The following is a 144,179-nucleotide window of genomic DNA, read 5'->3' as shown; positions in this document are numbered from 1 at the left end:
GTCATTGATCTAGCACATGTGGGACACATAGGCATCACCAAAACCAAGGGAGTCTTAAGAAGTGATTACTGGTGGCAGGTTTTGATAAAGATATTGAGAGAAGACTTTTAGAGTGTGTTATGTGCAAGAAAGTTGGAAAAGGAGAGGTTGCCAATCAACAACCAGTGGTGGAAGTTAAGGTACCCAATGGAGTATGGAAGGATGTTGCCATGGATATTGTGGGACCGGTCGACTTGGGATATGGACGCGGAAAATTTGTTATAGTACTTATAGACTTGTTTTCACAGTGGTGTGAATTTGATGTGCTTAGAGACACATCGTGGGAAGCGATTGTGAAATTTCTGCAGAAATTGGTTTCAAGGGAGGGTGTTCCTGAAAGTGTGTTGATGGATAACGGACCGCATGTTAAAAAGCATGTTCCAAGCTCTTTAAGATTTTTTCAGGTAAGTTTATTTCCAAGTTCTTAGTTACAAATCCACATGAAGACATAAAGGACGTAAGTAGAGACAAACACCGGCTCCCATCACCCTGGGGCATCCAGCTGTAACTGCCACTAAATAGAACACTTACACATGAGATTCCAACATCCACACATAAACATTCCACATGACATCACATGCTACCTCACCTCAGACAGGCACAATACAACACACTTCCCTCCTTTACAAACCAGACATGCAAAGAACAAGACACATACTAGAACAACACAAATACCACCTTCCAAGACAAGTCACTCAACTAGCAGACAGACACTTCCATCGTCAAGCCCGACCATCTAAACATCACACCCTGACAAACTACAATCCATGTACCCATCATAAAAATACTATCTTCCATCTGTCTGTTCCTGCCACAAACAAGGAACTGGGCTCTCACCCCAGGACCTGACCAACCCCGACACAGGTCTACTTCACCTACACTCCTGAACAAACAAAAAACAGCTTCACCTCCTACTACCTTCCCCCGCCTACAACAACGTGGGCGTCCAGGCTGCCACCCTGGAACCCAGCAGGTCTCTAGACTGCCACTCTAGAGAGCTGAGACCTCAAAGTCTCCAAGAAAACAACCATAACATCAATCCAACAGGGATTAGCAAAGTGGAAACATGCAACACCACTCACAAACACCCATGGTCTCTACACCCTACACCCTACACATTACACCAGACCTGGATGTACAAGCCTTCTAAACACATTGAGAGCAGTGGCCACCCACTCCCAATGCCAACATCAATAACTGGTAAAAACTAAACGATCTACCAGCAAGGATAAACATCCAAACCCAGAACGAGCCACTGAAACCATGGATACAACGAAATCCACAAATAATATCACAAGTAACATAGAAAACCATTTACTCATCATCTTAGGACATACCACTCTCAATACCAACAGGTCATTACCAGATGTCCCCAGCTACCCCTTTACAATGCCGCAATCCTACTCCTATTAGACCTCTCAGCGGCCTTTGACCTGGTCAGCCACAAAGTCCTCTGTAATCACCTGGCCACCGCAGCCCACTTCTCCTCCTCTGCCATCACATGGATACAATCCTTCCTGGCAAACAGAACCATGCGAGTCTTTTCCACTACAGCTGCAGCAGATCCCATCCCCATCACATGCGGGGTCCTACAAGGATCCTGTGTATCTCCCACTTTGTACAACACATTTACAAAGCCTCTATTTGACCAACTGAACCGTCTGGGTGTCACCTACACAAACTACGCAGATGACACCCTGATACTCCTCACCATCTCTGGCAATTACCAACAAGACTCCTCCCGGATCAACAAAATATTCTCCATCATTCAGGCATGGATGGCCCCCCATGGCCTCTGCCTGAATGATGAGAAGACAGAGCTCCTAATCGTCGGCTCCCCCAGCACTCTAACTAAACTCGACCCCAGCTATAACAACATCACCATAGATGGCCATGCCATCCCCATAGCCAAAAGCGTAAAAACCCTTGGTTTCTATCTAGATGCCAACACCAATGTAAGCAAACACACCAATATGACCGCTTCAGCCGCTGCCTATACCAGCAAGCTCATTAGGGCCAGCAGACCCTTCCTATCACCCAACAGCTGCCTCACCCTTGCCAGGGCCCTAATCCAATCCAAACTGGATTACTGTAACAGCCTGTACCTAGGTGCTAATCAATCCGTACTCAACAAATTGCAGGTAATACAAAACAACGCCTTGCGCGCCGCCCTCAACATTCCCAGACAAGAGCATATCTCTGCTACTAGGAAAGCCTGCAAATGGCTATCCATACGCCAAAAAATTGATCTAAAAATCATCTGCCTCACGTACAAATCCCTCAATCACCTAGCACCACCATATCTAGCTAATAAATTCACCCTGAAACCGCCATCAGATCCACCAGATCCTCCAACACTCTTTGCTTATCAGTGCCCAGGTTCCACCTAAAAAGAGCTGGAGGGGTAAGCTTCACAGTGCTTGCCCCCCAACTCTGGAACTCCCTACCGCTTAACATCAAAACTGTCGAATCCTTCCAGATCTTTAGGAAGCAGGTCATCAACTGGCTTCAAAACAAAGAATAACACCATTAACACCAGACCTTGCGGTAACTGGCTTAGACACTGTATTTATATTGAAAACTGTATATTGTACGCATTTGCTCTTGTTTACTGATCACTGTATATATATATGTATATATTATAAACTTGTACGAAGTATGCAAACTAAGATACTTCTCAACGCTGTAACCAAATTCTTGAGCGCCCTTCTACCTCTGGGTTTGGAGCGCCATACAAATATAATAAATAAACAAACAAACAAACCACCAGCTACCTACTATCCAATATGATGAGAAAGGTTAAAATCCTAGAGGAGGCGCTACCTCCCTTCAGAACAACGACCTAGCTGTTCCAAATTTTCCAATATAAGAACAAACATCCTAACCAGACCAGAACCCTAACATAAACAAACCAAACCCAAATACTATATGCTCATGAGAGCCGAGGTGCTACCTCGCTCTGGACCTAAGGTATGACTTTTCGTCTTTTACCACACAAGGTAAACTCCATACCAAACCAATACCCAAAGGAGAAGACAACACTTCCCCTACTCTACATTTCCCAAACGACACCTACCAACTTGTTACCCAAGGTTTACCTCATATATCCATACAAGACCCACACGCATAATCCACGCTCACTGTGGGTGCAATCCATTTCCAAGCACTCATTGACTCTCTCCATCCAGACACATAAACTGCACATTATATTCAATGTCAGTCATGAGAGTCAGATTAGATACATATGCATTTGAGGTATTGAATGCTATAGCCATATCTATTGCCGTAAATAATAGAGTAATTACAGCAAAGTTCACAAATGTAAGGACTTAACAAAAAATAGTCAACCATTACGAACATCAAAGAAAACCTAAAAGTCCATAGCCTACTATAGGCTCTAATACAAACGTGGTTCATTGCCCTACTAGTCCATGTTGCACTCTAGCAACCATAACTGCTGCAAATCCTCAAAAGTATTATGCTATTGCACGTATACACATTCCATTCATCCGTGCATTGAACAATGATAACACTGATAATGGAAGTTCATGTGCCAAAGAATGACACTCCATCCTAAAAATCCTCAAAAGAATTAGACTATACAGAAATGCATAATCCTATGACTTCCATATTCCACACAATTCAATTACACCATCCATTCTCATGAACATTTATCAATAAGTACTTCCACACTAAACAACCATTTAGTTTTCCCCCTCTCCTCAGATTTCACAAGAATAAGGGATAACAATAACAGAGAGTTTATTACAGAAATAGCACACACTCTCCACAAGCTGGCTGTATCAACAAAAACATGCCATCTGGCGCACTAACATTGAGCGCCAATTACCTTGCTACGAAACCTCACCGTGATGCATCCCTTTCTTCACCGTTGGCCGCTACAGGACACCTCACTAGCTAAGACGGAGCGGCATAAATCAAAGTAAACATTGGCCAACCATTCCAGTACAAATTCGCCAGGTCCTTGAGAGACTTTGCACGTAGCTGCAAACTCAGCTGTCATGCAGCTTATGAACACTGTTGCATACTTTTCTTCACTGCAGTCCTAACAATGACTGCAAGAAAGGAATTCCACCTACTGCGAGCGGGTCGTCTCATTGCGAGCTACATATTTACCGTAAACCAAAGAAACAGTAGACCCCTGACTACATCTCTTGTCACGCGTCCAACATCGTAACTTCGCCTTGCAATTGGCTGCCGTGTACTTCTAATGCAGCATGGGTACGACTGTCATAGACTTCCTGATCATGTTATGCGACATCCTCACGTGCTTTACTTGAAAGTTCCTGTATTACGGAACACATTGATTACCTTCCTTCACAAAGTCGCATTAGGGAATAATGTTGTGAACGCAACGGCCATTCACGCAAGAACTTCCCTTGAAGTTCAGTCCATCGCCATCACCAGGGGCACTCTCTGTGACGTCACCAGTCGACCTGGGTATCGGAGCAAAGCACAACTCCTGCTACCAACGGTAGCACAGCTGCCCAGCCATACGCCACCATTCCTGGCATTATAACAGTCCCCAAGAGGTACCGGGCACTCCAAAAATCGCACGACTGCGCAACACTCTAATTCTTTAAGCTCATACACCCTGTGGTATACTGCAATGATTGCAGCTTCTCCCATCCGCAAGTCATGTTCCATAATGATTACACCAGAGCTGAGTCATGCTTTTCAGTTTATGGGCGCAGCTACACTCCATGCTTTTCAGTTTATGGGCGCAGCTATACTCCTATGCTTGAATGGTCGCATCCTCCCTTCTCCTGATAATGGGGAAGCTTCCCTGTCAAGCTTCACCATCCCCAGGACATAGCTCTCCATGAGTCTCATGAGCAGCCAGTCATTCCTTCTTAGGGGTACCGGAACCATAAATGATGGGATCTATTCCTCCATGTCCCCTCGCGCCTTGGGTCAGTTTGAGAGGGGGGCTCTCTTCCTACATATCCCCTCGCACCCTGGGTGATGGGACTCATAGTTCTTGGGGGTGGTGTTGTCCTTCTCCAACAGCTTGTCCTTCCTGCACCCCCCGCAGCAGGGTCCTCTGTCTTTCAGATGGTGGCACGTAGGTTCCCTTGATCCAAGACCGCCTCATCGCCATTGTTAAACAGCATGCTCCAAGCTCTTTAAGATTTCTTCAGGTAAGTTTATTTCCAAGTTCTTAGTTACAAATCCACATGAAGACCTAAAGGACATAAGTAGAGACAAACACCGGCTCCCATCACGCAGGGGCATTCAGCTGTAACTGCCACTAAATAGAACACTCACACATGAGATTCCAACATCCACACATAAACATTCCACATGACATCACTTGCTACCTCACCTCAGACAGGCACAATACAACACTGCAGTTTACTAGTGGCATTTTCAAGAGATATTTGAGGGAGTGTGGTATCAACCACAAGAGGACATCATTATATCATCCAGAGTCAAATGGTTGTGTAGAGAGAATAAATAGGTGTATTATGGAGAGCATTCGGATGGCGAAAGAGACGGGTTGTGATAAGAAGGTTGCCATTCAAGACAGGATATTCAGTCTTTGCATGTCACCCCATTCTGTTACTGGCATATCACCTTTTGAATTTATGCGAGGTCATAAACCCAATACGGTGGTTAGTCCACCATGGCTGGGTAGAAGTAGAGAGAGTGATGTTGTAGTGGATGGTGTGAGAAGAGAAATGAAAGGAAAGAAGAAGAAGTGGGTGGAGCTGGTGAATGCGAGGAGTGGAAAGAAACCGTTAAGTATTAAATGTAGTGATCTGGTCAGAATAAAGAAAGGTGTGTTAAGGAAGAAGGGGGAACCGCTCTACTCTGACCCTGTGAGAGTGGTGGCAGTTTTACCAGGTGCAATTTGGGTAATTGGAGGACAAGTATGGAATCTGAATCGTATTGCCTTTGTGAAGAGGTAAATAGCAAATGGGAAAAAAAGGAAGAAAGGAAGGAGATGTGTTATATAATTAAAGCTTTGTGCTATCACGTTACAGAGCCAGTATTTATATGCTTTGTTGTTGATCTATAATGTTAGTGCGTTGTTGTCATGGTGTGTCACAGATGCAATGCACAGTAGCTTAGTCAGGTGAGGAACTCATACATGCTGCCTACAGAAGCTGTATTCCATGTGATTATGATGCGCTTGTTTATGTTCATACAGGATTCTAAGTTTGTTCGTTGCTGGAGTGTGAGTTACGTGGAAGCGGCTTCTCAGCTGGTGGTCCTTGTTATACTTGTATACTTAAATAAATACACCTGCCTTCATCGTGCCGTCTGAAGTGTGCTACTTATCAATTTTGTCTCCATGTAAATGAAAATGCATTTTTGAATCCATTCGAAGTTCTTATTAAGGTGCACAGTTTCTAAGCATGCTAAATTGCACTTAGGCATCTAAATAAGTCAGTAATATGCACTCATGCGTGTAAACAATGTTTTAAACACTTATATCAATGTGAAGAGCGCTACTGTATTGACACGACTGTGCGACTGTATATTGCAATTAACGCATCTAGATGCGATTGGATATGAGGGTGGGTGGGCTACCATAGACCCCAGGGTTTACCTGAAAATGTTGTTTCACGTACAGCGTTGTGGCAAAGTAGAGCTGTGATCCTTAATCGTTGCCATGTAATGAATGGTTTTCCTGGTATCTTGTTCCCTTGTATGTGTCAATTTAGACTGTCTGTAAGTGTATGTGTTAGTGTCGGCCATGTTGGAAGGTGTTCGGGCGTTGTTTTAGAATAGGAAAAGAGATATAAAAATGCCTAGGCGTTGTACGTCCTGATAGTGGACAGTCACTAGAAAGGAATAAATGTGCGTAACAGATCGTCTATTAACTGGAAATGTAAGAAAATTGGTAGGGGCAACGTTTGCTCAGATTCCGTTTTGGCTGCTATCTGAGATTTCAAAAAAGGTTTCTAAATGTCCTAAGTCAAAAAAAATTCAAAATATTTTGGAAAAATAAATGTTGGTTAACATATAAAGCCTCATTGTAATAGAAGGGCTAAAGATGGGGTCTGGTAATATAAGTGCCAGTTCGTCTCATGTGATTCCAAAACATTGTATTATGGGAATCATGGTCCTGCATAGGTAGCGTTTCTAAGGATGCTTGTAATTTCCTAAACTTCATATGTGGTAACCCTGGCAAGGTGCATAACTCATTCATATTGTTAGATGAGGGAGTTCATGTCATTTGTGCAATTATTGTATATGTATAGCATTATGTGCTAGTCCCTGGCTGTAATCTCATGTGTAGAGGATGGAAATGTTGGCTAACATATAAATCCTAGTTATAGTAGGAAGATTAAATATGGGGTCTAGTAATAAGGATGCACATTCATATCATGTGATTCCAAAGCAGTGTATTGTGGGAATAGTAGTCATGTAAAGGTAACATTTCTAATGATGCTTGGAATCACCCGAAACTCATATGTAATGGACCTTGTAAGTTACATAACATTTCCATATTGCTTGATAAAGGGGTCCATGTCATTTTACTACGTGTATGGCATTATGTGCAAGTCCCTAACTATATCTCATGTGTAGATGGCCAAATCATTACATTAAATATTACAGAAAGTATGCCATTGCATTGTCTGTGTGAAGACCAAAGTCTACACTTCTGAAATGACGAATATATTGGGCCTCTTCACGGCGTAGGAGCAGTTCTTGGTTGCTGCCCCTCGGTCCCAATGATACTCTCTTTAAACCTATGAATCTGATGTCTCTTTTGTCTTGAAATTGATGAGCTTTCTGCCAATGGTCTGCCAGAGGTAAGTTCTTATCTTGACTGCTGATTGTTGAGAGGTGCTCTCTGATCCTTGTCCGTAGCTGTCTAATTGTGCTACCAATGAAAGTTTGTTTACAGATACATATAATTGCATAGACCACGTACTTGGTCCGGCAATTGATTTGTTCCTTTACTTTTGTTTGAATGCCATTTAAGTCTCTGTAGGCGTCTGTACTGGGTGTTTCATATCTGCACATGGTGCAAGTGCCACATTTTCTAAAAGCTGGTCTTGGGTTATCTAGCCAGGTCTGAACCTTTTGTTTTGTCTTCTCAGGTAGTAATGATGGGCTTAGGCTTGTGCGGAGTGTTCTCGCTCTTCTGTAAATTATAGGAGGATGATCATGAATAAAGATCCCTATGTGCGGATCAAGTTTGAGCAGATGCCAACTTTTTTAAAGAATTTTTCTGATCTCATGGTTGTTGGCACAATATGTAGTGATGAATTGTACTTTGTTGTCTTGCGTAGTTTTGGCCTTTTTTATCAGAGTTTGTGATCTTGGTATTAGTTGTGCATTGTCTTGGGCGAATTGTACGCTTTTCGGTGAATAACCTCTGGCTTTAAATCTTTTGGTTAGGAGATTACATTCTTCCTTGAAGTGTGCTGGGTCCGCACAATTCCTTCTCGCTCTTATGAATTCCCCTTTCGGGATGTTTCTGATCACAGGTTCATGATGGCAACTGGTGTCAAACAGTGTTGAGTTAACTTCTGTCTCTTTTCGATAAGTTCTGGTTATTAGTCAGTTGTTTTGTTTTAAAATTGTTAGTTCCAAAAAGTTAATCTCCGATTGGCTGCTTGTGCCTGTGAATTCAATACCCCAACTGTTGTTGTTGGTCTGGAGTCTGAAGTCTTCCAAGCCTTGTTAGGTACCATTCCAAATGAAAATGACATCATCAATATAACGTGTCCATTTGATGACATTAGTTTTGTATGTGTCCGTTGTATAGATCAGGAGGTCCTCGAACATTCCCATGACCAGGTTGGCCAATGCAGGGGTGTATTTGACGCCCATTGCAACGCCTCTTTTCTGTTTATAGAATTGATTTTCAAATATGAAGATGTTATTTTCTAATGTCGCCAGAAGCATTTCTTTTATCATGCACACATAGGGGAAATGAGATACTGATTCCTTCATGAATGTGTAGGTTATTGTGTCCAATGCCAAATTGTGACCAATAGATGTATATAGGGCTTTGACATCCCAGGTGGCAAGGTGGTATGTTGGGAGCCATTCAATATCTTCTACCATTTGGATTGCTGATGTAGTATCCTTCAAATATGCTTTCATTGCTTGTGCTCTAGGTTGCAGTATGTGGTCAAGATATTCTGCTAAAAGCTCGGTTGCCCAGCCTATTCCGCTGAGAATGGGTCTCCCCTCCGGAATGTTGGTGAATGGCTTGTGTACCTTCGGGAGAAAGTATATTTTTGGAATGGTCGGTTTGGGAACAAGTAGGAAACTTTTTTCTTCATCTGAAATTAGCCCTTGACAGTGCCACCCTTGAATTAAGTTGCTCAGGTTTGTAATGATGACATTCCTTGGATTGGAGGGGAGTACCTTGTAACAGTTCGGTGTCTCTAAATGTTGCTGTGCAATTTTGATATAATCTTGTCTGTTCATCACAATGATGTTCCCGCCCTTATCGGCTTCCTTGATGACTAATTCCTTGTTGGTTCTTAAAAGTAGATCATGGCTTGCTCCCATTCACGGTGCACAGCCACCGCGTTGATGGGCTTGACACTCCCACGGCTGCAAGTCTACATCCTTTCATTGAAATTATGGCCCAGGCACATCAGAAACTGGTGTGGAGTATGACCGTGCGTCCCAATCCACCACAGGTGGAGGTTCCAACACCATCTGGCCCCTCAGTGCAGGTGTCACGGACAGAGAATCGTCCACATCAGAATCAGTCACCGTCGACGAATGGACATGACGCGCATCCAACTCAACATTGTTGCCAGAGTGATCCTCTGAGCTAGACCAATTGCCAGCCCTGGACACGATGGTCTGCAGCACAAGTGGGTTCTCGTGGCCTACCACCCCATGACCCCCACTTGTGCCGGGTTTCTGATGTAATAGCAATCCTGTGTCAGGATTGACATCACCATCCTCTGGTTCCATTGCGTCATCATCTGTAATGTGGAAAAAACAAACATGAGTACACATGTCAGATGCACATAACGCACACACACATAGATATCACATCGACAGCCAACACATGAAGCAGACATGTCACACACAAATGAAATTCCAGCATGCATCCAGTGGCATCGATATGCAAACACATCCCAAAAGCAGAAATGGATGTGTGTAAATAGCGAAGCCTACACATGTACTGAATGTAGTATATCACCTCCATCACACACCACCTCTGTCAGGCACATGTCACAGTCAGAAATGGCAGATGGCATCAAAGAGATGGCACATACCATAAGCATGTCTGAACTGCTAAATGGCCACAGCTGCAAGTGAATCCAAACACACCATGACTCATGTAATATGCATGTACACATGCATCACTAAACTATCATCACCAATATAGCTACATGCACCGGGTGTCATGGTCCATGTAAACATAGTGAATGTCCCGAGCAAAGCGAGGGCCTGCGAACAGGCATGATGGACCATAACAACCGGTACGGTCAGAGCTGCCGGCCATGAAGCCTCCAGAACACCCCTCAGGGCCTGATTGAGCACATTGTGCTATGAATGTGCCCTAAACCATTATTCAGTGTGTCAAATCATCACAGCCAGGCCCCACCAGATCAGCTAAGTGGGCCTGAGCTTACACATGCTGCACGACAGTGCACATTCAGGATTGTGCCAGTTGAGCATAATGGGTGCAATGCTGAAATCTCACCAGCATTAACGTCAATCAACTACATATTAGTCAGTCAACAAAAAAGCTGCAGAAGACACATTTGTAAATGAACACTTTCACACACACATAAGTGAGTAGCCGCAATGTTACACTACATAACGTTGAAGCTGCTTGCATATGTACATGTGAAAGTGTTCAAAAACACCTGTTTCCCTATACACGTGTATTGTGAACATGAACAGCAACCAATACAGCAAAGCAAGCAGCTACATCGCTGCTTGCTTTGATGTATGTGAATGTGTACACATACACATGTGTAGGCAGCTCCAAAGTCATTACAACCTGATTGGCAGGATACAGTCAATCTGCGGCCTATACCGGTTAGTATAGGCCGCAGATTGACCTGTCAACTTTGCTAAACACCCACTAGGGTATTTCAATACTGAGTACATGTGTCACAGGATGCACATGTGCCTGTGCCTTTCATGAAAGTAAGGGATGACAATCTGACCATACATGCCAGATCACTTTGACATTACATCAGTGAGTAGGCATGTATAATGGTGTGACATGGCTCAGAAGTGGGTTAGTGCAGTGCAGAACATGTGTACATTACCGACTATCTACATTAACAAGTACATTATGATGTCAATCAATAAACAAGAAGGCAGTGTAAGTGCAAGGTCAGGCATCATGTGCAACGTGCATGCAATGGGTTGCATGGATACAGGCACCCCCCACTTAGTGAAAATGATAGGGAGGCATGGCATGGCAGTGAAAGGTTGACCAGATAACTGTGTATTGGCAGACAGTGTTGAGTACCGTCAATTGCATCATCTGAGTCAACTGACAAGACAGCTGATGAGAATGGAACGGTGAGCAGGACACATGATGAACCCTCCGTAGTACACCCATTTGTGCAGAAGGCACTACACCAGTTTGACAGAGTCAGGGGGCCTGAGACGGGAGAGGCCTGTTCCCCACACAGACTATGACACCCTAAACATATGCCTGATGCCGGACTGAGCCACAGTGAGCATGGAATGGATGATGAAATGCCACTAAATGTATGTTATCGTGGAAACATGCTATAATGATCATCCTGCAAAGGACACATAGGGGCATGCATGTAATGCACATGGAGCATGAACGGGCACTCATGTCCCTGCGGAGCATCTGCCATCTGCACAGTCCGAGTGAGACACCCTGCATCAAGGACAGAGGATGTACCCCACAGTATGTGTCTGGCAGGTTGGCAGGGGGGAGTGTGCATGTACACAGGAGCATTGAACAGGTCATTGCAGTAGTCCAACATGTTACCCACCGGTGCAACAGTGTAATAGTGGTACAGTGGGGTGGAAGGTCAAGGGAGCATGCCTACGTGGAGTACCAGCATGCAGGCAGAAGACACATGCATGTCAGTCATGCAATGACATAGTCCGAGTGCTGAGTGGAAAGACACCCCAGGCTAAATGCAGAAGGGCCAGTGAGCTGTAACATGGACCGGAGGGGCAGCCGGGTGACTAGCATGTGAGTTGGGTGCAAGTGTGGTGATGAGGACAGTCCCTGTCTGCACTACATGTCAGGCATGCTGCACAGCAGGCACGCATTAGTGAAGCATTGCATGACTCGTACATGAGAACCATGTACACATAGCATGTATTGGCAGTCAAGCACAACACATCGCACAAGCAAACCACACATGGCCTGGACAAGCACGCAAAAACACTCACTGGACGGGGCATCAAAATCCAGCATCCCTCCCACTCCTTCGTACAATTCTGCTGGTATGAACTCTGCATCGATCAACTTATGTGGAGTGAGTTCTTCCTCCTGAGGTGGTGGCCCACCGCCAGTCACCCCAGTCATGGCATAATTGGAGGTACGCTTTATCTTAGCACAGCGTTGGTAGGTCGTCCCAATGCTTTTTGCACTCCTGAGCTGTGCGCACCTCATGTCCGAATGCACTAACACTCTCCGCAACACGCTTCCAGTGGTCGCAACGCTGGGCAGCCGTAGTGCGACAATTTGGGCACACTAGCATATCACGGTCGTGTTCCGACACGTTACCCACAAGGAAGTCCAGTTCCTGCTTGCAGAAAGGCTTCTTCCTTGATGTGCCGGAGGCCAGAGCCGTTTGTGGGGTCCCAGTCTCTTGTGCAGGTGCAACCTTCCTCCTCTTGGGCAATGATTCGGACCCTGACTGGCAAATGCCACCCTGATCAGTAGGGGCAGTGGCGCTGGTGGATTGAACAGAGGGAGTGGCAGGTGGAACAAGGACAGAAGCCCTGAATTGCTTCAGTGGCAGCTGGGTGCTCTTGACTGGACCCTGCGCAACAACATCCGCTGTGCCAAGGTCATTGACCGGGACTGTCCTGGATGGTAGACTCACAACCGGGGTGGCGTTGGCTGCATCTGCCCATGCACTTGCCAACACCCGGCTGCTCGGGGCAGCAGATGACAATACTGCCCCAGGGACATGTGCCTCGGTCAGGGCAGCCCTACCTGCACTTACCGTGTGCCTCCTGACCTCCTGGAAATTATCCTGGGACTCTTCAGGTGCCAACTCAGCATGCGCTGGCCGACCCTGAGCCTGGTTGGTGGTGTCCACAGCTGCACCTGCAGCTACCACTACCATTGGGCATGGGGCAGTCTATGAAATGGACTGCCCTGTCACGTGGGCACGAGTGCCAGATGCAAGAGCTGCATCTCCCGCAACTACAGGGGGTGGTGGCATGACTGTACCAACACGTAGCAGAACATCCTGCCGAAGTGGCGCACCCCTGCCTCTTCCCCCTCTGCAGCCACCCTGAACAACCTGGAGTCCCCATACTCCCTGGTCACCTTGGCCACATCCCTGACCACGCACACCATGTGGAGTATGCCCAGCTGAGGTGCCCCTCACTTTTCATGGCTTCCCACGGCACAGATTTCGAAGGGCCGGCACATATGTAGTAGTGCCAATGGGAGGTGTACACGACAATTGTCCTGGGCAAATGGGGTATAGGGGATGGGATACTAGATGTTAACAGCACCCATGTGCGCCTGCAAGGCTGTATGTGACCCCGGTGATGAAGTGATGGGTCACGCAATGCTCAGGCACCCCAAAACTGCAGTAAAACCATGCACACAACCCCTGATAGCCCATGTGTGTTGAATTAACCTCCTGCAGTACGCGGGACACGAAAAACACATACACATGGGACACGCAGGCTACTATGACCTCGAAAATGGGTAAGCGATACACAGGGAGACCCGCAGTGGGAAAAATAGCATGTGCGACTCACCGTCTGACTAGAGTGGTAATGAAAAACACGCATAGCCAATACCCCAGCCAAAAGAAGAGATACATCCTTGATCCGCTGTGAAGTAGTGATGGCACGTGAAACAACCAGAAGTAGCAACACATGCATTGGTCTCCATGAAAGGCACGTACAGCGAACTGCTGGGACCCGCTCACTTTTAACCCGTGCCGAGGGAAACACCTGCGCGCGCCACATCACCTATGCGCTTAGGCCCTTTCTTCGAATTACACGCATTAACATGCGGACATGCTGTTTTTTCACGTGCTTAATCACGATGCACCCGTGAAGAGGGAAACACCCACACGTTTTAGGTCACATATGCGCTTACGTGCTAAGGGCCTTTCCTCGAATTGCACACTGACATGCTGTTTTTTCACATGCCAAATCACTCCGTATCAAGCTGGCCATGCGACAACACATGGAACACCACGCTCCTGCCCAGAAGGCCATTTTCCTGCCCACCAGAGCCCCGAGCCGACTCCCACCAACCATTTGCTGCTGCCTGCCTGCCTGCTGGCCACGTGCCCTGCTATTTGTTGCCTGTACGTCAGCCATCTGCAGGGTCCAGTTGCTGTGACCACCCCTGCTGGAACTGTAGACTCCAGACTGCAGTTCCATCGCTCCACAGCCCAGTTGCCCACCCACACTTGCCTCGGGGGTTGCCATGTCGGGGCAAACACCATCGGAGAGCACTGGCAACACCAGCCAGAGAGGCAGAGAGCTGCCAGCTTCACAGCAGGAGAGGTTGGCATCCCGGTGGAGCAAGTCCTAGTGCATTATGATGCCCTCTACGGAAGAAGACGCACCGACAATGATGGATGGGAGAGGATCTGGCTGGACATCGTGGTTACCATCACCCACAACCTACCACATGTCTGTAAGCGCTGGGAGTACTTCAGGTCCAGGACCCTCAGTAAGGCCTGGCACCTCTTGGTAGCAGCGGATGCAGAGGGGTGCCGGGTCTGCCTTACTGATGACCACATGAGGGTCCTGGAACGCATACACCCAGCACTTCACCTCCAGGTGCTAGAGAGGCAGACCCGTCTGGAGTTGAGCGGTAAGTGTCCATGTGTACTGATTGGACGCAGTGCATGTTGAGGTGTGGCAGGAGTTTGCATCTTGGACATATGTCTGGAAAGGCCCATGCATGGATGTGTATGTGCAGGGACATGAGCCTGCCACATGTGAGTCCAGTCATGTGTGATGCACAACAATGTTGTATGTGTTCCAAAGCATGATGCACAAATGCACGTGGAAACACACACATGTTGGGATTTCTGTGTATGTACTATGCCATGGTTGGGGTGTGACACATGGATGCTGGTTCCACCTTCATGCACGGTGTACATGTGCGTGTGTGTGTGCTTGACATGTGTGCGACTGTGATAAGCCATGGATGCATGTGATACAGGCATGTAGTGAGGTAATTGGCAGATGTGACATAGATGCCGGTGATTGCACTGTGACAGGTGGTGGCGATGTACAGATGCATGTCTGTCTGGTGGCATGCGTGCATGTGTTTGGCACTCCCCGTGTTTCTTGTGATGTCTGGATGACCTTTGGATGTTCATGCTGTTGTGTGTGTATGGATGCTGCTAGACAAAAAACCAGAGGATTCAGTCTAGGAACCCTCCCATCCCCTGCACACTTTCAAATGTGTGGACTGGGTCCACTACTCAATTTAGGTATTAATATCAAGAAATAATATAAACCAGAGGATCCAGTTCTGTAAGATAAAGTGAGAATGTATATCATAAATATATATTCAATGTTCATTCACAAAGAAACATTATAAAGTAAAGAAGCAACAAGTGCATCAATAGGTCACAGCAAATTTGAAGAAATGGTGGAATCCAATGCAAGTGGCGACATGTTTCGAGGATACTTTCCTCTTCTTCATAAGGACAAAACTGAATTCTTAATGCAAAAAGAAAAAAAGGGACATTTGTACAAAATTGTCATTGTTACCTTAACATAGCTTATAATGCATGTGCTGTACATTCAAGTGTCATCAGTTAACATATCTATGTCATTTTTGTGTGTCATATATTAGACAGAAGAACATCAATTTAGTTTACCCTGCACTGGGTGGGCACATTGCCTCATGATTCAAGGTTAAGTGGTGCTGGTTCGATTTTATAGTGTTAATCTGTTTATGTCCACAATGGGGATTCGCTCAAGACGACGATTTGACAGACAAGCAACATGAACACCCAGTGACTAGAAAAGTTTCAAGGTGAGTGTGTCTGTCCTAAAGATCCATATAGCGCACAATAAGGACAGTGAAGGATAGTTATGGAAAAGTCTAATTACCAACAAAGGCAGTGTATTCCAAACTCAAGATGTAGAAGAAATCGAGAATGGTGATTCAGGTAGTGTGATTAACCTCCGCAGGTGAGATCCTCCAACTGGAGAGCGCTTAATTGCTGTAGCGACAGGAGACATAAAAGACAATAGATGGTATGTAAGCAATAACAAGATGATGACGAGTAGAAGTAGAACGGCTAGTGCATATCCAAAAGGTATACCTGAAGAATGAATGTAGACAGTGATTGGTCCCTAATGACGGGAATAGTGAGAGACGGGCAGTCTCAGATTCAGGCACTCGCAAGGCAGTAGTGCTTCAGAAGAACAGCCAGTTATAAGTAGACTGGTCTGCAAGTACAAAAAATATCAGGGGCGTAGCTTAACAACCTTATATATAAAGTACAATGATAATCTGAGATAATAACTTCTTGGAGTCGGTAAATAAAATACCTTGTGAATATGTCCTCAAAAAAATGATGTAGCACGGACTGTCACGCTCCACGAGCTGAGTATAAAGATGTTCAGTCAGGCGGTCCGGCGGCTGTAAATGTGCCGATCAGATTATGTACACATTCAGACGTTAAGCAGCTAAGTGAGAAAACTCACGATATGCCCATATGCACGTATTAAACCCTGCAAGAATGAAACAATAGGTTAACCCCGCAAACGGGTCAGATCTTTGATGGAGGTACTATCCAGGGGAGGGGATAGTGTAGTACTGCTAGCGCTTACCTTCATCGAGGGGGACCGATCTGAACAGCTGCTGCTGTGAGGTTAAGCGTCTTTCCTTTGCAACTATGGAGACAGCGCAAGTTCTAAGATATCTGATAACAGATATGGTGATAGAAAAGGGACTGTAGGAGTCTCATCGGAGTTCGGCCATCTTTGACCGGTCTAGTAACGTTAGAAAGCGGCCATCTTAGAGTGGTCTATAACGATGTAGACTGATCTAGTAACGATATAAAGTGGCTATCTTAGGAAGGTCTAGAGCGGTATAAAGCAAGATGTTTGCAAATGCAAATGTGATAAAATAAAAGTATGAAAAAAGAACAAGAGATGGTACGTAGTAGATATATGAAGTTCTACACAAGATGGAATGAATGACTGAAAATAAGAATAGGATTAGATCGATATATGTCAATGCTGTCAAATCGTTGGGACGAGGAATTCTCCAACCTCTGTGGGGCTAACAAGAATTTGTTTTGGACAACTCAGAGGGTCATCTATTTGGTGCAAGAAATGCAAAGATTCACCAGCATAGACATGGATCTAGTGCATATTATTTAAAGCAACATGTCAGAATAATTTTACACAATTTAACCATAGGCAAGACATATCTTGATAGGATATCAGGGTAAATCAAAGATCACAGTCCAAAGTTACTTATTGACACAAAGTTCACAGTGGAATGGTATGCACATAGTTTGATCATCCCAAAAACCATAGGTCTAACACTGGTAGTCTAGTGTTTCCTGTTTACAGCAAACAATTTAAAGTAAAATCTTCATTGAGGCCCCATGGTTTTAGAGAGCCCATTTTGTCGATCCACTTAGCCTCTCTTTGTAGTAGGAGGGACTGGTAATCCCCACCCCTTGTTGGTCGTTTAACGACTTCAAGCATCTGAAATTTGATTTTTGCAATTGAATGTTTCTCAGAATTAAAGTGGCGGGCTACTGGCAAGTATTGGTTATTGCATCATATGTTTGACTTATGTTCAGTTAGTCTTAGTTTTATGGGTCTTTTCGTCTGGCCTATGTAGACTTTCCCACACAGACATTTCAGCAGATATAGCACTCCTGATGACAAGCAGGAAGAGTGATCTCTAAGCTTAATCTTTTGGCCGGTTCTTGGGTGCGTTACCACATCACCTTTAATAACGTTGTTGCAGTGTGTGCATCCCAGGCAGGGGAAAGTACCCAGCTTCTTGGTGGTTAGGAAGAGTTGCCTCTCCTTAGGTATTTTTTCAGCCTTAACTAACCTATCTCGGATGTTTCTGCCCCTTTTATAGCACATCATCGGTGGAGTCTGGAATAGCTTTTGTAAGGTTTGATCATTGTGAAGGATAGTCCAGTGTTTCCTTATGGTCCTTGAAATCTGAAAACTCTGTCTTGAAAACTTTGATATAAACAACAGTGGGGTGTCCTTTGCACTGGATTTTGTTCTTAACAAGTCTGTGCGTGTCATTTCTGATGCTCTGTTTTTGGCAACTTCTAGAACCTCCGGAGGGTAACCTCTGTTCTGGCATTTTCCCACAAGATTAGTGCATTCCTTGACTAGGTCTTCTGGATCCGAGATGATCCTTTTAAGTTTTAAGATCTGACTATATGGGAGACTTTGAAGCATTGCCCTTGGGTGAAAGCTTGAGTAGTGCAACAGATTGTTTGCGTTGGTAGGTTTGTGATTTATAGATGTTGCAATTGTGTTGTTGATGATTCTCAAATTGACATCCAAAAAATGGAGATAAGGGTTACCATGGTAAATTTAATTTTAGGATGCACTAGGTTGATGTATTCAAAGAATAGGTCTAGTTCTTTGCGTGTGCCACACCAGATACAGAAAATGTCGTCTATAAACCTCTTCCATGTTAGGATGTAGGGTGACCATGTATGGTGTTCCAATACATGTTGGCTTTCAAATTGGAACATGAATGTGTTCGCATAGACAGGTGCCATCGATGATCCCATCGATGTACCGGAAGTCTGTAAGTAGTATTTGCCCTGATATCTGAAGTAGCTAGGTTTCCTTTTGTTTGTGGATCATGGGCCCTTTGGACTTCCATTGTATATAGTTCCAGACTTGTACATACTTTCTTTCTTTGGACATCCCATAGATCAATGTTATTATAATTTTTATGTATTTTATAGGGACATTGGCAATGGACCTCTTTTCTATTTTCCTGTTGTGGATTTTTGGTTTACATTGGATTTTTTTTTTGTTGCTTTCATTATTTCTTAATTTTCAAATTTGAATTTTCATTATGTTATTTCATTACGTTTTTGAATACATTTCATATATATTCATTATTGGTGTTGTGTACTCTCATTGGTTTTGTGTATGTCTCTATGAGCATTGCCTCAGTCATGTGTTGCCACTGTGTGACTCTGTTGTACATTCATGCATGTCCATGCTGGTTCTTTTAAGACTCTCGTGTCATGGGTAATTTTGGAGTAGGTGCAGTGGATGGTTGCGTTCATGTACTGGGGGAAAGGGGGATTTGGGTTAGCATTAAGGCCATGGGTCTGTTTTGTTATGACATGTTGTTTGGTGGGCCATCTGTCGGGGCTTGCTGGCAGGTTGCCATCACTGGGGGTGGGGTGGGGGACATGAGTTGGTGCCTGCTGGCAGGTTGCTGTCACTGGGGGTGGGATAGGGGACATGAGCCGGGGCCTGCTTGTTATTTGGCAGCTCCAAGCCTTCTTAGGTTGACTTGCCAGGACCCATCACCCAGGCAGGGGGTTCACCAACTGACCTAGGCTAGAACTTTCACTCACACATTCCAACACTCAGACATCAACACTCCACATGACATCACAAAATTCCTGCTTACCCAGGCAAGACATACACAACACATCTCCCCCCGTTTACATTAACACACTGCACACACCAAGCACTAAACAACACACCTCCCCTCCTTGTACTTATCCACAACATGCAAAACACCACAGGACTCACCTCCACTCATACCAACACACCCCATCCACACCCGCTCGAATGACCGAGGCAGGCACACCGCATGTGCACAAACGCTCTGACTCTCAGCTTATTCCCAGTGCACTGGCTAGGCACACCGAGACCAACAACTAAATACTGGCACACTCTGGACCCTGAAAGGTGGAGCAAGTCTTAAATGGGCACGCAGTGCAGCCAGAAACAACCACCTGTGCGGAAAGGAATTAAATAGGAGTGGTACGAGACCACTAGGTCGAAGCATATGTGTCACTCCTCATGTACATCACCACAGAAGTGCCCTCGCCAAAAATCAGGGGCGCTACCACCCGTCACATATACCTCTTTATACCATGCATGACAAACACAGTCACACCCTGACTGACTGGGGGCGCTACCACCCAGCATTTATAGCTATTAACCTTGCATGACAATCATCACAGTCACGCCCTCACTGAAATGGTGGCGCTACCACCATGCACAAGCATACGTGGCTTCACCATGCATAACCAAATTACGGTTACGCCCTGACAGAACTAGTGGAGCTACCACCATTAACCCACTTACACCGGTAACCCATGCACGCCCCTACCACGGACGCAGCCACAACATACTTAATACATTGCTGAGATAACCACCCAGCTATCAGATGTGGTAGGTCAAACATGTCAGCTAGGCACACTCACCATCAGCCAAGGCATACTCTTGACATGTATATACGCACCATCCATTAACAGGATTAAAGGCACTCATAACCACTCCCGTCCATACCATCCCAACCATACATCACATAACACAATATGCAGATTACATTGCAATGATCTTTACATTTGAATTGACATATTTCTTAAACACAATATGTCTTTTCAAAAAAACAACATAACCTCCAAAAACATTAGATGCAACAAATCCATCCCAAAACCAAAGCTGTCACTTCTGCAGGACCTAAAAGCTGCAAATCCTCAACTAGTTATTGCTAGATTTTACACATGCCCAGCTCACCCAACATCAACCAACATTGTTGGTGCTTATGCTTAAAATGCTATAAGTCCATGCCAACTCCTGTGGGCGTAAACTGAAAATCCTCAATAGATTAAATCTAGTTTTGTATCCCGACAACCACACTTACAGCCTACTACACATTAATACTGTAAATATCATATCACCCCCTGCTAAAAGTCTAAGGGTGTGTAGACGCATACCATGAAAATCCTCTAGATAGTTTACCTGAACATCCTACTGTGTTGTATACCCATACCAAAACATCTTGCCATCCAGAGCACACACACACTCATGCACTGCTTCTACACAAACCAAGTTAGTCCTAGCATTATTAAGTTCTTCGACGTTGCATCTGCAAAACTTAGAACCATACCCACAAGCCCCTACCCCAGTGTCTCCCTTCATCACAACCAAAAGGATATTTCCGTATGGTGCTGCCATGGCAGCACTACTGACTGTTCCTCACTTCCCATGTATGAGACTTCGTTCCGCTCCAGCACATGAGAAGAATGTCCAACCAGTGTTTCACTACCACCTCCGCCCACAACGCAATATACACTACTGAGGGCCACTACATTTACAGAGTTCATCCTTTAACATCCCTGTGGATCGCTGTACCGAACCTTGTGATCACCAACAGAGCGCAAAGAGAAATTGCGCATCGCGTCACCCAGTTCCTTAATTCACAGCACTTCCAAACTCCGAAGTGAAAGCCGAAACCAACCAAACTTCACTTCCTGGTACGATGGAAGACGTCTCTGGAGCACGCAGCATTACGCCGAGGGGTCTTTTACTCTGAAGCCCCCCCCCTGCTGTCCTCACTGTGCCACGCAACACCAGCAGAATTCGAGCACACTGGAGCATCGACGTATTCCTTTCACAAACATTCCAACTGGTCGCCAACTCCCTTAGCAGCTTCATTGACGTCACCATTTCCATCTGGACCCAGGTCAGTCGAGTGTTCCGCCCGCCCAACTGTCATCCGTTACTTGGATAAACATGATGATGCGCTGAAACACAATGCTCTTCACGGTGCCCATCTTCCATGTAACATCACATGCATCTGAATGGATGGTATTATGGCCATCCGATACCCTCCTCTTTTGTTTAGAATATTTCAACTTCACTGCCATACTTCTAATCCTGCCTGGAACGTCCATATGTACGTGAGGGTCACCACTCATGCACTTCCATTTAACATGCAGACCAGCACCTTAACCAGCTCAGACAACTTTAGGCAGCTTAACTACGTGAGAGTAGCACTCTTCCCTGCTTTAATGGGCACAGCGATTATTCGCGTAGCCTTCTTGGCACTAATGTGTAGAGCATCATAACAGCTTCCATTCGCCCTGGGTGATGGGTCTTACTTGAATGTCAGGGGCAGTGTCGTCCTCTTCCTTCACCTTCTGCACCCCCCTGCAGCAGATTCTCCAACTTGATTTCTTTTCTTAGACGCAGGTTCTTCTGAACTGGACCCTGGATAGCTCTCCCTTCCAGCTATGTGATGTATGGTTTACAGTATGGAACATCTGTATATATCCAGATGTGTTGTGTATGGCTTGGCTTTGCAGAAGGAATGTTGTGACCTCATGTGGTGTGTTTATGCCTGAGTGATGGAATGCATGGGTGAATGTTCTAACCTGGTCAGTTGTTCAGCCAGAAGCCTGGGTGATGGGCTGCCAGTGTTTTATATGTCCTACCTGTAACTTATATGTACCCTGAATGACTGCTTACAATGATACCAATGAAGCTGGTAATAAACCTAGCAAGTCAACCTAAGAAGGCTGGGAGTCACTTCTCCACAATGGCGACGAGTAGGTCTTTTAAAAGAAGAATCTACGGGTGAAAGAGATGTAAAGCTGGTGCCCTGCTGTGGGGGGTGCAGGAAGGAAGAAGAGGACAACACTCCCCCAAATGAAGTAAGGCCCATCACCCAGGGTGGCAAGGTACTGCAGGGCTGAAAAAGGGAAGCCAACTCTTAAGTTGAAGAAAGGGGAGTTGTTTCCATCAGTAGGAGAGAGAGGCAGAGCTGGGTCCCATAAGCAGGAGAGGGAACAACGGATTGGTTATTAGCCGGATTATTATGATCCAGTGACATCTTTATGGAGTCATCTTCCCAGTTTTGGGGTGCCAATTAATGGAAGATGCATAGCGCTTGGATGCTGGCCATGAATTGCATGGCAGGTGAAGCGAGTCTCATGTGCAGGAGAGAGGAGCCTGATGGTCTGGAGAATAACTGCTGTGGTTATGTGCACTAAGAACTGCTGCTCCGGTTTTGTGCACTGAAGTCTAACATCATAGCTGGGCTTATGTGCATGTCATTACTGCACTTACAACTGCGGGAGACTGTCACATCTGTGCATTGGAGAGTTCGAGCGGGGTCCCATAAGGGAAGACAGTGCTACATAGAAGGTCTGGTGGTCAAAGGATTGGAGTGGTTGGACAAACCACAGTGCTACATAGACAGTGCTACATAGAAGGTCTGGTGGTCAAAGGATTGCAGTGGTTGGACAAACCTGCAATGAGTACTAATGCAGGGTATCGGAATACGTAATGGAGGTTGGTAAAAGCTGCGCAGTTTGACAACGTTGTGGACACATCTGCACGATGGAGGTGTTTGGACATGGTACAGTGTGGGGCAGATCCATGAAGCCTGATTTGGGTAAAACACAGGACATGTTACGGCTTGGGACAGGTCCATGGAGCATAGATTTGGGTAAAACTACGTATGCTTTAAGCTATGGAGCTATGGACTTGGGTAAAATGGTTGAAGTTGCTTGCTCTATGGATTGAAGGAAAATGTACTATGTGGAGCATCCTAGTGTATATTTTGCTTATGTGCTTATCTGTGTTTCATTTACTTTAATGTACATAGATAGATTGCAGGCTGGTATCTGGTGTTTTGTTTTTAAGTATGGATGGGCATGGTTTGGATGTGATGAGTGTGTTTTAGATTTAACACTCTTGGGTTTTTTCAGTTTAGGGTCGCAGCAAGCGACATGGACTTTTAGTGTGGAATAAAGTGTATGGTATGGTCCAACACTAGTATGGAAGTCAGGGTTTTCTTGAATGTTTAGTTTTTACTTCTTTGAGAATGTTCAACATTTACGTTGTCCCATAACAACATGGACTTTTATTTGACAACATGGACTTTTAGGATTGGATTTGGGTCGAGTCCATGACATCTAATGTTTTAGAGACTAGATGTAACTTTTTGAGGATTTTCAGCATTTAAGTCGCTAAATAGTGACATGGACTTTTAGGAATGGATTTGGTTTGGGCTTCATGACCTATATAGTGTCTTTTAAGAAACGCATCCAAACTAATGCTGAAAATATTACAATGTGAACTACATATTGTGTAATGTGTGATGTATGGAGTAGGGTATTGAAGATCTGTATGGATCCGGGCAGTTTAGTCATTTTGGGGGTAGCGCCTTCAAGTATCCCTTGTATGGGTGTTGATATGGTTGTCTGGTGATTGAGGGGGTAGTGCCTCCCATGTCTTTGGTTTTGGGTAAAGCTTATATGAAATTTATAAGTAGGGTTGCTGATGGTGTGAGTGCCAGGTCAGCACGTCTTCCCTCTCAATGTGGTTGCTGGGGGTAGCGCCTTCAGCCTAACTTTCAGTATGGATGTGGATGGGTATGCCACAAGGGTATTTGAGCGGTAGTGCCACATGGTATGGTATCTGTGTAAACAACTCCCCTTTCTGCAATTTAAGAGTTGGCTTCCCATTTTCAGCCCTGCAGTACCTTGCCACCATGGGTGATGGGCCATACTTCATTTGGGGGCAGTGTTGTTCTCTTCTTCCTTCCTGCACCCCCCGCAGCAGGGCACCAGCTTTACATCTGTTTCCCGCGTAGATTCTTCTTTTAAAAGACCAACTCGTCGCCATTGTAGTGAAGTGACGCCCAGCCTTCTTAGGTTGACTTACTAGGTTTATTGGTATCTTTACAAGCAGTCAATCAGGTTACATATAAGTTACAGGTATGACATATAAAAACACTGGCAGCCCATCACCCAGGCCTCTGGCTGAACAACTGACCAGGTTAGAACATTCACCCATGCATTCCATCACTCAGGCATAAATACTCCACATGACATCACAACATTCCTTCTGCAAAGCCAAGCCATACACAACACATCTCATCCCTTTGCATTGCACATCACACACAGCAATGCATTACACAACACTGCTGGCAGGTTGCTGTCACTGGGGGTGGGGTGGGCGACATGAGTCGGGGCCTGCTGGCAGGTTGCCGTCACTGAGGGTGGGCTGGGGTACATGAGTCGGGGCTCCCAAGTGAATGTTGCCATTTTGGCTGCCTGTGGGTCATGGTCTGTGGTGATGGGCAGCCTGCGGGGCATGCCCAGGGTGGTTTTGCTGCCTGTGGGGCATGCCCAGGGGTGTAGGGTAGTCCCCTGTGGTGTGGGCTGCCTGCAGGGCATATGGGGGGTATGGGCATACCCAGGAGGGCCCACAACGCAAAATCACATGTATTACTCCCCACACAACCCGAAATATGCATACCCTACTCGCGCCAGGCCAATCGCATGTAAAAGTACCCGCACACCCGAAATATGCGTACCCCACTCGCTCTAGGCCAATTCCGTGTAAAACTCCACACGCACCCCCGGAATACACATACCCCGCTTGCGCCAGGCCAATCGCGTGTAAAAGTACCCGCGCTCCCCTCGGAATACACGTACCTCACTCGCACCTGGCCAAGCGCGTGTAAAACTCCACGCGCACCCCCAGTATACACACAAGCAGCCCATCCACCCTGGGCATGCCCCGCAGGCAGCCCATCCACCCTGACCATGCCCTGCAGGCAGCCCCTCACCCCTGGGCATGCCCTGCAGGCAGCCCTTCACCCCTGGGAATGCCCTGCAGGCAGCCCATCACCCCTGGGCATGCACCGCAGGCAGCCCATCCACCCTGACCATGCCCTGCAGGAAGCCCATCACCCCTGGGTATGCCCCGCAGGCAGCCCATCACCCCAGGGCATGCTCTGCAGGCAGCCCTTCACCCCTGGGCATGCCTGCAGGCAGACCATCACCCCTGGGCATGCCCCGCAGGCATCCCTTCACCCCTGGGCATGCCTCGCAGGCAGCCCTTCGCCCCTGGCCATGCCCCGCAGGCAGACCATCACCCATGGGCATTCTCAGGAGGCAGCCCATCACCCCTGGGCATGCCCTGCGGGCAGCCCTTTGCCACTGGGCATGCACTGTAGGCAGTCCTTCACCCCTGGGCATGCCCCACAGGAAGCCCATCACCCCTGGGCATGCCCCGCAGGCAGCCCTGCACCCCTGGGCATGCTCCGCAGGCAGCCTACACCACAGTGGGGGTCTTTTTCCATGTGATTTTGCTGGCACGAGCGGGGTACGCGTATTCAGAGGGTTGCGTGGGGAGTTTTACACGCGATTTTGCTGCCGCGAGCGGGGTACGTGTATTCAAAGGGGTGCGCGGGGAGTTTAACACATGATTTCGCGGGTGCGAGTGGGGTACGCGTATTTGCTGGCGTGAGCAGGGTACACGTATTCAGAGGGGTGTGCAGGCAGTTTTACACGTGATTTCGCTGGCACGAGCGGGGTGCACGTATTCAGAGGGGTGCCTGGGGAGGTTTGAATGTGATTTCGCTAGCACGAGCGGGGTATGTATATTCAGAGGGGTGCGTGGGGAGTTTTCCACGCAATTTCGCTGGTACGAGTGTGGTACGCATATTCCGAGGGGTGCACAGGGAGTTTTACACACGATTTTGCTGGTGTGAGCGGGGTAAGAGTATTCCAAGGGGTGCGCATGGAGTTTACACGAGAATTCGCTGGCACAGGAGGGTTGTGTGGCGTTTTTAGCGCATTTTCGTGGTTGGGGCAGTATACTGATTTGCGCCATGTAGGGAATTTGTGCAATGTTTTTGCTGCACAGGGTGGGGTTGGGGGCGTAACTGGCGCTGCTGCGGGGTAACTGGCTCTGCACCAAAGCTGGTTATGGATATAAAAATCCATGAATACGCTGTGCATCAAAATGGGTTTTGGCACAGGCGGCTGGCGCAAGCTGCCACATGCGCACTCTGTGCGCCAGCCGCGTGCGCCACTTCTGCACTTGATTCCATGAATTACCCCTTAAACCCAGTCAACTATTGCTTCTTCCACAAGAAATTGTGTGCAGTGACAAGATGTCACATGACTGCCTCTATACCACAGAAGAAGACACTAAAGGCAGAATTGACTTAAATGATACACCGTTAAAAGATCCACAAGGGGAGATGTTTTGCGATGGCTCCTGCTTCAAACCTCTGGATGGTATATCCACTGCTGCTTATGCCATCACTACATTAAGCACTATTGTGGAAACCGAAAGAATTCCGCATAACTCCGTGCAGGCCGCAGAGATTATTCCATTGACTCGAGCTTATGAACTTTCCGAAGGGCTTTGTGTGAATATATTTACAGAAAGTGAGTATGCCTTTGGCTCACAACGTCGGTAGATTATGGGCGGGAGAGGTTTCATGACCTAACACGGAACTAAAATACCACATGGCACTTTGATAGTTCGACTACTCTCAGCACTTGCACTTCCTACTCATTTAGCGATAATGAAGTACGCAGCACACCATAAAGTAACAGATGATGTGTGGAGAGGAAACGTTTTTGCTGACAGAATAGACAAACAGATTGCCACTGAATTGTATTCCGAAATGTATATAACGAGAGAAGTCACTAACGCTTGTATAATAGATGAAGGAATTGTTTGCATAAAAGACATTCAGGCTGATGCCACTTCAGAAGAGCTTAGAGAATGGGCTGAGGGTTTAGCAAGTTTGGACAATGAAGGTTGTTGGGTAGATAATGGAGAGCAAAGATGGATGCTGCCCGATGCTTACGTCACCACTATGGTTACAATGGCTCATGGTCCAACTCATATATGTGCTAGAAAGATTTGTAAACTATTAGAACGTGTCTGGGTGAATGTACATTTCTCAAAAACTGCTGAGCGTTTGGTCCAAAATTGCATGGTATGATTACATCATTATTTGGCGAAGGGTACATCGACAGCGAGGTGTCGTTTTGTTCCCCCCTCTGTGCCCTTTGAGGTTATACACTTCAATTTCATTGAAATGAAGCGTTGTCAGAATTAGAAATATGTTCTTGTGCTTTCAGCAAATGGGTCAAAGCTTTCCCTTTAAAAGATACCAAAGCAATAACGACAGCGAAAACCATGCTGAAGGAATATTTTCCTAGGTTTGGTTTGCCAAGGGTCATTTGGTCGGACAATGGTCCACATTTTATCGCTGCTATTATCCTGTAAGTATGCGCGGGATTACAAATAGATAAATGGTTCCATTCGGCCAGACATGCTCAGAGTGCCAGACTTGTAGAACGCCATGTAAAGATACCGGTGGGGGGTACCTGTACTTCTGCTCTCTATATGGTAGAGGAGAGGCACAGAGGACCCCAGCCAAGATTCTCAATTTGGTAGCAATGGACGAGCAATCAAGGCCTAGCTTGTCAGGAGGTGATGCAGGCTGGTTCTTAAGTATAGTGTAGTCCCCGAACCCCAGAAAGGAATGTCCACACACTGTATTTTGAAAACACAGTCTTTATATAATTAATATTTAAAGGTATGTACACTATCACAATAACGTACTTTGTACTTGGAAATCAACACTGGTAAATATTTACAATTCTAAAGTGGTACCACCAATATTATCAGATCTCATTAAAGTGCATCAACTGTACTGTTATAATGTCACACAGATCAATAACAAAGAAACAGCAATAGAGATAGGAAGGAAAGCAAGATGGTTGACACAATTGGCAGAATACTGGCCCATTACCTAGACACAGTTATGTGTGGAGATCCTCCCACCTGGGCAACCTGTAAAATAAAGATATAGCACAAGCCCAGTCCAATAGTCTTATTTTCTCCTATAATGTTTTTACCCCCCAATGTACCTGGTGGAGTGGAGTTTGTTGAAGAAGCATCGACGGATCTTTCTTGAGTGACTCCCTTTAAAGCAGGAGCCACGGATCGTCGAGAGGCATCGAAGAAGGTGAACTTGACGTCGACGGCATCAATAAGAAATTCGAGGCTGCCGAGACCACGACTTCGATCCAGGCGGTTCTCGTCAGCGACGTCCTGCGAGGATGAGGTGTACGGGGCACCTCGGCGATTGATGGTTCAGGACCCCAAAGAGTTTCAGAAGAACGGTGGCCCAGCAAGGGCGTTGAGTCGTCAAAGTCTTTGTGGCCTTCATGTGGGGGGAAACCCACTGGTGGATTCTCCTCGGCGTGTCGGCGGCCTCGACTCTCTCCGGCAAGATAAAGCGGTCGTCGGTGCGGACAAGGGAGTCCTTCGATTGAAATGTTCTTAGGCAAAGGAGCGGGCGGCTCCGGTCTTCGGCGGCACGGCGTCAAGCGGTCTCCTCGTCTGGGCCTCCAGCGGTTACACAAAGCTGCAAACCCCAGGTGCTTCACTTCGATCTCCCCAGCGGTCCCATCTTGGGTCGGCAGCCTTTCAAGGGTCTGACTTCCAGGGAGCTTCGGTGAAGGGTAGTGGTGCTCGATGGTCCCTCGGAGCACGGGAAGAGGGTGCCTTATCAGGTCCTCTCTCGGATCAGTCTTCGATGAATTTGGCAGCTCTCAGATCGGGTCGAAGCAAATGCAACAGCAAGTCTTCTTCTTCCAGCTGGGCATCGAGGATCAGCAGTTCCAGTTACTCTTCAAGTATAGACACAGCTTCTGAACAATTTCCAGTGGTGAGAGGTCCCCAGATATACTATCCTGTCTCTCATCCACACTTCTGGGTCACACTCAGCAGCCAATCATACAGAAGAGCATTCATGCAGTCAGTCAGTCGGTCAGCCAATCAGGCACACAGTGCATTCAGGCCATCCTCCTCCCTCTCAGACACTCACAACAAGGAATGTGGATTGGGACAAGTACCCAGCCATTCAACACTACACACTGCATTCAGGCCAGTTTCGTGAAGGGTTGTCTCAGTCTTTGTCTCTCATATCAGAAACCAGACAGCCACAACAAGAAGTGCATACTGGTCACACACTCCATTCACCCAGGTTCCACCCACAGGGTGTACCCATAACATACAGTCACTGGGAAGGCTCCAGCCAGTATGGACTGGACTTCACAACAACACCATATATGAAACTTCCACCCAACAGCCAGTCAAGGGAAAGGGACAGAGTCAGGGCTTCCCAGGACTTTGGGAAACAAGGTAACAGGCAATAGAAAGCAAGAGGCCGGCCACAGGGGCCATCTTGTTTTCCATCAGGAATCAACTGATTCCAATGGCAGGGCCTTGGTATCCCAAAATGGAGGATACTCAGGGCACCTGTCAAATTCAGCATGGAGCTGCCACCAGCACATACCCTGCTCTGCAGGCCACCCAGGGGTGCCCAAAACATACACTAGGGGCACAGGGTTGTACCCCCACCCATGGGTGCCGTAAGGGTATCCCATGGGTCTGTTCATCAAACCAAACGAGAGAGAGCTGCACCATCCCACATGAACTCCTGCGCGGAAAACACGACAGAACACACAATAAAAAGGCAGTAAAGGACAAGGATACTGAGGCCCGGTGCCTCCGATGCATTTCCAGCATCACATGCCACAACAGTATTATGAAGAATAAATTGGCTAAAATCTGTGCCAGTAGCAATTTGGAATGGCCAGATGCCTTACAAATAGCTCTATTTTCCATGCGGGCGACCCCACAAATGAAGACTGGGCTTTCTCCCTATGAGATAATCATAGGGAGACCAGCCAGTATTTGGAATGTACCCAAACCCAAGCGGTTAAAAGATGTAGAACATTTGCTCCTTTCTGAGTACTGTGACTAGTTAACTCAAAACTTGTATTTGATTTATCAACAGGTGCAAGAAGCCCTCCCAGTAAAATACAAGGGGCCAGGTCATCGTCTCCGAGCTGACGACTGGGTGCTCTTTAAAGCATTTGAAAGTGCATCCTGTCTCGTACCTCGCTGGAAAGGACTGTTTCAAGTCCTATTGGCCACACAGGCCACTGTACGAGTAGAAGGAAAACGACACTGGATCCACGCAAAGCTCATCAAGACGATACCTTTTCCTCTGCCCCAGGACAAAGGGGAAGAGAAGGAGATTGTTCACTCTGTTCCACATCACAAGTCTCTTCTAACCAACACTGAGGGTGTCCCAGAAATTCTTCCTGAGCCCATGGGGCCTGGGGAGACTGCAGCTTTGCCTTCAAGTTTTTCTTTGGATATTTCTTCACCATTGAACAATCTTGCTTCTGCTTCATAACTTCCTTCAGGAAGCAACAACACTATGTTCGCAGATCACACTGTACCTGGAGTCTTTAGGTATGATCTACGTCTGAGACACCAGACTTACAGCACAGCATCGGCTGTGCCCGCAAGGAATCATCATTGAGCCAGTCCCTTGTCACTCTTTCACTGAAAAATAAATAAGAGGCAGGGACCGGCAAAGTTATCTTCAAGCAAGATAGACCACATGGTCAGGAACCACCGACGGATGAACTAAACAGGCTTCTAAACAGACTCTCAGAATCTCTCAGAATCAACGTCCTTTCCTAAATCCACTTGTGCGGAACAAGCTATTGGTCTTGTGGCTGACAAGCAATGAGCTGTACAGTTGAAATCAATTATGGTAGAAAATCACACATTCTTTTCATATTGAATGTTGTTGTTTTTTAATTAATGTAAAAAAAAGAAACTGTGCATCAGAGATCATGGTCCCTGAGGACCCATTGTTTTCTAATCACAGTACTGGTCTGTTTAATAATTATATTTGCGCTTGAGTTCTGGTATATGGAACGGGTGTGTCCACTTGAGACTTTGTTACCCACTGAAATGATCTCTACTGTGTCTCCACCTTTCGTGCATCTGCACACTCTTCCTTCTCGAGACTCCCAACATAGACAGGGTTATCATAATAACACTCTTCTATTGATCATGAATGAGACCCATACAATTCTAAACAGAGCACATTGCTGGGTGTGCTCAAACTTGCCACAATACAGGAAAAAGGGACTGGGCTGGTATATTCATCCTCTTCCTTTAACTACTGCATGCTACGCCTCACTGAAGGCACTATTCTTTGGTCATTGGAATGACAGTATTTCTGGGAACTTCGATGGGACTAATCTGAATGAATTTGAAAAATGAGTCCTAACACCTTTGGGATGTTCCCTCTTTGCAAATAGGAGCAAACTTAATGTTGTTTCTATCAGGCCTTCTGACAGACTCTCTAGACCTTTTCAATCACTGATCGCTTTCAAGATGGCTCCCATAGGAAACCGGGATGCCATGCCTCCTTCCTATACTATTTATCACAGCCCCAACTCTGTTTCCTTCTGTATACAGACGGATGGTTCTCAACCAATGGGTAAGTTCGAGGGTTGTACCAACATTGCAAATCTAACCAGTGAGGACAGACCTTTGTATGTAGGAGACCCTGTTTATTTTGTTTGTGGCAATGAAGCTTATCCTTGGTTACATGTCATGGCCATTGGGCAATGGTCCAGGCCTTCATCACCCTCAGGCTCAGCAGTGACCCAGACCTGGCGCCTCTGGCGCCAGGCTCATGGAAATGTGTGCTTTGCACACTCTGTGCCTAAGGCACGTGCATCTGGGCCGGGCGTGGCAATAGAACAACATTGGGAGGCACGTGCTGAAGTCCTTGGGCGGGGCAAGGTGGAGCCACAAGGTGTGGCTAAAGGGAGGGGCCAGAGTCAGCCTATATAAGGCCAGCCCAATCACATGCCCTCGCTTTGCGTTACTCTGTTTTGCAGCGTGGCGCTTACTGCTGTTCCTCACCTTGATTCTGGTTACTCCATCTCTGAAGATCATCTTACCTACCTGATTCCAGCCGCTCCATTGCTGAAGGTGCACATTCCTGGTTCCAGCCGCTCCATCGATGAAGGCGTGCTTACCTGATTCCAGCCACTTCATCGCTGTGCGCGCAGCCCACCCGCTTTCAATCACCATCGGGGTCTGGGCCTTTTCTCAGCCGATTCGAACTTCCAGCGACGCAGGAGCCTTTGCCTCTTCTCCGCTTCAACGTGGTATCATCCTCCGGAGTCACTGAACTGTCTACAAGCATCCGGACTCTGCTCCACGCCACTGGACCGCTCCTACAGGGGGAAAAGATCGCAACAGGTTTGAAACCTCCTAATAGCGAACTCTTGGCCGCATCATACCTGAGTCTTGACTTCCGTTATAACGGCCAGCTGACCTGTTGACCTTGAGAGTCCATCATCCTCAGGGGAATCGCAGGATCCACTCCACGCTTCCGATCTATCATCTTCACACCTATGGGGAAGAGCAGAGACATTGTAAGAAATCATTATAATTTACCATCAAGTCAAGACTCATTGCTAAAGACTTTAAAAAACACACAATAACCATAACCAAAGACTTACCCTCCAAGTGGATAGGTCGCTGTCGGTCTGGATCACCACTTCATGGGCCAGTGAAGCAACTAGGCCCATTCTCCACGCCCCTGCTGAAGGAAACAGGACGGAGAGCCCAGTATTACAAATAACAGGTGAGCTTGCATGGGAAGACTCTTGCACACTCCGTTTTGGCACGAATGGGGCAAGGGAATTCGTAACACCTCCGCCATCCTCATTGCCTCTCCTTCTCCCAGGGGCAACACCAGCATTCAGAACAGCATACTCCGCAGCAGGGAAGACAGCCGATAAAGGGGAGCCAAGCCGAGGGAGGGCTCCAACCGTGCCCCAACACCCCCGCAGAGACCAGTTGAGCGTAACATTACCTAGAAAAGGGCAGGGTACTCGTTACTTGGGTATATTGTTACAAGGGGTATATGTGGCCAGCACCTCTGAAGTCTCTAGAGCTCATCCAAGGCGGGATGAGAATGGTGATACTCCTTCACAAGTCATGGGCGATGTAGCAAACTCCTTAGTGCCATTTTGGGGACAAATAATGAATTCATAAGATATTAGAAGACTAGCAACAGAACCACCGATGTACTGTACAACATGACGCTAGAGCAAAAGGCCATTAGACTAGTGGCCCTCCAAAATAGGATGGTGTTAGATGTCATCCTAGCTGAGTGTGGTGGGGTATGTAAATTGTTGGGATCTGTGTGCTGTGTTTTCGTACCTGACTCCTCCCCTACTATGTTCAAGGCAAAACAAAATCTGCATACCTTGAGAAAGGAAGTACATGTCCCCGAGGGAAACTGGGATTTTAGTGCTTGGTTTTGGGATTTGTTACATTCATGGGGTTGGAAGTACTTTGCAGTCCCAATGATAGTTCTTGGTGTTGTATTGTTTTCTTGTTGTTGTGTACAATGTCTTCCTGCCATATGTTCGATGTTAGGAGGATGTTGTGCACAAACGATAGGTACATTAGGACCAAAAGTACATGTGCCCAAGGAAACTGCTAACACTTTTGTATGAAGGACATTACTATCAAGGAACATATGATATTTCTGAAGAATGTGATTCAGGATGTACGGACATTGAGATGTGGGGTTTTGAGTAAAGTGAATGTTTGAGCAATGCTCTTGGCTTAGGCCAAAAGGAGGGTTTGTTAAACTCTATTCGTATTAATAGCACCTTGTTATGAATATTGGCCTAAGCCCAGCTGCTTTTTATGGAAAACTGTGTCTGAAATGTTTCGATTTCTGATCAACTTCGCTGCCATTTTAAGAATCATCCGTCATTTTCTTGTTTTGTGTTGTAAAATAGTAGACTGTGTTTTCAACTTGCAGCCGAGCCGAACAACCTTTGAGTTTTGTTAATGTTTAGGCTGACCGAGAGCAGACTGTTCTATGCAAAGAAACCTTGTGACTCGTATGAACCACAATCCAAGTGTTGTCTGTGCGCACAAGCTTCATCCTCATATAAATAATGAGACAATACAGTACAAACTCAGATTGTCTGCTTTTGCTGAACTGCATTGTAGCAATTCTTGGAACAAGGCTTACTATGGATCAGAAAACCAATGTCACGATTGAAACTTCATGGACATGCAAACTAATATTTTTCATGTGAACAGGGCACAAACCCTAGCTGTCAGGAACTTGAATTGGAGGGTCTGGAAATGCTGGAGGCATTGATTGCCGTACGCACGTTCCAGTCCTCACCCAACATGGTGGACGAGTCCTTATATTCTGACTCCTCCCACCAACCGACGCGTTGTATCTGTTTACCAAAGCTGCGGTTCGTGAGGAAACTTCGTCCGTGTTGTTCGCTTGCCTCTTTCCTTCTTTTGCCTTATTCAGCCCTCCTGTTCCTACTTCAGCGGAACGTCTACTTCCCCGTTTCCTTTCGTATTCTCAATTTCCTTCTGTTTCCGAGTCCACTACCGTTGCTATCCTCTGCCGCCTCCTGGCATTCCAGCCTTTTGTTTGTTACTTACTTCCTACTTTCTACTTACCTCGCGTCCTCCTATCAGTCCGGTTCCATTAATACATTTGCTTGGAAACTCTTCCGGATTCCTGTCTTCTTGCCTTATCTTTTTGCTACGGTTTACTTGTTTTTACGGCGCCTTGCTAAATTCTGCAGCCGGTCCCGGCACCTCATTTTCGTTTACTGAGAAGTCTCCCGCTCCGTAAGCATCTTACTGTCTGCCTACCTTAGTGCTTCTAGTTTTGTGCTTGCTACTAGCGCTGACTGTCTCTCTCACTCTCCTTCTCTCCATTCTACTTTCCTTTTCACATTTCCAGTCAGATTTTTTTTTTGGCATCTTTCTATTTTGGAGCATCCACTTCCAGCAATTCACCAGACTCCTGCCCGAACTCTAAGGAATAATAGAGCCACAAACAAACGTACCCTTGAATTTGACCAACGCTGACTGCCTTCCGGTTTTCAAGGAAGAGAATTACAGCCATTTGAACCCATCTGAAGATACAGGGCTTTTTCCGCCTTTGTGCTTTTTCTCTGAATTTAGGGCTGGCCCCCCAGGGCTCCCCACAGACAGGGTTCCTTCTCTGCCAAGGTGGCCTCTGGAGGGACCAGACCCTACCTGCACGAAAAGAAGATCAGGACACCCAAGAAAGAGACTCCCACTACACGGAAGGAACGAAAGAAGACCGAGACCATCCCAATTGAGCATACCTCAGAGGAGCCAGGTGAGGATGAGGGGGAGGAAGTTCTTAAACCTGACACTAACATGTAAATTATGAGTTTGGAGAGGGGATGGACAATGTTTAGAAAATGGTATAAAAACGTCTGTGTTAAGATGTCCAACACTGTCACCCCTCACTGTGTCTGCTGGTACACACTGCAAGGTGTTGGGAGCCAGATAGCTATCTGTTTGCTTTGAATCTGTACAGAATAAAGATACTTGTATCTTTTTGACCCTTGACTGGCGTATTTCATTTTGTGGTACTAAGCCTCGATATTTCTTTGGTCTTTCAACATGGGACATTTTATTTTTCACCACTCATACAATGGAAATGCAATGCTTTGGGATTCTTGTTTGAAATGAATGGTAAAATGTGTTTCACACTCCACATTCACTTATTTTCTATACTGCCTCTAAGACACTGAGCATGAACTTTGTTAAATTTGAACTCTAACAACATTCATCCTGTGATTTTTCAATATGGGAATTAATTGATTTAACGTTAATTCAATGTGCTAAAGGTCTATACAATTTCACCCACTCGCCCACAATTTAATGGAAAGGATTAATGTAGGCATGCCCCAACACAATTCAATTTAAACGGATAGGGTGGTTTTCTATGTGGGAAGTAAAATGAGTTATATTAATAAAATTTGCAAAGGGTCTTCCCAGTTTCACAACCCCCTTCCCCAGAAAGCGAGAACGGGATTAAGGCTGGCAGATTCTCCCCACACTTTTATTGTCATCTTAATCAGTCTACTTACATGAGATACCCCTGATTATTGTACACTTAGGGAATCAGTAGGGTTCCTCGGAGGATAGAACAGATGTAGTCAAAGGCTTCGATCAACGATAGTCCCTAGCACCCAGTCCTCCACTGGCTGCTCAAATGGCTGACCTAGGTAGCTTCTAGATTTCCTAGTCTGTCTCCTATGCAATGCTTAAGGCCATTCCAGGTAAACAGCTTTTCTCCTGCAAGGTTTACCCTGGTAGTGCAGAAGTAGACTACATCCAGGAATAGGGTGGAAAAAGTAAGTCCCTGTCATATTGAAAACTGATCTCTTATAGGGCTGATAACACTAACATATTATAATATTTCCCATGACACAGATAGGCTAGCTGTCTCCCGCCCACTCCCACCATATATATACCCACTGCCTGCTGATAGGTGTGAATGATGGAGGCTGAGGGAGGAGAAAGATTCATTATCCCAAAATGACAGGTTGGTTTACCTTTTCAGTGTTCTTAAAATCTCACAACATGGCAGCTACCTTAATTTTTCAGATAACTGCAGGCACACATATATTTTTAAATTCTATATTTCATGGGGCACCAGAAAATCTAATATTATTTCAGCACGCCCTTCCTGGGAGGATCTTCCGTTTTTCACGATTTGCTACTGTGCTGCACCAGTGAAAAATATGACACTCACCAATTCACATCTTGATGTCACAATCTAACACTCTACCAATTTTCAAGTTACTTGGAATCATGAGAATTCCAGAATCATAATTATTTTCATAATCAAAATTGTATACATCACACAGAATTCATATTTACATGGTATTGATGGGCTTCTTACCCCCTTTAATATCAGCCTAGGATGAGCTCAATGGAAAACATGATGCTCTTTTTATTAAGGAAAATGTATTCCTGTGTTAATCAGCCAGAGCTTCACATGTGTCCCTCACTTTTATAATAACCCCCACTTTTTCTTAATTTCCATTTCTCCATTGTCACATGACCAGGACATCTGCCTGGCTCATATTATTCTACCCTCCCCTGCTTGGCTTCAAAATACCCTGTCTGAGGCTAATGGACAGTTAATGGGGAGGTTTGACCTTAAGGCCATTTCTGCTGGCTGGATTGTCTGCAACTACCACACTTCTGATCCGATTCTCTGTATTTCTTAGCATTTAAACTGAAACCAAGACCCTTTTCTCCTAGAGGGCCTCAGCCAAAGGTCTTAAGGTCTCAGTTTCATTTCAGTGGAAAGGCCCAAGCTGCATCCATACTTCTGAAAGTACAGCTTTTTACATCGACAAGATGTGTTTATACTTGATATTGTGTATTGCATCTAGGCCTGATGTTAATAAATACAATCTTTCTGTTGTACTATATTAGAACAGAGGTAAATTCATGTTTAGTTGTATTCACACATAGGCCCCAGTTAACATAGGAACCCAGTGTTCACTTCCACAAAACCAAATAGGCCTTTCTCTTTACATGCTGTCATTTTATATGATTAAAATAAGGCTTTTTATTAGTAAAAAATGCAATATGCTTGGATTCACTTTGTATTTCTGTATCACTGCCTTGTGCTGCATAGAAGTCAATGTCATATGCTGCTATCTGTCTCTTTAAGTTGAAATCGTAACTTTTCATATTTTAGGGAAACATCAGTTTTAGACGCATTTGTCTTATTTTTCTATGCACCAGGCATATTTTTCTTCAATTGAGCACCTGTCCATTTTAGTAGAGATGAAATAGGCCCATTTGTGTTCCTTTGGTTGGCCTTATGTCGGAAAACAATGTTTTGAACTAGTCTGCATTTTCCAATGGGTCTCAACATCAGCCAGCCTCACTCTCAGTAGGGGCCTAGCATTGCCTCTCAATCTCTGCCACTCTGGAGCTCCATTTTACCCCACACTTTGATTTTTAAGGTGGGCTGCTATTCTTTATCCCCCAGTCACGCTAGTCCGGAGGTCCTACTCGGTCAGACTAAGCTTGTTGGGTGTCCGCACATGCCCGATATATGGCGTGCTGCCTATGGCCTAGTGCAGTGCTTTACACGGTTTATGTATCTGATTGCGGGTTATAAAGACATAGCATATTTTTCTATAACCCCTGTCTCTTTGCTTGTCCTTGGAGGGACAGCATAAGTTTACAAAACCTTACATTAAGATTCTTACATAAAGGCTGGGCACTTGGAGGGAGGTGTGTCAACAGGTTATAGGTCATAGTACTGAATCAGAAGGATAGAAATGACAAAAGGGTCGAGTCAATTCGACCAAAAAAAAGGATCAAAATTGTTGTATTTTTTTTGGGGCGGGGTTATCCCCCTCCAAACTCCTGTTTTTGGTGTAAAAACACCCTTTTAAATCTAAACTAGAGCAACAAAAAAAAGACATTTTACATTTTTTTTGATCCTTTGGTTTTCGGTCGAATGCACTCTCACCTTTTGCCTTCGATCCTTTTGTTTTCAAAACTTTAACTGCACATCTTGTTATCAGGCATGGACTCAGTGCTCCGGCATCTTACGCCATGCTCCTGTCCCATGTATGCAAGACAGTTCCACTTCAGACACTGTTGCTGCTTCCATTATAAACTCCATGCGCCACTTCCATGCATTCACCTCTCCACAGTGCAAAGGGAGAAAACATTGTCCTTTGCCATCTTTCACAGTGCTAATGATGATGCTTTTTTAATTGCTCTATAAATCAAAAGATTATCATGATGAAATGGAAGTAAAAGTACTAAAATATCATTTTTAACATGACTGTCCAATTTAGTTGCCTGTGGGCATGTATGTTATGTGAATGGTTCTTAAACTGAGCATGTTTGCCACCTGCCTGCCACGTGCATGGTCTCTTGGCGCTCTGTAATAATGCAAGGGGATTGTGGGTATGTTAATAGGACTAAGCAGGGAGAATGAGCAAGAGAGCTGTGATGTGCAGTTGGCACTGTTCACTGAGCGTAAGTGTGTTTTTTGGTTGGTAGCTGTCATGTGCTGTTGGCCAAGATTATGTGAGGTTTGTTTCATTGTTGTGGTGTTGTGAAGTGTGTGCGGTTTGTGCTGCTGTAGAGGTATGGTTGTTTTTAGTTCAGAGTTTCAGAGGTGTACGCACAAGGGTGAGTTTTTAGTATGGTTAGTTAGTGGCGGTACACTTCAAGCCCTATGTATGTGAACTGGACAAAGCAAAGCAGCTCATTCCCATTAGATGAGGTAATCTGTGGGTTTGAGAAATGGAACAGTGAATGCTCCAGGGGCAAGTCCTCAGAGATCCCCCAGTCCCTCCTCAGCGAAGCGGCAGTGAGAGCACCCTGGAGGCTTGGCACAGATAGATATGCTCTTGATGCAGCCCTGGTTTCTTGAAATAGCAGAGGATTTACGGTACTGAGAGCAGAGGGGCATCTCCCTCCACCATGGAAGTTTTTTGGGGGGTCTGCAATGGAGTGCCCCTTCTGTCTTGGGATATTTTCCTGTGAAGCCCTAGGACGGCGAGAGGGCTTCACTGTCGACTTTGACCCACTGGAGGAGGGTCGGTGGATGGCAAAGAGTCAGGTGTAAGTTAAGGGGGGAGAAGGAGCTTTGCAGGGGCAGAAACCACAGAATATGGGGCGTTGTCACTGGTAATGTTGAAAACATGGACCGGTGCATTCAACATATTAAAAAGCAACTCATTCTAACCAGAACACATATCTGTTATGACTCCCACACAGATGCAACTCTTTCAGAGCACCAGGGGTGAATACAAGGATGGAGGGATTCAAGATGTTGACAAAGGAGTCAAGAGGGGGCGGAGGAGGCAAGGGTATATACAAAGGTGAGGTCAGGCCACTTTCACAATCAGGACGTGCTCAAATTCCAGAATTCGATACTGGCAGGGCCGGTATTTTGAATCAGGCAGTGCAGACAGCTTCCTGAGGTGCTAGAACGACTCCAATCATGCATTATTTATTTGTAATTGTACAAAAAAAGAGGTATGACAACTCGCACTCTGAGCACTGCATCAGTGACCAGTAGCAGGAAAGGCCAGCCAAGGTGCTGCCGCATCTGTCAGCAGTGATGCGGACCCTGATCTCTGCAAGCCCCAGATGTTGATCTTATCTTAAAAGCAACATGTGTTGCTTCTCAGACAGTTCCCAGGCCTGGCCTGACGATTCCTCAGCACATGTGCAGTGCAGAGTTCAGTTGGGGCTCCCGAAGATCAACAAGGACCAGGCAGCAGGCAAGCCAGTGCTAAGCCCACCCACTACATGCAACTGAACTATCAGACCGGCCACTCAAGAGGCTCTGCTCTCGGTAAATCAACTCTGCGTTATAATTCAATATATGAAGTAATGCCATTGCCTTTGTGAGCCTGCATGCTGTCCCTATAAGAAACTGATACTGATAGGGGCTTTTTTTTTGCTAGCACAATATCCTTCTGAGCCAATGAGCTGCCCCCTCTATGAGCCTCTACACTGCCCCTCTTGAAGTCTGATGTCATGTTGCCCAGATCACACATGTTGATCAAGTGGGGGCGCTGAGATATAGAGTGCCTAGATGCACAGTCGGTCAGTAATGTAAGGCTAGACCACATCTGCTTCAAAGGGTTTAACTGTATGTAAACCTTGGCTCAGCATTAAACTCTGCATGCCTCCCAGCCAGCCCTAGTTATTATAAAGCAAAATATCAACGCATATATATGTTTAGACTTTTTACATGTAGATAAGAGACATGCTGCCAGCTTGTGAAATGTTTTTGGAGGCTGTGCTCTCCCATGCCCCCAGCCCCAACACCCTTTGTTAATATTTATGAAGATGGAATACATATTAAAGGTACTCTGCTTTCTTTATATAACCCACAGCCAGGAAGAGCCTGTATAATTATACGGGAAGGGGTGGTGGTTAAGAGAACCTTCACCGAGCACCAAAAAGACATTTTGCTCACAGGACGTTTTGTACATTGGAAATGAAAATCTGACAAAATGCTTTTAGCATTTAAAAAAATGCATTTGTACCTTGTGTCATGCCAAACTGCATAAAATGTTTGCTGCTTTTAACCTGAAAAAAATTCACGGGAGGGTCGGAAATTACTGTTTGGTGCATTGTGGCTTTTCAGTCCTACGGAACTAAAACATTGGCACGCATCACGCACAACCAGGGTCTTTGGTCTGTCACCTTTGCTGGGAGTGTGGGGACACCTCATTGACACTTTATCCTACCTCTAATATAAAAACCCACACTAACTAATGACCCTTGTTTATGGTCAGTGTCCGGTTATACACTTATCAAAAGAACACAATGAAAGTGCTGTGGTTTCAGTGTCAGATAGTTTGCAGTACATGAAATGGAATTAAATGTGGCTTTTAAACCTTTCTTGGCTGTTACAATTAGTTTAAGGTTAAACAAATGATGTCAATCTCCACTGAAATACACAGGGGTGGTTCTAGGTATTGTCAAGTGCTGTGCGGCAAAGGACATTCAGGTTGCCCTATTTTGCATACGTATTGACATCACAGAAAATGATCTTACAATGAGTGACCTAATTCCTTCATACTAGAGACAACAGAGGAAGTCAGTCACATTGCATGGAAGATGTCATCAGTAAATTAAGAACCACATAACCTTTTGATGTGCATTTATAAATTGCCCTGACAAGGGGGGTTGCTAGGTCTGGAAAAGAACTGGGACTATGCTAATGTTGGGATTGTCGAGACTCTGGGCTAGCTTGCCTTTTGATGTAGCCCCTGAGCTTCTATCCGGGGCTACAACCAAAAAACCGAGCTCTATAGCCTCTTCAAACGCCCCCCCCCTCCAGCAACGACTCTAGCCACTGACCTATTCATGAAACACAATACCATGATGAAGCCTTTTTTTAATAGCATACACCATACATGCCTACATATCTATTCCATTTAACAGATGCTAGTCCTGGTTTCCCCCATTATAAATCCAGGACTACAAGTCCCAGTTTGCAAAGCTGAAAGCAGGACTGGACTTGCATCTCCCTAATAGAGTGGATAATGTTGGCATGTATGGTACAGCGTAAACTGAATAACTTCCAGGCTCTTCTAATGTTGTCAGATCAAATCATGGGTCCAGGATCAAACACTTTGTGGGGAAACTGGCGTTTGAGACCATTATGTAACTTCGACACTTAAGCACATCTATGCTCATGTCTAATTGGTCGAAATATGTGGTTGTGCCTGGGATTTAAAAATACTCTGTTTTATAGAAATGAATCGAAAAAGTGCAACACAACAAATCCATGCAAACATATTGCCCATCACAGCTGAAAGTGGTGAGTGCAGCTTTGCCAAATTGAAGCTCATTAAAATGTACCTCCCATCAACAATGAACAATGAAAGCCTGACATAGCTGGCTGTTCTATCAATTGAAAATGACAGTGGTCAGTCTCTGATTCTATCTGATGCTGGGCTTCTGTTTAAAAGGGCAAAGTCAAGAAAAGTTATTTTTTGAAAACATAATGCAGGTAACATTCAAGGACTGTGACATAGGATCTAATGTATGCATTTTGTATTGCATTTTTATCTAGTGATTTGAGTGCCATATTCACAGCATTTGTAAAATGTAATTTTTGTTTTAATTTTTGGGGTTGGGGCGCCAAGGATGCTTTCCGCCAAGGGTGGAATCTGGCCTAAGAACGGCCCTGCCGCCCCCCAATCCTGGTATTTGCACTGCTCAGCGTGCTGTGGCAGGGAGCAGCCAGCCGCAGAGCTTTGCTTATTCAGGGAAAGCGCACTGGACCTTTTGTGCTCTTTTTGCAGTCTGTTAAATAAACCGGTCCCTATCTTTGGGGCTCTCGACCCTGCCAACCCGTGCACTTATTGTGGGGTTCACCCAGGGTCACACACAGGTGCAATCCAGGGGAGGCAACACTGCAGAGAAATGATGGTTCTAGCAGAAGTGAACCCAGAGCTCTGTGTGGACATGGAAGTGCCAGGAGCCACCACACACACACCAGGCCCTGCATTGCCACAGCTCTGTGGGCACAAGAACAATGACCCTGCAATAAGGAGAAAGAGGGACACAAAGCAAAGGGCAAACACGAGGGGCTCGCCAGGATCCAGATGCAGCTCTGTATGGGGTCACAGTCCAGCTGGCAGCCGGGGACCCCAAAGATTGCAGTCTGACTAGGCCACTCCCCACTGAAGTTTGCACTAAAACTGCATCTGGGCCACTCTGTGACCTCGGTCCAGGGCCCAGCCACTCTCCACTTGCACTGCCTCCCTGGCTCCCCCTGCACTGTGGGACTGTCACTGCATCCCTACAGCCCCCTTCCCAGCACTTGCTCTGCACTTACCTCGCACTTGCCACCAGCTGGCCCTTTTATTATTATTTATTATTTTATTACGCTACTTACCTTGTACTGCACTTTCCCCCCCACCTCCTCCCCCTGCACTTTCTCCTTTTCCCCTTACCTCTGCACTTGCGCGATCTGAATGACACCTGGCCTAGTAGGATCGTTTGTCTGTCTTCCCCTTGTTTCCCCCCCTCCCTGCCTCGTCGCGCCTTGAAACACTTGTGTATAGGCGCGTTACAAATACCATATCATATCATATCATATCATATCATATCATATATGGCGCATGAATATTCTCTCAGCAAGAGCAATGGCGTCACGCCTCCAGCTGCACTTCTGGGATTGTGCATGCATAGAGGACCCGACTGCTCTGGGCAGATCAAGGGAAGGGGGTGTTGCAGAGGGCCTCCACCCACTGTGGCGCTGAAAAGCATTGCCATGACTCCTGCTTTCCTGTGCAACACTGGGGACATGCAGAGGGATGAGGTTTGCAGTGTTTGGCACAGACTCATCCATAACCACAAAAAGGGATGAGTGGAAGGTCTGGAATGAATCTGAACCATTGGCACTGCTCTGTGCAACCTTCCACACCACTTTTTTTTAGCTCGTCTGCACCCTTGCAGCCATATGCAAATCTATCAGGTACTGCCTCCAATGCCAATGCGAGCAGCCCAGCCCCAACTGCTAGACCAGGTCGCCTCTGCACGGAAACACAAGGGCACTCAGCCATGCCACACCCAGTGCTATACTGGCAGGCTGCCTGTGTTTGTAGTGTCTGGTACACGCTCAGCCATGCCACACCCAGTGCTATACTGGCACGCTGCCTGTGTTTGTAGTGTCTGGCACACACTCATCCATGCCACACCCAGTGTTATCCTGGCAGGCAGCCTTTGTAGTGTCTAGCACACACTCAGCCATGCCACACCAAGTTCTATCCAGGCAGGCTGCATTTATTTGTAGTGTGGTGCTATCCTGGCAGGATGCATTTGTTTGTAGTGTCTGACACACACTCTGCTATGACACACCCACTGCTATCCTAGCAGGCTACATTTGTGTGTAGTGTCTGGCACACGCTCGGCCATGCCAAACCCATGGCTATCCTGGCAGGCATGCCTTTGTTTGTCATGTCTGGTAAACACTCGCCCATGCCAAACGCAGTGCTATCTTGGCATGCTGCCTTTGTTTGTAATGTTTGGCTCACATTCAGCCATGCCAAACCCAGTACTATCCTGGCAGACTGCCTTTGTTTGTAGTATCTGGCACACTTTCGCCACGCCACACCCAGTGATATCCTGGCAGGTTGCCTTTGTTTGTAGTGTCTTGCACACACTAGGCCAAGCCAAACCCAATGCTATCCTGACAGGCTGTCTTTGTAGTGTCTTGCACACACTCGGCCATGCTACACCCAGTGATGTCCTGGCTGGTTGCCTTTGTTTGTAGTGTCTTGCACACACTCGGTCAAGCTACACCCAGTGATATCTTGACAGGTTGCCTTTGTTTGTATTGTCTGGCACAGACTCGACAATGCCACACCCAGTGCTATCCTGGCAGGCTGCCTTTGTTTGTAGTGCCTTGCACACACTCGGCCATGCCACACCCAGTGCTAGCCTGGCAGGCTGCCTTTTTGTATTGTCTGGCACAGACTCAGCCATGTCACACCCATTGTTTTCCTAGAAGGCTGCCTGTGTTTGTAGGGTGTGGCACACACAGCCATACCAAACCCAGTGCTATCCTGGCAGGCTGCCTTTGTTTGTAGTGTCTGGCACACACTCGGCCATGCCACACCCAGCGCTATCTTGACAGGCTGCCTTTGTTTGTAGTGTCTGGCACACACTCGACCATGCCACACCCAATGCTATCCTGGCCGGAGGCCCATGTTTGTAGTGTCTGACACACACTCAGCCATGCCACACCCAGTGCTATCCTGCAGGCTGCCCGTGTTTGTAGTTTCTGGCACACACTCAGCCATGCCACTCCAAGTGCTTTCGTGGAAGGCTGCCTGTGTTTGTAGTGTCTGGCACTCACTCAGCCATGCCACATCCAGTGCTTTCTCGGAAGGCTGCCTGTGTTTTTGTAATGTCTGGCAAACACTCAGCCATGCCACACCCAGTGCTTTCCTGAAAGTCTGCCTGCGTTTGTAGTTTTTATTCACACACTCAGCCATGCCACACCCAGTGCTATACTGGCAGGCTGCCTTTGTTTGTAGTGTATGGCACACACTCAGCCATGCCAAACCCAGTGCTTTCCTTGAAGCTGCCTGTGTTTATAGTGTCTGGAACACATTCAGCCATGCCTCACCCAATGCTTTCTTGGAAGGCTGCCTGTGTTTGTAGTGTCTGGCACACAACTCAGCCATGCCACATCCAGTGCTTTCATGGAAGGGTGCCTGTGTTTGTAGTGTCTGGCACACACTCAGCCTTGTCACACCCAGTTTTTTTCCTGAAAGACTGCCTGTGTGTGTAGTGTGTAGCACACACAGCCATGCCACACCCAGTGCTTTACTGGCAGGCTGCCTTTGTTTGTAGTGTCTGACGCACACTCAGCCATGCCACACCCAGTTCTATCCTGGCAGGATGCCTTTGTTTGTAGTGTAGTGCTATCCTGGCAGGCTGCCTTTGTTTGTAGTGTCTGGCACACACTCAGCCATGCCACACCCAATGCTATCCTGGCACGCTGCCTTTGTTTGTAGTGTAGTGCTATCCTGGCAGACTGCCTTTGTTTGTAGTGTAGTGCTATCCTGACAGGCTGCCTTTGTTTGTAGTGTGTGGCACACACAGCCATGCCACACCCAGTGCTTTACTGGCAGGCTGCCTTTGTTTGTAGTGTCTGACACACACTCAGCCATGCCACACCCAGTTCTATCCTGGCAGGATGCCTTTGTTTGTAGTGTAGTGCTATCCTGGCAGGCTGCCTTTGTTTGTAGTGTCTGTCACACACTCAGCCATGCCACACCCAATGCTATCCTGGCACGCTGCCTTTGTTTGTAGTGTAGTGCTATCCTGGCAGGCTGCCTTTGTTTGTAGTGTCTGACACACACTCAGCCATGCCACACCCAGTTCTATCCTGGCAGGATGCCTTTGTTTGTAGTGTAGTGCTATCCTGGCAGGCTGCCTTTGTTTGTAGTGTCTGGCACACACTGGTCCACCACTTATTTTCACCACCTACTCTTCCGCTGTTGTGCTGATCTTACTACTTTTATTTATATGGCCTGTGTTAGGTTAATGTTGGGGGTTGAAGTCTGGCTCTTGTCCTCATACTGTGGTGTCAGCCCTCCATAGGTCTGTTGACCTTTTTGTAACCATTGTGGACCATTACTTCACTTGGGTCTATGGCTAACTCTGAATTGCTCTACAGCCGCTGCAGCCTCTCTGTATTTATTCCTGATGTTGCCACGTTGACCTTTTTGTAACCCATGTCAACAAGTCATTTGTAAACTGTCTCTATGTGTATGTACTTGTAACAATTACCTATGCTCAAGCGCCCACATACCTCAGAGTTAGGTGCACTCCACAAATCACCCTCAGCCATGCCACACCCAGTGCTATCCTGGCAGGCTACCTTTGTAGTGTTTGACATGCACTCATCCATGCTAACCCCAGTGCTATCCTGGCAGGTGCCTTTGTTTGTAGTATCTGGCACACACTTGGCAGGCCTAACCTAGTACTATCATGGCAGGCTGCCTTTGTTTGTAGTGTCTGGTATACACTTGGCATTTTTAACCCAGTGCTCTCCTGGCAGGCTGCTTTGTGTGTAGTGTCTTGCAAACACTCGGCCAAGCTACACCCAGTGCTATCCTGGCAAGCTGTCTTTGTTTGTAGTGTCTGGCACACAATCGGCTATGCCAAACCCAGTGCTCTCCTGGCAGGCTACTGTTGTTTGTAGTGTCTGGTTCTCAAACAACCATGTCAAACCCATTGTTATTCTGGCAGGCTACCTTAGTTGGTAGTGTCTGGCATGCACTCAGCCATGCCATACCCAGTGCTATCCTGGCAGGCTGCCTTTATTTGTATTGTAGTGCTATCCATGCAGGCTGCCTGTGTTTGTAGTCTCTGCCAAACACTAAGCCATGCCACACCCAGTGCTTTCTGGAAGGCTGCATGTGTTTGTAGTGTCTGGTACACACTCAGCCATGCCACACCCAGTGCTTTCTTGAAGGCTGCCTGTGTGCTTGTAGTGTTTGGCACACACTCATCCATGCCACACCCAGTGCTTTCTGGAAGGCTGCCTGTGTTTGTAGTGTCTGACACACACTCAGCCATGCCACACCAAGTGCTTTCTGGAAGGCTGCCTGTCTGTTTGTAGCGTATGGCACACACTCAGCCATGCCACGCCCAGTGCTTTCTGTGAGGTTGCCTGTGTTTGTAGTGTCTGTCACTCTCAGCCATGCCACACCCAGTGCTTCCTTAGAAGGATGCCTGGGTTAGCTCTGAAGCAGAAAGGCACATTTCCAAAAACAAGTTTTAAAATCTCAGAAAACACAATGGAACTGCAATAAAGCTGGTTCTCTAATTAGAGGAGGATGTGTTCATGCCTTTCAAGGGGCAAACGGTTGCAAGTATGGTGACACCAAAGTGAAAATAAAAAAACTGCCATCAGCCTGTAACTATAGCACAGTGTCTGTGTAAGAAACATCCCCAGTTCCCATGTGAAGCAGCACATACCAAAGCAGTCCCCAGGGATGCTTTGGATAAAACTTTGCTGGAGGAAAATGGCCAGGACATTAAAAAAGCCAGCACACATGTAAACGGTTCATGCTGAGGACTGTCAAGGGAGTGGCTCTCAGTTTCTTTTCTTATCTCTTAGTGTCGCTCTCTGCTGCTCCTCCACGTGCTTTGAAGCTGGCCTCACAGCACCCAGGGGCTCCCTGACGTTCCCTACACAGCCCACATTCCCAGTGCTGAACAATGCACAAAACATCCAAACATTAGTCATCATATCTGTGCTACATTAGTCTCACCTGCAGGCTTACTAGCATATACTGGAATAGTACGGCAGCAGTGCCCCAGGTTACATGGACAGCTAAAGCACAGCACAACGATCCCTGAAGTTACTCAGATCACACAGGTTGTGTTCCCAGGCAGCAGAGCCACAGGTTACATGGACAGCTAAAGCCCAACACACCAATCCCTGAATTTACTCAGATCACACAGGTTGTGTTCCCAGGCAGCAGAGCCCCAGGTTACATGGACAGCTAAAGCCCAGCACAACAATCCCTGAAGTTACTCAGATCACACAGGTTGTGTTCCCAGGCAGCAGAGCCCCAGGTTACGTGGACAACTAAAGCCCAGCACAATGATCCCTGAAGTTACTGAGATCACACAGGCTGTGTTCTGAGGCAGCAGAGCCCCAGGTTACATGGACATTTAAAGCCCAGCCCAACTATCCCCGAAGTTACTCAGATCACACAGGTTGAGTTCACAGGCAGCAGAGCCCCAGGTTACGTGGACAGCTAAAGCCCAGCACAACGATCCCTGAATTTACTCAGATCACACAGGTTGCATTCTCAGGCAGCACAACCCCAGGATAATATGAACAGCTAAAGCACAGCACAACGATCCCTGAAGTTACTCAGATCACACAGGTTGTTTTCTCAGGCAGCATAGCCCCAGGTTACATGGATAGCTAAATCCCAGCTCTCAGGCACCACAGATATCCTCGAGTTACCCAGATCACACATGCTATGTTCTCAGTCAGCAGAGCCACAAGTTACATGGACAGCTAAGGCCCAGCACCCAGATACCGCAGCTATCCCTCAAGTTACGCAGATCACACATGCTGTGCTCTCAGAGAGCAGAGCACAGGTTACATGAACAGCTGAAACCCAGCTCTTAGATAGCACAATTACCCCTCAGTTTGTTCAAATCATAAAGGCTGTGCTCTCAAACACCAGAGAAATATGTTACATTGACCTCCAAAGCACAGCTCTAAAACACCACAGCTTAGCTATCCCTCGAGTTACCCAGATCACACAGGTTGTGCTCTCAGCCAGGAGAGCACCAACCTACATGGATAGCTAAAGCCAAGCTCTCGGACACCACATCTATCCTTAAGTTAGCCAGATCGCTCAGTCTGTGCTCTCATACAGCATAGCCAAAGGGCACATGGACAGTTACAGTCCAGCTGTCAGACACCACTGCTATCCCCCAAGTTACCCAAATCACACAGGATGTCATGGACAGCTAAAATCCTGCTATCAGATATCACAGCTATTCCTCAAGTTACCCAGATCACACAGGCTGTGCTCTCATACAGCATATCCAAAGGGCACATGGACAGTTACAGTCCAGCTGTCAGAGACCACTGCTATCCCCCAAGTTACCCAAATCACACAGGATGTCATGGACAGCTAAAATCCTGCTCTCAGATATCACAGCTATTCCTCAAGTTACCCAGATCACACAGGCTGTGCTCTCATACAGCATAGCCAGGAGGCACATGGACAGCTAAAGGCAAGCTGTTAGACACCACAGCTATCCCTAACATGAACCCATATCACAAAGGATGTCATGGACAGCTAGATCCCTGCTCTGAGACATCACAGCTATCCACCAGGTACACAAATCAAACTGGCTGTGCTCTAACACACTAGAGCCAGCGATTAAATGGACAGCTCAGCACAAGGCCAGCTGTCAGAAACCACAGCTATCCCTCAAGGTACTCAGATTGCCAAGGCGGTGCTCTCACACAGCAGCTCCAGGCCAGCCAGAAGAACGGTTGAGGTAGGTGTTTGCATGGGAGGCTTTCAAGCAGCTTCCCCGTTGCCGCTGATTTCCTACCAGATCAAAGCAGTATCTTGCTGGGGCCTCCTACTGAACCATTATCGCCTCTTCATCAGGCTGCTGGGATAATTCAAACCTTGAAATCAAGATTAAAAGTCCCTCATTTCTTTCTGCAGCCCTACAACCTGGTGGTGGGCTGTCTGCATAAGAAGCTCCACCCCTGGTCTCTTTAAATGTGTGATTCTGATTCGCAACCTGCAATGCTATCTGGAAGTGGCACATGCTCTGGAAGTGTGGCGTGTAACACTGTACAGCGAGAACACTATTAATGTATGTTTGGTCTTTATCCACCTACTTTGCTGCATTCCCTTTTAGAGATACGCATTCTATGTAGTGCCCATTTCTGTTTTCAAAGTCTATCGTGCTTGTTTTGACTGTTATGGTTCTCTAAACATGTCTTATATTTTATCAGGTTTGTTTGTTTTATGATTTGGAGTTTTATATGCCAGTTTGCTGGAGGTAGGATGTAGACTAGGGCTTCAAAAAAACAATGCATAACATGTTGGACACTGGGATACGGTATAGATGGTAGTCTACTGAGAACTAGACAACCTATGATCATATCATGGCTTCCACACTTGAGCAAACGGTGTGCCCTATGGCATGTTGTTTTCTCCACTGTGTGTTATTTACTTCAGCTTCCAAAATGATGATCACCTTGAGGTGTACACTCTGAGAATGTCCCCATTCATTCATGGTTTAAGCTAGTGCCGCGAGACATGGGCTGTAAAAGGATATAATTGACCACAACCCAAGTTAACAAGGCGCTATCACTTTGCCACTTTGATCCCAGGAGAAATGTTTGCACACCAAGCAGTTATCCTGATGTGAAAATGTTACAGAACAAAGTCCAAAATGCCAGGGCTAGTGGAAGTGACATCACAGGACACTTGACCGCAAATGACACCACAGGAAGTGATGTCATTTGACCCCAATCCGAAGTGAAATCACAGGAAGTGGCATCACATAGCATTGTTCCTCAGTACACTAGGAAAAATATGGTTACGATATCACTGTAATGTGGTATACATTTCATACAAGAATAGATCACCATATGAAGTGTTAATATCAGTGCGTATAGACCCATATTACCAAATCACTGTGAATGAAAGTAGATGTCCAAGGCCAAATGTGTTATTATGTAGCACTTACACCTAAGTGCTTTAGATAGAACATATATACATACAATATCACCCAACCTGTGTTGGTACTCATTTATCAACCTCAGACGAAGGAAAGGCTGAGTTGGCCTTGCCAGGATTCAAACCTGCAGATCATAAACACACATTGCAGCAGCGAGTGCTCAGCCAACTGAGCTATTTTACCGGCTATAGTAAAATGAGCAATTCCATGTATGAATGTTCAAAAGTCAGAAAGCAAATGACACTTTATAGTGGCTACCATTAAACTAGTAACTGGGATTTAACAGCAGGCCAGTTCATCTGCAGTTGACCACAAGCCAGGTCTGCATGGATCGACTTTTCAGGCTTCAGATGTTAGCAAAATACATACCATTGGAAGGGTCCATAACTGTGTATTAAAGAATTTAGAGTAGCACAGGGAAAGTAGCACAATCACACGGCAACCCGTACTCTGGGCACTCGTGGCCTCATACATGCAAACAAACATCCTGAACAGCATGCCAGGGAGATAGAAAAGATAGAGACATTACAATAAAGCATTAATTGTGGTACACTGAAATCAAGGGCCACTTTATGTGGTATGGTCAAACATGTCTAAACTGTACACAAGCTTTAAAGGTGCAAGGATTTTGTCAAGTGGCCGAGAACACCGAGATGGAATGTCTTGTGATGACTGTAACAGAGACAACCGCAGAAAAAACCATGCGATAACTGCAAGTTGCGAAAAGCAAAATATATAGCCTGAAATTGATGCTTATTCTACTCTAATTGCTTTGTTTATGTCAGTATTGTGAATTTGAGGTGTTTAAGAACAGACTAAATTGGTGAATCCCCCCTGACCTGTATCTGAAATAAATGTTTAATGGGTCTTGAAATTATTGTATAGAATTCCAGAAAGACAAATTGTTTGTTATTCCTATTCTTTCATATTTAAGGTCACTGCTCAAAGTGTTACACTTGTGGAACCCCCTGCCTCCTCTAGTACTACCTCCTCCTGCCCCATCATCACTGCCTCCTCTAGGTCTACCTCCTAATGCCCCCCCAATCATTGCCTCCCTACCTCCTCCTGCCCCACCATCACTGCCTCCTCTAGTTCTACCTCCTCCTGCCCAATCATCACTGCATCCTCTAGTTCTACCTCCTCCTGCCACCCACCATCACCGCCTCTTCTAGGTCTACCTCCTCCTGCCCCATCATCACTGTATCCTCCAGTACTACCTCCTCCTGCTCCACAATCACTGCCTCCTCTAGTTCTACCTCCTCCTGCCCCCACCATCACTGCCTCTTCTAGTTCTACATCCTCCTCCCCCATCATCACTGCCTCCTCTAGTTCTACCTCTTACTGCCCCACCATCACTGCCTCCTCTAGTTCTACCTCCTCCTGCCCCACCATCACTGCCTGTTAGGGAGAATTCTACAGAATATGACTAATTTCCCTTACCTACTGAGTCCCTCAGCAGCTTTGCCAGATCTCTAGGATTTTTTTTTTTCTGCCTGGTTAGAGTGTAAGCCTTTTTTCCGACTCTAACATGTGTTTTGCTGTGTGTGTTTAACATTGTTGTGTTCATAGACTGCAGAGCTTCACCTACTCCATAGGCATCATCCTTTTACTGTTTGTCACAGAGCACCTTTAGTGCAGTGACACAGGGTTTTCTTTTTCAGACTTCCCACTTTAAAACTCCATTTTCTGGGACTGACTACTGTCTCCCAGAACATGCAAAGTTGCCATTGACTTTATTAATCTTTTTTAAAGCACAGACCCAGTACAAACTATCTTACATATAGTACTGGAAAGGGTTAATAGTTATCCCTTTTTGTCTCGCTCTCTCATGGAACATTATTTTATTCCCCTTTCTTTAAGATTTGGCTGGTGGCAGTGGTAGCTACCCTATTTTTCCTACTGCGGTTTATTTAAATAGCTTTGGTACTGTTTTAGACTACGTTCGCAGCCTCGAACTTTAATCCGCTTGACCCCATTTACTTTTATTTGGTTCCGGCTGGGTTTATTCACCATTTCTTTTTGTAAAGGTCTTTCTCGTGTGTTACTCTGTGAGCCAAACCAGGTTTGGTTCCTTTGTTCGCCGTGCTTTGGCAGCCTTCTGCACAGTAGCCCTCCTTAGCCATATGAGAGTCTGGGGGAACAGGATGTAAAAGAGGTATTTAAGCACCCTGCACAGGGTTCCCTTGGAAACTGAAGTCACATTCTGGTTTGATTGGCTAGGTGACTGTCCTGCCAGGACAGCCACCCTGCTGTGTGATTGAAAGCCAGGCTGTGTGAATGGGGGAAAACAGCTTAAAAAGCAGGTCTCTGGGACTAGGAAGGCAGAATCGCCACTGGATCGAGAGAACCGAAGAGAAGCTGGAAGAAGAGGACCACTATCACGACTGAACCTCCCAGTGAAGCTCTGCTGCTTGTCTGAATCTCCAAACTTCGACGACAGAGAAGATCTGCAAGGAATCTTCTTCCCATGAACTGGTGGGACCAACCAGTTCGCCAAACACCAAGCAAGACCTCCCTCCCCTTGTCGAATTTGCTGTGCATCGCTGCAGTGAACCGGATAGCCAGGAGGCTCCCACCCTGTTTGGGTTTTAAGGAGCGCACCTTTTATTTGTTGCTTTGCTCTGCTGCTGGTTTCTTCCCTGGGCAGTGCAGGACCCTCCAGTCTTCCTACTTCGTGTCAGTCCAACAGTCACTTCAGGAACCATGAGCCTGCAGGACCTGCCAGGAACGTCTGCCTCAGCTACATGCTTCTTCTCCATTTAAGTTACTGTTCCAACCCGGTTGTTTGTTCCGTCCGACTGCAGTGAAAGTGTTTGAAATCTTTCGCCAATCCGAGGGCTTGTCCTTCTCTATTCCTTCGAACTCTCGGCAAAGACTTAACCGCGAACTACTCTGAAATGTGTGATCCTCTGCAAAGACTCTGTACCATTAACATTGGCCCAGGCCTATTGATTTGAATACTCATTGAAGCAAGCTTTTTCTAGATTGCACTGGCTACTTACTTGTTGGTGCTGCTTAATTTTGTATGACCTTGTCTTTCCCTCCCCTTTTAATTACTGGTGTGCCATTTTACTCACACTTCATTTTGAGCTTAACTTGTCCAGACTCTATTGGGTGGTGTGTAGTATATTAAGAGTGTGATTTTTCTGCTGCTTTACTTAGTGAATTGTTTTACAACTGATGTGTAAATAAATGGATATTATTTTACTCAGAAACCTTGAGTCCGTGTTTGTTTGACCCATAGTAATTGATGTCCTTTGTGTAACTATTGATACTGCTCACTTTACTCTTGAGATAAGTCTGGCTGATCAGCCATCGCTACCACTTTACTGTGTTGTACAGGCTTGTACCAAAGGTGAATTTGTACTGTCACTTGTAGTCTTAATTGTGTGTGGTTTTCCCAACGGGTACTGCATATGATTCTGCCTAACACTGACTCCTCTAGTTCTACCTACTCCTGCCCCCACCATCACTGCCTCCTCTAGTTCCACCTCCTCCTGCCCCACCATCCCTGCCTCCTCTAGTTCCACCTCATGCACCATCACTGCCTCCTCTAATTCCACCTCCTTCTGTCACCCACCTCACTGCCTCCTCTAGCTCCCCCTCCTGCAGCCCCACCATCACTGCCTCCTCTAGTTCCACATCTTCCTGCCCCACTATCACTGCCTCCTCTAGTTCCATCTCCTCCTGCCCCAACCATCGCCTGCCTCCTCTAGTTCCACTTCCTCCTGCCACCCCACCATCACTGCCTCTTCTAGTTCCATCTCCTGCTGCCCCACAATACCTGCCTCCTCTATTTCCTTGTCCGTCTGATGTGCCATCACTGTCTCCTGTAGGCCTTTCTTGTGCTGCCTCACAGTCACTGCCTCCTCTAGTTCCACCTCCTGCTGCTGCACCATCACTGCCTCCTCTAGTCCAATCTCCTGATGCCTCACTGTCACTGCCTCCTCTAGTTCCAACTTCTCCTGCACCGACATCCTACCTCCTCTAGTTTTACCTCTTCCTGCCCCAACATGCACCATTGCCTCCTCTAGTTCCAACTCCTCCTGCTCCACCATCCTGCCTCTTCTAGTTGTACCTCCTCCTGCCCCACCATCACTGCCTCCTCTAGTTTCACCTCCTCCTGTCCCACCATCACTGCCTTCTCTAGCATCACCTCCTCCTGTTCAACCATTACTGCCTCCTCTAGTATCACCTCCTCCTGTCACACCATCACTGCCTCCTCTTTTTCCATGACCTGCTGCCCCACCATCACTACCCCCTTTACTTCCACCTCCTCCTGCCCCACCATCACTACCTCCTCTAGTTACACCTCTTCCTGCCATAATATCACAACCTCCTCTTCTTCCACCTCCTCCTGCCTCACCATCACTGCCTCCTGTAGTTCCACCTCCTCCTGCCCCAATATCACTACCTCCTCTAGTTCCACTTTCTCCTGCCCCACCACCGCCCCTCAATCACTGCCACTTCTAGTTCCAATTCCTCATGCCCCACCACAGCTGCCTCCTCTAGTTTCATCTTCTCCTGCCCTGCCATCATTGCCTCCTCTAGTTCCAACTCCTCCTACCACCCCACCATCACTGCCTCCTCTAGTTCCACCTCATGTTGCCCCACCATACATGCCTCCTCTATTTCCACCTCCTGCTTCTGCGCCATCACTGCCTCCTCTAGTCCTTTCTCATGCTGCCTCACAGTCACTGCCTCTTCTAGTTCCACCTCCTGCTGCTGCACTATCACTGCCTCCTCTAGTCCTATCTCCTACTGCCTCAACATCACCGCCTCCTCTAGTTCCAAATTCTCCTGCACCGCCATCCTGCCTCTTCTAGTTTTCCCTCCTCCTGCCCCACCATCATTGCCCCCTCTAGTTCCAACTCCTCCTGCTCCGCCATACCTGCCTTGTCTAGTATCACATCCTCCTGTCGTACCATCAGTGCCTCTTCTAGTATCACCTCCTCCTGTCCCGCCATTACTGCCTACTCTAGTTCCAAGACCTGCTGCCCCACCATCACTGCCTCTTATACTTCCACCTCCTCCTGTCCCACCATCACTGCCTCTTCTAGTTCTACCTCCTCCTGCCCCATATCACTACCTCCTCTAGTTCCACCTTCTCCTGTCCCACCATCACTGCCCCCTCTAGTTCCAACTCCTCCTGCTCCGCCATACCTGCCTTGTCTAGTTTCATCTCCTCCTGCCCTACCATTACTGCCTCCTCTAGTTCTACCTCCTCCTGCCCCACTATCACTGCCACCTCTAGTTCCACCTTCTCCTGTTTCCCCACCATAACTGCCTCCTCTAGTACCACTTCCTCCTGCCCCACCATCACTGCCCCCTCTAGTCCTCCCCCGCTGCGCACCACCACCACTGCCTCCTCTAGTTCCATCTCCTTCTGCCCCACCATCACAGTCTCCTCTGGTTCCACCTGCTCCTGTCCACCATCAACTGCCTCCTCTATCTCCACCTCCTACTGCCCCCAATATCACTGCCTCCTCTAGTTCCACCTCCTCCAGCCCCACCATCAAACCTCCACTAGTCCTACCTCATATACCACGCCATCACTGCATCCTCTAGTTCCACCTCCGCCTTCTCCAATATGACTACCTCCTCTTGTCCCACCTCCTATGCCCCACCATCACTACCTCCTCTAGTTCCACCTCCTCCTGCCTCACCATCACTGCCTCCTCTTCTTTGATCTCCTCCTGCCCGACTATCATTGCCTCCTCTTGTTCCAACTCCTCCTGCTGCTCCACTATCAATGCCTCCTCTAATTCCATTTCCTCCTTCCCCCACCATCACTGCATCCTCTAGTTCCACCTCCTCCTGGCCCAATATGACTACCTCCTCTAGTCCCACCTACTATTCCCCACATTCACCGCCTCCTCTAGTTCCAAGTCCACCTGCCTCACTGTCACTGCCACCTCTAGTTTCACCTCCTGCCCCACCATCACTGCCTCCTCTAGTTCCAACTACTCCTGCTACCCCACCATCACTGCCTCCTCTAGTTCCACCTTGTCCTTCCCCCACCATCACTGCCTCCTCCAGTTTCACCTCCTCCTGCCCCACCATCACTGCCTCCTCTAGTTCCACCTCCTCTTGCCCCACAATCACTGCCTCCTCTGGTTCCAGCTCATCCCGCCTCACCATCGCTGCCTCTTTTAATTCTGCCTCCTCCTCCCCACCATCACTGCATCCTCTTGTTACACCTCCTCTCGCCCCACCATCGCTCCCCCCTCTAGTTCCAATTCCTCGTTCCCTCCCATAGCTGCCTCCTCTAGTTTCATCTCCTCGTGCCCCACCATCACTGCCTCCTCTAATTACAACTCCTCCTGCCACACCATCATGCCTCCTCTAGTTCTACCACCTCCTGCCCCATTATCACTGCCACCTCTAGTTCTACCTTCTCCAGCTTCCCTACCATAACTGCCTCCTCTAGTACCACTTCTTCCTGCCCCACCATCACTGCCCCTCTAGATCCACCCCTTGCTGCCCCACCATCACTGCCTCCTCTAGTTCCATCTCCTTCTGCCCAAACCAACGCTAACTACCTCCTCTAGTTCCACCTCCTGTTGTCCAACCATCACGTCTCCTCTGGTTCCACCTCCTCCTGCCTCACCGTCACTGCCTCCTCTAGTTTCATCTCCTCCTGCCCCACCATCATTCCTCCTTTAGTGACACCTCCTATGCCCCACCATCACTGCCTCCTCTAGTTCCACCTCTGCCTGCTCCAATATGACTACCTCCTCTAGTCCCACCTCCTATGCTCCATCATCACTACCTCCTCAAGTTCCACCTCCTCCTGCCTCACCATCACTGCCTCCTCTTTTTTGATCCCCTCCTGCCCGACTATCACTGCCTCCTCTAGTTCCAACTCCTCCTGCTGCCCCACCATCAATGCCTTCTCTAGTTCCACTTTCTCCTTTCCCCACAATCACTGCCTCCTCTAGTTCCACCTCCGCCTGCCCCAATATAACTACCTCCTCTAGTCCCACTTACTATTCCCCACATTCATTGCCTCCTCTAGTTCCAACTCGTCCTGCCTCACTGTCACTGCCTCCTCTAGTTTCACCTCTTCCCCCACCATCACTGCCTCCTCTAGTTCCAACTCCTCCTGCTGCCCCACCATCACTGCCTCCTCTAGTTCCACCTCCTGCTGCTGCACTATCACTGCCTCTAGTCCTATCTCCTGCTGCCTCACCATCACTGCATCCTCTAGTTCCAACTTCTCCTGGACCACCATCCTGCCTCCTCTAGTTTTCCCTCGTCCTACCCCACCATCATTGCCTCCTCTAGTTCCAACTCCTTGTGCTCCGCCATCCTGCCTCTTCTAGTATCACCTCCTTCTGTCCTACCATCACTGCCTCTTCTAGTATCACCTCCTCCTGTCCCACCATCACTGCCTCCTCTAGTTCCACGGCCTGCTGCCTCACCATCAGTGCCTCTATACTTCCACCTCCTCCTGCCCCACCATCACTGTCTCCTCTAGTTACACCTCCTACTGCCTCACCATCACTGCCTCCTATACTTCCACCTCCTCCTGCCCCACCATCACTGTCTCCTCTAATTACACCTCCTCCTGCCCCAATATCACTACCTCCTCTAGTTCCACCGTCTCCTGCCCCACCATAAGCGCCTCATCTAGTTCCACTTTCTCCTGCCCCACCATCGCCCCAACATCATTGCTGCTGCTGCTAGTTGCAATTCCTCATGTCCCTCCATAGCTGCCTCCTCTAGTTTCATCTCCTCCTGCCCTGCCATCACTGCCTCCTCTAGTTCCACCTCCTCCTGCCACCCCACCATCACTGCCTCCTCTAGTTTTACCTCCTCCTGCCCCACCATCACTGCCTCCTCTAGTTCAACCTCCTCCTTCCCACCATTACTGCCTCCTCTAGTTCCACCTCCTCCTGCCACCACCATCAAACCTCCTCTGGTCCCACCTCCTGTGCCCCACCATCACTTCCTCCTCTAGTTCCACCTCCTCCTGCCTCACCGTCACTGCCTCCTCTAGTTTCAACTCCTCCTGCACCAATGTCACTGCCTCCTCTGGTTCCAACTCCTCCTGCTGCCCCTCATCACTGACTCTCTAGTTCCACCTCCTCCTTCCCCCACCATCACTGCCCCGCTAGTTTCACCTCCTCCTGCCCCACCATCACTGCCTCCTCTAGTTACACCTCCTCCTGCCCACAATCACTGCCTCCTCTTGTTCCACTTGCGCCTGCCCCAATATGACTACCTCATCTAGTCCCACCACCTATTCCCCACCATGGCTTCCTCCTCTAGTTCCACCTCCTCCTGCCTCACCATCACTGCCTCCTCTAGTTCCACCTCCTCCTGCCACCCCACCATTACTGCCTCCTCTAGTTCCACCTCCTGCTGCTGCACTATCACTGCCTCCTCTAGTCCTATCTCCTGCTGCCTCACCATCACTGCAACCTCTAGTTCCAACTTCTCCTTGACCACCATCCTGCCTCCTCTAGTTTTCCCTCGTCCTGCCCCACCATCATTGCCTCCTCTAGTTCCAACTCCTTGTGCTCCACCATCCTGCCTCTTCTAGTATCACCTCCTCCTGTCCTACCATCACTGCCTCTTCCAGTATCACCTCCTCCTGTCCCACCATTACTGCCTCCTCTAGTTCCACGACCTGCTGCCTCACCATCACTGCCTCCTATACTTCCACCTCCTCCTGCCCCACCATCAATGTCTCCTCTAGTTACACCTCCTCCTGCCCCAATATCACTACCTCCTCTAGTTCCACCTTCTCCTGCCCCACCATCACTGCCTCCTCTAGTTCCACCTCCTCCTGCCCCAATATCACTACCTCCTCTAGTTCCACCTTCTCCTGCCCCATCATAAGCCCCTCATCTAGTTCCACTTTCTCCTGCCCCACCATCACCCCACCATCATTGCCGCTGCTAGTTCCAATTCCTCATGTCCCTCCATAGCTGCCTCCTCGAGTTTCATCTCCTCCTGCCCTGCCATTACTGCCTCCTCTAGTTCCACCTCCTCCTGCCACCCCACCATCACTGCCTCCTCTAGTTTTACCTCCTCCTGCCCCACCATCACTGCCTCCTCTAGTTCCACCTCCTCCTGCCCACATCACTGCCTCCTCTAGTTCCACCTCCTCCTGCCACCACCATCAAACCTCCTCTGATCCCACATCCTGTGCCCCACCTTCACTTTCTCCTCTAGTTCCACCTCCTCCTGCCTCACCGTCACTGCCTCCTCTAGTTCCAACTCCTCCTGCCCCAATGTCACTGCCTCCTCTGGTTCCAACTCCTCCTGCTGCCCCATCATCACTGCCTCCTCTAGTTACACCTCTTCCTGCCCACAATCACTGCCTCCTCTTGTTCCACCTGCTCCTGCCCCAATATGACTACCTCCTCTAGTCCCACCACCTATTCCCCACCATGACTTCCTCCTCTAGTTCTACCTCCTCCTGCCTCACAATCACTGCCTCCTCTAGTTCCACCTCCTCCTGCCACCCCACAATCACTGCCTCCTCTAGTTCCACCTCCTGCTGCTGCACTATCACTGCCTCCTCTAGTCCTATCTCATGCTGCCTCACCATCACTGCAACCTCTAGTTCCAACTTCTCCTGGACCACCAGCCTGACTCCTCTAGTTTTCCCTTGTCCTGCCCCACCATCATTGCCTCCTCTAGTTCCAACTCCTTGTGCTCCACCATCCTGCCTCTTCTTGTGGAAATCGATATAATATTGTGACCCCAATCGCATTGTTTGAATGTATGTTGGCCTACGCCAAGTTGTCTAAAGAATACCATGTACATAGGTTCCGTGGCAAGGTCCTGACCTTATTGTATTGTGTAAGCCGCCAACTTGGATCTAGCCACCATTTTAGGTACTCTTGCAGTGTGGAAGTCACCCTGAATCACAAAATGGAGGCCGAATGACATTTTGAGTAAGACTCCGGCCATGGTGACCTCCGCACACGTGAATAAGTAATATGTCCGCAGGCCACTTGTTAGGGTCACGAACTAAGACCTTGTCCTCTCTTTAACCTATGTGTAAATATGTAACTGTATCAGCGGAACTGATCAAATTATGTAAATTGTGTGTTCGACCTGGCTACGAACCCTAGCCACAGTTCAAAGAATGGTTAACTTGCGAGAGGGCTGGCCAATGCAGGACAAAACGTATAAAAACCCAAGCATCCCGATGATCGGTCTCTCCCACTTTCAGTGCGAACCTAACGTTGAAGGTTTGTGTGTTAGTCAGAGGGCCGAATAGCTATTCGTGTGTCAATTGACTTTGGTAACTTTGTAACTTTGAAATAAAGCGCTTTGTATGTCCTTTGTAACCTGTGTTGGTGTGTTTCCTCTTGGGCTTCCCGGCCTCATATCAATTTCTCTGTTTCCACAGTTGGCGCCCGAATAGGGACCCTCAAGATTGATGCCGGATCATTGAAGGTTGACGCAGACTATCGAATCGGGATCGGACGGTGTGATTCTGCGGGCCCGACCGATCGAGACGCGATACCTCGGCAGCGCTGCACGATCCGATCCTTGGGCGATAGTCGTGCGGTCTGACACGGCATCTTGACGAGGGTCCAAATCCGAGGCGGGCAGATTTGCCGAAACCACCGAACGCAGGTAAAATTTGTTAGTTGAAGTCCTTTGTAAACCGTACGGTCCTCCTTAGGTTTGGTCAGGTGCAGTCCTGACCCGGCTCTTAATTTAACCCTGACAATTTGAATTTGGCGTATTGTATCTGCAGACACAATTATTGGACCAGGTAGCACCAATTCTTTGAGAAATGCCTGGGAAATTGTCTAGCTGCTTTAGGGCTCTGTTCCGCAGCGATCGACAATCTTTGGAATTTAGCCGTCCGGCACCACAGGTGGGGTCGCCGGCGTGTACTATGTACTGTAAGTATGGCATTGGTAGTATTGTATTTAATGACATTTGGCACAGACAGACCAGAAATGCCTCCGAATTTCAGTGGCCAATCAATGGTAGTTTTGAGATCCCCCGTATTGAATACTTAGAATCGATCTTGCTTAAGAAAAAGGCTAGGCCGGCAGCCTTTGATGTATTACAAAATTGGAAAAAGGAAGCATTGCAGCAGCTTAAAAGTAGGGATAAACATGCACGTCGTCATAAAACAAATGCCGAAAAAGCATTGTTGTATGACAAGGAAAAACGATTAGAAGAAGCTCAGAAAAAGGATAGAGCTTTCTCGCTTGAGGTCCAGAAAATTTACCCCTCTAAAGATTTCCATGTTTCCGAGGAGTTTATTGAGAAAATATTGAACGAACGGAGGCCTGATTCTTCAGCGCCACCTCCGTATGCTCCTGTTGTGGGCACTTTGCCCGTTCCTGCTATTGTTCCCGTTGCTATTCCTGCTCCCCCTGCACAGCCTACTGCTCCTAGTTCTTTGGTTGTCGCTCCTTTGTCTATTACTCTGCCTCTCTCCCCTGCACCCTTGTTAAGTCCACCTGCACTTTCGATTCCGGGGAGCCCCGTGTTCGTTAAAACAGATCCCGGTGCAGGGTCAACAATTGTGACTCGTAGTACTGTTCCTGCGGGCAGGAAACAGGAACTATTTGCTTGGGCTAAGCATTGCATGGAAAAAGGTGATCAAACTGATGCATTTTCGACATTATCTAATTTGCTCGATTTTCCCGAGAAAAATGTTTTTATTGAAGGACTGGGGATTCACTTAGGGGTAATGTGGGGTAGATTGCAGACTTCGGATCTCCCACAAGGGGTGAGAGATCTGAATGCTTTGGCACTTTCGAGGGACACAGAGCAGAAAGTATATGAACATGTTGATAGGTTGTTTGACTTAGGAGGGATTTTGAAAGATTACAAAACGAGGATGATGAGGACGATAGGATATATGTACAGAAACGGTTCCTTTTGTGCCTTTCGAGAGACACAGAGCAGAAAGTATATGAACATGTTGATAGGTTGTTTGAGTTTAGGAGGGATTTTGAAAGATTACAAAACGAGGATGATGAGGACGATAGGATATATGTACAGAAACGGTTCCTTTCATGCCGGAGATCAGCACCTGAGGAAGTACGAATTTGTACCAAAGACGCGATTCGATGGATCTCGGATTCATCGATACCGCCAGATGAGGTGTATGACACATACAGTCAATACACGGTAGAGATGCAAAGAAAGGTAATCCAAGTGATGGTACAACACTTACAGGAGGAATGTATAAGGAAAAGGGTTGGTTGCCCCATAGAGTTATTAGATATTTGTAAAAGAGCTTTTTCACCCGACACTTCTACAGCTGCTTTAGCGCTCGATTTGGCCCTATTGCTCAGTAAGCGGTCGGAGGTCCCTATATCTCAGTTGCCTATGAGAGAGGTCCCTCCAACCCTTGTCCCAAAAGCAGAAATCCCCGCCGACGCGGCGGCTGGTACTCCCGCGGTGGATATCCCTGCACATTACGTATCGCAGTTTGTTCACGTCCCGTTCTCTCGACAGGAAGTGAACACGATTAGACAATCAGTCCCTGATATTAGGAAAAACCCGACAGGGTTTTATAAAGAGATAGAATCCGTCCTGCAGTCTTCTGTGTTCACCTTAAGTGACATGGACTTATTGTTTCCAGTGCTTTTACCAGTTGATATATGGAAACAGATACGGACAGTAGATGATGTGCCGGGGCTAGGGGATACATGGGTAAATCTGATTAGAATAGATGGGGAACGGCCAGCTGGTGAGAAACCACCCCAGGTAATACTTACCTTACCCGATAGAATAGTTGCTAAACTAAAAACTATAATCCCAGAAAAAAGGATTATTTGGGACAAGCTTACGGCCTGCGTCCAAGGGAAAACTGAAGGTACTACTGAATTCTTTAATAGATTTGAACAGGTGTTCTCTGACTTCAGTGGACAGGATTTAGGCACAGAGTCGGGGAAGAGGTTGTTTGTGGACAAATTTGTACGTGGATTGTTGCCCGACATCCAGTCACAAATTATGTCCTCAGAGAGCGCTTGGCAGGCAAAATCTCAGTCAGAAGTTTTGCATATGGCTCAGTATTATGAGAATCGGGTTAATAATGAAAAAGAGAAAATCGAAAAAAGAAGGGGCGACTTAAAGACTAAGGTATTGTTGCAGCAAATTGTCAGAAACCCCAGAGGAGGTACGACACAGACTAGAGGTCAGTACATTCCAAGAGGAAATACTCCTCTGAATTCTATTAATATTAATCAGTGTGCTTATTGCCGCCAGGAAGGTCACTGGCGAGCACAGTGCCCTGCCCTTCGTCAGAGGTCAGGAGGCACATTTGGAGGTATGGGTAGGCGACCAAGGGGCCGCCTCGGAGCAGGGGGCCCTGATAGGGGTCAGCTTCTACAAGATCCACAGCAACCTTTTTCACGGGAAAATCAGACTCCGAGTATGGACTCGAGAAATATATTTGATCACCCTTCTGCTGCCTATCTTTCTGAAGAACTTCCCTTTGACGAAGTTCTGCCTTACTAGGATTGCCCGAAGCAGCGTTTGGAACCTTTACCTATTCCCGTTATTCAGAAGGGCCCCTACGTTGAATTATTGGTGGGGAATAGGAAACACCAGTTCTTGATTGACACTGGAGCACAAAAGTGCTTCATTGACCATTCTAGGGTTCCAAACATCCCACTGTCAGGGCAAACAAACGTTTCTATAGGGTTCTCTGGTATACCAACTGTTTGTCCGGTTTCTGCGCCGGTATCTGTTTCTTTGGGTCCTTTCACAGACCAGTGCCCTTTTCTTCTTACTTCAAACTGCGGAGAAAATTTGCTAGGGCTGAATTTGTTAAAGAAACTAAATGCAGTGATTCATTGTTCCCCTGACGGAATAAGATTAACAGTTTCACCACAGCAACCCTTTAACTCCCAGTACTTGACCCGACCTCTACCTCCCGAGTTTGACATTGTCCCGGAATGTTTGTGGGCAATAGACGACAATGATGTCGGGATATTACACATCGAGCCTGTTAAGATAGTCTTGAAACATGGGGTTAAGCTACCGCGCATTCCGCAATATAAAATTTCAATTGAAGGTGAGCATGCTCTGAAATGCATTGTCTCCGATTTTGTACATCGTGGAGTGATCGAAGAGATAACAGGTAGCTTATGTAATAGTCCGATCTTGCCAGTATATAAGAAAGGCGACAATTCAATTCCGTACCGGTTTATAATAGATCTTCGTGCTATTAACCGGGTGGTAGCCCCACAATTTCCAATCGTGCCTGATGTAACAACGATCTTAACAATGATCCCTACTACGGCTACACACTTTAGTGTAGTAGATTTGAAAAACGCCTTCTTTAGTATTCCGATACATGAGGAGAGCAGGTATTTGTTCGCGTTCACCTTGGGGGGACGCTTGTTTACATTCACAAGAGCACCTCAAGGGTATACTGAAAGTCCTAGTATCTATAGTAGAGCCTTAAAGGAGCAGCTCGACACCCTTGAATTGCCACCTACTTGCACGCTGCTTCAATATGTAGACGATTTGCTCTTGGCTGCAGACTCTGAGAAAGCTTGTAAGGAAGGCACTATATTGTTGCTTGTTCATTTAGCTGAAAATGGTCACAAAGCTTCACTTAAAAAATTTCAATATTGTTGCCAGGAGGTTGCCTATTTAGGCTACCTCCTGTCAAAGGAGGGGAGAAGATTGACACCTGAACGAATAAAACACATTTCTGGCATGTCTGTCCCAAAAACACAGAAGGAAGTCAGAGCCCTGATAGGGATGGCATCCTACTGTAGACTGTGGATCCCGAATTTTGCCCTAGTGGTAAAACCGATGTTGGCTTTGATGAAGAAGGGCATTTCTCTGCCACTGCCATGGGAATTGGAACATCAACGATCATTTGAGCTTCTCAAAACCGCGCTGTGTTCAGCACCGGTTCTGGGTACACCAAATTATGATAAGGCCTTTGTGTTGTTTGTGCATGAATGTGATGGATGTGCTTTGTCTGTGTTAACACAGGAACATGGAGGGAAGAATAGGCCGTGCGGCTATTATTCCTCCGCCCTCGATCCTGTTGCATGCGCTTTGCTGCGATGTCTGCGCGCTGTTGCTGCTGCCGCTGCGTCTGTAAAACAGAGTGAGGGGATGGTCTTAGGCCACGATTTAATTTTGATGGTACCTCACTCTGTCGATATTCTATTGAATAAAACTCAAACGCAACACCTTACCTCTGCCCGGTTGACAAGGTACGAATTAGTCCTATTTGCTCCTCATATCCAAATTAAAAGCTGTTGTGTTCTCAATCCGGCTGAACTCTTACCTCTCCCGCAAAATATTGTTTGCGGTGATGAAGGATCACATGACTGCCTGTATGCCACCGAACAAGAAACGAAGGGCAGGATAGACCTCTCAGATACTCCTTTAGAGAATGCGGAAGGGGAGCTGTTTTGCGATGGCTCCTGCTTCAAACTTCCGAATGGCACATCTACAGCTGCTTATGCAGTTACTACTTTGAACAAGATTGTTGAAACTAAAAGGATTCCGCATAACTCCGCGCAGGCCGCGGAGATTATAGCATTGACCCGCGCTTATCACCTCCTCCTGTCCTACCATCACTGCCTCTTCTAGTATCACCTCCTCCTGTCCCACCATTACTGCCTCCACTAGTTCCACGACCTGCTGCCTCACCATCACTTCCTCCTATACTTCCACCTCCTCCTTCCCCACCATCACTGTCTCCGCTAGTTACACCTCCTCCTACCCCAATATCACTACCACCTCTAGTTCCACCTTCTCCTGCCCCACCATCACTGCCTCCTCTAGTTCCACCTCCTCCTGCCCCAATATCACTACCTCCTCTAGTTCCACCTTCTCCTGCCCCACCATAAGCGCCTCATCTAGTTCCACTTGCTCCTGCCCCATCATCGCCCCACCATCATTGCCGCTGCTAGTTACAATTCCTCATGTCCCTCCATAGCTGCCTCCTCTAGTTTCATCTCCTCCTGCCCTGCCATCACTGCCTCCTTTAGTTCCACCTCCTCCTGCCACCCCACCATCACTGCCTCCTCTAGTTTTACCTCCTCCTGCCCACCATCACTGCCTCCTCTAGTTCCACCTCCTCCTGCCCACCATCACTGCCTCCTCTAGTTCTACCTCCTCCTGCCACCACCATCAAACCTTCTCTGATCCCACCTCCTGTGCCCCACCATCACTTCCTCCTCTAGTTCCACCTTCTCCTGCCTCACCGTCACTGCCTCCTCTAGTTTCAACTCCTCCTGCCCCAATGTCACTGCCTCCTCTGGTACCAACTCCTCCTCCTTCCCCCACCATCACTGCCCCCGCTAGTTTCACCTCCTCCTATCCCACCATCACTGCCTCCTCTAGTTATACCTCCTCCTGCCCACAATCACTGCCTCCTCTAGTTCCACCTCCTCCTGCCACCCCACCATCACTGCCTCCTCTAGTTCCACCTCCTGCTGCTGCACTATCACTGCCTCCTCTAGTCCTATCTCCTGCTGCCTCACCATCACTGCAACCTCTAGTTCCAACTTCTCCTGGACCACCAGCCTGCCTCCTCTAGTTTTCCCTTGTCCTGCCCCACCATCATTGCCTCCTCTAGTTCCAACTCCTTGTGCTCCACCATCCTGCCTCTTCTAGTATCACCTCCTCCTGTCCTACCATCACTGCCTCTTCTAGTATCACCTCCTCCTGTCCCACCATTACTGCCTCCTCTAGTTCCACGACCTGCTGCCTCACCATCACTTCCTCCTATACTTCCACCTCCTCCTTCCTCACCATCACTGTCTCCGCTAGTTTCACCTCCTCCTACCCCAATATCACTACCACCTCTAGTTCCACCTTCTCCTGCCCCACCATCACTGCCTCCTCTAGTTCCACCTCCTCCTGCCCCAATATCACTACCTCCTCTAGTTCCACCTTCTCCTGCCCCACCATAAGCGCCTCATCTAGTTTCACTTTCTCCTGCCCCATCATCGCCCCACCATCATTGCCGCTGCTAGTTCCAATTCCTCATGTCCCTCCATAGCTGCCTCCTCTAGTTTCATCTCCTCCTGCCCTGCCATCACTGCCTCCTCTAGTTCCACCTCCTCCTGCCACCCCACCATCACTGCCTCCTCTAGTTTTACCTCCTCCTGCCCACCATCACTGCCTCCTCTAGTTCCACCTCCTCCTGCCCACCATCACTGCCTCCTCTAGTTCCACCTCCTCCTGCCACCACCATCAAACCTTCTCTGATCCCACCTCCTGTGCCCCACCATCACTTCCTCCTCTAGTTCCACCTTCTCCTGCCTCACCGTCACTGCCTCCTCTAGTTTCAACTCCTCCTGCCCCAATGTCACTGCCTCCTCTGGTACCAACTCCTCCTCCTTCCCCCACCATCACTGCCCCCACTAGTTTCACCTCCTCCTACCCCACCATCACTGCCTCCTCTAGTTATACCTCCTCCTGCCCACAATCACTGCCTCCTCTTGTTCCACCTACTCCTGCCCCAATATGACTATCTCCTCTAGTCCCATCACCTATTCCCCACCATGACTTCCTCCTCTAGTTCTACCTCCTCCTGCCTCACAATCACTGCCTCCTCTAGTTCCACCTCCTCCTGCCACCCCACCATCACTGCCTCCTCTAGTTCCACCTCCTGCTGCTGCACTATCACTGCCTCCTCTAGTCCTATCTCCTGCTGCCTCACCATCACTGCAACCTCTAGTTCCAACTTCTCCTGGACCACCAGCCTGCCTCCTCTAGTTTTCCCTTGTCCTGCCCCACCATCATTGACTCCTCTAGTTCCAACTCCTTGTGCTCCAACATCCTGCCTCTTCTAGTATCACCTCCTCCTGTCCTACCATCACTGCCTCTTCTAGTATCACCTCCTCCTGTCCCACCATTACTGCCTCCTCTAGTTCCACGACCTGCTGCCTCACCATCACTTCCTCCTATACTTCCACCAGCTCCTTCCCCACCATCACTGTCTCCGCTAGTTACACCTCCTCCTACCCCAATATCACTACCACCTCTAGTTCCACCTTCTCCTGCCCCACCATCACTGCCTCCTCTAGTTCCACCTCCTCCTGCCCCAATATCACTACCTCCTCTAGTTCCACCTTCTCCTGCCCCACCATAAGCGCCTCATCTAGTTTCACTTTCTCCTGCCCCATCATCGCCCCACCATCATTGCCGCTGCTAGTTCCAATTACTCATGTCCCTCCATAGCTGCCTCCTCTAGTTTCATCTCCTCCTGCCCTGCCATCACTGCTACCTCTAGTTCCACCTCCTCCTGCCACCCCACCATCACTGCCTCCTCTAGTTTTACCTCCTCCTGCCCACCATCACTGCCTCCTCTAGTTCCACCTCCTCCTGCCCACCATCACTGCCTCCTCTAGTTCCACCTCCTCCTGCCACCACCATCAAACCTTCTCTGATCCCACCTCCTGTGCCCCACCATCACTTCCTCCTCTAGTTCCACCTTCTCCTGCCTCACCGTCACTGCCTCCTCTAGTTTCAACTCCTCCTGCCCCAATGTCACTGCCTCCTCTGGTACCAACTCCTCCTCCTTCCCCCACCATCACTGCCCCCGCTAGTTTCACCTACTCCTACCCCACCATCACTGCCTCCTCTAGTTACACCTCCTCCTGCCCACAATCACTGCCTCCTCTTGTTCCATCTGCTCCTGCCCCAATATGACTACCTCCTCTAGTCCCATCACCTATTCCCCACCATGACTCCCTCCTCTAGTTCCACCTCCTCCTGCCTTACCATCACTGCCTCCTCTAGTTCCACCTCCTCCTGCCACCCCACCATCACTGCCTCCTCTAGTTCTACCTCATACTGCCCCACCATAACTGCCTCCTCTATTTCCACCTCCTGCTTCCATGCCATCACTGCCTCCTCTCGTCCTTTCTTGTGCTGCCTCACAGTTACTGCCTCCTCTAGTTCCACCTCATGCTGCTGCACTATCACTGCCTTCTCTAGTCCTATCTCCTGCTGCCTCACCATCACTGCATCCTGTAGTTCCAACTTCTCCTGCACCACCATCCTACCTCCTCTAGTTTTCCCTCCTCCTGCCCCACCATCATTGCCTCCTCTAGTTCCAACTCCTTCTGCTCTGCCATCCTGCCTCTTCTAATTTTACCTCCTCATGTCTCTCCATAGCTGCCTCCTCTAGTTTCATCTCCCTCCTGCCCTGCCATCACTGCCTCCTCTAGTTCCACCTCATGCTGCCCCACCATACCTTCATCCTCTATTTCTACCTCCTGCTGCCGTGCCATCACTGCCTCCTCTAGTCCTTTCTCGTGCTACCTCACAGTCACTGCCTCCTCTAGTTCCACCTCCTGTTGCTGCACTATCACTGCCTCCTCTAGTCCTATCTCCTTCTGCCTCACCATCACTGCCTCCTCTAGTTCCAACTTCTCCTCCAATGCCATCCTGCGTCTTCTAGTTTTACCTCCTCCAGCACCACCATCACTGCCTCCTCTAGTTTCACCTCCTCCTGTCCCACCATCACTGCCTCCACTAGTTCCACCACCTCCTGCCCCACCATCGCCCCATCATCACTGCCGCCTCTAGTTCCAATTCCTCATGCCCCTCCATAGTTGCTGCCTCTAGTTTCCTTGCCTCCTGCCCTGCGATCACTGCCTCCTCTAGTTCCACACCCTCCAGCAACCCCACCATCACTGCCTCCGCTAGTTCCACCTCAGGCTTCCCAACCATACCTGCCTCCTCTATTTCCACCTCCTGCTGCCGCGCCATCACTGCCTCCTCTAGTCCTTTCTCGTGCTGCCTCACAGTCACTGCCACCTCTAGTTCCACCTACTGCTGCTGCACTATCACTGCCTCCTCTAGTCCTATCTCCTGCTGCCTCACCATCACTGCCTCCTCTAGTTCCAACTGTGTCATCCTGCCTCTTCTAGTTTTACCTCCTCCTGCCCCACCATCACTGCCACCTCTAGTTTCACCTCCTCCTGTCCCACCATCACTGCCTTCTCTAGTATCACCCCCTTCTGTCCCACCATCACTGCCTCATCTAGTTCCACTTTCTTCTGCCCCAACACTGCCCCACCATCACTAATGCCTCTAGTTCCAATTCCCCATGCCCCTCCATAGCTGCCTCCTCTAGTTTCATCTCCTCCTGCCCTGCCATCACTGCCTCCTCCAGTACCACTTCCTCCTGCCCCACAATCACTGCCCCCTCTAGTTCCACCCCTGCTGCCCCACCATCACTGCCTCCTCTAGTTCCATCTCCTTCTGCCCCACCATCACAGTCTCTTCTGGTTCCACCTGCTCCTGTCCCACTATCAACTGCCTCCTCTATTTCTACCTCCTACTGCACCCAACATCACTGCCTCCTCTAGTTCCACCTCCTCCTGCCCCACCATCAAACCTCCTCTAGTCCCACCTCCTATACCCTGCCATCACTGCATCCTCTAGTTGCACCTCTGCCTGCTCCAATATGACTACCTCCTCTAGTCCCACCTCCTCCTGCATCACCATCACTGCCTCCTCTTTTTTTTATCTCCTCCTGCCCGACTATCACTGCCTCCTCTAGTTCCAACTCCTCCTGCTGCCCCACCATCAATGCCTCCTCTAGTTCCATTTCTTCCTTCCCCAACCATCACTGCCTCCTCTAGTTCCACCTCCTCCTGCCCCAATATGACTACCTCCTCTAGTCCCACCTACTATTCACCACATTCACTTCCTCCTCTAGTTCCAAATCCTCCTGCCTCACTGTTACTGCCTCCTCTAGTTTCACCTCCTGCCCCACCATCACTGCCTCCTCTAGTTCCAACTCCTCCTGCTGCCCCACCATCACTGCCTCCTCTAGTTCCACGTCGTCCTTCCCCCACCATCACTGCCTCCTCTAGTTTCACCTCCTCCTGCCCTACCATCACTGCCTCCTCTAGTTTCACCTCCTCCTGCCCTACCATCACTGCCTCCTCCAGTTCCAACTCCTCCTGCCCCACCATCACTGCCTCCTCTGGGTACAGCTCATCCTGCACCACCATCACTGCCTCTTCTAGTTCTACCTCCTCCTCCCCCACCATCACTGCCTCCTCTAGTTCCAGCTCATCCTAGCCCACCATCACTGCCTCTTCTAGTTCTACCTCCTTCTCCCCCACCATCACTGCATCCTCTTGTTCCAACTCCTCCCGCCCCACCATCACTGCCCCCTCTAGTTCCAATTCCTCATGCCCTTCCATAGCTGCCTCCTCTAGTTTCATCTCCTCCTGCCCTGCCATCACTGACTCCTCTAGTTACAACTCCTCCTGCCACACCATCATGCCTCCTCTAGTTCTACCACTTCCTGCCCCAATATCACTGCCACCTCTAGTTCTACCTTCTCCAGTTTTCCCACCATAACTGCCTCCTCTAGTACCACTTCCTCCTGCCCCACCATCACTGCCCCCTCTAGTTCCACCCCCTGCTGCCCCACGATCACGGCCTCATCTAGTTCCACCTCCTCCTGTCCAACCATCACTGTCTCCTCTGGTTCCACCTCCTCCTGTCCCACCATCAACTGCCTCCTCTATTTCCACCTCTTACTGCCCCACCATCACTGCCTCCTCTAGTTCCACCTCTGCCTGCTCCAATATGACTACCTCCTCTAGTCCCACCTCCTATGCCCCATCATCACTACCTCCTCTAGTTCCACCTCCTCCTGCCTCACCATCACTGCCTCCTCTTTTTTGATCTCCTCCTGCCCGACTATCACTGCCTCCTCTAGTTCCAACTCCTCCTGCTGCCCCACCATCAATGCCTTCTCTAGTTCCACTTTCTCCTTCCCCCACCATCACTGCCTCCTCTAGTTCCACCTCTTCCTGCCCCAATATGACTACCTCCTCTAGTCCCACCTACTATTCCCCAGATTCATTGCCCCCTCTAGTTCCAACTCGTCCTGCCTCACTGTCACTGCCTCATCTAGTTTCACATTCGGCCCCACCAACAGTGCCTCCTCTAGTTCCAACTCCTCCTGCTGCCCCACCATCACTGCCTCCTCTAGTTCCACCTCCTGCTGCTGCACTATCACTGCCTCCTCTAGTCCTATCTCCTGCTGCCTCACCATCACTGCATCCTCTAGTTCCACCTCCTCCTGCCACCCCATCTTTACTGCCTCCTCTAGTTCCACCTCATTCTGCCCCACCATACCTGCCTCCTCTATTTCCACCTCCTGCTGCCGCGCCATCACTGCCTCCTCTAGTTCCACCTCCTCCTGCCACCCCACCATCAATGCCTTCTCTAGTTCCACCTCATTCTGCCTGACCATACCTGCCTACTCTATTTCCACCTCCTGCTGCCGCACCATCACTGCCTCCTCTAGTCCTATCTCCTGCTGCCTAACCATCACTGCCTACTCTAGTTCCAACTTCTCCTGCACCGCCATCCTGCCTCCTCTAGTTTTCCCTCCTCCTGCTCCACCATCATTGCCTCCTCTAGTTCCAACTCCTCCTGCTCTGCCATCCTGCCTCTTCTAGTTTTACCTCCTCCTACTCCACTGCCTTGTCTAGTTTCACCTCCTCATGTCCCACCATCACTGCCTTCTCTAGTATCACCTCCTCCTGTCCTACCATCACTGCCTCTTCTATTATCACCTCCTCCTGTCCCACCATTACTGCCTCCTCTAGTTCCACGACCTGCTGCCCTACCATCACTGCCTCCTATACTTCCACCTCAGACTTATCTCAAGAGGGAGATGAGCAGTATTCATTGTTTACACAATAGGGCTACAGTACTATGGTACAAGGAAACACTGACCAAAGCTTTGTATTAAAAAGAATATATATATTTATTTTACACACTTCTAGATCAACACATTAATCCCAGTTAATAAAGAAAATTAAAATCAGTCAAAGAAAGTATACACAACTCCCTAGTTAAATTGTAGACAAGTTTGAGCAAGAGTGAAAACTGAGCAAAACGGCACAGTGAAAACCAAACACAAATGGCACTCTAGCAATTTCGAACAAGGGAGCGAAAGAACAAGTTATACAGGAATATCTTCTTACGCACCCTAGAAACACTTCCCATAAGTTTGTGAACACGTTTTGGCAAGGCAGTACTTTAGTATGTATAGTGCTTAAATGAAAACCAAGCAAAATGGCACTTCACAAGTTTTAAAAGTGGGAAGAAAAAGCTGGTTATAAGAAGTAGGTGCACCAACACAGTTCTAGTTGAGAAGCAATGTAGAGAAGGCAGTTCTAACTAATTTAGCCAGAGTCAATAGGCCTGTGCCAGAGTCCGTGATACAGGGCAAAGGGCCCAAGAGCAAAATGTTCTTGCAGCTTCAGTCAAGTCTTTGGGTAACGATTCGAAAAAGTGGATGCAGAAGATGAAAGACAACTTTAGAAGATAGGGGTGGCCAACCCAACAGGTAGGTAAAGGATTTAAAACACCTTTAGAACTACCCTGCGAAAAGGGCGGCCTGGCGGAAAAATGTACCTTGGAATGTAGAAGAGGCTCCTGCGGTGGCGGTTGTTCCTGACATTTCCTGCAGTTCAGGTGATCCAGCAGAGGAAGAGGGACTCTCATCGTGGAGGAAGGTTCGAGTTACTGCACTGCCCAGGGATGAAACCAGCCACGGTGCTGCCCAACGAATAAAAGGTACGCTCCTTTAAATCGCGGTCCGGGTGGATGGGCATCTTGCACTTCCATTCCTCAGGACCCTGCTTTTATGCAAAAAGATCCCCATTCATACAGCCTAGCTGTCACTCACACAGTGGAGTGGTCATCTTGGCGGGAGACCCTCCAGCCTATCAGGGCAGAGTGCAACATGGGTTGCTGAGGCAACCCTGTCCAGGGGTCCTACTCCCCCTCCCACACAATGGATCCACCCCAGACTCAGTGGCGCCCAAAGTTTCAGAAGCCCGCCAAAAGGACGAACAAAGGATCCCTGACCTGGGTTAGGAGTTAAGAGAAAGACAAGTTCTGGCAAATAAAACCTACTGGAGTAAAGTTAATAATAAAATAAACCGGCGGTATGTTAGAGGCTGTCACTAAAAGTGGTAGCCTCGAACAATGGGAAAATCATATAGGGAAATATTTGCGGTCGAATATTTTTGGTAGTAACCACTGCCACCAGAGAGAAACCTTTAAGAGAGGGACTGTACGGTACCATATCGAAAATGAACACCAGGGAAAAACTATGAACCCTTCCCAGTACCTGCATAGTAAGATGGGTTGTACTGGTTTAGTTCGTAAAAATTGACTAGTAAAGTCAATGGGGACTTTACATGCCCTGGGAGACAGTAGTCAGTCCCAGGGTATGGAGTCTATGTTTGGGGGTCACTATGACACCCCTGTGTCACTGCACTGAGGGTGCTGTGTAACACATGTGTAAAAAGACGGTTCCTATGAGGGTGAGATAAACCCCATGAACATTAAACACACAAAAATAGCCTAGCACACACGTAGCGAATATGCCTAAGAGTGGGAAAAAAGAGTCACACTCTTAGCAGGAGAAAAAAACAAACCCTTCAATTCCAGCAAAGCTGCTGAGGGACTCTATAAGTAAGGGAAATTAGCCATAAAATGAGAATTCTCCCTAACATCTAGTTACACCTCCTCCTGCCCCAATATCACTACCTCCTCCAGTTCCACCTCCTCCTGCCCCACCATCACTGCCTCCACTAGTTTCGCCTCCTCCTGCCCTAACATCACTATCTCCTTTAGTTCCACCTTCTCCTGTCCCACCATCACTGCCTCATCTAGTTCCACTTTCTCCTGCCCCACCATCGCCCCACCATCACTGCTGCCTCTAGTTCCAATTCCTCATGCCTCCCCACAATCACTGTCTCCTCTAGTTTCATCTCCTCCTGCCCTGCCATCACTGCATCCTCTAGTTCCAGCTCCTCCTGCCTCCCCACAATCACTGCCTCCTCTACTTCCACCCCATGCTGCCCCATCATACCTGTCTCCTCTATTTCCACCTCATGCTGCTGTGCCATCACTGCTTCCTCTAGTCCTTTCTTGTGCTGCCTCACAGTCACTGCCTCCTCTAGTTCCACCTCCTGCTGCTGCACTATCACTGCCTCCTCTAGTCCTATCTCCTGCTGCCTCACCATCACTGCCTCCTCTAGTTCCAACTTCTCCTGCACCGCCACCCTGCCAAACTCTAGTTTTCCCTCCTCCTGCCCCACCATCATTGCCTCCTCTAGTTCCAACTCCTCCTGCTCCACCATCACTGCCTCCTCTAGTATCACCTCCTCCTGTCCCAGCATCACTGCCTCCTCTAGTTCCACGACCTGCTGCCCCACCATCACTGCCTCCTCAAGCTCCACTTTCTCCTTCTCCCACCATCACTGCCTCCTATACTTACACCTCCTCCTGCCCCACCATCACGACCTTCTTTAGTTCCACCTCCTCCTGCCCCACCATCACTGCCTCCTCTAGTTCTACCTCCTCCTGCCACAATATCACTACCTCCTCTAGTTCCACCTTCTCCTGTCCCACCAACACTGCCTCATCTAGTTCTACTTTCTCCTGCCCCACCATCGCCCACCATCACTGTCGCCTCTAGTTCCAATTCCTGATGCCCCTCCGTAGCTGCCTCCTCTAGTTTCATCTCCTCCTGCCCTGCCATCACTGCCTCTAGTTCCAACTCCTCCTGCCACACCATCATGCCTCCTCTAGTTCTACCTCCTCCTGCCCCACTATCACTGCCACCTCTAGTTCCACCTTCTCCTGCTTCTCCACCATAACTGCCTCGTCTAGTACCACTTCCTCCTGCCCACCATCACTGCCCCCTCTAGTTCCACCCCTGCTGCCCCACCATCACTGCCTCCTCTAGTTCCATCTCTTTCTGCCCCACCATCACAGTCTCCTCTGGTTCCACCTCCTCCTGTCCTACCATCAACTGTCTCCTCTATTTCCACCTCCTACTGCCCACATCATCACTGCCTCCTCTAGTTCCACCTCCTCCTGCCCCCACCATCAAACCGTCTCTAGTTCCACTTCCTATGCCCCGCCATCACTGCCTCCTTTAGTTCCACCTCCTCCTGCCTCACCATCACTGCCTCCTCTAGTTCCAACTCCTCCTGCTGCCCCACCATCACTGTCTCCTCTAGCTCCACTTTCTCCTTCCCCCACAATCATTGGCTCCTCTAGTTCCACCTCATCCTGCCCCAATATGACTACCTCCTCTAGTCCCACCTACTATTCCCCACATTCACTGCCTCCTCTAGTTCCACCTCCTCCTTCCTCACTGTCACAGCCTCCTCTAGTTTCATCTCCTGCCCCACCATCACTGCCTCCACTAGTTCCAATGCCTTCTGCTGCCCCACCATCACGGCCTCCTCTAGTTCCACCTCCTTCTTCCCCCACCATCACTGCTCCTCTGGTTTCACCTCCTCCTGCCCCACCATCACTGCCTCCTCTAGTTCCACCTCCTCCTGCCCCACCATCACTGCCTTCTCTAGTTCCAGCTCATCCTGTCTCACCACCACTGTCTCTTCTAGTTCTACCTCCTCCTCCCCCACCATCACTGCGTCCTCTTGTTCCACCTCCTCCCGCCCCACCATCACTGCAGCCTCTAGTTCCAATTCTTCATTCCCTTCCATAGCTGCCTCCTCTAGTTTCATCTCCTCTTGCCCTGCCATCACTGCCTCCTCTAGTTACAACTCCTCCTGCCACACCATCATGCCTCCTCTGGTTCTACCACCTCCTGCCCCACTATCACTGCCACCTCTAGTTCTACCTTCTCCTGCTTCCCCACAATAACTGCCTCCTCTAGTACCACTTCCTCCTGCCTCACCATCACTGCCCCTTCTAGTTCCACCTTCTCCTGCCCAAATATGCCTACCTCCTCTAGTCCCACCTCCTATGCCCCACCATCATTGCCTCCTCGTGTTCCGACTCCTCCTGCCTCACCATCACTCTCTCCTCTAGTTTCATCTCCTCTTGCCCACACCATCACTAACTACCTCCTCTAGTTCCACCTCCTCCTGTCCAACCATCAACGCCTCCTCTAATTCTACCTTCTCCTGCCCCAATATGACTACCTCCTCTAGTCCCACCTCCTATGCCCACCATCACTACCTCCTCTATTTCCACCTCCTCCTGCCTCACTATCACTGCCTCCTCTAGTTCCAACTCCTCCTGCTGCCCCACCATCACTGCCTCCTCTAGCTCCACTTTCTCCTTCCCCCACAATCATTGGCTCCACTAGTTCTACCTCATCCTGCCCCAATATGACTACCTCCTCTAGTACCACCTACTATTCCCCACATTCACTGCCTCCTCTAGTTCCACCTCCTCCTGCCTCACTGTCACAGCCTCCTCTAGTTTCATCTCCTGCCCCACCATCACTGCCTCCACTAGTTCCAATGCCTCCTGCTGCCCCACCATCACGGCCTCCTCTAGTTCCATCTCCTCCTTCCCCCACCATCACTGCTCCTCTGGTTTCACCTCCTCCTGCCCCACCATCACTGCCTCCTCTTGTTCCACCTCCTCCTGCCCCACCATCACTGCCTTCTCTAGTTCCAGCTCATCCTGTCTCACCATCACTGCCTCTTCTAGTTCTACCTCCTCCTCCCCCACCATCACTGCGTCCTCTTGTTCCACCTCCTCCCGCCCCACCATCACTGCAGCCTCTAGTTCCAATTCTTCATTCCCTTCCATAGCTGCCTCCTCTAGTTTCATCTCCTCTTGCCCTGCCATCACTGACTCCTCTAGTTACAACTCCTCCTGCCACGCCATCATGCCTCCTCTGGTTCTACCACCTCCTGCCCCACTATCACTGCCACCTCTAGTTCTACCTTCTCCTGCTTCCCCACAATAACTGCCTCCTCTAGTACCACTTCCTCCTGCCTCACCATCACTGCCCCCTCTAGTTCCACCTTCTCCTGCCCAAATATACCTACCTCCTCTAGTCCCACCTCCTATGCCCCACCATCATTGCCTCCTCTTGTTCCGACTCCTCCTGCCTCACCATCACTCTCTCCTCTAGTTTCATCTCCTCTTGCCCACACCATCACTAACTACCTCCTCTAGTTCCACCTTCTCCTGTCCAACCATCACTGTCTCCTCTGGTTCCACCTCCTCCTGTCCCACCATCAACTGTCTCCTCTATTTCCACCTCTTACTGCCCCCAACATCACTGCCTCCTCTAGTTCCACCTCCTCCTGCCCCCACCATCAAACCTCCTTTAGTCACACCTCCTATGCCCCACCATCACTGCCTCCTCTAGTTCCACCTCCTCTTGTCCCACCTCCTATGCCTCGCCATCACTGCTGTTGTGAGGCGAGAGACCTCCTGGGCCCCCGCCTGCAGTCACACGTGCATACACACACTCACACTAAGAACAACTGCCTTATCTAGTTCCACCTCCTCCTGTCTCACTGTCACTGTCTCCTCTAGTTTCATCTCCTCCTGCCCCACTATCACGGCCTCCTCTAGTTCCAACTCCTACAACTGCCCCACCATCACTGCCTCCTCTAGTTCCATGTCCTCCTTCCCATATTATTACTGCCTCCTCCAGTTTTACCTCCTCCTACCCCACCATCACTGCCTCCTCTAGTTTCATAAACTCCTGCCCTGCCATCAGTCCCTCCTTTAGTTCCAACTCCTCCTGCTTCCTCATCTTCACTGCCTCCTCTAGTTCCACCTCCTCCTTACTCCACCATCACTGCCTCCTCTAGTTTCACCTCCTCCAGCCCCACCATCACTGCCTCCTCTTGTTCCACCTCCTCCTGCCCCACATCACTGCCTCTTCTAGTTCTACCTCCTCCTCCCCCATCATCACTGCGTCCTCTTGTTCCAACTCCTCTTGGCCAACCATAACTGCCTCCTGTTAGGCAGAATCACCTATCACCTGCAGTACCCTTGGGGAACACTACAGGCAATTAGGACTACAAGTGTAAGCACAATGTCACCTTTGGTACAAGCTTGTACTAAACAGTAAAGTGGTAGCGATGGGTGAGCAGCCAGACGCATCTCAATAGTTTAAGTGAGCAGTAGAACAAGTTACACAAAGGACCAACCAATACAGTGATTCAAGTAAACACTTACTCAAGGTTTCCTGGTAAAAGAATATACATTTATTTACTCAGTCATTTGCAAATCATTACTCAACAACATCACAGTCTCCTCTGGTTCCACCTGCTCCTGTCCCAACATCACTGCCTCCTCTAGGTCCACCTCCTCCTGCCCCACCATCAAACCTCCTCTAGTCCCACTTCCTATGCCCCGCCATCACTGCCTCCTCTAGTTCCGCCTCCAACTGCTCCAATATGACTACCTCCTCTAGTCCCACCTCATATGCCTCACCATCACTACCTCCTCTAGTTACACCTCCTCCTGCCTCACCATCACTGCCTCCTCTAGTTTCATCTCCTCCTGCCCGACTATCACTGGCTCCACTAGATCCACTTCCTCCTTCCCCCACCATCACTGCCTCCACTAGTTCCACCTCCTCCTGCCCCAATATGACTACCTCCTCTATTACCACCTACTATTCCCCACATTCACTGCTCCTCTAGTTCCACCTCCTCCTGCCTCACTGTCACTGCCTCCTCTAGTTTCATCTCCTGCCCCACCATCACTGCCTCCTCTAGTTCCAACTCCTCCTGCTGCCCCACCATCACTGCCTCCTCTATTTCCACCCCCTCCTTCCCCCACCATCACTGCCTCCTCTAGTTTCACCTCTTCCTGCCCCACCATCACTGCCTCCTCTAGTTGTACCTCCTCCTGCCCCACCATCACTGCCTCCTCTAGTTCCAGCTCATCCTAGCCCACCATCACTGCCTCTTCTAGTTCTACCACCTCCCCCACCATCACTGCATCCTCTTGTTCCAACTCCTCCCTTCCCACCATCACTGCTGCCTCTAGTTCCAATTCCTCATTCCCTTCCATAGCTGCCTCCTCTAGTTTCATCTCCTCCTGCCCTGCCATCACTTCCTCCTCTAGTGACAACTCCTCCTGCCACACCATCATGCCTCCTCTAAATCGACCACCTCCTGCCCCACTATCACTGCCACCTCTAGTTCTACCTTCTCCTGCTTCCCCACCAAGACTGCCTCCTCTAGTACCACTTCCTCCTGCCCCACCATCACTGCCCCCTCTAGTTCCACCCTGCTGCCCCACCATCACTGCCTCCTCTAGTTCCATCTTCTCTTGCCCCACGATCACAGTCTCCTCTAGTTCCACCTATTCCTGTCCCAACATCACAGCCTCCTCTAGTTCCACTTCCACCTGCTCCAATATGACTACCTCCTCTGGTCCCACCTCATATGCCCCACCATCACTACCTCCTCTAGTTCCACCTCCTCCTGCCTCACCATCACTGCATCCTCCAGTTTCATCTCCTCCTGCCTGACTATCACTGGCTCCACTAGTTCCACTTCCTCCTTCCCCCACCATCACTGCCTCCACTAGTTCCACCTCCTCCTGCCCCAATATGACTACCTCCTCTATTCCCACCTATTATTCTGCCCATTCACTGCCTCCTCTAGTTCCACCTCTTCCTGCCTCACTGTCACTGCCTCCTCTAGTTTCATCTCCTGCCCCACCATCACTGCCTCCTCTAGTTCCAACTCCTCCTGCTGCCCCACCATCACTGCCTCCTCTATTTCCACCCCCTCCTTCTCCACCATCACTGCCTCCTCTAGTTTCACCTCTTCCTGCCCCACCATCACTGCCTCCTCTAATTCTACCTCCTCCTGCCCCACCATCACTGCCTCCTCTAGTTCCAGCTCATCCTAGCCCACCATCACTGCCTCTTCTAGTTCTACCTCCTGCTCCCCACTATCAAACCTCCTTTAGTCACACCTTCTATACCCACCATCACTGCCTCCTCTAGTTCTACCTCCTCCTGTCCCAATATGCCTTTCTCCTCTAGTCCCACCTCCTATACCCCACCATCACTGCCTCCTCTACTTCCCCTCCTCCTGCCTCCTCTAGTTTCATCTCCTCCTGCCCCACTATCACTTCTTCCTCTAGTTGCAAATCCTCCTGCTGCCCCGCGATCATTGCCTCCTCTAGTTCCACCTCCTCCTCCCCCCACCATCAAACCTCCTCTGGTCCTACCTCCTATGCCCCACCATCACTGCTTACTCTAGTTTAATCTCCTCCTGCCCCACTATCACTTCCTCCTCTAGTTCCAACTCCTCCTGCTGCCCCACCATCAATGCCACCTCTAGTTCCGCTTCCTCCTTCTCCTACCATCACTGCCTCCTCTAGTTTTAACTTCTCCCGCCCTACCATCATTGCCTCCTCTAGTTCCACCTCCTCCTGCCCCCACCATCAAACCTCCTCTGGTCCCACCTCCTTTGCCCCACCATCACTGCTTCCTCTAGTTCCACCTCCTCCTGCCCCAATATGACTACCTCCTCTAGTCCCACCTCCTATTCCCCACCATCACTTCCTCCTCTAGTTCCACCTCCTCCTGCCGCACTGTCACTGCCTCCTCTAGTTTCATCTCCTCCTGCCCCACTATCACTGCCTCCTCTAGTTCCAACTCCTCCAGCTGCCCCGCCATCACTGCCTCCTCTAGTTCCACCTCCTCCTGCCCCCACCATCAAACCTCCTTTAGTCACACCTCCTATTCCCCACATTCACTGCCTCCTCTAGTTCCACCTCCTCCTGCCCCAATATGCCTACCTCATCTAGTCCCACCTCCTATGCCCCACCTTCACTGCCGCCTCTAGTTCCACCGTTTCCTGCCTCACCATCACTGCCTACTCTAGTTTCATCTCCTCCTGCCCCACTATCACTTCCTCCTCTAGTTCCAACTCCTCCTGCTGCCCCACGATCATTGCCTCCTCTAGTTCCACCTCCTTCTCCCCCACCATCAAACCTCCTCTGGTCCTACCTCCTATGCCCCACCATCATTGCTTACTCTAGTTCCACCTCCTCCTGCCCCAATATGACTACCTCCTCTAGTCCCACCTCCTATTCCCCACCATCACTTCCTCCTCTAGTTCCACCTCCTCCTGCCTCACCATCACTGCCGCCTCTAGTTTTACCTCCTCCTGCCCTGCCATCACTGCCTCCTCTAGTTACAACTCCTCCTGCCCCACTATCACTGCCACCTCTAGTTCTACCTTCTCCTGCTTCTCCACCATAACTGCCTTCTCTAGTACCACTTCCTCCTACCCCACCATCATTGCCTCCTCTAGTTCTACCTCCTCCTGTCCCACCATCAACTGACTCCTCTATTTCCACCTCTTACTGCCCCCAACATCACTGCCTCCTCTAGTTTCATCTCCTCCTGCCCCACTATCACTTCTTCCTCTAGTTGCAAATCCTCCTGCTGCCCCACGATCATTGCCTCCTCTAGTTCCACCTCGTCCTCCCCCCACCATCAAACCTCCTCTGGTCCTACCTCCTATGCCCCACCATCACTGCTTACTCTAGTTTAATCTCCTCCTGCCCCACTATCACTTCCTCCTCTAGTTCCAACTCCTCCTGCTGCCCCACCATCAATGTCACCTCTAGTTCCGCTTCCTCCTTCTCCTACCATCACTGCCTCCTCTAGTTTTAACTTCTCCCGCCCTACCATCATTGCCTCCTCTAGTTCCACCTCCTCCTGCCCCCACCATCAAACCTCCTCTGGTCCCACCTCCTTTGCCCCACCATCACTGCTTCCTCTAGTTCCACCTCCTCCTGCCCCAATATGACTACCTCCTCTAGTCCCACCTCCTATTCCCCACCATCACTTCCTCCTCTAGTTCCACCTCCTCCTGCCGCACTGTCACTGCCTCCTCTAGTTTCATCTCCTCCTGCCCCACTATCACTGCCTCCTCTAGTTCCAACTCCTCCAGCTGCCCCGCCATCACTGCCTCCTCTAGTTCCACCTCCTCCTGCCCCCACCATCAAACCTCCTTTAGTCACACCTCCTATTCCCCACATTCACTGCCTCCTCTAGTTCCACCTCCTCCTGCCCCAATATGCCTACCTCATCTAGTCCCACCTCCTATGCCCCACCTTCACTGCCGCCTCTAGTTCCACCGTTTCCTGCCTCACCATCACTGCCTACTCTAGTTTCATCTCCTCCTGCCCCACTATCACTTCCTCCTCTAGTTCCAACTCCTCCTGCTGCCCCACGATCATTGCCTCCTCTAGTTCCACCTCCTCCTCCCCCACCATCAAACCTCCTCTGGTCCTACCTCCTATGCCCCACCATCATTGCTTACTCTAGTTCCACCTCCTCCTGCCCCAATATGACTACCTCCTCTAGTCCCACCTCCTATTCCAAACCATCACTTCCTCCTCTAGTTCCACCTCCTCCTGCCTCACCATCACTGCCGCCTCTAGTTTTACCTCCTCCTGCCCTGCCATCACTGCCTCCTCTAGTTACAACTCCTCCTGCCCCACTATCACTGCCACCTCTAGTTCTACCTTCTCCTGCTTCTCCACCATAACTGCCTTCTCTAGTACCACTTCCTCCTACCCCACCATCATTGCCTCCTCTAGTTCTACCTCCTCCTGTCCCACCATCAACTGACTCCTCTATTTCCACCTCTTACTGCCCCCAACATCACTGCCTCCTCTAGTTCCACCTCCTCCTGCCCCCACCATCAAACCTCCTTTAGTCACACCTCCTATTCCCCACCATCACTGCCTCCTCTAGTTCCACCTCCTCCTGCCCAATATGCCTACCTCCTCTAGTCCAACCTCATATGCCCCACCATCACTGCCTCCTCTAGTTCCACCTCCTCCTGACTCACCATCACTGCCTCCTCTAGTTCCAACTCCACTTGCCCCACCATCAAACCTCCTCTGGTCCCACCTCCTATGCCCCACCATCACTGCTTCCTCTAGTTCTACTTCCTCCTTCCCACCATCACTACCTCCGCTAGTTCCATCTCCTCCTGCCCCAATGTCACTGCCTTCTCTAGTCCAACTCCTCCTGCTGCCCCATCATCACTGCCTCCTCTAGTTATACTTCCTCCTGCCCACCATCACTACCTCCGCTAGTTTCATCTCCTCCTGCCCCAATGTCACTGCCTCCTCTAGTTCCAACTCCTCCTGCTGCCCCATCATCACTTCCTCCTCTAGTTCCACCTCCTCCTTCCCCTACCATCACTGCCTCCTCTAGTTTTACCTCTTCCTGCCCAACCATCACTGCCTCCTCTTCCACTGTTCTACTTCCTCCTGCCCACCATCACTACCTCCGCTAGTTTCATCTCCTCCTGCCCCAATGTCACTGCCTCCTCTAGTTCCAACTCCTCCTGCTGCCCCATCATCACTGCCTCCTCTAGTTCCACCTCCTCCTTCTCCTACCATCACTACCTCCTCTAGTTTTACTTCCTCTTCCCCAACCATCACTGCCTCCTCTAGTTCTACTTCCTCCTGCCCACCATCATTACCTCAGCTAGTTTCATCTCCTCCTGCCCCGAGGTCACTGCCTCCTCTAGTTCCAACTCCTCCTTCTGCCCATCATCACTGCCTCCTCTAGTTCCACCTCCTCCTTCCCCCACCATCACTGCCCCCACTAGTTTCACCTCCTCCTGCTCTACCATCACTGCCTCCTCTAGTTCCACTTCCTCCTGCCCACCATCACTTCCTCCTCTAGTTCCACCTCCTCCTGCCCCCACCATCAAACCCCCTCTGGTCCCACCTCCTATGCCCAACAATCACTGCTTCCTCTAATTCTACTTCCTCCTGCCACCATCACTACCTCCACTAGTTTCATCTCCTCCTGCCCCAATGTCACTGCCTCCTCTAGTTCCAACTCCTCCTGCTGCCCCATCATCACTGCCTCCTCTAGTTCTACATCCTTCTGCCCACCATCACTACCTCCGCTAGTTTCATCTCCTCCTGCCCCAATGTCACTGCCTCCTCTAGTTCCAACTCCTCCTGCTGCCCCATCATCACTGCCTCCTCTAGTTCCACCTCCTCCTCCCCATACCATCACTGCCTCCTATAGTTTTACCTCCTCCTGCCCAACCATCACTGCCTCCTCTGGTTCTACTTCCTCCTGCCCACCATCACTACCTCCGCTAGTTTCATCTCCTCCTGCCCCAATGTCACTGCCTCCTCTGGTTCCAACTCCTCCTGCTGCCCCATCATCACTGCCTCCTCTAGTTCCACCTCCTCCTTCCCCTACCATCACTGCCTCCTCTAGTTTTACTTCCTCTTGCCCAACCATCAAACCTCCTCTGGTCCCACCTCCTATGCCCCACCATCACTGCTTCCTCTAGTTCTACTTCCTCCTTCCCACCATCACTACCTCCACTAGTTCCATCTCCTCCTGCCCCAATGTCACTGCCTTCTCTAGTCCAACTCCTCCTGCTGCCCCATCATCACTGCCTCCTCTAGTTCTACTTCCTCCTGCCCACCATCACTACCTCCGCTAGTTTCATCTCCTCCTGCCCCAATGTCACTGCCTCCTCTAGTTCCAACTCCTCCTGCTGCCCCATCATCACTTCCTCCTCTAGTTCCACCTCCTCCTCCTTCCCCTACCATCACTGCCTCCTCTAGTTTTACCTCTTCCTGCCCAACCATCACTGCCTCCTCTAGTTCTACTACCTCCTGCCCACCATCACTACCTCCGCTAGTTTCATCTCCTCCTGCCCCAATGTCACTGCCTCCTCTAGTTCCAACTACTCCTGCTGCCCCATCATCACTGCCTCCTCTAGTTCCACCTCCTCCTTCTCCTACCATCACTACCTACTCTAGTTTTACTTCCTCTTCCCCAACCATCACTGCCTCCTCTAGTTCTACTTCCTCCTGCCCACCATCACTACCTCAGCTAGTTTCATCTCCTCCTGCCCCGAGGTCACAGCCTCCTCTAGTTCCAACTCCTCCTTCTGCCCATCATCACTGCCTCCTCTAGTTCCACCTCCTCCTTCCCCCACCATCACTGCCCCCGCTAGTTTCACCTCCTCCTGCCCTACCATCACTGCCTCCTCTAGTTCCACCTCCTCCTGCCCACCATCACTTCCTCCTCTAGTTCCACCTCCTCCTGCCCCCACCATCAAACCCCCTCTGGTCCCACCTCCTATGCCCCACAATCACTACCTCCGCTAGTTTCATCTCCTCCTGCCCCAATGTCACTGCCTCCTCTGGTTCCAACTCCTCCTGCTGCCCCATCATCACTGCCTCCTCTAGTTCCACCTCCTCCTTCCCCTACCATCACTGCCTCCTCTAGTTTTACTTCCTCTTGCTCAACCATCACTGCCTCCTCTAGTTCTACTTCCTCCTGCCCACCATCACTACCTCAGCTAGTTTCATCTCCTCCTGCCCCAATGTCACTGCCTCCTCTAGTTCCAACTCCTCCTGCTGCCCATCATCACTGCCTCCTCTAGTTCCACCTCCTCCTTCCCCCACCATCACTGCCCCCGCTAGTTTCACCTCCTCCTGCCCTACCATCACTGCCTCCTCTAGTTCCACCTCCTCCTGCCCACCATCACTTCCTCCTCTAGTTCCACCTCCTCCTGCCCCCACCATCAAACCCCCTCTGGTCCCACCTCCTATGCCCCACAATCACTGCCTCCTCTAGTTCCACCTCCTCCTGTCACCCCATCATCACTGCCTCCTCTAGTTCCACCTCATTCTGCCCCACCATACCTGCCTCCTCTATTTCCACCTCCTGCTGCAGCGCCATCACTGCCTCCTCTAGTTCCACCTCCTCCTGCCACCCCACCATCACTGCCTCCTCTAGTTCCACCTCATTCTGCCCCACCATACCTGCCTCCTCTATTTCCACCTCCTGCTGACGCGCCATCACTACCTCCTCAAGTCCTATGTCCTGCTGCCTAACCATCACTGCCTACTCTAGTTCCAACTTCTCCTGCACCGCCATCCTGCCTCCTCTAGTTTTCCCTCCTCCTGCTCCACCATCATTGCCTCCTCTAGTTCCAACTCCTCCTGCTCTGCCATCCTGCCTCTTCTAGTTTTACCTCCTCCTGCTCCACTGCCTTTTCTAGTTTCACCTCCTCATGTCCCACCATCACTGCCTTCTCTAGTATCACCTCCTCCTGTCCTACCATCACTGCCTCTTCTATTATCACCTCCTCCTGTCCCACCATTACTGCCTCCTCTAGTTCCACGACCTGCTGCCTCACCATCACTGCCTCCTATACTTCCACCTCCTCCTGCCCCACCATCACTTCCTCCTCTAGTGTTAGGCAGAATCCTGTGCAGTTCCCTTAGGGAGCACTACAGAAGATTAAGACTAAAGGTATGAGCAATAAATCCCATTTTATATCAGTCCGTACCACAAAGATTTAGTTGGTAGCTGTGGCTAAGCAGTCAGACTTATCTCAAGAGGGAGATGAGCAGTATTCATTGTTTACACAATAGGGCTAAAGTACTATGGTACAAGGAAACACTGACCAAAGCTTTGTATTAAAAAGAATATATATATTTATTTTACACACTTCTAGATCAACACATTAATCCCAGTTAATAAAGAAAATTAAAATCAGTCAAAGAAAGTATACACAACTCCCTAGTTAAATTGTAGACAAGTTTGAGCAAGAGTGAAAACTGAGCAAAACGGCACAGTGAAAACCAAACACAAATGGCACTCTAGCAATTTCGAACAAGGGAGCGAAAGAACAAGTTATACAGGAATATCTTCTTACACACCCTAGAAACACTTCCCATAAGTTTGTGAACACGTTTTGGCAAGGCAGTACTTTAGTATGTATAGTGCTTAAATGAAAACCAAGCAAAATGGCACTTCACAAGTTTTAAAAGTGGGAAGAAAAAGCTGGTTATAAGAAGTAGGTGCACCAACACAGTTCTAGTTGAGAAGCAATGTAGAGAAGGCAGTTCTAACTAATTTAGCCAGAGTCAATAGGCCTGTGCCAGAGTCCGTGATACAGGGCAAAGGGCCCAAGAGCAAAATGTTCTTGCAGCTTCAGTCAAGTCTTTGGGTAACGATTCGAAAAAGTGGATGCAGAAGATGAAAGACAACTTTAGAAGATAGGGGTGGCCAACCCAACAGGTAGGTAAAGGATTTAAAACACCTTTAGAACTACCATGCGAAAAGGGCGGCCTGGCGGAAAAATGTATCTTGAAATGTAGAAGAGGCTCCTGCGGTGGCGGTTGTTCCTGACATTTCCTGCAGTTCAGGTGATCCAGCAGAGGAAGAGGGACTCTCGTCGTGGAGGAAGGTTCGAGTTACTGCACTGCCCAGGGATGAAACCAGCCGCCGTGCTGCCTAATGAATAAAAGGTACGCTCCCTTAAATCGCGGTCCGGGTGGACGGGCATCTTGCTCTTCCATTCCTCAGGACCCTGCTTTTATGCAAAAAGATCCCCATTCATACAGCCTAGCTGTCACTCACACAGTGCAGTGGTCATCTTGGCGGAAGACCCTCCAGCCTATCAGGGCAGAGTGCAACATGGGTTGCTGAGGCAACCCTGTCCAGGGGTCCAACTCCCCCTCCCACACAATGGATCCACCCCAGACTCAGTGGCGCCCAAAGTTTCAGAAGCCCGCCAAAAGGACGAACAAAGGATCCCCGACCTGGGTTAGGAGTTAAGAGAAAGACAAGTTCTGGCAAATAAAACGTACTGGAGTAAAGTTAATAATGAAATAAACCGGCGGTATGTTAGAGGCTGTCACTAAAAGTGGTAGCCTCGAACAATGGGAAAATCATATAGGGAAATATTTGCGGTCGAATATTTTTGGTAGTAACCACTGCCACCAGAGAGAAACCTTTAAGAGAGGGACTGTACGGTACCATATTGAAAATGAACACCAGGGAAAAACTATTAACCCTTCCCAGTACCTGCATAGTAAGATGGGTTGTACTGGTTTAGTTCATAAAAATTGACTAGTAAAGTCAATGGGGACTTTACATGCCCTGGGAGACAGTAGTCAGTCCCAGGGTATGGAGTCTATGTTTGGGGGTCACTATGACACCCCTGTGTCACTGCACTGAGGGTGCTGTGTAACACATGTGTAAAAAGACGGTTCCTATGAGGGTGAGATAAACCCCATGAACATTAAACACACAAAAATAGCCTAGCACACACGTAGCGAATACGCCTAAGAGTGGGAAAAAAGAGTCACACTCTTAGCAGGAGAAAAAAACAAACCCTTCAATTCCAGCAAAGCTGCTGAGGGACTCTATAAGTAAGGGAAATTAGCCATAAAATGAGAATTCTCCCTAACATCTAGTTACACCTCCTCCTGCCCCAATATCACTACCTCCTCCAGTTCCACCTCCTCCTGCCCCACCATCACTGCCTCCTCTAGTTCCAACTCCTCCAGCTGCCCCGCCATCACTGCCTCCTCTAGTTCCACCTCCTCCTGCCCCCACCATCAAACCTCCTTTAGTCACACCTCCTATTCCCCACATTCACTGCCTCCTCTAGTTCCACCTCCTCCTGCCCCAATATGCCTACCTCATCTAGTCCCACCTCCTATGCCCCACCTTCACTGCCGCCTCTAGTTCCACCGTTTCCTGCCTCACCATCACTGCCTACTCTAGTTTCATCTCCTCCTGCCCCACTATCACTTCCTCCTCTAGTTCCAACTCCTCCTGCTGCCCCACGATCATTGCCTCCTCTAGTTCCACCTCCTCCTCCCCCACCATCAAACCTCCTCTGGTCCTACCTCCTATGCCCCACCATCATTGCTTACTCTAGTTCCACCTCCTCCTGCCCCAATATGACTACCTCCTCTAGTCCCACCTCCTATTCCCCACCATCACTTCCTCCTCTAGTTCCACCTCCTCCTGCCTCACCATCACTGCCGCCTCTAGTTTTACCTCCTCCTGCCCTGCCATCACTGCCTCCTCTAGTTACAACTCCTCCTGCCCCACTATCACTGCCACCTCTAGTTCTACCTTCTCCTGCTTCTCCACCATAACTGCCTTCTCTAGTACCACTTCCTCCTACCCCACCATCATTGCCTCCTCTAGTTCTACCTCCTCCTGTCCCACCATCAACTGACTCCTCTATTTCCACCTCTTACTGCCCCCAACATCACTGCCTCCTCTAGTTCCACCTCCTCCTGCCCCCACCATCAAACCTCCTTTAGTCACACCTCCTATTCCCCACCATCACTGCCTCCTCTAGTTCCACCTCCTCCTGCCCAATATGCCTACCTCCTCTAGTCCAACCTCATATGCCCCACCATCACTGCCTCCTCTAGTTCCACCTCCTCCTGACTCACCATCACTGCCTCCTCTAGTTCCAACTCCACTTGCCCCACCATCAAACCTCCTCTGGTCCCACCTCCTATGCCCCACCCTCACTGCTTCCTCTAGTTCTACTTCCTCCTTCCCACCATCACTACCTCCGCTAGTTCCATCTCCTCCTGCCCCAATTTCACTGCCTTCTCTAGTCCAACTCCTCCTGCTGCCCCATCATCACTGCCTCCTCTAGTTATACTTCCTCCTGCCCACCATCACTACCTCCGCTAGTTTCATCTCCTCCTGCCCCAATGTCACTGCCTCCTCTAGTTCCAACTCCTCCTGCTGCCCCATCATCACTTCCTCCTCTAGTTCCACCTCCTCCTTCCCCTACCATCACTGCCTCCTCTAGTTTTACCTCTTCCTGCCCAACCATCACTGCCTCCTCTTCCACTGTTCTACTTCCTCCTGCCCACCATCACTACCTCCGCTAGTTTAATCTCCTCCTGCCCCAATGTCACTGCCTCCTCTAGTTCCAACTCCTCCTGCTGCCCCATCATCACTGCCTCCTCTAGTTCCACCTCCTCCTTCTCCTACCATCACTACCTCCTCTAGTTTTACTTCCTCTTCCCCAACCATCACTGCCTCCTCTAGTTCTACTTCCTCCTGCCCACCATCATTACCTCAGCTAGTTTCATCTCCTCCTGCCCCGAGGTCACTGCCTCCTCTAGTTCCAACTCCTCCTTCTGCCCATCATCACTGCCTCCTCTAGTTCCACCTCCTCCTTTCCCCACCATCACTGCCCCCACTAGTTTCACCTCCTCCTGCTCTACCATCACTGCCTCCTCTAGTTCCACTTCCTCCTGCCCACCATCACTTCCTCCTCTAGTTCCACCTCCTCCTGCCCCCACCATCAAACCCCCTCTGGTCCCACCTCCTATGCCCAACAATCACTGCTTCCTCTAATTCTACTTCCTCCTGCCACCATCACTACCTCCACTAGTTTCATCTCCTCCTGCCCCAATGTCACTGCCTCCTCTAGTTCCAACTCCTCCTGCTGCCCCATCATCACTGCCTCCTCTAGTTCTACTTCCTCCTGCCCACCATCACTACCTCCGCTAGTTTCATCTCCTCCTGCCCCAATGTCACTGCCTCCTCTAGTTCCAACTCCTCCTGCTGCCCCATCATCACTGCCTCCTCTAGTTCCACCTCCTCCTCCCCATACCATCACTGCCTCCTATAGTTTTACCTCCTCCTGCCCAACCATCACTGCCTCCTCTGGTTCTACTTCCTCCTGCCCACCATCACTACCTCCGCTAGTTTCATCTCCTCCTGCCCCAATGTCACTGCCTCCTCTGGTTCCAACTCCTCCTGCTGCCCCATCATCACTGCCTCCTCTAGTTCCACCTCCTCCTTCCCCTACCATCACTGCCTCCTCTAGTTTTACTTCCTCTTGCCCAACCATCAAACCTCCTCTGGTCCCACCTCCTATGCCCCACCATCACTGCTTCCTCTAGTTCTACTTCCTCCTTCCCACCATCACTACCTCCACTAGTTCCATCTCCTCCTGCCCCAATGTCACTGCCTTCTCTAGTCCAACTCCTCCTGCTGCCCCATCATCACTGCCTCCTCTAGTTCTACTTCCTCCTGCCCACCATCACTACCTCCGCTAGTTTCATCTCCTCCTGCCCCAATGTCACTGCCTCCTCTAGTTCCAACTCCTCCTGCTGCCCCATCATCACTTCCTCCTCTAGTTCCACCTCCTCCTCCTTCCCCTACCATCACTGCCTCCTCTAGTTTTACCTCTTCCTGCCCAACCATCACTGCCTCCTCTAGTTCTACTTCCTCCTGCCCACCATCACTACTCCGCTAGTTTCATCTCCTCCTGCCCCAATGTCACTGCCTCCTCTAGTTCCAACTACTCCTGCTGCCCCATCATCACTGCCTCCTCTAGTTCCACCTCCTCCTTCTCCTACCATCACTACCTACTCTAGTTTTACTTCCTCTTCCCCAACCATCACTGCCTCCTCTAGTTCTACTTCCTCCTGCCCACCATCACTACCTCAGCTAGTTTCATCTCCTCCTGCCCCGAGGTCACTGCCTCCTCTAGTTCCAACTCCTCCTTCTGCCCAGCATCACTGCCTCCTCTAGTTCCACCTCCTCCTTCCCCCACCATCACTGCCCCCGCTAGTTTCACCTCCTCCTGCTCTACCATCACTGCCTCCTCTAGTTCCACTTCCTCCTGCCCACCATCACTTCCTCCTCTAGTTCCACCTCCTCCTGCCCCCACCATCAAACCCCCTCTGGTCCCACCTCCTATGCCCAACAATCACTGCTTCCTCTAATTCTACTTCCTCCTGCCACCATCACTACCTCCACTAGTTTCATCTCCTCCTGCCCCAATGTCACTGCCTCCTCTAGTTCCAACTCCTCCTGCTGCCCCATCATCACTGCCTCCTCTAGTTCTACTTCCTCCTGCCCACCATCACTACCTCCGCTAGTTTCATCTCCTCCTGCCCCAATGTCACTGCCTCCTCTAGTTCCAACTCCTCCTGCTGCCCCATCATCACTGCCTCCTCTAGTTCCACCTCCTCCTCCCCATACCATCACTGCCTCCTATAGTTTTACCTCCTCCTGCCCAACCATCACTGCCTCCTCTGGTTCTACTTCCTCCTGCCCACCATCACTACCTCCGCTAGTTTCATCTCCTCCTGCCCCAATGTCACTGCCTCCTCTGGTTCCAACTCCTCCTGCTGCCCCATCATCACTGCCTCCTCTAGTTCCACCTCCTCCTTCCCCTACCATCACTGCCTCCTCTAGTTTTACTTCCTCTTGCTCAACCATCACTGCCTCCTCTAGTTCTACTTCCTCCTGCCCACCATCACTACCTCAGCTAGTTTCATCTCCTCCTGCCCCAATGTCACTGCCTCCTCTAGTTCCAACTCCTCCTGCTGCCCATCATCACTGCCTCCTCTAGTTCCACCTCCTCCTTCCCCCACCATCACTGCCCCCGCTAGTTTCACCTCCTCCTGCCCTACCATCACTGCCTCCTCTAGTTCCACCTCCTCCTGCCCACCATCACTTCCTCCTCTAGTTCCACCTCCTCCTGCCCCCACCATCAAACCCCCTCTGGTCCCACCTCCTATGCCCCACAATCACTGCCTCCTCTAGTTCCACCTCCTCCTGTCACCCCATCATCACTGCCTCCTCTAGTTCCACCTCATTCTGCCCCACCATACCTGCCTCCTCTATTTCCACCTCCTGCTGCAGCGCCATCACTGCCTCCTCTAGTTCCACCTCCTCCTGCCACCCCACCATCACTGCCTCCTCTAGTTCCACCTCATTCTGCCCCACCATACCTGCCTCCTCTATTTCCACCTCCTGCTGACGCGCCATCACTACCTCCTCAAGTCCTATGTCCTGCTGCCTAACCATCACTGCCTACTCTAGTTCCAACTTCTCCTGCACCGCCATCCTGCCTCCTCTAGTTTTCCCTCCTCCTGCTCCACCATCATTGCCTCCTCTAGTTCCAACTCCTCCTGCTCTGCCATCCTGCCTCTTCTAGTTTTACCTCCTCCTGCTCCACTGCCTTTTCTAGTTTCACCTCCTCATGTCCCACCATCACTGCCTTCTCTAGTATCACCTCCTCCTGTCCTACCATCACTGCCTCTTCTATTATCACCTCCTCCTGTCCCACCATTACTGCCTCCTCTAGTTCCACGACCTGCTGCCTCACCATCACTGCCTCCTATACTTCCACCTCCTCCTGCCCCACCATCACTTCCTCCTCTAGTGTTAGGCAGAATCCTGTGCAGTTCCCTTAGGGAGCACTACAGAAGATTAAGACTAAAGGTATGAGCAATAAATCCCATTTTATATCAGTCCGTACCACAAAGATTTAGTTGGTAGCTGTGGCTAAGCAGTCAGACTTATCTCAAGAGGGAGATGAGCAGTATTCATTGTTTACACAATAGGGCTACAGTACTATGGTACAAGGAAACACTGACCAAAGCTTTGTATTAAAAAGAATATATATATTTATTTTACACACTTCTAGATCAACACATTAATCCCAGTTAATAAAGAAAATTAAAATCAGTCAAAGAAAGTATACACAACTCCCTAGTTAAATTGTAGACAAGTTTGAGCAAGAGTGAAAACTGAGCAAAACGGCACAGTGAAAACCAAACACAAATGGCACTCTAGCAATTTCGAACAAGGGAGCGAAAGAACAAGTTATACAGGAATATCTTCTTACGCACCCTAGCAACACTTCCCATAAGTTTGTGAACACGTTTTGGCAAAGCAGTACTTTAGTATGTATAGTGCTTAAATGAAAACCATGCAAAATGGCACTTCACAAGTTTTAAAAGTGGGAAGAAAAAGCTGGTTATAAGAAGTAGGTGCACCAACACAGTTCTAGTTGAGAAGCAATCTAGAGAAGGCAGTTCTAACTAATTTAGCCAGAGTCAATAGGCCTGTGCCAGAGTCCGTGATACAGGGCAAAGGGCCCAGGAGCAAAATGTTCTTGCAGCTTCAGTCAAGTCTTTGGGTAACGATTCGAAAAGGTGGATGCAGAAGATGAAAGACAACTTTAGAAGATAGGGGTGGCCAACCCAACAGGTAGGTAAAGGATTTAAAACACCTTTAGAACTACCATGCGAAAAGGGCGGCCTGGCGGAAAAATGTATCTTGAAATGTAGAAGAGGCTCCTGCGGTCGCGGTTGTTCCTGACATTTCCTGCAGTTCAGGTGATCCAGCAGAGGAAGAGGGACTCTCGTCGTGGAGGAAGGTTCGAGTTACTGCACTGCCCAGGGATGAAACCAGCCGCCGTGCTGCCTAATGAATAAAAGGTACGCTCCTTTAAATCGCGGTCCGGGTGGACGGGCATCTTGCTCTTCCATTCCTCAGGACCCTGCTTTTATGCAAAAAGATCCCCATTCATACAGCCTAGCTGTCACTCACACAGTGCAGTGGTCATCTTGGCGGAAGACCCTCCAGCCTATCAGGGCAGAGTGCAACATGGGTTGCTGAGGCAACCCTGTCCAGGGGTCCAACTCCCCCTCCCACACAATGGATCCACCCCAGACTCAGTGGCGCCCAAAGTTTCAGAAGCCCGCCAAAAGGACGAACAAAGGATCCCCGACCTGGGTTAGGAGTTAAGAGAAAGACAAGTTCTGGCAAATAAAACGTACTGGAGTAAAGTTAATAATGAAATAAACCGGCGGTATGTTAGAGGCTGTCACTAAAAGTGGTAGCCTCGAACAATGGGAAAATCATATAGGGAAATATTTGCGGTCGAATATTTTTGGTAGTAACCACTGCCACCAGAGAGAAACCTTTAAGAGAGGGACTGTACAGTACCATATCGAAAATGAACACCAGGGAAAAACTAATAACCCTTCCCAGTACCTGCATAGTAAGATGGGTTGTACTGGTTTAGTTCGTAAAAATTGACTAGTAAAGTCAATGGGGACTTTACATGCCCTGGGAGACAGTAGTCAGTCCCAGGGTATGGAGTCTATGTTTGGGGGTCACTATGACACCCCTGTGTCACTGCACTGAGGGTGCTGTGTAACACATGTGTAAAAAGATGGTTCCTATGAGGGTGAGATAAACCCCATAAACATTAAACACACAAAAATAGCCTAGCACACACGTAGCGAATATGCCTAAGAGTGGGAAAAAAAGAGTCACACTCTTAGCAGGAGAAAAAAACAAACCCTTCAATTCCAGCAAAGCTGCTGTGGGACTCTATAGGTAAGGGAAATTAGCCATAAAATGAGAATTCTCCCTAACATCTAGTTACACCTCCTCCTGCCCCAATATCACTACCTCCTCTAGTTCCACCTCCTCCTGCCCCACCATCACTGCCTCCACTAGTTTCGCCTCCTCCTGCCCCAATATCACTATCTCCTTCAGTTCCACCTTCTCCTGTCCCACCATCACTGCCTCATCTAGTTCCACTTTCTCCTGCCCCACCATCGCCCCACCATCACTGCTGCCTCTAGTTCCAATTCCTCATGCCCCTCCATAGCTGCCTCCTCTACTTTCATCTCCTCCTGCCCTGCCATCACTGCATCCTCTAGTTCCAGCTCCTCCTGCCTCCCCACAATCACTGCCTCCTCTACTTCCACCCCATGCTGCCCCACCATACCTGTCTCCTCTATTTCCACCTCATGCTGCTGTGCCATCACTGCCTCCTCTAGTCCTTTCTTGTGCTGCCTCACAGTCACTGCCTCCTCTAGTTCCACCACCTGCTGCTGCACTATCACTGCCTCCTCTAGTCCTATTTCCTGCTGCCTCACCATCACTGCCTCCTCTAGTTCCAACTTCTCCTGCACCGCCACCCTGCCAAACTCTAGTTTTCCCTCTTCCTGCCCCACCATCATTGCCTCCTCTAGTTCCAACTCCTCCTGCTCCACCATCACTGCCTCCTCTAGTATCACCTCCTCCTGTCCCAGCATCACTGCCTCCTCTAGTTCCACGACCTGCTGCCCCACCATCACTGCCTTCTCAAGCTCCACTTTCTCCTTCTCCCACCATCACTGCCTCCTATACTTACACCTCCTCCTGCCCCACCATCACAACCTTCTTTAGTTCCACCTCCTCCTGCCCCACCATCACTGCCTCCTCTAGTTCTACCTCCTCCTGCCACAATATCACTACCTCCTCTAGTTCCACCTTCTCCTGTCCCACCAACACTGCCTCATCTAGTTCTACTTTCTCCTGCCCCACCATCGCCCACCATCACTGTCGCCTCTAGTTCCAATTACTGATGCCCCTCCATAGCTGCCTCCTCTAGTTTCATCTCCTCCTGCCCTGCCATCACTGCCTCTAGTTCCAACTCCTCCTGCCACACCATCATGCCTCCTCTAGTTCTACCTCCTCCTGCCCCACTATCACTGACACCTCTAGTTCCACCTTCTCCTGCTTCTCCACCGTAACTGCCTCCTCTAGTACCACTTCCTCCTGCCCCACCATCACTGCCCCCTCTAGTTCCACCCCTGCTGCCCCACCACCACTGCCTCCTCTAGTTCCATCTCCTTCTGCCCCACCATCACAGTCTCCTCTGGTTCCACCTCCTCCTGTCTTACCATCAACTGTCTCCTCTATTTCCACCTCCTACTGCCCACATCATCACTGCCTCCTCTAGTTCCACCTCCTCCTGCCCCCACCATCAAACCTTCTCTAGTTCCACTTCCTATGCCCCACCATCACTGCCTCCTCTAGTTCCACCTCCTCCTGCCTCACCATCACTGCCTCCTCTAGTTCCAACTCCTCCTGCTGCCCCACCATCACTGCCTCCTCTAGCTCCACTTTCTCCTTCCCCCACAATCATTGGCTCCTCTAGTTCCACCTCATCCTGCCCCAATATGACTACCTCCTCTAGTCCCCCCTACTATTCCCCACATTCACTGCCTCCTCTAGTTCCACCTCCTCCTGCCTCACTGTCACAGCCTCCTCTAGTTTCATCTCCTGCCCCACTATCACTGCCTCCACTAGTTCCAATGCCTCCTGCTGCCCCACCATCACGGCCTCCTCTAGTTCCACCTCCTCCTTCCCCCACCATCACTGTCTCCTCTGGTTTCACCTCCTCCTGCCCCACCATCACTGCCTCCTCTAGTTCTACCTCCTCCTCCCCCATCATCACTGCGTCCTCTTGTTCCAACTCCTCTTGGCCAACCATAACTGCCACCAACCAAAACAGTTATTCAAGTAAACACTTACTCAAGGTTTCCTGGTAAAAGAATATACATTTATTTACTCAGTCATTTGCAAAACATTACTCTAGCATACGCAGCTCAATATCACACACTAATACCACAAAAATCAATCGGTAAGTAAATGAACAAGTTTTAGCTCCAAAATGAAGTGGGAGCAAAATGGCACTTCAGATACTTAATAAAGGAGGGAAAAGACAAGGTTATACAAATAGACACCCCAAATATATTCATAGGCAGGGCAAAGGGTTTCAGTTAAATACAACTAGCAATTCTTCTCAATAGGCCTGGGTCAAAGTCAATGTTTCAGAGTCTCTTGTATAGGATAGCACAGTTTTGGTATATAATGGTTAAGTGTTTGCCATGGTTTTTTAAAGGATTTGGCTGGCGAAAATTTTGATGAATGTTTAGGGAAGGACAAGCCTTCATAGTTGAGGAAAGTTTCACAAACTTTCTCGATTGCCGAAAAGATTTCCAGTACCTTGTCAATGAAGAGAGCTGTAGCTTTCTACAGCTGTTACAGTAGTTGTCCCTGGCAGTTCAAGCAGATCTTGTTGTTCCTGAGCTTCAGTCGTGGGGACAAGAAGGAGGACGTCTGGAGGTTCCTGCATTGCCCAGGGAAGAGGCCAAAAGCTGTAGCAAGATGTCGGTTTAAGGTGGGAGTTCCTTAAAGTCCACGAGCTGGTTTCCTTCCCTCTGGCTATCCGGTTTTCAACAGCACTTTGATGAAAATTCGACCAGAATAGGATGGTGTCCAGGTGGCTTGCGAGTTGGTTGTTCCTACCAAACTCAAGGGAAGAAGTTAACCTTGAAGGGCTTCTCTGTCTTCAGAGTTTCAGGCAATTCGGACCTGCAGCAGAGCTTCATCGGTCACCCAGGACTTGCAGTAGACCTCTTCCTTCCTCTCCTCTTCGGTTCGTTTGTTCCATTGGTCGACTCTGCTTTCCAAGTCCCAGAGACCTGCTTTTAAACAGTTTTCCCCCATTCATTCCAGCCTGGCTGTCACTCAAAATGCAGGGGGGCTGTCCTTGCCGGACAGCCAGAGGCCAATCATGCCAGAGTGCATTCAGGTCTCCCAGGAGATTAAGCACAGGGAGTTTGGGGCACCTCCCTCACATCCTGTCCACCCCGGACACACTGGCGCCAGAGGAGGGTTTCAGCACTGAAGCCCGCCAAAGGCCAACAAACAAAGGGAGCAAACCTGGTTTGGCACGCAGAGACAAACACAAGAAGGACCTTTCCTAAAAGAAATGGCGAAAAAAGATGACCGGAGTCTGTTTTTACAGATAAGTTTGGGCACCATATTGAAAAACATGGCTGACCCGATTTTTAGCTACCATTGTTAGCGGTCAGGAAAAATAATGGTAGTTTGATCTAAACCACTGCCACCAGCCATTTAAAGTAGAAAATGGTAAAATGTTACTGTTACTTGAGTGTTTGACTCAGGGGAAGCTAAACAACCCCTCCAGCACTCTATAGGAAGATAGTGTGTGCTAGGTCAGTAAATTTAAAGAGACTAGTAGAGTCAATTTAACTTCACATGCTCTGGGAGACAGTAGTCAGTCCCAGGGAAGGTATTTAAACCTTGGGAAGTCTGAAAGACACCCCTGTGTCACTGCACTGAAGGTGCTGTGTGACACACAGAACAAAATGATGCCTATGGAGTTGTGTTAAAACTCCATAACCAAAGAACACAAAAGTAAAACAGACATTAAAATACATGAAAGAGTGGGGAAAAAAGGTTCACACTCTTTCCAGGTAAACAATCAAATCCTAGAAATCCAGCAAAGTTGCTGGGGGTCTCAAAAGGTAAGGGAAATTAGCACATTTTGAGAAAGCTCCCTAACACCTCCTCTAGTTCCACCCCTTGCAGCCCAAACATCAATGCCTCCTCTATTTCCACCTCCTCCTGCCCCACCATCACAGCCTCCTCTAGTTCTACTCCCCCCTGCCCCACTATCACTTCCTCTTCTAGTTCTACCTTCTCTTACCCCACCATCACTGCCTCCTCTAGGTTCACCTCCTCCTGCCCCACCTCATCCTGGCCCCACAATCACTGCCTCCTCTAGGTTCACCTCCTCCTGCCCCACCTCATCCTGGCCCCACCATCACTGCCTCCTCTAGTTCCAGATCCTCATGGCCAACCATCACTTCCTCCTTCCGCCACCATCACTGCCTCCTCTAGTTCCACTTCCTCCTTCCCCCACCATCACTGCCTCCTCTAGTTCCACTTCCTCCTTCCCCCACCATCACTGCCTCCTCTAGTTCCACTTCCTCCTTCCCCCACCATCACTGCCTCCTCTAGTTCCACTTCCTCCTTCCCCCACCATCACTGCCTCCTCTAGTTCCAGCTCCTCCTGGCCAACCATCACTTCCTCCTTCCCCCACCATCACTGCCTCCTCTAGTTCCACTTCCTCCTTCCCCCACCATCACTGCCTCCTCTAGTTCCACTTCCTCCTTCCCCCACCATCACTGCCTCCTCTAGTTCCACTTCCTCCTTCCCCACCATCACTGCCTCCTCTAGTTCCACTTCCTCCTTCCCCCACCATCACTGCCTCCTCTATTTCTACTTCCTCCTTCCCCCACCATCACTGCCTCCTCTAGTTCCACTTCCTCCTTCCCCACCATCACTGTCTCCTCTAGTTCCACTTCCTCCTTCCCCACCATCACTGCCTCCTCTAGTTCCACTTCCTCCTTCCCCCACCATCACTGCCTCCTCTATTTCCACTTCCTCCTTCCCCCACCATCACTGCCTCCTCTAGTTCCACTTCCTCCTTCCCCCACCATCACTGCCTCCTCTAGTTCTACCTCCTCTTGCCCCACCATCACTGCCTTCTCTAGTTCCAACTCCTCCTCCTGCCCCACCATCACTGCCTCCTCTAGTTCCACCTTTTTTTTGTTTTATTCAGTTTATAGTGTGTTATTAGATGACTTGCATCTTTTTCACACTGACATATAAAATCAATTTACAGTTTTATGATAACATTTTACATTTCAATCGTTTTAAAATACTTACATGAAGACAAATAGCAATTTTGGTATCTCATTTTACATTTCATCATGATTAATAAAAAACAATTAAATAAATACATTTCCAAAATGCAGCTTTCTTAAAATCACTGTAGATTTTCTTCCTCTATTTCAACTAGTTTTTTAATAATTAACTCCCATACATAAAATGCTGCATGATTTAATACCGACGACCTGGCAGCAAACAGCTCACTCCAAAACACATCCAAATTAGGGTACAGTGGTTTTCATATGCTAGTTTGGATTCTGCCTCTAGTTCTTCACATTGAGTTAGGAGATGTCTAGCAGTCTCGAGATGTCTCCTGCATAATCTGCATTTCCTTTGTTCTCGGGAGATGGCCTTCCAACACCTTGATGGTTTGAAGTCTGAGTGAAAGAATGAACCTGGTCATTTTAGGATATTGTTTCCTAGTTAGGTAAAGGCAAGGGCTGTTTCTATCTAATGCCTGTTTGGCATATTCTCTGTATTTACTCAGGGTTGCAAGGTGTGTCAATGCAGAGTCTATGTCATTAGTCCTAGCCTTTTCAGGAATTTTTGCCACGTTATATTCCAGCCAGGTCTTTGGCGTTTGTGTAAGGCCGATTTTGTGGATATAATTTAAGCTTCTAGCCTCGAGCTCGCTGAACCATTCACTGGATTCATATCTTCTAGCATGTAGGGTGGTAAGCGCCAGCAAGCTATCGGGACCTGCTATATCAAAGTTTATCTTGTCCCATAGGTTACATGAGGCCAGTGACCAGCGAGTGCCTATGGAAGCAAGGCCCAGCTCGAGTCTAATGGCCTGCGCAGGGGTGCCAGGAGGAAGGCTCAACACTGAGTGCAAGATCTTCCCTTCCAGCTTCTCAATAGGCACAACCCAATTCCAAGGAAGAGTTTCTTGGGAATACATGATTGTTGGCACTATTGAGATTCTATAGGCTAATAGCTTAGCTTCTATATTCCTGCCACCATGGCCATCAATGGTTTTCTTTAGGACTAGCCATTTCCCCCATGCTTTCTTTGTTACTTCTTCTAAGATAGAGGTTGTCATGGATTTTATTGTGATATTAATTCCCAAATAGCGATAGCTGTTGGTGGTGTCGATTCTTTCTCCCCCCAACCACCAATGTTTGTTCTTCCTGGCAGTGCTAGATTTCCCAAATATTAAGATTCTGGTTTCACTGATATTGGGCTTGAGAGACAGGTCTTGTGAGAACATGTTTAATGTTGTCTAAGAATTTTGTAGCCCAACTTTCGTTCTATCGAGAACCACCACATCATCCACATATGCAATGCACGTCAGGCCTTTATTACCATATTGGGGGTGGTATTGTGAGCTGCCCCCAGTCTTCTTGCCAACATGGAGAGGTACAGGTTGAAGAACAAAGTGGCTAATGCACAAACCTGCTTCAGCCCCCTGCGGGTAGGGATGCTTTCCGAAAGGGCCCCTTCCTGAGACAACCTAAATCTCACCGTCGTATCCCCGTAAAAGGCTTTTATGAAGTAAAGCAGAGAAGTCTCTATCTCCCATAACGCCGCAGTGTAGTCCACAAAACATGCGTACAGTGCCATCCCGGGATTTGCGTCCAGATCGGATATCAGGGTTAGCAGGGTCCAGATGGGGTGAGTTGTTGAACACCCCTTTCTGAACCCTGTTTGATGGTGCATTAAGATACCCTTTTCTGTTGTCCATGCCGTAAGAAGTTCTAGGAGAATGTCAGCAAAGACCTTACTACTACAGTCTAGCATGGCTAAAAGCCGGTAATTTTTGGGCTTTTCCTGATTGCCTTTTTCAAAAACTGGAACCAGGATGGCCTCTTTCCATGTATCCGGGATCACTCCTGATTGGCAGATCTGTATAAACAGTTGTCTCTTGGCGCTGGCCCATAACTCCAGGTCACATTTCAGGATCATATTATTTAGTCCATCGGGGCCCGTGGCACTTGAAGATTTTAATTTCTTAATTCTTGTCACTAAGTCTAAAGTTTCCATCTGCTCACATACATTGGAGTTTTGTCGCTGCACGGGTATCGAGCCAAGTCTGTCTGGGCCATGAAATGAGCCTTTAATAAACTCTATCCAGCTCGCCTCAGGTACAGTAGCCCCTGTACTATGCTGTGCTTTCCCTGTCCAGTACCAGAATTTATTAGATTCATTTGTTCCTATTAATTATTCAGATGCGTCCTCAATGGATTCTCTATGATTTCGAAGCCATGAGTTATAGTTGTTCCTTATGTTTTTTATCCACTTTTTTTAGGACCGAATTTTTAGCTCTGAATATTTTCTCCAACTTTCTGATGGCAAAATTCTTCTCTTTCTTTTCGTTGGCTATAGCAGGGTCAAAGTATTGACCAGGACTCCATATTTTCTTATGTGCCCCTTTCTTAGATGTCGCAGCCTCTGCTTCCACCAGGGCGTAAGTTTCCTTAATGATGTCTTGTACTCTCTCCCCTTCTCTGTTCTTTAGATTGTGTCTTAGTAGTGTATTGTATCTTAGTGTGCTCTTTTGGGACCAACATACACGGTTTCCCCCAATGTTGACCGTCACACTCTCCTTCATTTGTGTTTTAGGTCTGCAGATGTGATCGTGAAGTTTACAGTTTAGCATTGCGTGGTCGCTGGCCCTGTTATCTGTCAATGTCAATTTCACCAAGTTCCAGCTCTCTTGTTTATTTATAAATATAAAATAAATCCTGGTCGAAATTATTCCATTTGTCCATGTAGCTTCTTTTACGTTCTTCTCTGTGCTCTCTGGGAGCCCTTCATTCGATAACTTGAAGAGCCCTCCTGCTTTCCCCGGGGGGTTGCTTTTTCCGTGTGACCACAGTCAACATTAAAGTCCCCGGCGATTATCACTCTGCCATCCTTATTAGAGGTTAGCCAAGCTCTCAAGGTAGTAACCAATGAGGCTTTTATCTGTGAAGTCTTAGCCCCTCCAGGGGGGTCGTATAGAGTGGTGACCAAAATAGGTGAGGAGCTCTCGTTGGGGATGGTTATGGTGGCTGCCAGGGACCTTCCAGATATTCCACTAGATTGAGCCAGTTTTTGGCTTCAATGCACAGGCCCCCCCTTTGGTCTTCCTGAAATCGGGAGAGCCGCCAGACTATGAATTATCGTATAACCATCCATTACTCAGGGCTCACAAAGCCATGTTTCTTGCAGGCAGAAGCAAGACATTTTATTCAGTAGTGGCAAGTTCTCATAATTCCTTAGGAAGGACCAACGACCTCTAGAGTTCCATGACGCCAGGGTCATTCCTTGATTGAGATCAAATGATTTCTTTTGTCACTCTGCAATAGGCTGGATCTCTTCCCATTGGCCTTCCTGTCTTCTCACCTAGGTGGCCGATGCCCCTTTAGTTACAAGCTTCTTGTTTTGTACTTTTAAATTTAATTGGCGCTCTGCCAGAAAGAAGACCAGAATTTCGAATCCCAGTTGGGTTAATGCCTCTTGATTTTTGCATATTCTATCCACCACTATCAATGAAGTACATGACATTATCACCCATTTATCAATGCAGTCTGTCTCAGGGAGCTTCATTTTTGCAATGCCTTTGGTGGATATCAGTGCCAGGTCGGGACCATATGGAAGAGTTCCAGCAACCATTTCCTGTTCAGGAAAGGAGTATTTGCTGTAGGATTTCTTTCCACTAATTTCAGATGTAGTAAATACTTGCACCAGAGAGGATCTATATTTTTATTGTTTTTCAGTTTAATTCTTGCTTTGAGTTGATTTACTCTCCCTTCCCAAGTGGAGCTTGACTCAGGGGGGTCCGGTTCTAATGAGTCTACACCACCGGCTAGGGAGTGGTTCTGTTCCATCGTCTTCCCTGTGCCCTCTGCTTAGGGTGTTGTGCCGAGCTTTCTTTTACATTCACAGCAAGCATCAACCTTTTGGGTCCCTGGTCGCGCAGCCCCACCAGCTGTATGCGCCCTCCATCCCCATTATTCGCCGTATGCAATGTTTTCTCCGGGGCTAAGGTTTGCGAATGGTGGATCCAACCATCCAAGGGACCAGTAATTTCAATCGGTCTGTACACTTTGCCTTGGAGCTTGTTTGTCACCTTTTTGTTGGTTTTTGACTTACTTGGACATTTTGGCTTTGACTGGAGGACTATACCTTCAGTCGCTGGTGTCTTTTTCTGTTTACCCAGACCAGCTGCTGGGATAATCCATCGGAATTTTCTTGGCGGGGAATCGGGTGCATTCATAATAGATATTTCAGCACATAGAGCTTCTAGCATCCCGCTATCCGACTCCGCCGCAATGAAGGCCTGGTCTATAGGAGCGTCTAAATGTCTAGGTGATGAAGTAGATATTTCGGGGGGATGGTCAACTGCTTGGTCCCACCTACCCGTTTCGGTAGCTTCCAGCTTTTTAATAGGAGGAGAATTTCTGCCATATCCTCCTTCGCTGTTTTCTGCTCCATTGCCATTTGTGCACATAGCTGGAATAAAGCTTCTAGCCTAGACTCCAGTCCATCAATTCCCCTAGACCAACCTGGGGGGGGGGACACTTCTCTGATGTGGTTATTTTCCCCATCAGATTTTTCTTCACATGCCATGATGGCTTCTTCATCGTCTGACTCCTTGGTGACTGTTTCCGCAGACGTCATGAATTGTTCCAGGTCTGGGGTAGCTGATAAGTTTGATGACAGTAAATTCTTGGAAACTTGATCTCCTGGCATTAAGGAATTTATTCTGGCTTCATTGCATAATTTTAGCAAAGAGCCATTATTATCAATAGAGATCAAAGAGTCTTGGTCCTTCTCTCCAGTGCTAGGCATAGCCAGCTCCTGTAATTTTGACTGCTCTTCTTTAGGGCCAAAAAAAGATGTTATGTCCTTTTGAAAAGTTAGGGAGGACAAGGTTACGGGCACACTGATTTTTTCCCCTTCGGGGTTTCTACTGAACCCGCTTTGGTTACAGTCCGGCTTCTCCTCCTTTTTCCTCAGGTCTTCATTTTTTTTTGTAAATTTCATTTTATTAAGTTTTACAAGTGTGAGTCATGGTACATCAATAAGAAAAGCAGTACATATCTTATAACAATAGAACTAAGCCATAAAATTCCATGTATTCCGTGTTTGTCCGGCAGACACGATCTTCATACATAGTGTTCGGGTGTAAACATGACTTTCCCCCACCCCTGTTGCCCACCCCCCTCCCTCCCGTGGTCAAGCAGCGTTTGGTACAGTTCTTGCAGCGTTCATTTTATGATAATCAGAGTTAGTATGTGTTGTCGGGAACTTCCTCAATCCTGAGAGGACGTTTTAATGGTGGCGGACTCAATATTATTTAAGCCTCGTTTCTCTCTTCTGTCCTTGGGGTGGTCAGTCTATGGTTGAGGCGTCCGTTGGGTAGGTGTATGTTCTTGTATTCCATCCAGAGGGCTTCAATCTGTGACGATCTTCCGTGTAGTGACGCTGTGATATGTTCCATTAGGCAAATATTGTTGGCAACGTTGGTCCATTCGCTTTTCGTAGGGGTTGTGGGGGCTTTCCATTTCATTACCAGCGTTGCTCTTGCCGCTAGTAGCAGTTGTTGGGCTATATGGTCGTTGATTCCAGGGGACCATAAGTGGCTTAAAGGGGCTGCCCAGGTGGTAATGTTCTGCATATTCTTTCCCTGTGTCCAGATATCCCAAATGGTGCTCAGTATGGGGTGACCTTTGAGTTTTCTTCGGATTCTTTCCTTCGGGGCCCAGAGCCATTCCGAGACCGTGGCTGGTGAGAAATAATGATTGTCCATGTTGACCCACTGAATGACTGTTCGATTACGCAGATGTGGGATTAGTACTCTTAATTGAGATGCTTCATAGTATTTGTGTAGGTCAGGGAGTCCGACACCTCCCTTGTCTTTGGGGAGTGTTAAGATCTTGTACGGGATCCTCGCTTTCTTCCCTTGCCATAAGAATCGGAGCATGGCCCTCTTGGTTTCAATAAAGAAACCAATCGGGATCTTGATGGGTAACATTTGGAAGGGGTATAGGAATCGAGGGAGGGATACCATCTTTATTGCATTAAGTCTACCCAGCCAAGATATTGTGAGCTTATCCCATCTTGCCAGGTCAGACCGGAACTGGTTTAGTAAGGTGGGGAAGTTGGCCTCATATAGGCCACTCAGCTTTTTCGTAATTTGTATCCCCAGGTACTGTAGTTTTGTGTGTTCAATTTTAAGGCCCAGGGGAGAGAATTTGGTGTTATTTTCATCTTCTGAGCCTTGAAGGGGAAAGAGTGTTGACTTGGTTTTATTTACTTTGAACCCGGATAGTCTACCGTATTCTTCCAGCAGGCAGAGGGCTCGAGGGATGGAAGAAAGGGGGTTAGTAATGTGGAGAAGGATGTCATAAGCATAGAGGGCAATTTTATATTCCATCGACCCCATACGAATACCCTCTAGGACGGGGTCGGCCCTCATTGTTATTGCCAGGGGCTCTAGTGAGAGTGCAAAGAGAATAGCCGAGAGGGGACATCCCTGTCTAGTTCCACGCTGCAAGTTAAACCATCTGGAATATTCACCATTCACGAATATTGAGGCTTTAGGATCTGAGTATACTGCCTGTATTGCTGTCATAAACCTCGTGCCCATTCCCACTTTACCTAATACCGCTTTTAGGAATCCCCATTCTACCCTGTCGAAGGCCTTTTCTGCGTCAATAGAGAGTAGGACCGGGTCATTATCTAGGGTCTGGGAAGTATGAATGAGATGGAGGGTTTTGCGCATCGTGTCAGCCCCCTGTCTCCCGAGTATAAATCCAACCTGGTCTGGGTGTATGAGTTGTGGGATTAGCGTTTCCAGCCTTGCAGCCAAGATTCTAGTGTAAATTTTCGCATCCAGATTAAGTAGGGAGATGGGGCGGTACGAGGCACATTTCGTGGGATCCCTCCCTGTCTTGGGGATCACTGTGATCAGTGCCCTGGTAAAGGAGTCCGGGGGTTTCCCCGTGTCCATTATCTCATTGAAAAGGGTCGTGAGGAAGGGAGATAGTGTTGCAATGAAAGTTTTATAAAATCCGGCGGTGTAACCATCTTCACCCGGGGATTTACCTAGGGTTAGCCTCTTTATGGCAGCTTGGACTTCCGATTCTATGATAGGGGATTCTAACAATTCGGCTTCTTGTTGTGGTATACGGGGAACAATTATCGAGGACAGGTACGCTTCTGTATCTATTTGTTCAGGGTTCGCTTCCGATGAGTAGAGTGCCTCGTAAAAGTTGGCAAAGGACTCGGGGATAGTGGTGTGAGCGTATGATGTTGGGGAGTTATCCTCAGAGATTTCCAGTACTCTTCGTTCCGCTCTCTGCTCTCGAAGCCTGGCAGCGAGAAGCGCATCTGACTTGTCCCCTTTTTCATAAAATGTTTGTTTCAGAAACCTCAGTTTGCGCACCACTTGTTCGTGTTCTAATAATTTCAGTTTGTTTCTTTTCTCTCTGGCTCTACTCATTTTTATGGGGTCTATTTCTGCGTCTGGGTCAGGTTTGCTCTCCAGTTGGTGGATTTCTGTTCGTAGCCTCTGTTCGATAAGGTTACGTTCTCTCTTTTTTGAGGAGCCCTCTCGTATCAGAATCCCCCTCCAGGTAGCCTTCGCTGCCTCCCAGACGGTCTGCTTGGACGTCTCCCCATTGTCATTTGTTTCGAAGAATTGGGAGATTTCCATCTCCATTTCAGCTCTAAAGACAGCGTCTTTCCAGAGGCTCTCATTGCATCGCCATTTGCCACTCCTGGTCGGCAGATTCGCCCACTGGATGTCTGTGAGGACCATGTCATGGTCTGACCATGTAATCGGGGTAATGCCTGCTTTGGCTGTAGCCTCAGCGAGGTCTCTGGATAAGTATATGTAGTCAATTCGGGTGTACGTATTGAGCGGAGCGGAATAGAAGGTGTAGCCGTGTTCTTCGGGATGATGTGCCCTCCAAGCGTCTATCATATTGTACATTTCCATCATTTGCGCAAACTCAGTTGGCTCAGGTCTGTTCTGCTGACTCGTGTTGGGGTTCCCAGGTTTACGGTCTTTGACCGGGTCCGCCCATTGATTAAAGTCTCCACCCAAGATAATGTGCCCGGTGGCTTCTAGTACTATCTTGGGAATCGTTCTGGAGAGGAATCTCAATTTACCCGTGTTCGGGGAGTACAGGGTCGCAATTGTTACGTTTACCTTACCTATTTGCCCGTTCACGAGCAGAGCTCGTCCTTCCACGTCAGACCATGTCCTGGTAGGAGTGATTGCTATGCCTTTCCTGATGAGGATTCCCACCCCTCCTTTTCTAAGCGGACCAGAGCCCCAGTATTCATTCCCAACTCGTTTCCCAAGGATCGGTCTTTCTTCTCCTTTTATATATTTCGTTTCCTGCAGGAAGAGGATGTCTATTTCAGCCCTATAGAATTCTCTGGCAACGAGGGACCGTTTCGTCGGTGAATTGAGTCCTTTTACATTGAGTGTCCCGACTCTCAAGGAGACATTTTTCCCTGTATTAATGTCTGTTGTCATTGCTCTTTCGCATGGGAAACAGTCTCTTCATGTGTGATTGGTAATGCTTTGTACTCGTAGATTGCTTGCTGCTGTGCTTGTTTTGGTTTAGTATGTGCGCTGCTTTGACCCACCTCGGCCCTGTGGCCTTTCCTACACCCTCCCTCCATCCCTTCCCCAGTCCTAATTGAAGGCGTCCGACCGAACCCGGCCTGTTGCTCCAGGTCGACATCGGACCACTTTGGGGGGCCGTTACTTCACGCCCCTTAACCGAATATGTTATCTTTGTCCGGAGTGAGCCCCTCCTTGGTTCCCCCCTAATTTTGGTCATTAGAGTTAGGGAAACGTGTGTGTGTTCGTATCTCCGTATTACATCATTTGCTTGTTTAATTGGAACTGTCTTACCAGTGTCACTTGGATTCAATTTTCTGCTTCTGGGGAGATGTTGCCTCTCCGGAATTTTCGTGACCCCTTTACTTTCTTTCTCCTGGGGCCTTGGATTCGCCACTCTCGTCCTTCTTCATGTGTCTCTCCTGGGTCGGCCTCCTCTCCCTGCGTGCCAAGGAGGTTAGATATGCACGTTTGTATTTCCTTCTCGGATCTCAGCCTGACCCTGGTTCCATCATATTCGAATGAAAGTGAGAAGGGGTACCCCCACCTGTATCGAACGTTCTTTTCTTTAAGCATCTTTGTGAGCGGACCGCATGTTTTCCTTAGAGCCAGGGTCAGGGAGGAAAGGTCTTGGTAAATTGAGATTCGTGTTCCTCCTAGCGTGATCTCGTCGCTTCTTCTGGCTTTTTCGAGAATTCTGGCTTTGTCTCTGAAGCGATGGAATCGGGCAAGAACTGATCGTGGACCACCCGTGGGGCCACCTGCTCTGTGTATTCGTTCCGTTATCGGTTCATCCACTTCATCATCTGCTGTGAGGAGTTTAATAATATTGTGAAGTGTTTCCTTGAGATCTGCCTCCGTTTCCCCCTCTTTCTCAGGAATTCCAAAGATGCGTATATTGTTCCTTCTTTCTCTATTTTCCAAATCAGCCAATTTGAGTCTGAACTCATCTTCCTTGCGTTCCAGGTCCTTTATTCTCTGTTCGAGTTGTATCTCTAACGTATCGATTGAGGTCTGGTTATTTTCCACCCCTTCAAGCCTGTCTTCCATGCTGTCGAGTCTTTGGGTAATCCTGTCTATTTTGCCTCCTATGCTAGTGCCCAAGTTCTTTATCTCGCCCAGAAGGGCAGCAATGTCTCCCTTCGTTGCCGCCGCCAGTTCATTTTCCGCAGTGATGTTGTTTGCCATTGCTGGTTCAGTCAGAGCAGGAATGGTAGGAACATAGGCGAAGTGCAGGAGCTTGTGCTTGAAGTTCATGCGGGGTTCTCTACAAAGCGACAGGCAGAGGAGGCACAAGCCCCTGTTTTGGGTGCCTTACCCTCTGTACCGATCCGCTAGAAGGCACATGGGGTAGTTCCTTCTTGGCAGTGGCGGGTTGGTTGCAGCTTTAGGTTTGGGTATTCGAAATATACTGCTGTTCCTTTGGATAGAGGAGGCACACGCCTTGTGTCCAGGGGCCTTTCCCTCCGTTTGGTATGGTTTCAGTTTCGCCAGCGAGGTGTACACCAGAGGGGCCTCAGGTCTGAAGATGCGTCTCACGTGTTTTCAGGAGAGTCGGAGCAGGGAGGCCGGTCCGTGGGTGCACCACGCTTCCGAGGTGGAGCTGGGCGCGTCGTGTAATCTCTCCTCGACTTAGTTCCCGGATGAACCGTTAGGTAGCCTATTGGTCGCTTGGGGGGAGCAAATGCGGTCCGGGGGCCGTGGGGTGCAGATGTCGGGCAGCCCTGAACTCCGTGTTCGGCCACACGAGGGGGGGCGGGTAGTTAACAGGCCTCGCCTCGTGTTGTGGGGCCTTTGTGGATGCCCGGCAGAGGAGGTATCTCGAACAAGGGTTCGGGTGGGTTTAGGGTTAGGGCACCCACCTGATTGTGTCAAGTATTTGCTCAGGGACGTGATCCTCCGCAATCGCGTAGGCTCCGCTCGCGAGTTCCTGTCGTGGGCTATTCCCGAGAATGCCTTCCAGCGCACGTGTGCCAGGTTGGTTTCGCTTTCTCTCCGGTTCAGACGGCCGCCGTTTGGAGGTCGGATTTCGTCGGGATCCCAGGTCCGTTTTCTGTCTGGATTTTTCCCAGTGTTGGGGGAGATGTTCACACAACAGCTTCACGCTTTATCTCCGGGCGGGTCCAAAAAATGGGGGCTCAGTCCATCTTTTGGGGCGGCTGCAGCGGAGCTCACGCAGAGTCCATGGACGTCTCTGCGCCCCCTGGTGGCCAGTTCTCAGGTCTTCATTTTAACGGAGGTTCACTGGCTGAATCCAATTAAGGGCTGTGGACCAAGACCCTCTTAAGTGCCCACGGATAGTCCGAGTCACCCCACGTCTCCACGTGGAAATTATCAATCTGTAGATTTCAGCCTTAAATAGCTAAAAGGGAATTTCACAGGCCCCTGAGGTGGGACCAGAGGGCAGTAGGTGGGGGGAGAGGGAGGAGGAGGGGAAGGGGGGTTGGGAGGAAAAGGGAGATTAAGGGTGCGGTTCAAGCCCGGTCAGCAAAGGGGTAGTGGGTAGATGTAAGTCACCACCTACAAGCCCTTACCTGGCTCGATCATCATGCTACTCCTCAGGCACACATGGTGAACAGCTCAGCCACCGTAGCCTCAGCCACTCCCACACTTGAGGTTAGTAGAGTACCTCATAGTAGAGATACAGTTTTCTCCTTGATGATGAATACCAAGCACTGTCTATGAAGCACTTGTCACTTTAGCTAGTTTTCTATGTTAGTTTTTATGTGTTTTTATATGATTACTATTTATATTAAAATTTGCTTTTGAAACAGAATTACTGATGAAGTCAGGTTGAATTCTCCTAAGACTTCTGTTTTTTAGGTTTGCACTTCCCCCACAGATGTGAGTATCCCACCAATATTCAGCGAATTATGTGTCTATAACCTAACTAGCGAGGTGGCCTCTCTTTTTTTGAAAACTCCCCCACCTCCAACTGCTCCTCCCCAGCTGCTCGCTCAGTATGGCTGTACCTCTATTCCTCTGTCTTCCTCCACAGATTTAGCAGGCTCTGGGGGGGGGCTCACAGGTAATACAGCCACAAGAGGGCTGGGGGCCCCCACAGATGGGGGAAGCAGTTTGGATGGGTTACTTCTGTCCCGTGAGCCCGTCAGTTATAGGGCTCTCCAGAACACACTTGGCTTGTGAAAGGCTCGTAAAATGTGCCACTGCGAAGGAGGCAAAGACCGCCGCGGATAGAATACGGGCTACGGAGGGGGGGATTATTTACAGCCTGGCTTACAGGGCTCGCCAAGTCACTCCAACATGCACACCGGTCGCACAGCCTTGAGCGGCACAGCAACTCGATTTAGCTCAGGCTAGAGTAAAGGACCACTGGAAACTCTGACTCAAGCCGCACCTCCAGTCTCTCCAGGAATTGTGTCAGAGAGAGGCTACCTCCGAGTCATCCGTCCGTCATCATGTTTCTCTTTGTCTCCACCTTTTGCGGCCCAACCATCACTGCCTCATCTAGCTCCACCTGTCCCACCACCACTGCCTCCTCTAGTTTCACCTACTGCTGTACAACCATCACTGCCTCCTCTGGTTCCACCTCATCCTGCCCCCACCATCACTGCCTCCTTTAGTTCTATCTCCTGCTGGCCAACCATCACTGCCTCCTCTAGTTCCACCTCTTGCGGCCCAACCATCACTGTCTCCTCTATTCCACCTCTACTGCCCATCCATATCTGCCTCCTCTATTTCCACCTCCTCCTGCCCCACCATCATGGCTTCCTCTAGTTCTACTCCCTCCTGCCCCACCATCACTGCCTCCATTAATTCTACCCCATCCTGCCCCACCATCACTACCTCCTCTAGGTTCACCTCCTGCTGCCCCACCATCACTGCTTCCTCTAGTTCCACCTCATCCTGTTGCATCATCACTGCCTCCTCTATTTCTACCTCCTCTGTCCCCACCATCACTGCCTCCTCTACTTCCATGACATGCTGCCCCACCATCACTGCCTCCTCCAGTTCCACCTCCTCCTGCCCAACCATCACTGCCTCTTCCAGTTATACCTCCTTCTGCCCCACCATCATTGTCTTCTCTAGTTCCACCTCCTCCGTCCTGATCATCACTGCCTCCTCTAGTTCCAGTTCCTCCTGCCCCACCATCACTGCCTCCTCTAGTTCCACCTCCTCCTGTCTCACCATCACAGCCTCCTCTAATTATACCTCCTCCTGCCCACACCATCAATGCCTACTCTAGTTCCACCTCCTTCTGCTCTACAGTCACAATCACACCTTGTAAGGGAAGAGAGTTTGACACTCTCTCCCGAACCACAGAAGCCGAATGAATCAACCCCTCCCACCGTGGTTGGCACAGGTACCTGGTACAGAGATACACAGGAAACCACGTGGCAGCCAATGGGGGGAAGAGGGATTAGGGAGAGGTTGTGGATAGGGTGGGGGGAATGAGGAACACTGGAAAGAGGGTAAGGAAATACCTAATTTGGATAGGACTGGGGAAACAGAGGGTAAAACCTGACCTACACAACTCTGTTATACACATTCAGATGCGTGATACCTGTAGAACTAACACATACACACATAATGCGAATAATTCCTAAACAACCTGCCTCCTAATCCTGTCTAATACATATACATGGAAATTCAACATGAACATGTAACAAACACTTTGCCATAAACGAGATGAAGCAAACAAATGGGAAGTTTCCCAGCATGATGAAACACACACGTGCCCCTGTGAGCAAAAATAAGCAACATCTAACAGAACGTGAACACATGTAGTAGCAGATTATAGTTAACAGCACTAGTTCTGGTGAACACATATAACTTCCTGACTCCAGGAACTGTTGGGACTTAACTAACAATAACTTGGGATACTGGCAGTTTTGGCAGTTGAACGTTCGTAATTACACAGGTTCCATCAAGGGTAATTATAACCCAACAACTAGACACAAGCCCCATCTGCCAAAACCGCCATGGCTATGCAATAGTCTGTCTGTCCAGGATGGTATAATCACAATTTCCTCCAGTACTTATCTTTAGTCCGGGAGCCCCACGGGACTACCCGGACGATGTGAACTTCTGCAGAAAAAGGCGAGGCAGCAGCGCGTCTGTCCTCCTGTGCTCCTGCCGAAATGTTAGTCCTCCAACCGTTAGCATAACGCACCCCGAACGCCTGCTTCCTCCGACAGCATAACTCCTAGCAAACCAAAATAAGCCGCACCTGTCTGGTACCGTTGCCGGTTAATAAGCTGTGAGTAATCGGAGATAGCTGGCAACGTGCCCGCAACCCAGCACTAAAAGCGGCTGCCAATTCTGCTGGGAAAGGTAGTCTTTGCTTACCCAGCTCTACAATAGTAGAGCTGGGTAAGCAAAGTGCTCGACACTCGACTCGACACTCGACTCGATAGTGCTCGACAATCTGGACTTCATCGTCATCACCGAGTCCTGGCTGCACAACGCAGCAGGACCCCTACTCTCCTTAGCCATCCCAGAAGACTTTACTATATTCAGGCAAGATAGAACCAACATGCGCGGCGGTGGCATTGCCATCATCGCAAAGACCAGCTTAGATATGAGAATCTCACCTACAATAGCAGCTGACTCATGTGAATCACTTACTATCAAACTTCCACTAGCTAGCTCCCAAACTTTGACGATCCACCTCATCTACAGACTACCTGGTCCCTTAGGGACCTTTGAGGAGGATCTACATAATTTACTCTCCAACAACCTTAAAACCTCTTCACAACTACTTGTCCTAGGAGACTTCAATCTGGGCTTCAATGACCCTTCATATAAAAATGCCACCATCATTGCCAATTCCCTCTCAAATCTGGGCATGACGCAAAAAACTCTTGAACCTACACATAATAAGGGAAGAATCCTTGATTGGCTAGTAGACTACAATTGCACTGCCAATATCAAAGCTATTATCCCTCAACCTTGGAAAGACCACTTCTTCCTGTCATTTGAACTATCTACCTCCAGACCACCTTCACCAGCCTCCATCATGGCCCCGCCTTGCCCAACAAGAAAAAAAAAGAGCATCACCAGAGACAAAGTGATCCCGGCCATTCTACCTACACTTAACGGACTAGCAGATCATCTAGACCCAGAAACACTAGTCAACGTGTACAACAAAATCATGCTAACTACCCTTGATAACATCGCACCCTTGAAACTCAGAAAAAGTAAACCCAAATCTCACCTAAATAAATGGATTACCCCCGAACTAAAGGATTTGCGACTACTTAAGAGGAGCTGCGAAACAGCTTGGAGGCTCACCCCTTCAGTAGACCATAAAATGAAACTAACAGAAATCTCCTCCCAATATAAAAAAGAAATCCATTTGGCCAAACAGAACTCCTTTAATAAGCGGATCTCCAACGCCAATTCAAGCATGAGGGAACTATTCACCATCCTCAAAGAACTAAAGTCACCCATCCCATCCCCATTCCGGATACTTGCACCAAAGACAAAACTTGGTGCTCCAACATTCAGCTAGCCTTATCCAATAAAATCTCCCTACTCCAAACGAAAATAACCAAAAAGAAAGCCTCCCTTACTCATCATCCCAAGACTAACAACCTCATTACAGACCCTACCCCAAAGACCCAGGACACAGCCACACGGTTCATGTTTTCCAAAACATCGATTCTCGAGGTGGAGAAAGTCATCCTCTCTCTTAAGCCATCTAACTGCCAGGGCGATTCTTGCCCTGCCCAGCTCATAAAAGACGCAGCTAGAGATCTCTCCCCGTTTATTGCCAAACTCGTCAACTCCTCATTCACGTCCGGCACGGTACCCACCAATTTAAAACAATCCTGGGTACTACCATTGCTCAAAAAGCAAACGCTAGACCCTCTTATACCCACAAACTACCGCCCCATTACAACAGTCCCCTTCCTGCTCAAAATCCTGGATAAAATCGCCTACAATCAAATCCAAAGTTTCCTGGAACAACATAAACTTTTAGGAGCGCGCCAATCAGGATTCCGTCCACAACATGGTACAGAGACTGCCCTTATCGACCTAAAGGCACAAATAGATGAAATAAGAGATAAAGGTAAAATGGCTCTCCTCTTGCTGCTGGACCTCTCGGTGGCATTCGACCTTGTAGACCATGGAGTACTTTGTAGCCATTTAGACTCAGCCGCACATTTTTCCAAGGAGGCCATATCTTGGATTGAATCCTTCCTCAGTGATAGGACCCCTTCGGCAGCGGCGGACCCAATCCCCATCCGATGTGGAGTCCCTCAGGGCTCATGCGTCTCCCCGACTCTCTACAACATATTCACTAAGCCCCTTTTTGATGTTCTGGACCATCTTGGTATCACCTACACCAACTATGCAGATGACACCCAGATTCTCCTCCCACTTTCCGGGGACTACAACAAGGATTTGGGCTTGGTGAATAGGGTGTATATCATCGTCCAGGCATGGATGGCAATCCATGGTCTATGCCTGAACGATGACAAAACAGAGTTGCTCATCCTAGGGACACATTCTAACATACAGAAACTCAGTCAGGACTATACCTCATTTGAAATTGACGGGAACATCATCAAGGTTTCCAAAGATGTGAAGACAATTGGCTTCTATCTGGATGCCACCCTCTCTTTTGACAAGCAGGTGAAGTCATTGGCATCTGCCACCGCCTACACATGCAAGCTCATTAGAGCAGGCAAGCATTTTCTCTCCGATAACAACTGCCTTATCCTAGCGAGAGCATTAATCCTTTCGAGGCTTGATTATTGTAATGCCCTCTACATCGGAGCAAATAAATCCATTACCCACCGACTTCAAATTCTTCAAAACAATGCCCTACGAGCCGCCCTTGGTGTACCTAAAAGATCACATATTTCTAACATCAGGCGTCAAAACAACTGGTTGTCCTCCCAAAACAAAATCCACCTTAAAGTAGCATCCCTGGTTCATAAAGCCCTGAACAATGCAGCACCAAGTTATCTCTGCAATAAACTCACAAAAAGACATCACTCGCGCCCTGCCAGAACTGCAAATGCCAACAGCCTCATCATTCCGAGATTCAGGGTATCTAAGGCGGGGGGTAGTAGCTTCCCGGTGCAAGCAGCTCAATTATTGAACTCATTGCCTAATCCTCTACGCGAGGCACAGCCCTTCCCTAAATTCAGAAATAACTACATCAATCTGCTAAGGACTGCCAATGAATAGCCTATTGGCGCCCACTTATCCTTCACCCCACCCTAGAAGATACATTTCATCATGATCTTATGGTCCCACACACTTTGCCCACCTGACCGATGAGCTTTCGCCCACACAGTACCTGTACATAGACTGTCTTGATCATATTTTGTATTTATTCTGCATGTAAACCGCAACTGCTGCCTTACTGTGATATTTTGCATTCTATATTTGTATATTGTACTTGTACAGTGTATGTATCCCATGACCCCACCCTGCAACCTAAGCTTTGCATTTTCTGTACTGCTGCGCCCGGCTACCTTCGGGTCTGGTGCGCATTATAAGTGAATAGAACAAACAAACAAACAAACAAACAAACAATGCACTTCATCGTGCATAATATAACACTCCTCGTCTGCCCCATTCTCTATTCCTGACAGTACATCCTCTCCCAGGGCTCTTCCCAGGGCCAGGTTTATCCAGGTGGCACGCATGAAACTGTTTCACCAACCTGGGGGCATGCACCTCTCCTGCAGGTTCCCAAGAGCAATCCTCAGGGCTATAACCTTCCAATTGAATTAAATACCATAATTTCTTGTGTCTTCTTTTGGCGTCCATGATCCGTCTTACTTCATATCATTTCTGGCCTTCCTTAATCACAGCCGGTGGTCGTTTCATGGTCATTCCCGGAGCTGTGGGTTTAGGTAAAGACACATGGAACACCAGGTGTATAGGTAAGGTTTTTGGCAAACATAATTTCATTGCGGTAGGAGACACACATTTTATTATCTCATATGGTCCAATAAATCGAGGCATAAACTTACGCGACCCCACCAATGATAAATTCCTTGTTGACAGCCAAACCCTATCTCCAACTTTATACTTGGGACTCTCCTGCCTTAGTTTGTCTGCTTGTTTCTTGTAGGCCGCTTTAGCCCGTTCTAGATTTGTACGTGCTTTCTGTCTGATCTCAAGAAGCAACTGTTTACGCTCCTGTAATGCCGGCATTTGTTCCATCTCTAGCAAATGTTCCGGTATCATGTTCTGTTCATGGCCATACAAACATTCATTAGGTGCCATTCCTAAAGAGATGTGTTGGGTATTATCATATGTAAATTCCGCCAACCATAGTGCTTGCACCCATGATTCCATGCCATCTCCTAAATAACACCTCAAATATTGCTCAAGGGTCTGATTTACCCGTTCCGTTTGCACATCAGTTTGTGGGTGGTAACTTGTGGACAGGGCACACCCGATTCCCAATATCCTACAGAAAGCATGCCAAAATCTTGAAGTAAACTGAGGCCCTCTGTCAGATACAAGACTCTTTGGAAGACCATGCAACTGCACCACGTGTTGCAGAAATAATTCTGCTAATTTGCCTGCCCCCGGTATTCCTTTGCATGGAATAAAAAGGGTTTATTTAGACAGATAATCTACCACTACCCAGATGGTGTCAAACTGATTGTTGGGGGGAGGATCGGTAATAAAATCCATGGAAATGTGAGTCCATGATTTCTCTGGAGTAGGTAACGGTTGTAACAAACCGCTTTTCTTGACATGGTCAGTTTTGTTACGCACACATGTTTCACATTTTGACACAAACACTCCCACATCCTCCGTTAATTCAGGCCACCAGAAATATTTTTCTAACCTAATTTGCATCTTCTTTTTACCAGAATGTTCTGCTAAAGGAGAGTAGTGACACCAGTACAACGCCTACATTGTAGCTCCTTAGTAGGCAAATACAATTGTCCCTTATGATAAAGGCAACCCCTCCTGCACTGTTCTGGCAGGATGACTGTCTCGCCATTTCTGGATTTGTGGAGGAGGTAGATTTTTCTTCACTTGATCAACCAATTTCTTTGTAATAGTACCAATGACCTTTTCAGGAGAAATAATCGCTTTTACTTCCACTACCACATTCTCTGAATTCTGCTGTCTAGATAATGCATCCGCCTTCCCATTCTTGCTTCCTGGCCTGAAGGTTACAATAAAGTCAAACTCATTGAAATTCTAGGACCAGTGGAGTTGTCTGGGACTAAGGGTTTGAGCAGTCTTAAAATATTGTATATTTTTGTGATCTGTGACTACTACCACCTGATGTCTTGCCACTAACAGGTATTGCCTCCACTCAAGAAAGGCAGCTTGAATAGCCAAGAATTCCTTGTCGGTGATGGAATAATTTTGCTCACAACTGGATAATTTCCTTGAGTAAAAAGCCACTGGATGCCATACCCCTTCCTCGTTTTTCTGTGACAAAATGGCTCCTAACACTACATTACTCGCATCAGTTTCCACTTGGAATGGCCTCTCCGCATCAGAATGTTTTAAGACCGCAGCGGTAGTAAATGCAACTTTTAATTCTTGAAATGCTTTCTCTGCCTCCTGATTCCAGTCAAATCTCACTGCTAAGTAACCGTGTAATCGGGGCTACTATCTTGGAGAAATTGCTAATGAAACGTCTGTAGAAATTGGCAAATCCTAAAAATGATTGTATGTCCTTTATGCACTGGGGGGAGGGCCATTCTGTCACTGCCTTCGCCTTTTTAGGGTCGATAACAATGCCACCAGGTTTAAGTATGAAGCCCAAAAAATCCCCCTGAGTCGTGTGAAAATTACATTTCTCTAACTTCACACACAACTGATACTCTTGCAACCTCTGCAGCACTGCCCTTACATCTTTTAAATGTTGCTTCTCGGAAGATGAATACATCAAAATGTCATCTATATAGACAATAACAAACACATCAAGGAAATCTCTCAATACTTCCTGCATGAAAAACTGAAATGCCGCTGGAGCATTGCACAATCCAAAAGGCATGACAAGATACTCAAACAAACCAAACTTGGTACGAAATGCAGACTTCCACTCGTCACCCTCTTTCACTCTTCACAAATGATATTCTCCCCCTAAGTCCAACTTGGTATAAATGGTAGCTGACCTCACCTGATCTAACAAAACTGAAATTAACGGTAAAGGAAACCTATTCTTCACATGACCTTATTTAAGGCACGGTAATCAATGCATGTTCGCAATGTTCCCTTCTTATTAGGGACAAAAAACAATGGTGATGATACAAGGGATGTAGAATGCCCAATAAACCCTTTCTCCAGCATCTCATCCAGATACTCTCTTAGATATTGATTTTCCTTTTCAGTAAGGGCGTAGATCTGACTGCAAGGCAATTTAGCCCGTGCCTCCAATTCAATCACACAATCAAAGGATTGGTGTGGCGGTAACTTTTCTGCCCCTCTCTTATCAAATACCTTGGTAAATTCCAGATACTGCAAAGGAATTACTGGACCTGTGGCCCCCACCACCTGATCCACCTAGCCCTTATCTGCTAACAAAGCCGCAGGACTCACCATTGACACCATGTGGGCCTGACACCGCTCCTCATCAAACAACACTCTCTGTTTTTTCCAGTCAATCCTTGGATTGTGTTGTATTAACCAAGGCATTCCCAAAATTACACAAAACCGAGGAGCCAATATCAAATCGAAAGTAATCTCTTCACTGTGACCTAATTCACATACCATCTGCAAGACTTCCGTCTGTTTCCATATAGGTCCAGACACTAAGGGAGACCCATCTACAGACTGTACTCCTTCCACTCGTTGCTTGTCCTGTACAGGCAATCCCAACTGCTTTGCCAATGAAATATCGACAAAGTTACCAGTGGCACCTGAATCCACCATCACCCATATCACCTGCTTGGTCATGGAAAAAAATAGAGTCACTAAAATGTATAAATGGGATGTCTTACTCCCTACGGTATTTGCCACCCACCTCGGGAACCTTGATTCCTTCGGACCTGTCACCTTCGTTCCCTCTAAGGCCGGCCCTTCTCTTTTACTGCTTCCTTCTTGCTCTGCTCTCCCCCAGCCACCTTCTGTGGAGTATTGGGGCATGTGCGAATAAAATGAACTGACTGCCCACAATATAGACACAAATTGTTGGTATCCGTTGCTCCTTTTTGGCAGCGGACAACGGTCCTCTTATACTACCAATCTGCATTGGTTCCACCTCACTAGCCCTTCCACCCCTGCTCCAATCTAATCTTACAAAAGGTACTGGATCCGGTAGTTTCCTGTCTCCTTTTCTTTCACTAATTCAAATGATCTAACCGTAATGCAAGATCTATCATGGCCGTACAATTACTTGGTTGCAGTTCTACCTGTGCAATTGCATCTTTCAACTCCTCCCACAGCCCCTGATAAAAATAGTACTGTCTGTTTTGCTTCTGGCCAATCGGTCTGAATCACCAATCTATTGAACTGTGTCACATATGTTACCAGATCGCGTGATCCCTGTTGAAATCCGAGTAACTCTTTATCTTGTGCGAGTGATACTTCTCGTCTATCGAATAATCTGCCAAACTCAGCCAAGAACCCATCCAAATTGTATAACAATGGACATATCCAAGACTGCCGCATCTCCAGTTAAATATGAGATTACAAAGGCTGTTCTAGCCTGAACTGTCTCAAACGCTCTAGGCTTACACAAAAAATGGAGTCTGCATTCTGTGATAAACATCATATATTTCCGAGGATCCCCCGAAAACCACGCGGGAGAGGCCAATGGTACACTACTGGGAGGCTGAACAATTACCATGGGATTTCTACTAGTAGATGCCCCCATTGCAGGATGTGCACCAGTCCCTTCCAATGGAGTCCCTTGAGCTACTAGACTCTGGACTTGAGCCATAAACGTAACCGATTCTTGTCTGGTCTGAGCTAATTCTGCCTGAATCTCTTGCAAAACCTTTAACACGTCAGCCAAAGGCGGAGGAGTCGCTTCCATTTGGCTTGGGTGGTTGTGAGTATCCCAATATGGGGGCGGCTTATTATGTCACAATCACACCTTGTAAGGGAAGAGAGTTTGACACTCTCTCCCGAACCACAGAAGCCAAATGAGTCAACCCCTCCCTCCGTGGTTGGCACAGGTAGCTGATACAGAGATACACAGGACACCACATGGCACTCAATGGACGGAAGAGGGATTAGGGAGATATTGTGAATAGGGTGGGGGGGAATGAGGAACACCGGAAAGAGGGTAAGGAAATACCTAGTTTGGACAGGACTGAGAAAACACAGGGTAAAACCTGACCTACACAACTCTGTTATACACATTCAGATGTGTGATACCTGTAGAACTAACACATACACACATAATGCGAATAATTCCTAAACAACCTGCCTCCTAATCCTGTCTAATACATATACATGGAAATTCAGCATGACACCTAACGAACACTTTGCCATAAACGAGATGAAGCAAATAAATGGGAAGTTTCCCAGCATGATGAGACACACACGTGCCCCTGTGGGCAAGCATAAGCAACATGTAACAGAATGTGAACACATGTAGTAGCAGATTCTAGTTAACAGCACTAGTTCTGGCGAACACATATAACTTCCTGATTCCAGGAACTGTTGGGACTTAACTAACAATAACTTGGGATACTGGCAGTTTTGGCAGTTGAACGTTCGTAATTAGACAGGTTCCATCAAGGGTAATTATAACCCAATAACTAGACATAAGCCCCATCTCACAAAACCGCCATGGGTATGCAATAGTCTGTCTGTCCAGGATGGTATAATCACAATTCCCTCCAGTACTTATCTTTAGTCCGGGAGCCCCACGGGACTACCCGGACGATGTGAACTTCTGCAGAAAAAGGCGAGCCGGCAGCGCGTCTGTCCTCCTGTCCTGCTGCCGAAACGTTAGTCCTCCAACCGTCAGCATAACGAACCCCGAACTCCTGTTTCCTCCGACAGCATAACGCCTAGCAAACCAAAATAAGCCGCACCTGTCTGGTGCCGTTGCCGGTTAATAAGCTGTGAGTAATGAGAGACAGCTGGCAACGTGCGTGCAACCTAGGACTACAAGCGGCTGCCAATTCTGCTGGGAAAGGTAGTCTTTGCTTCCCCAGCTCTACAATGCACTTCATCATGCATAATGTAACACTCCTCGTCTGCCACATCCTCTATTCCTGACACCTACCATCACTACCTCCTCTAGCTCCACCTCCTCTGGCCTTCTTCAATGTCATGAATTTAATAGGAGGGGGTGTTGGCAGGCTTCCCCATCCCTCTTCGGTCTCCCCTCTTGTCGACCTTTCAACCACATCCTTATACGACAGTCCTTTTGCTCTTGACTTCCATATCTTCATTATTCCTCCTATGTGACCATAGTATTCTGTGGTCATCGACTGACCAGTTCATGCAACAGCACAATCCTTTGGGGCTACACCAAACCCACTTCCATTCATAGTACTTTGCATAGAATGGGTTGTCCAGTGGGAACAGTTCGCATTGTGCAATCCTTTCCCTTATTGTGTTCCTTTCTGCCACAATCTCGTCCTTTACACCTACTATATTCACAAACATCAAGGTCTGCATCCGGATAGCTTCCTCTGCTGTTTTCTTGAACCTTGCCATGCAGATTATAATCCCACACATTGATGTTGCTGCCAGCACGAGTGCTCCTATTATCACTTTAAGTCCATCTGACAGCCATGATGTCATCCATGACCAAATGTGTGCTATCCAGCTCTGGTCTTTTCCTGTCCCCCTTGCTTCTTCTTTCACTTTGGCATGCATCTGTTCCAGCTGTGCCACTACATCTGATAATGTTTTGTTTTCTTGATCGTTGGCAGGTATGAATCTGCAACAGGAACTCCCTATCTTTACGCAAACTCCTACTTCCATGGCTGTGAGGAGGTCCAGAACATATCTATTCTGGAGTGCCACCAACCTTATTGCTCTGAACTCTTCCTTTATTGTGTTGAACCTATTCACTGTGCAGTTGATCATCACCATCAGCTCCCAGCAGGTGATTTGTATCCACTTTTTGTTTGTGTACATCCGTACAGATGGTATTACTGATACAGAGAACATTTGTGTCCTGCTGAACAGCCTGTGCTCTGATGGAATTTTGTCTAGTGCTGTTTCTGATGCTTCTGAGAAGTAATTTCCTCCTCTCTTTACTCTGCTCAGTTCAGCTAGCTTCTCTGCCTTGGTTGTTGGTACCACTTCGATCGACCTCTTCTTTCTTTTGTTATTGTCCATTTTCAGGAACTCATCAAGCTTCACATCCTTCCTTTGCATTACCAACGAAGGCATGTAGATGTGTACCAACGAGCAAACTTTTGATCCACAAGCCCAGTAGTGGTCCATTAGTATTGTGGTTCCTGCCTTCATGGCTGCGTATTGTTCAATGCTTCTGCATCCAACATTTTCGCGAACTTCAACTTCACAGTTGTCCTAATAACACACTGTTGGTGTCTTCAGAGGTATTATTGGAATTGGACCAGCTTAATTTTTCACCCATGTCAGTAGCTTTGCATTCACATCCCTTTCGTTCAGGCAATACTCGTTTTCTTCCTGTACCTTGTTCACTGATGCCTGTGCTAGGGTCAGCACCTTGCTTCCCACCACTCCATTCTTCCATCCATCTTCTGTGTACACTTGGCCAAACACTAGTATCTGTGGTCTTTCCCAGCAACCTGACTCTCCTCTTGTCTCCTTCACTCTTATCCATGTACATGGGAGTTCCTTCAGGGTAACAGTCTGTGTTTCTCTGTTGTCAGGTCTATCAGTTGTGTACTGTATCGCTTCATCTAGCTGCCAATAATTGCTCATCATGTCTAATGTCTTTATGTAATTATCATCATACGAGAACGTTCCTTTAGAAATCCATCTCAGCGTTGCTGTCTTCCCTTGAAATCTCGCTTGTGTTGTCACCATTGAGAGATACATTAGGGATTGGGCTCTTGCTGCTGGTATTTCAGTTGGAGGCACTCATTGCATAGGGGATTAAGAAGCAGGAATATCAGCTCTCCCCAGTGGTTTCATTACCTACTTTGGTCATGTGCTTGTACCACATGTTAGTAGACACTTGAGCAGTGTTGGTGAGATACATGTATACCCCCTTCATGTCTGTGTCAACACTGCGCTTACCTTATCAGCAGCGTTCTCCTGTTCAGATGACATGGTCGGTCCACCTGCTGGGATTGGAGGAATGTTAGTAGAAGATACAGAGGTGGCACTAGCAACACAAGTAATTTTCCAAAATATGAATATAGCAACACGACTAGGAATATGTAAGACCAACAGAACCATCGCTTTTTTTAATATCTTATTCATTTTCACTTATGCCGCGCGGCCCTTGCAGCTTGAAGATATAGTTCCCACCTGAAATCCACAAAAAATGCATTCTTTTGTTAGTATTATAAATGATCTTAAGCCCTGGGGACCAAGTAATGGGGAATGCAAACTCTTCTTCCGACACTTTTCATACTAATGGGTCTCTCAGTGTGACGAGGATGGGAGTATTGTCATGCTCAAGCTGTGGGTATGTTTGGTCTAAATACTCTATAAAGGCAAGATAGTACAATCCACGTGATTGGGCTCGGAATCTGCTGGGTTTCCTCACAGCATGGACAAATTGGTTTGAGAAAGTATCTGGGTGATAGGCAGAGGGCAACATGGACAACCATCAACAATGACATTGGCGTTCATGTTGGTTGTGTGCAGAAAAGAAAAATAACAGACAGTCTGCTCTAATCTATGTCCACAAGGAGTCTGTCTGGTCTCTACTTCTGCTGCTTGCTAGCGCGTGACCATTGGATGCCCTCCTACTGGTTGTGTAAGTTCATAACGTCCTTGTAGCTCTCCTAGGTGCTGAACATTAGCCCTTTCAGTCAACGGGACCTTGCTGCCAGGCGAGGGTGCTGGTTTCTAGGGCTTGACATCAGCCAAGTGGTTCCAGACCGGCTTCCCCTCGAGTTTGACAACACGGTCAGCCACTTTCTCCAGGACATGTGGACCTGTGAACGTTGGTGCATTTTTTATTTTTTATTTATTTGATTTAATTGACATTTCAATTTTTACAAAGGTTATTTACCCTCCTTCCCTTCCCCTTTTTACTTCTAATCATCGTCCATAACTAGTTCCGATTAGTCCACTTTTAACGAGTCTTTCCACTTTTAACGTAGGATAGTTTCAATTGGTGTACAAGTTTCATCTTATCAGTTTACGTTCAATTCAATTACAATTCAATTGCAAGATCCCATTCCCATTTTCGTTGAAGTCTGCCAAGCTTATCTGGATCAAAATGGCTGGTAATCAGACCCTGTGACCTCCATTTATGTCCTCCCATCCGACTCAGGATGCCTCCTGTCGCCTGTCAAGGCCTAATGAGCGGAAGAAATGAAAGGTTTCTACCACCCACCTGACCTATTCCCCGCTCATTAGCCTGGCCCACCATTCCTCTCGATCAAAACAGCATAGGTCTAGGAATAGGGGGCCCAGGTGCACCGCACGTGCCAAGACCGTGCCCAGACATTAAAGAAGGAGATGTTTGATGTTCTCCACTGTTTCCTTCTTATTACAAAATCTGCAGTAGTTTGTGGTTGATTGGCCTCTAGCTAGAAGAATTTCATTAGTCCATAGTAGGTTCATTCCAATCCTCAGAAAACTCTGACGGATTGAGCGGTCGGGAACATTTGCCAAGTAGGTCCTTACTTCATTGATTTTAATAGGAAAATGGGGTAAGAATGATGACAATTCCAATTTAGCTGTTTCTTCCAGGGTTATAATCCAGCCTGATTGACGCAAACGCTTGCAAACCTTGGTAGGATTACTTATCAGTTCCTCCTCTGAAATTTCAATTTCCCTCAAAAGAGCACGGTGTGTTTTACCCCAATTTGATAGTGTTTTACATGTTCGTTTTGTTAGTTAATTCCATAACTCCTTCAAGATCTTCGGGTAATTAGGTAGGAGCAATTTCCTATAGAGCATCAGCTCATTTCTAGCCACTGTAGATTTTAATGACATGAGGCTTAATTCCTTTTGAATGGCTGCCACAAGGGTTGAATTTGGAAGATGCAATACTCTAGGCCAGAAGAGCCCTTTCAATTTAGGCCAGAGGTTTCCCGGTAGCGATGGCATGCCTTCCGCCCCATATGTCAGACTCAGGACCACCTTAGCCTTGTAGAATTTGATGGTAGGAATCAGAGTGAAACTACCATATTTCTTTTTGATGGTTTTTGCCTGAGCTACCAGGACTTGTGTCTTCCCGTAAAGGTACTCCTATATGGGGGTTTCCGTTACATTGTTACTAATTATTACTAATTATTACTCCCAGATATCGCAAATGATTCACCTTTTCCAACAGGTTCCTGTCGAGCCTTATTATCATTTTTTTCTTTTTTCCTAGTTTGTTTATCAAAGGACATTATTTGGGTTTTGTGCTTGATAATTTCTAGATTGTTATGGCTCAGATATTTTTGCAGGTTTACCAGCTGTCTCTGTAGGCTGATCATAGTCATGTCCATCAATATGATGTCATCTGCATATATTATTCTCGATATTTTGTCATCGCCGAGCGGAGGAGGAAACATTCTAACTTCGCTTTCGTGGTCTTTATAATCACTGGTGTAAGCGTTATATAGTGCTGGGGCCAAGGATCACTCCCGCTTCACAACTCTTTCCGTCTTTACTTCAGTTGATAGGAGACCTGCGTTGTTCAACCTGACTTGGATGGATATGTCAGTATACAGGGCTCAAATAGGGTCCAAGATAGACTCTGGACAGTTTTTTTACTTCAATTTACCCCACAGAGCTTCCCTGCTGACCTCGTCAAATGCCTGGACCAGGTCAACGAATGCTAAGAAAAACAGTGGTTTGTTTTCCTTGCATCTCGCTTTGAGGATGTTCAGGGCCAGAATGTTTGCCGAGGTCCCCAGTCCTTTTACGAAACCCACTTACATTGGATCTGCCTTGTTGCTTTCCCAAGTCCACTCTGGAAACTTGTCCAAGGCCAGTGATCCAAAAATCTTGTCTATGGTATTGAAAAGGGCGATTGGCCTGGAATGCCTGAGATCATCCCTAGTCCCTTTCTTAAAGATCAGAACAATATGAGCTTTTTTTCCAAGAGGTGGGAATTTTTCTTGCCCTCTTGCAATTGTCAAAGACCCTGCTTATGAACTCAGGCCATGCCTTTGGATGTTGTTTCTAGTCCAGATTGGAGATCCCTTCAGGCCCCCCTGCTCACGAGTTGTTTAACTTTTTTGTTTTATCCATGATAATTTCTGGATCGTGTGATATGTCCCAGTGACCCCGCGTGGGTGCTGATCATGGTGTGTGAATGGGTACGTTCAGTGGCTTTCTGTATAGGATGGTAATGTGATCAATCCACTTTTTTTCCTCCACATTGGTCTGGAGCTTGTTTATTGGGGAGGTTATTGGTTTCTTGATCAATGACCAAAAGGCTGACGATGACTTGCCACTCAATGCTCTCAACATTGTTTCTGAGTCAAATTGTTAGACAGTGATGTCTCAGCCATGTATCCTTTGAGCTCCTCCAACGCTTCTACGTGTAATTCTGCAGTCTTGTAGGTGGAGGCAAGTCTTTTTGCTTTCCTTACCAGCTTTCGTTGCTCAACCAGATATATTGAATTCGTGAAGGTGAGAATAAGCTTCCGGTCGCCCCATGTTTCTAGCTTTCTTATAAACCTGTAGTAGAGGTTGATAGTCCACTGGGGAACGTCTCTCCTTTTTTATGTGTGTTAAGTCTAGCGTATCTGGACTTGAGGGATGCAATTGATTCCTTTGTTAGTTTGAGTCGTACTCCCTTTCCACTGGATTATATCTTGGCAGACATTACTTGTTTCAGAAAGTTGGCCGAGTTCCATGTGGTCATAAGTAAATTGTGGTCACTGCGTGTGGTTCGTAGGAATTCAAAGGCTGTTATCTGGCCCAAAAACTCTCTTGATACGTTTATATGGTCGATGTTAAAACCTCTGCCGAGACTTTCCATGTGTGGATATTTGATGATTTCACTGATTTCAGCCAATGGTGATTGTGGAAATCCATCACGTTCATTAAGGTTTCCCATTGCCGGCCCTGCGCTTCTCCATCCATTGAAGCAAACTTTCTTTTTGTCTGTTGTACTGCATCTTGACAACAGACATTTAGGTCCCCGGTAATTATCACATGGTTTATTTGGAAGCCGTCCCGTGCATCCTCTATTAACGTTGCCACATTCTCTAGAAAGGATTTGGTGGTTATTTCAGTGGGGTTCCAGTAAGTGTTTATCAGAAGGATGAGTTCGATTTTGGCTACACCCTCTATAGTCGGGGATTGCTGCCAGTCTAGAACAGTTGCTAGTATGAATTCCGTGGCTTGAAGGCAGGTCTTAATAGATAGGCCGAACCCTCTACGTACTACAGTAAGCAGTCCCGATCTGGGGCTCCCCTTTAGCCCTTTTTTTGCACAGGAAACAGAGATGTCGTATCCCTCAAGAGTTGTTTGTACTGAAAGCCAGGTCTCCTGGAAACACAAAAGGTCAAGGCTTCCCAGATTAACGCCATTGTTGGAAGTTAGGTGACTGAATCCTCTTGTGTTCCAAGAGCCTAGTTTGAGGATATGAAAACCCACTCTGGCAGCCATATCCTTCTAGTTTGGTGGCTAACATCTGTGATTTTGCTTTTTTTTCGGTGGCCTTCTATGACTAATTGTTTGGTGATGAATGATGAGGACCCCGGGTCTTACTGGGGTCCTCCCTCTTCCTGGGCCTTTCCTCCAACTAGGGTGATTTTCGTGGATGAGGTTCCCTGGCGCTCTTCCTCTCAGGGTTTTGCCCTCTGGAGTATGGTCTTCTTTTTTGTTGGTCTACGGGGTGTTAAACCTGTTTTCTTTATTTAATCGCTTTGCATCCAGTAAGTTTTTAGAGAGGTTTCTTGTGGTTTGGTAGGTCTTTGGGTGTCCAGATTGGACCGGGGAAAACGTCTCTATCACATTGCCTAGGTGATCCTGATGGATCTTTTTGGTTGTGTGGTCTTTGGCATTCTCTCAGTTCTTAAACCATTCCTACTACCACTCTGTGGAGTTGAATCTCCCTTTAGCGTGCCATCTGGATTGGTTTTGCTCAAGTTGTAGCCTAGGTCAAGCAAATAGTGTGTCGCTTCCAATAGTATTTTTTAATTATGGTTGAGTCCACGTGGAGGAATGAGCTGTCATTGCCCCTGATCGCGTTTAGTTTCCAGCACATTCAGATCATTTGATTCAAGTGGTCGGAGGCTCAGGAATTGCTTAAAGATGTAAGCGATTGTGCAGCAATTTAGAATCAAATTATCCTTTAATGATCTTGTTCTCTCCAAAAGGAAGGTTCTACTGCGTTGGGGGATCAGCAAAGATGGACCTTGATTGATTTTCTTAGTATGTTTTGTTTCCTCAGGGTGGTTACTGGGGTTGTGTAACCTGCCTTCGTTGCAGGTTTCCTCTCTCTAGAGTTTTGATCCCTTCTGCTTGCCTCAAGTGGTTTTTCAGAGGACCTTATGTTCAGCCTGATCTCATTCCCCGATTGGTGTCACAGCCACTTCCCCTTTGGTTAGTTTTGTTCTTTGCATTCGACCCATTATCTTGCATGGAAGGCTTGGTAATCCGCTCCTGTAAATGTCTGTGCTTTTCCATGGAATTCCTCTCTTTTGCGGGTATCTTGACGGTTGGTGATATATCTTCGGTGAATGGTAATTTAGCTGGAGGTTTGTGGGAGACTATCTCCGCGTCCGTTTGCTCTATTTTTCTCTTTAAAGGCTGATTAGCTGACAGTTCAGATTCCGAGTCTTCTATTGAGTATGTACTCATGTTCATGAGATCAATTGATGAAATCTCCTCGTCAGACTCTGATGCTGGTTCTTCACTCACTCTGTCATTCCCTTGATTTATAGTCCAAGTCTTCTCACACAGGGGCTATGAGATGATCTTTTGTTTGCACTGCACTTGTTTTTATGATGAATGTTTAGCATTGCCTTTGAGGATCCTGCATGGATTTTTAGATTGAATATGTTTGTTGATTCAGAGGCAGATGATTCAATTGTCAGAGCTTTTTGCAAAAACATCCCGAATGACACTCGGGGTGTTTCTTTCTGAGTGCCTTGTGATACGCTCAGGGCTTTGATCTTAGTCAAGCATTTCTGGATGGTTTATTTGGGTCCTGAGTCGCTGTTTCCAGTTTGAGTCACCGAACTCGAAGCAGACTGATGGTCAGTGTTGCCAGAGTCAACATGGATAAAATCTCCTATACCTCCAGAGGAGGTAGCGGTAGCACTTTTGGCCCCCATCTCCTTTCTTGTTTTCAAGGGCTCCATTGAGGCTGGAATGGAGTCCACGTGAGTTTGGCCATAATCTGAATTAGACATTCCCAGTCCCGTGGGTTGAGCGCCCCCCCCTGAAATACTTGAGTCTCTTGAAGTCTTCTGAATAGGCGGTTGTCAATATTTCGGGCTCAGAAGTTGTAAGACAGGTCAGATTTTTCTCTCTTAAGTTTGCTGTTATATACCCTTCCAGAAAGGCTAACATTGTGCTCATGATGGCTAGTAGCGTAGTTTGGTCTTTCTGGGCCTCATTCAATGCCTTATAGAATTTGCAAAAAGGGGCTAAAGCAATGGTGATTGTTGACATGATTGTCATCACGTCTATTTTATTAGAAGGAGAGACTCTGATCGGTGTGCGGGAGATTTCACTCGAGCGCCTATGTTGGCGCTCTGGGTCGCAGTGAGCAAATTGATCACAGGTTCTATAACAGTGTCTATGTTCATTAATAGATAGGCGTGTACGCTCAAGCTCTGGGCTTTTTGTATTTCGATTTGCTGCCTTCTTGCGTACGTGATCCACGGGCCGGAGATTAGTAGAAATCTCATAGTCGGTGTCGTCCGATGACAAGTGGACTGGGTCTTTACAAGGGGCCAGAGTCTCACCTTCGATTCCGCTTGGTCTCCCCTGTTATCTCCTGGACTGATTGGAATGAACGCTGTCTGTATGGCCATGCTTTTTGATGTTCCTCCACAAGAAACCCCTTCTTCATCCACGGTTAAATCTTGTGGAATTGTGTTATTATGAGGAGCCCACAGAGAAGGCAAGTTTGCTCGCCGAGTTGGGGCCTTAGGAGTGATATGCCATCTTAGTTGGTTTGATGCTAGAGTTGACTTATGCTCCAGGTTAGATGGATTAGAGAGATCAAGTTCTGTCTGTCGAAGGCACTGCTTGTCGGGAGAGCTGGCCCCTTGCTGTTCAAGCACTCGATTTGTTGGTCCCTCTGCCACTTCTAAAAATGTCAGCATTGGAAACTTTGGTTTATTTTTCTGAGTATGCATCAAATTTCCTTTTCAAAAAAGCTTCAAACTCTTTTGTCTGCACTTGTTGCTTCATACGGTTAACTGTTGTTTTACATTTTGGGAGTCTGCCTAGAGTAACACATCTTGTTGAGCTTTTCTTATTGCTCTGATGTTCTTTTAGAGGTAAATTCCATTTAGCTGCACTTCTCTTCATATCTGGTGGTTTAGGCAAAGTAGAGGGTTCCTCGCTTCCGACCTCTTCATTGGAAATAAAGTCACCAGCTTTGATCGTCGGTATAGATGATTGAACTTTTTCAGGCTGTGGGCTCTCCCTAATCGGGCACCCTGGAGAGCCCACATTCTGATCCGGGGGTTCCACAGGGGCCTCCTCTATCAGATCATCTGGGAGGGTTTTTGGGTCTTTCATGGCGGGAAGGAGCCTTACCGCCTATTCCCTGCCCGACTCGTTGGAGTGAGATACAGGTGACGAGGGGCAGGACGGCAAGCCAGTAAGATCTTCAAATGCAGAAGAGTCCTGTGCAGCTTGGAAGTCGATTAGCGGTGGGTAATCTTTAGACTGCGCCTCCCCCTCCATTTGCTCTGAGGGCCCCGTCTCCCCCACACACTGATCCTTTTTGACAGGATTTGCAAAGATGTGTGCATTTGCCTCACTAGGTCTTAGTTGACTAGGACAAGCGTCCTGACCCGCTTGAAATGAAATGGCTTCCGAGTCAGTGGAACATAGTTAGGGCCGAGATGGGGTCTTCAATAATTCATTAGCGGGTTCATTCGGTCTTTGAAACAGCGAATCCTTGCTGGTCATTGGGCTCTCGTTGGCATGTGCGTCGAGTCAACCAGCTGTGGTACGTGCTCCTCCATGGTTACTACAATGTTTACCATTAGTGAGTTATGGGGGAGCAATGGGGGAGTCATGGAGGCCTCCGTAGGCTCCACTGGTGGAGAAAATATGTCATCGGGCTCCTCTTGGTCAAGCGGAGAAGAATTGCTCAACGGTTGGAGATCTAGATTGTGTACATTAATTTTTGTGACTTCGGCGCCACTCATGGATTTCCTTCTGCTACTTGGAATTTTTGCAAGTTTTGTACTGATTAGATCGGGTCCCCTCGGGTGGCTTAACAAGGAAAACTGGAGAGCTTGCTTACCTGACTCCATAGATTCATAATCAGAGGCTGAGTTAGGCCTTTTCAGAGTCAGATCTTTCAGCTGTGGCCTGTTGCTCCGGATCAGTCGACCTTCCTCCTCCATGCTCCTCTAGGTTACCGCGGGGCTCAGCCGACGTGAATTGCCTCATATCTTACTGTTTGCTGCAGGGCTGGCGAACTCCTAAAGGGAGGGCATCCATTCAGAATCCACCCAAACAGCCAAACAGTGCCACCAGCCCTTTTCTCACCAACTGATCGGATGCTTTGAAGTCCTTAAAGGCACAGCGCAGTGCGCTCCTGCACGCTTCTGCAGACAGTCTGTGCAGAATAGAAGGGAAGAATATGTTCTTGTCCACACTGTTACCCACAGCTTGTGCAGCCAAACATTGCCACCAGCCCTTTTCTCACCAGGGCTTTACCATGGCGCATTCAAGCTCCTGACAACAATTCTCAGGAGGACACTTTCTGCCATACTCACAGGGTTTTATAAATTCAGAATCTTGTGGAGAGCTGTAGCAGTTGCTCTTTTCACTGTCATCTGGGCCTCCCCAGTGTCGTTATATCAGGTGGGAGATGAAAGAAGCGCAAGCCACCAAAGAAGTAACATTGTCATGCATCGCTTGCCCTAACACATCTGCACTATTCTCACAATCCTTCAGTGCTCTTGTGGGAGGAGCCAGGGGGATATGCATATGCCGTCCAGTCACCACCTCATGGGCATTAAATGATGGTTGGACCAAGGCTTATTTCGCAATGCAAAAAGTGTGAGTGGTAAGCAGTGCAGCCAATTCCTTGTTGTGCTCTGCTGTGTCTTGGCTATGCACTCCTTCAGGAGGCCATTCAGGTGTTCCCACATCCCATTTGCTTGAGGGTGGTATGTAAAGGCGAGCTTGTTTTGAATGCCCAACAATGCTGTGATGTGCTAGAACATTTCATTGGCAAAGTGAGGCCCATTGTCAGACCGCAGGACCTAACACATGCCCATCTTGGGAACACTTCCTGGCCAAGAACTTAGCTTCTTTAAAGGTGTCAGCATGTGAACAGGAGCCTGCCTCAATCCACCTGGAAAATGGGCATGCAACCAATATCATGTAGCGGTATCCTTGGCAAACCTGGATCATTTCTCCATAATCCACATGTAAATGCTGGAATGGGCCTACTGGCCTCAGTATGGCTCCTCTCACCAACACTCTGAGCATGCCCTGCTGTAAACGTCTCACAATTTAAATAATTGTGCACACATTCAGCACATGTTCTGCCACATTAGGATGGAACCATGTTTCTCTAATGCGTGTAGCAATGACCTCCTTCCCTGTGTGTGTTGAATAGTGCAATTGTGTCAGTTTAGTGTTCAACAATGCTAGTGGCATCACCACTTTTCCTGTGTTATCCTGAAGCCATAGGACATCGGTCGGAAACATTGTGCATCCCCTCCTTGTCCATAGTTCCTTCTCTTCCTTGGGCACAGCGACCTGCAACTCCATGATCTGTGCTTCTGGCAGTATGTTATACCACTCCTTGAGTACTATATTTCTGGTGCACTCCCTCGCATTTGGAGCTCCTCCTAGTTCCCATTGCTCCCCAAAATATGCTGCACATTTTGCCTCAAAGTCTGCTGCTTCCTTTCCCCTTGAAATGGGATCTTCCCCTTTCATGTGTGCTTGGCACTTCACTATTGCAATCTGTCTTGGATAAGCAATTACTTCAATCAATCTGCCCAGTAAAAGTGTATTTTGTTCTGGAGTCCCATCCGCCCTTCTGAACCATCTGCTGAGCAATTGTGACAGTCCAGAGTGTACTGTGGACATCACATAGGCGGAATCGGAATATATTGTCACTTCCTTCTCTACGCTGTGTTCCTGGGCTAGTATTAGGGCCACTAGTTCTGTTAAACCGTAATAATATAGTGCCTCCTTATTATGAATATTGGCCTAAGCCCATTCGCGCTACACAGAAAACCGCATTGCAAAGTTCCGATTCTGGGTTAAGTTTGCTGCCATTTTAAGATTCATCCACCATTTTGATTTTCACTCATGTTACATGTTCTAAAATGGTGGACTGTGTTTTCAACTTGCAGTCGATCTTTACGACCTTTGAGTTCTGTTAATGTTTAGGTTGTCTGAGAGCCGACTATTTAAACTGGGCAAAGAAACCTTGCGATTTATATGAACTGCCATTCAAGTGTTGTCTGCACTCACAAGCCTCATCCTTGTATAAACATTGAAACAATGAAGAACAAACCTCGAGCGTATGCTTTAGCTGAACTACATTGTTGTGACTCTTGAAATAAGGCTTACCGCAGATTAGAGAACCTACATCACTATTGTGTTTTCATGGAAGTACAAACCTGTGTATTCATTTGCATAATATTGTAAAATCTGTTATGTGACCTAGGCACGAACTCTAGCCCACAAATTATTAACATAAAAAGAGGTTGGACAATATTGCAGGAATTGTATAAAAATGCTACTGTTTAGATGCCCAGCACTCTCTCTCCTCTCTGTGTTGGCTGGTACACACTGCGAGGTGTTGGGAGCCAGATCTGTTTTGCTTTGTAAACGGTACAGTAATAAAAGACACTTGTATCTTTTCAGCCTGTGATTGGTGTATTTCTTTCGTGGTACTCAGCCTCGATATTTCTTTGTTCTTTCAGATGGCGCCCGAATAGGGACTCTCAAGATTGATGCCGCCTCGTTGAAGAGAAGACGTGGCTATCGGACCGGGATCAGACGGTGAGAAAAAGGGGGCCCCTTTTGGATGAGATGCGATACCTCAACAGTACTGCACAATCCAATCCCTGGACGGTGAGCACGCAGTCTGAGACGGCATCTTGACGAGGGTCCACATATGGAGGCAGGCAGTTTTGCCGAAATCACCAACCATGAGGGTCCTTTGTCCTTTGTAATACAATCAGACTTCCTTAATCCTTTGAAATCAGCTGAGTCATGCCCCGATTACTAAGTATCCTGATATTTGGTTGCAGATTTGTACTCGCAAGCACAAACGACGCCAGGTAACACCAGTAATCTGATATGCCTGGGAAATTGTCTGCCTGTTTCAGGGGATTATTCCGCAGAGACAGAAAATCTTTGGAATTTGCCCAACCGGCACCACAGGAGGGGTTGCCGGCATGTACTATGTACTGTAAGTACGGCATTGGTAGTATGGTATTCAACAATATTTGGCACAGACAAACTAGGCATGCTTCTGAACTTTAGTGGCCAGTCAATAGTAGCTTTGAGATTGCCCGAATAGAGTATTTAGAGTCCATATTATTAAAGAAAAAAGCTAGACCTGCAGCATTTGATGTAATTCAAAATTGGAAAAAAGAAGCTATGCAGCAACTTAAGAGTAAAGAGAAGCATGCACGTCAGCATATGTCAAATTCAGAAAAGGCATCATTGTACGATCAACAAAAACAGTCAGAGTCGTTTAGAAACATGGATAGGGCTTTTCAACTTGGTGTACAGAAAATATATCCGTCTAAAGAAGTTCATGTCTCAGATGAACTAATTGATAAACTCTTAAATGGACATAGGCCTGGTGCCACTGCACCACCTGCTTATGTACCTATTCCTGTTGTCTTATCTCTTCCCGCTGTTGCACCTCCTCCTGTAGCACTTCCTGTTCTTCCCGTTGCTCCTCCACTGCCGGGTGTTGCTCCTCTTCCTATTGTTGTTTCTCCTCCTGTATCTCCACCCTTACCGATTGTTGCTGTTCCAGTAATTCCGTCTTTGTTACCAGCGGTAGTGTCTCCACTACCTGTCGTACAGGATTCATCTAGTCTCTCTTTGCCAAGCGGTTCTGCTCCGCTTGTAGCTGATGAAGGGACGAGTGTTGAATCAAAAGTAGTGACTCAGAGTACTGTTTCTAAAGATAAGAAGAGAGATTTGAATCCATGTGCTAAGCAATGTATAGAGAAAGGTGAAGAATCAGCTGTTTTAGCTACACTCCTTAATCTTGAAAGGATTCCCGAACAGAATATCTTTATTGAGGGGATGGGGTACATTTAGCTGTAATGTGGAATATTTTGACAGACATGGATGTTACACATCGCGGCAAGTGGTCGTTATGGGCACGGACCCGCTTGTGCGGCGCCCTGATTCCGCGCATCTCCAAGATGGAAGCTAGAGTATCTTTCCGACCCGCTGGCAGCGGTCTAGTAGTTGCACGCTCTCTTGACGTGCGGCCAACCTGTGACGCGTGATCCTTAATCCGGAACCGAAGCGACCAGTGCTTCGCGTCGCTTCTGTCTTTGACGCTCCGTGAGTTCGTTTCTGTATCCTTCCTTTTCATGCACACATTTCTCTCTACCATTAGCGATTCCTACTTACCCTGTTGCTTTCTCTCATCAGATCCTCTGCTCTGCATTTGCTGGTTTCTTTTTCAACCGGCTTCGCCAACCCATCTTGTTTGTCTTCTATTCTGGCCAGACCCACATCTGAGTAAGTACCCTTTCTCTATGATTCCCTTTGAGATTGGCCAGATTCTCATCTCCTATTATCCTTCCAGGCTTCCCCGAAGCTGTCCTTTGCAGTCAGATTCCAGATCCAAACTTTCCATTAGTCCTATTTGGGTGAGAGAGATCTCTTTGAAGCTCTTTTCTTTTCCATTCTACAGACCCTCCTTTAACCTGATTCCTATCTCTTTACCTCTCGTTCCTGCAGACAAAGTGTCTGGTGTGATTCCCGGGGGTTCCTGCCGTAGACGTCCATCTTTCATCGTATCCTGATCTGCACGAGCTGGGATTCGTCCAGGGTTTTCTTCCCATTGAGGGTTTCCCTGGGAGTCCTGCCCGCTCTCCTGGGTTGCTTTACCCTGGGTAGAGTGGCCAGGGCTGTCTCTGGGAAATTTTCACAGCTGCATTATCTTTCCAGTTGGAGTCATCGATTGCCAAGGTGAGCTGTTTTAAAGCTTTCACTATATTTGGTTCTGCAGCTTACTCATACTTACACGAGTTCCCTGACAGAGTTAACAGTAAGCGACGCCCGAAAAAGAATTGGCAATCGGGATTTCAAATGGAACAACAAATGCAGCAGCTAATGACGGCCATGCAGGCCATGTCATTAGAGGTACAATCCTTGAAACAGGACAATGCTCAGTTACGACATCACGTGGCCAGAGCTTTTTCAGACACTCCCCCGTCGTCCTTACATTCCATTATGTATGACGGTGATCCCTATAGACTAATAGAATTCCTTGACAGTTGTACCGTTCACTTCACATTTAAACCTCGCTTCTTCCCTACAGATAAAGATAAGGTAGGCTATGTCATTTCCCACCTCTCTGGTCCTGCGTTAGCCTGGGCGACTCCTTTAGTCACCTCCAACAATGTTATACTCGATTCTTACTCCGCTTTCACTAATAGTCTCAAATCCATGTTTGGAAGAAAGGAGATTTCGGTTGCTACTCAAGAGAGACTTCTCGATTTAAAGCAAGGAAACAAGGAATTACTTTGGTATATCAGTCAATTTAAACAACTGTCCTCTGAACTAGGCTGGCCAGATGAAGGTCTCCTTACTCTTTTTCGGAGAGGTCTCACAGATGAATTAAAGGACGAGGTCTCTAAAGTCCCTCGTCCCGCTAATCTAGCAGATATGATCACATTAACCATGCAGATTGATTACCGAATGCATGAAAGGACATGCGAAAGGAAAAAAGGAAAAGGTATACGTCCACAGTGGGATTTTTCCACAACCCCTCAGAAATCTCTGTCTCCTACTGAAGAACCCATGCAAGTTGGGACCATTCGAGGACCAATCTCAGCCACTGAAAGAGATAGGAGAAGATCTTTGAAATTATGTATGTACTGTGGATCCTCCAATCATGTTTTGAAAGACTGTCACTTAGTTCCTCCTCGTCGCTCTCCTATTCCCAAGTCGGGAAACTTCAAAGCCTTACCGTTGAGGGAAGACCGGTAAGTGCCCAGTATCATTCTTCCCCGTATCAGACCAGTATGTCTCTTGACAACTCTCTAAACAACCAGGCCATGGTGGTGGTTTCTCTTTCCATCCTACTACCAGAAAATGTCATCCCTGGTATCCCGGCCTTAATAGACTGCGGTGCAGCTGGGAATTTTGTGGATGTGGAGTGGGCAAGAGTACACGGTATCTCTCAGGTACCAAAGACGTTGGTTACTCCTATTCAAGGAGTAGATGGTACCCCTCTGAGTTCAGGCCCCATTAAGGACCAAACCATTCCGCTCACCTGTAAAATAGCTAGCCATAAAGAAACCCTGGTCTTTGACGTAATCAGAACAGCCCATTATCCAATTATCCTGGGGCTCCCTTGGCTGAGATTGCATAACCCCTTCATAAACTGGACCGCGGGAACTCTCTTTTTAGGGTCAGAATATTGCGTCCGTCATTGTCTTTCTCAAGAATCTGTGGGGATTCGCATACCTGCAGATGAAACTCTCAAACCGACGGTATCTTCCATCAGCCAACTGGAGATTCCTGACTGTCATAAGCATTACCGAGCAGTGTTTGAAAACCCTGAATTTCCTAATCTCCCTCCTCATCGAAGAGATGACTGTCACATAAACCTGCTTCCCGACCAGCCCATTCCCTTTGGCCGCATGTACGTCCTGTCGCAAAAGGAAAAAGCGGCATTAAAAGAATACCTTCAAACTCATTTACGGAATGGTCTAATTTCTGAGTCAGTGTCTCCTGCAGGAGCTTCATTATTCTTTATTCCCAAAAAAGACTCTGATGAGCTCCGTCCCTGTATAGATTATCGGGGACTCAACAAGATAACCACAACTGACAAATATCCCATGCCTCTCATCACGGATATTGTGGAAGCTGTTCGAGGGGCTTCTTGGTATACCAAGTTGGACCTTCGTGGTGCGTACCATCTTATTCGTATTGCTCCAGGAGATGAATGGAAGACCGCTTTTCGGACTCCTTTTGGACATTATGAATATCATGTGATGCCATTTGGCTTAGTTAATGCACCTGCGATATTTCAGAGGTTCATGGATCATCTATTTGCCGACATATTGTTCCGATTTGCCATCATCTATCTCGACGATATCCTTGTTTACTCCAACAACCAAGAGGAACATATCCATCATGTTAACATTGTATTAGAACGCCTGCAGTCCAACCATCTCTATTGCAAAGCATCCAAGTGTGAATTCCATCAGAAACAAGTTACCTACCTAGGATTTGTCCTATCTTCCCTGGGCATTTCCATGGACCCCAAAAAGATATCCGCACTTGTGGATTGGCCTGTTCCTACGAGAATAAAGGACATACAGAGGTTTTTGGGGTTCGCCAATTTCTATCGTAAATTTATTCCTTCCTTCTCAGAAATCATACTCCCCTTGACTCGACTTCTCAAGAAAGGGGTGTCATTTGTCTGGAATGATTCAGCTCAAGAGGCCTTTGACAGTTTGAAGAAAATGTTTACCTCCTCCACAGTTTTGATCAACCCTGACCAATCCAAACAATTCATTGTTGAGACAGACGCTTCCCAGAATGCATTGGGAGCTGTGTTGTTACAGGCATCAGAACAAGGTGAAGAAAGACCAGTGGCATACTTATCCAAGACATTTAATCCTGCTGAGATAAATTATTCTGTACTCGAGAAGGAACTGATGGCTATCAAACGCGCCTTTGAGGAATGGAGACATTTGCTGTTGGGCTCACCCTTTCCTGTCTTGGTGCGTACTGATCATCAAAATCTCAAGGTTCTCCAAAATGCTTATACCACTAATAGCAGACAAGCACGTTGGGCTTATTTCTTCTTACCCTTTCGGATAGAATTTGTTTACTGGCCTGGCAGACAGAATCTAAGAGCAGATGCTTTATCCCGTAAAGATTCTCCAACTTCATCGTTTAGCCCAGAAAAGATGTTTCCCAATGCTCGATTTATTGCTGTACTCACTGACTTCATGCAAGAGGTACGAACTGCCACCACTCTTAATAAAACTCTTTGTGAAGACCTGGCATCTACTTATCTTCTCTCCAAGGAAAAGGAATACTACTTTCATGGTACTCAAGTGTTGATTCCCGTTCCTTCTTTACAACTGGAGGTGTTAAAGATTTGCCATGACTCACGAGCTGCAGGACATAGGGGTGTATATCCCACATTGGAACTTATCCAACGGCATTTCTGGTGGCCTTCCATGAGATCGGATGTCCGGGATTATGTAGCCGCCTGTAACATCTGTGCTCTTGCTAAGTCCCCTCGTTCACCACCATTAGGGTTATTAGCTAGAATGCCCATACCAGACCCACCTTGGCAAATCATTTCCACTGATTTCATTTCTGACTTACCACCATCATCGAATATGACTACCATCATGGTAACTATCAATTATTTCACCAAGTTGGCACACTTTACCCCTCTGCCAAGATTACCAAATGCTCCTTCCATGGCCAACATTTTTCTCTCTGAAGTGTTTTCTCGCCATGGTCTACCGGATACCATAGTGTCGGACAGAGGTCCTCAGTAC

Source organism: Ambystoma mexicanum, chromosome 4p (assembly GCF_040938575.1).
Source record: "Ambystoma mexicanum isolate Mex_15411 chromosome 4p, UKY_AmexF1_1, whole genome shotgun sequence".
Lineage (NCBI taxonomy): Eukaryota > Metazoa > Chordata > Amphibia > Caudata > Ambystomatidae > Ambystoma > Ambystoma mexicanum.
Note: the sequence above shows the minus strand (reverse complement) of the source record.